The sequence below is a fragment of the Dermacentor albipictus genome, chromosome 1 (assembly GCF_038994185.2).
Source record: "Dermacentor albipictus isolate Rhodes 1998 colony chromosome 1, USDA_Dalb.pri_finalv2, whole genome shotgun sequence".
Taxonomy (NCBI): Eukaryota; Metazoa; Arthropoda; class Arachnida; order Ixodida; family Ixodidae; genus Dermacentor; species Dermacentor albipictus.
Genome location: NC_091821.1, coordinates 485419479 through 485556750, shown reverse-complemented (window position 1 = coordinate 485556750; position 137272 = coordinate 485419479). Strand labels below are relative to the sequence as shown.

Here is a 137272-nt window from a genome sequence, read left to right as displayed (position 1 = left end):
CGTGCGCGATGTCGCGCTGAACTACAGAGACCGCCGTCGCGCACTCCAAGAGAAATCTTAACTAACGTTTTTAAATTATTAAACGTACATATTATTTGCTTCTAATCAAGAGAAGTCAATGCCATTATAGTGTAAACGTTTTATATACTACAATAAAATAATTATGCAGCGTGTGCCACGAAACCTGGCAGTAAGCAACACTGGGCGTCGCACCAGTCGCATTGTTGAAATCGCAATCATGTGAAATGAGCCCTCTAAAAATCGCACTGCGACGCGAGCGACAGCACCAATTTTCGTCGTTGCAGTCGCAGCATGTGAAACAGCCTTCAGTGGCGGCATTATTGGAGCGTGCGGCATAGGGACGAGAAGGGCCACCTGAGGGGCGAGAGTAGGCAGTATAAGTAGACCGGGTCGGGGAAGTCCAGCGACTGCGCCAGTGCCGAGAAATGTGCCCGATTCGATGGCAGTGAAAACAAATGGGCTTTTCGTCAGCAGTGAGCCATGCAGATGGGTTGCGGAAATGCGGTGGGCAAGAAGATGCGGGACAGGGCGGAATAAAAAAAGCCGGGTGGTTATCAGGGCGATGGGCCGAGCAGATGGTATGAAGGCCCATGTTTTCGAACTCCTGGCGAACAACTGCCTGGATCAGGGAAACCGCGACTGCAGGTGCGTTGGTGGAGCTGTAGTCGAAAGCAGCCGGATAGGTAACCTCCATCTCACGCCGGACGATCCTGGTAATATCGTCAGTGTTGTTGGGACGAGGAGCGTTGGCACAGGAAGATGTCGCTGGGGTGTTGGGCAGACGGGCAAATTGCTGGTAGATACGTCGGCTTTTACCGAGTTCGAGGCGGCGGCACTCTTTTATAACTGCATCCAGCGTCGTCACGTTGTTGAATACGAGCCAGTTGAAGGCGTCATCGGCAATGCCTTTGAGGATGTGGGAAACCTTGTCTGATTCAGTCATGTGTACGTCAACTTTGCGGCACAGAGCCAAGACGTCCAGAGTGTACGTGACATCGGGCTCTGTTGACGTCGCCCGCGGCCGGAAAGTGCCTTTTGTGCGGCAAGTTGGTGACCGTAGGTGTTCCCGAACAAGTCTCGGAGCTTTTGCTTGAGCGAATGCTAACTGGTGAGCTCATCTTCGGGCGATGTAATGCGAGGTAAAAGACTACGTTAGCGAGCATGATAGTAGGGTCCCACCGGTTATTGCGGCTGACGTGTTCGTACAGGCTGACCCAGTCCTCGACGTCTTTTCCATCTTTGCCCGAGAATACGACAGAATCACGAGGAGAAGGGAGAATGATGTAGGTCGTCGAAGTGGCAGCAGTTGTTGGAGGTGGCTGTGTCGAGTTGTCATCGCCGGGAGCCATGAAGGAAGGCTCGACGTACCGTCCACTGCGAAGCTCCGTGACGACGTACAGGGAACGTCCACCGCCACCAGGTATGTTACTTGGAAGACGCAGATGAAAAGCTATATACAAGTATATTTACAAGGGAATACGCCGCACTGCACCAATACGCCGGGTAGTGCTACGGAACAATATTTTCACGGTACCGTTGGCAAGCTCCTGCAATTCCCCCACTGCTTGCACAATTACAGGCGGACTGCAATATCGAGCTGTTGGTCAGGAGGAAACGCAAAACGCTGCGAAATATGGGATACAGCCGATGCTTGCATTGTGTGACCGATTATGATCAGCAATGGCGACCTCCAAGCAGCATCTCCATGCGCTTTTAGGGCCTGTTTACATATAAATAAGCTGTTTCGTGTATTACTTTCTTGACCATGCAATCTCCACCAGGTAGGTACAGCGTGCAGCGTCTCTAAATGATTCCTCGCTTGTTGTCTATTCTTGCAAAGAGCTCATTGCAAAAGCTGGTCCATTATCTGCTTCGACTGTTCTAGTGCACTGACGTGTTGTCTTTTTTGGGGTAGCATTTTTTTTAACTCTGCGAGATCCTCGTGGACGTCTTGATATGGGGTATAGGAATGTTGATGCAGGATCAGCTCGTCAACTTGGCATTGATGGCAGGACTAGGAGCTGCGCTAGGCGTCACCTTTCATACGTTTCCACTGGAAACGCTGCAAAATTTTGTGATAGGTTCGCCGACATCTTCTGTGCCCATCAGGTACCGGGGAGTCATGGTAAAGTTGCCATATTCGAGGCTCCATTTTTTTTACTGGATGACGATGTTTCCATCGTGGAACTCCAGGTGATCAGCTGTGGTGTTGAACTGATATTGCCCCGTAGCCTGCATTCAACTGAGTACTACGCAGATCGCTTTGGACACCGCAAAAGTTGCAATAAAAAGGAACACCGACAGCGTCCATTGCGACACGCGAAATGTACTACCTGCCAGCCTTCGTACGCACAAGCTCTCACCGAGGAGCGACGCTACCTATTAGAAACTACCACGTGCGGCGTGATCAAGGGAGGCCGCAAAGGCGCATTTGAAGGCAGTGGCAAGAGACAGAGGAGTTCTTCCGCGGCGTTCGCTACGTAGGGGACCGATTGATCTCAATTTTCGGCACAAGCTCTCCCCTGAGAAACAATATCATTTTATAAACCTTGGCATGGAATTAAGTATTACAGGGGGAATTGGGTTACAGGACATATCACGTGTATTACATGAGAAAGAAACAAAACATAGGATGTACAGTTTGACATATATAGTTGGGTAGGCATACAATGAGTAGAGAAGAAAAAGCAAGCTATTAGAACCATATACAAGACATACAAGAACATGAACGTTGTCTGTACAGTCGGTTAAGGGCATCGCGAAGCAAGTAATTATCCCTGAAGGATACAACGTTGGCAGAAGGCGATTCAACACTAATGATGTGCAAGGTATATGAATGACTAGGCAAATGTATTTTCCTGCAAGAAAGAACGTGAACCTTACAAGAATAATCAATTCGACGGTATTCGTTGTGTGGTGTACAATTAAATACAATAGGCAGTGTTGTATTGTGAAAAATTTTCTGAAATGATATGTAAGGGGAAAGTTTACGTCGAGCTGCAAGAGATGAAAGAGAATGTCAAGTTTTCGTGGCTGCCATGCTGGCATTCTTTTATGATTATAAACAATAAAACGACAGCGTGATTGTGAACTAGTTCTAATGTGTGCATGAAGTTTCTCTTATTAGGGTACCAGATTGATGCAGCATATCCTAAGGGCGTATTAGTGTTTTGCGAAGCAACAACTTTAGAAACTCTTGTGGAATAAAATGTTTCGCCTCAAGTAACCAAGAGTGAGGTTATCATTTTTCATTATATCATTAATGGGGGTTACCCAAGTAAGGTTGAATGCGATATGAATTTACATTGTAAGGGGAGTATATTCGTGTCGTAGAACTGCAACGACAAACGTAGCACCAGCAGGTAGGGCGCAGCCAGTGTGCAAATTAGGGGCGAGCCACGCGATTGCAACGGGTCTATTCAGCGTGCCGACCTTTTTCTACACGATCACCCTGGGAATGGAGGAGTAGCTATCCTGGCGAACTAGGAACAGGTGAGCGAATCGTAATACGGCTTGAGCCGGTGAATGTGCAGTCTCCCGCCAGCGACGACGGAAATCGGAAGATGGCGATGCGGGTTGGACTCCGTGAATAACTGGTGATGGTTCCGCAACCACGCCGTAGGCCCCGTGGTACTTCGGGAGGAGCTCGAACGAAAAGCCAGGAGCCACAACCGGCGGGACCTAAAGCCACACGAGTGAGTTGGTGAGGAAGGGGTGAGGAGGAGGACTGTGGTCATGATGCTCTTTTTGTCGACGCTTTTGAGCAGGCCTCAAAGAACGAGCATCTTGGCGGTATTTCTTGGAGTTCTGAGCAACCGTAGCCTTCTTCAGCCTTGTATCGGCTTTGTTGAACCGTACAAACAGTTAAGCAGTCAGCAGGGTCCGGCCGGTACAGGAGCACAGCACCGATGGTGCTGAAGGGCTGGCTGACGTAAAGCAGAAACAATGGTGAAAATCCGGTAGTTGCTTCAGAGGCAGTGTTATTGCGTATGTGGCGAATGGAAGTACAAAAACCCAGTTTGAGTATTCAGACGCAATCTACATTGACAGCATGTCACCACGAGTTCTGTTAAATAATTCTGCTAAGCGATAGGTGTGTGGATGATAAGTGGAAGTGGTGCTGTGAAGAATTTGGCATTCAGATAGGAGCTACTGTAGGTCTTCGGAAAGGAATATGCCACCCCGATAGCTCAGCAGTACACGAGGTGCGCCCTGTCGAAGAACAAATTTGTTTAGAATGAACGAGGCGACGACTCTTGCTGATGCGGCAGGCAAAGCGGCGGTTTCAGCATATCGTGTGAAATTATCTACGCCGACGACAATCCATCGGTTGCCAGCACCAATAGAGGATTGAAGCTCGTATAAATGGATCCCGACACGGTCAAATGGATTAACTGCGCAGGGAAGTGACATGAGATGTGCGGTGGAGAGATGCGGGACACATTTGCGTCGTTGGCGGGCCATGCAAGAGCGTACAAATTTGTGGGCGAAGCTGTACATCCCACGCCAATAATATGTTATTGTTACGCTCGCAGGAGACTCTTTATCACCTTTACGGATTAAGGGGGCCGTTTAGTTAAGGTCGCGAAGGTGAGCGCAAGAGCGGCCACGTGGTTTATGAACTCAGCATCGTTCGAATCTCCTCTTCTTTCGCCACTCGGGACCGGAAGCACGTTCACCGGCTTTTGTTTTCCTCATGCGTAATATTCCTCTCGTCGCAGACGAAGCCCGCCTCGGAAGTCAATCCATTTCTCTTATGTGAACAATTTCAAACAGGCGACATAGACCACTTGGGTCTTGGCAGCTGTTCTATCACTCGTCGTGAGGCGAGCTATCTTGTAGGTGACTTCCGTGAGTCTGTTAATAATAGTAAAAGGCCCATCTTAGGCGGACAAAAGCTTTTGGTATAACCCGCGTTTCCATACTGGACTCCACAGCCAGACTAAATCACCAGGGCTATAGGTTACCGGGTGGTGGAGAATATCGTGGCGTGCATTTGATCTGTCCTGCGGTGCCAAAGTGCGCAAACGACCAAAACGACGAACTTCTTCTGCAAGGCAAGAGGGTCTCGGCGACAGTGGAATTTTCGTGACTACAGAAAGAGAAAACAGTGTCAGTTGTGTACCGGGGTGGCAGTGGTGTACAGCAGGAGGAAAGAGCTGTTGCCGTAAGTCTCGTGCTTGGCAGTGTTGAAAGCGCGCGTGATAAAAGGCGGTACGTTACCCAGTTCTTGTGGTCGGATGAAACATACATGGATAGCATGTTTACAATTGTTCGGTTGGTGCGCTCCGTAAGCCAATTCGTTTGTGGATGGTATGGTGCCGAGTGACGCGAGTGCGATTCACACAAACGAAGCCGCTCCTCTACGACATCCGCTGCGAATTGTCGTCCAGGGTTGTTGATGATCACGCAAAGCGGACCATGTCGCAGGATGACATATTGCAGCAGGAATGTTGAAACGTCAGTGACAGTTGCGCAGGGTACGGCCGCCGTCTTGCAGTGGCGCGTGAGGTAGTCGACGCAAACTATCTGATGATTTCCCTTGGCTAATTTCGGTAAAGGGCCCACGAAGCCAAGGCCCATGCACTATTCACAGCGCGTTTAGAGAAGGTATTCAGAGACCTGGATTGCGGAGAATTGGGAATAAAAGTTAATGGAAAATACCTCAGTAACTTGCGATGCGCTGATGATATTGCCTTGCTTAGTAACTCAGGGGACGAATTGCAATGCATGCTCACTGACCTGTAGAGGCAAAGCAGAAGGGTGGGTCTAGAAATAATTCTGCAGAAAACTAAAGTAATGTTTAACAGTCTCGGAAGTGAACAGCAGTTTACGATAGGAGCTTCAAAAGTGCAGAATCGTTTAAGCCGCGGAAGCGTGTGTCCGTCGCTCGCCACTGCAACTGCCAAACTGCCGAGAGCGGGGGCCTGGCCGCCTATCGTAGATGACAAAAGCAGCGCATGGTTGTTGGATCAACTTGGCGACGGCCGATGTGTCATGGGTGTCGAAGAAAGATAGCTGCTTTAACCAAGTTGTTCAGCCCGCGTAGACGTCAATAAATTACAGGAGCAAAGCTGGATCTCAGCCAGACGACCAAAGCAGGAGCGGACCTGAAAAAAGTGCAGAATCGTGTAAGCCGTGGAAGCGTGTGTCCGTCGCTCGCCACTGCAACTGCCAAACTGCCGAGAGCGGGGGCGTGGCCGGCTATCGTAGAAGATAAAAGCAGCGCATGGTTGTTGGATCAACTTGGCGACGACCGATGTGTCCTGGGTGTCGAAGAAAGATAACTGCTTTGACCAAGTTGTTCAGCCTGCGTAGACGACAATAAATTCCAGCAGGAAAGCTGGATGAGAGCAAGATGAGCAAAACAGAAGCGGACCTGAAAAAAGTGCAGAATCGTGTAAGCCGTGGAAGCGTGTGTCCGTCGCTCGCCACTGCAACTGCCAAACTGCCGAGAGCGGGGGCGTGGCCGGCTATCGTAGAAGATAAAAGCAGCGCATGGTTGTTGGATCAACTTGGCGACGACCGATGTGTCCTGGGTGTCGAAGAAAGATAACTGCTTTGACCAAGTTGTTCAGCCTGCGTAGACGACAATAAATTCCAGCAGGAAAGCTGGATGAGAGCAAGATGAGCAAAACAGAAGCGGACCTGAAAAATGTGCAGAATCGTGTAAGCCGTGAAAGCGTGTGTCCGTCGCTCGCCACTGCCACTGCCAAACTGCCGAGAGAGGGGGCGTGGACGGCTATCGTAGATGGTAAAAGCAGCGCATGGTTGTTAGATCAACTTGACGATGGCCGTGTGTCCTGAAAAAAGTGCCGAATCGTGAAAGCCGTGGAAGCGTGTGTCCATCGCTCGCCACTGCCACTGCCAAACTGCCGAGAGAGGGGGCGTGGACGGCTATCGTAGATGATAAAAGCAGCGCATGGTTGTTGGATCAACTTTACGATGGCCGTGTGTCCTGAAAAAAGTGCCGAATCGTGAAAGCCGTGGAAGCGTGTGTCCGTCACTCGCCACTGCCACTGCCAAACTGCCGAGAGAGGGGGCGTGGACGGCTATCGTAGATGATAAAAGCAGCGCATGGTTCTTGGATCAACTTGACGATGGCCGTGTGTCCTGAAAAAAGTGCCGAATCGTGAAAGCCGTGGAAGCGTGTGTCCATCGCTCGCCACTGCCACTGCCAAACTGCCGAGAGAGGGGGCGTGGACGGCTATCGTAGATGATAAAAGCAGCGCATGGTTGTTGGACCAACTTGACAACGGCCGTGTGTCCTGAAAAAAAGTGCCGAATCGTGAAAGCCGTGGAAGCGTGTGTCCATCGCTCGCCACTGCCACTGCCAAACTGCCGAGAGAGGGGGCGTGGACGGCTATCGTAGATGATAAAAGCAGCGCATGGTTGTTGGATCAACTTGACGATGGCCGTGTGTCCTGAAAAAAGTGCCGAATCGTGAAAGCCGTGGAAGCGTGTGTCCATCGCTCGCCACTGCCACTGCCAAACTGCCGAGAGAGGGGGCGTGGAAGGCTATCGTAGATGATAAAAGCAACGCATGGTTGTTGGATCAACCAGACGATGGCCGTGTGTCCTGAAAAAAGTGCCGAATCGTGAAAGCCGTGGAAGCGTGTGTCCATCGCTCGCCACTGACACTGCCAAACTGCCGAGAGAGGGGGCGTGGACGGCTATCGTAGATGATAAAAGCAACGCATGGTTGTTGGATCAACTAGACGATGGCCGTGTGTCCTGAAAAAAGTGCCGAATCGTGAAAGCCGTGGAAGCGTGTGTCCATCGCTCGGCACTGCCACTGCCAAACTGCCGAGAGAGGGGGCGTGGACGGCTATCGTAGATGATAAAAGCAACGCATGGTTGTTGGATCAACTAGACGATGGCCGTGTGTCCTGAAAAAAGTGCCGAATAGTGAAAGCCGTGGAAGCGTGTGTCCATCGCTCGCCACTGCCACTGCCAAACTGCCGAGAGAGGGGGCGTGGACGGCTATCGTAGATGATAAAAGCAGCGCATGGTTGTTGGATCAACTTGACGATGGCCGTGTGTCCTGAAAAAAAGTGCCGAATCGTGAAAGCCGTGGAAGCGTGCGTCCATCGCTCGCCACTGCCACTGCCAAACTGCCGAGAGAGGGGGCGTGGACGGCTATCGTAGATGATAAAAGCAGCGCATGGTTGTTGGATCAACTTGACGATGGCCGTGTGTCCTGAAAAAAGTGCCGAATAGTGAAAGCCGTGGAAGCGTGTGTCCATCCCTCGCCACTGCCACTGCCAAACTGCCGAGAGAGGGGGCGTGGACGGCTATCGTAGATGATAAAAGCAGCGCATGGTTGTTGGACCAACTTGACAACGGCCGTGTGTCCTGAAAAAAAGTGCCGAATCGTGAAAGCCGTGGAAGCGTGTGTCCATCGCTCGCCACTGCCACTGCCAAACTGCCGAGAGAGGGGGCGTGGACGGCTATCGTAGATGATAAAAGCAACGCATGGTTGTTGGATCAACTAGACGATGGCCGTGTGTCCTGAAAAAAGTGCCGAATAGTGAAAGCCGTGGAAGCGTGTGTCCATCGCTCGCCACTGCCACTGCCAAACTGCCGAGAGAGGGGGCGTGGACGGCTATCGTAGATGATAAAAGCAGCGCATGGTTGTTGGACCAACTTGACAACGGCCGTGTGTCCTGAAAAAAAGTGCCGAATCGTGAAAGCCGTGGAAGCGTGTGTCCATCGCTCGCCACTGCCACTGCCAAACTGCCGAGAGAGGGGGCGTGGACGGCTATCGTAGATGATAAAAGCAGCGCATGGTTGTTGGACCAACTTGACAACGGCCGTGTGTCCTGAAAAAAAGTGCCGAATCGTGAAAGCCGTGGAAGCGTGTGTCCATCGCTCGCCACTGCCACTGCCAAACTGCCGAGAGAGGGGGCGTGGACGGCTATCGTAGATGATAAAAGCAGCGCATGGTTGTTGGATCAACTTGACGATGGCCGTGTGTCCTGAAAAAAGTGCCGAATCGTGAAAGCCGTGGAAGCGTGTGTCCATCGCTCGCCACTGCCACTGCCAAACTGCCGAGAGAGGGGGCGTGGACGGCTATCGTAGATGATAAAAGCAACGCATGGTTGTTGGATCAACTAGACGATGGCCGTGTGTCCTGAAAAAAGTGCCGAATCGTGAAAGCCGTGGAAGCGTGTGACCGTCGCTCGCAACTGCCACTGCCAAACTGCCGAGAGAGGGGGCGTGGACGGCTATCGTAGATGATAAAAGCAGCGCATGGTTGTTGGATCAACTTGACGATGGCCGTGTGTCCTGAAAAACGTGCCGAATCGTGCAAGCCGTGGAAGCGTGTGTCCGTCGCTCGCCACTGCCACTGCCAAACTGCCAAATATAGGCTGCACATCCACTGTGGCGATAAACATGCCGCGGATGTAAGGTAGCCTCCGCAGCTGCACAAGGTCGGTCGCGCGAGAGGTGTTCAAATTCATAAGTTGTACGCCAAAGGGGATGGTAGATCTGCCTGCTCACAGTACGACTGCCGTGTGAACTGGTGGACTCAATCATGGAGGCGTCAGCGCGAGCTTCTCGCAGAGCCAATGACGTCGAGTGCGTCGCTGCCAGTGGCCATAAAGAAAATGGGACACAGAATTGATACACAACTGAATAATGTTCCTTAGAATGAGGCGGTGCGTCAATTGCCCATTTGTGAACACTGGTGCCCACTGTCAAACGTTTAGCGGTCACAAAAGCTGTGTTACAAGTACAGTTGCAATACGCGGCTGCTTATGGCGAACAACCTAGCGTTTGGCAGTTGATGGAACCGCTTTCTTCCTTGCGTGAAATTATAGTGAGGAGAGGCTAAAGCGGAAACAGCCGCGACAAAGTATGGCTGCTTGTCAGCGTGGTCAATTCATTTTGAAGCACCGTCAGCTACGGCTTCGAAGCAAAACGGTAAAGACCGAGTGAGCGACCAGTGGAGCTCAATCTGGCGGTGATGGCAGCGTGCAGCCATGTCAGACGAACGTGGTAACTCGCACAATTAATGGCACACATGTAATGAACACAAACATGAGGAGTGTGTTATTGTATTAAAAGCCGGTAACACGGCATCTTAAAATGAGCCGGGATTACCACACTATAATTAAAAACGACAAATATTTTCTTTTGTGTTTTCCTTGGCTTCATTACCTGTTGGCTTCATACGGTTTCTACTACTACTTCCACTACTACTACTTCTACTGCTCCTGCTACTACTAGTAGTAATGATAATAATATTATTAACAATAATAATGGTGGCTATTAGGATCATAGCCCTCAAAAGCACCAAGAACTTTCGCCGAGGAATAATCGGCGAGCAGGATTCGGCCGCGTAACGGGCGCTACCTTGCGCTTTTCAGAAGTGAAAACCGTCAGAATTGCTTGTATGGCAAATTCTATAGCTCACTTGAGTCTCGCCATTAATTATACCAATTGTCATGCCATAATACGGTGATAACAAGATTTAAAGTTTTTTTTAGAATGATATCCTGGTATGTAATAGAACGCACACTTGAAATCTATTAATTCCTTACTAAAGTTCGTAAAAAGATGCGCATCCTGAATTAAGGAACGATATCTTCAAGAAGACAAGTGCGTTTGTTGCTTCTTCTGTACGTAATTATTTAGTAATCACTAATCGGACTCAAGTGCAGATGTGTACAAAATGAGCGAATGAAGGCTCTTCAATAAAAAAGTCCGACAATTGAAGCTGCTACCTGATCAAGTCCGCATTCAAGAAAGACACCAAATCAAGGATTCCGTATAGAAGCATAGTTAGTTCTCACTAAGCCAGAAAGCTCCCCTTTCTTTTGCCAAATGCGATGTCATGTGTAGTCATGTGATGTTCCAAACCTTTCTAAAGCTTCTTCCATAAAAGATTTGCTTGAACATAATTTACAAGAAAAAATATTTGCCAAACACTTTTCGAACGAAGATTCCCGGTTTTCGCGGAAGCGATGCGAGGATTACTACATTGCCGGCTTCCGGCCGCCCCGCACGTTGGAGAGCAGCCGCACCTCGAAAAATGTAGTTCGTCCGTCGGCGGAGAGGTACCGCTAGTGCGTTGATTCCTGTTCACGGAAGTGTGACAGGAGGCGCTTGTTGTTGTCCTGAGTAACCGTGGCACATACCCACAGTAGGGGATTGGCCATGAATCAGGTGGTTAAATTAGGTGCATAAAAATAATAATAACAACAAGGGAGTTAACAATTCGAGCGGTGGAGTTTAAAAGTAAACGTTTTGTGTTTGGAGAAAAAAGAAATATTCAGAAGGAAACAGGAGGAATACACGTAGCGATCGTTGAGTAAAGGAAGAAGTAGGCGAGCGCACGTGCAGTTTGCCTTTAAGAATAGTTCGCTTCGCTTTGCGACGTACTCACCTCTCCCGCCTCCATTCTTGAGCTCGACTTGGGGCCTACATCAGTAATAACTTTCCACAACACAGCGAGCGCATGGATGGGAACGATACGCTGTCTATGCAGCCTTGTCCGTTATCAAAAATAACCCACCGTTTTCTTACTGCGTCACTAAATACCTGATGTTTATTCGAGTGCCATCCCTATTCATAGGACGTAGCCATCTCTGCACACCCTAATAAGGCTTCAGATGCCAATCTGCTACTTTTTCTTTGCACCCTTGTGCACGTTGCGCACAAAAATTGCCAAATAGAGCTACTCCATCCAATAATATAAGCTATTACAATGGTCAGTTGCTCCCCACCACAGTAAATGAACAATTAATAAGAAATAGGCTTATTCAAATATTAAGATTTCACAAAGTAGTCCACTACGAATATTCGAGAAAATTACCTGCGGCTAAAAAACTGATTAAGTGGTGTCTTCCCACTTCTTAATGAAGTTCTATATAGTTCGTATGACGAAACGATTGTTTATTTACACGAAAAGGAATATTCTTTTACCTCATCGGAACGCGGGAGAGAGTTAATGGCGATAACAGGAAGATAATGTACGAGGGAAAATCAGAGTCCTTGCTCCCTTTCTTTATTTATTTTTATTTTTTGCCAAATGACGGCTGTATACGCGAAGTACACATATCCATTCCTAGCGGTGAACCTTTCTTGGACCGACCCGGCCTCATCCGCCGGTAGCTCGGCGGCACGGGGCTGCTGTCAGTTGTTGAAAGTGGTGGTTGTGCTTCACACGCCTACAGCGTACCAGCAACGAAGTGGGATCCGTTTTTCATGGAACAAGGGATGAACGCCTATCGAAATGCACAGGAAAATGCAGCCCCCATATGGGGACAGGTGTCTCACTTTGGGAAGCGTGAGGTGGTGGTGGTGTGATTTTGCAAACGGCCGTGAAGACTTGCATGACATTGAACGTTCGGGGAGGCCGCGTGCGACACGACACGGGGGCATCTCAAATTTAGTGCTGCGACGGGGGAAATCTATCAACTGGTGTCAGGTGTATGCGGAAAAATAGTGTAAGGTACGCAGAATAGTGCGTATATGTGTAATTACCTGTGTGTACCATATTTTGGCTAATAAAAGATAGGGGCATACCCTCTCCGATTCTCCGTTGTGCGTAATCTTGAGAGCTGGACGGCCGGTACACTGAGGAGCTCGGTAATAATACATGGCACACCGTTAAAATACCAGTAATGAACACAAGAACTGCACTTCACCAGGTGCTGAAGGAATACTTTTCAATACTACATCAACGCACATAGCTTTAAAGTGATGTAGATATGGTGAAAATTTCGAGGTAACAAATTGCGTTCTCTAAATAAACACCTAATAAGCTACTTATACGCAAGGCGTCCTTATTTAATTAGTAGAAGTTATTCAGCAAAACTTGGTTCGTTGAGCAAACCCCATTCCTTTGCTGAGTAAATGGCACCAACCACGCCATTTCTATGGAATAATTATTCTGATATTTCACAACTTGCATCTGTTTTTCTCTGTGTAGAATTGAATAGCGGCTCTCATTCCTTATACTTGAAAAATGATGACAATTCCGCATCATTGAATGATGAATTTGCGAACACAGGGTGTTGTACCTAACCGGAACCGACAACTTTACCCGAGCCAGAATTCTAGCCGGAACATATCCTGAAGCAATATTCTTAAAACGTGCCTGAACCCGCGCCGCACCTGAGCCGACAAAAAATATAATAATGGCCACCGGTTCGGAACGAAACCGTCGAAGCATAATGGGTGCCAACTAGTTCTCATACATAAGCGATTCTTTAGAATAATTGCTTTTCTGCCGGCACATCCCACGAGAACGTGGTTAAGACTCACAAGTTGACTTGCGTGCGAGTGTAGACACATACAATATCTACGTGCTGGCGTGGCCACTATGGCAGAGACCCTCGCACTTATGAACTCGGCCGTGCCACATGTGTTCCGTCGCTTTGTTCCACTGCGGTGTCCCTGGAACTTTATTCCAAGGGCAGCGCAGAGTCTCCGCTTCTGTCGACATTCTCACTTCGGCCGTCTGGCCAGCTCGCTACTACTAACCAATAAGTCGCAAAACGCACCCGTTCGTTTACATGAAGCGCAACAAAAATATTGTGTTCTCGAGGAGAGAAAACGCGAAAACCAACTATTTCTTCAGCATAGCAGTACGGCTAGCACTGCGGTCGCCACTGAATGCCGTCACCTTCCGAGTGCGCGGTAACAATATCTCTTCACGGCAGGGGGAAGTACTTTTTTGTTGCGTGTAACCGTTCAACACAAGTTTGGCGCCTCCAAGCCGAGTGCAACGCTCGCTGATTTCTATGAAACATTCCCAGGTTCATTATGCGTGATTTGGTGTTTGTTCTCAGCGCTTAGTCAGCGGAAGGCCCTCCCCCACGTGTGGTTGTGTAAGTCTGATCAGCCCGGTGTTTAGTGCAAACTGTTCTTGTACGTGGTTCATAAGCAGAAATGCATCGATCTTGTTTTTATTTTTTCATAGAAGAGCACTAATCTGAGCAGAATGTCCCTTTCTCGCTTGGCCCTTCGCCACATCCTAAAAGTTTGGAGTTGTAATTTACGTAAGGCAATGTGATTGTGGTGGTGTATCATACGCCACAGTTCACCCACCACCAGTCCATGCGTAAATATTTGAAGCTGAAGAAAAATTAACTGAATATGCTGCTTTCAAGGTGTAGAGACTGAGTCCAGCCCCGCCTCTCCCCACCCCTCTCATGCAGACCCAGGAGTTCTAATTTATTTCGTCTTTGATACGTACAGAAGCACTTCTGTGTATCTACGCAGTCCATTCCTAAACTGCAATTCGCTGAGTAAAACGGCGTAACATAGTGCCAACAAAGTTACTCTACTGGCCAGTATAGCCTTGACCACTATTTAACAGAGATGTTAATGCGCGAGCATTCTAGGGGCACCCACCCTCGGGAATCTCCGTACGTCCATCTGTAATGCGTGACACGATGCACTCCATAGGTGTACATAGGGTCATATTGGATTACATATGATGATGCATTGTTACTCCATATTTCTACCGAGATTTATGGTTATGACTGTATATAGTGGGTACTAAAGAGGTATTAAATTTTATATAAGGTATAATAAATGCTACATAGAAGAAACAGCCCCTTTTTTTACTTATGCTAATTACGGGGTCAGTCTAATGCATGTTATGGAGTTTAAGTACCTCCGTGTAACTCTAACATCCAATTTAAAACGGCGCAAGCACGCTGAAATAATCTGCAGTAAGGCTCATCGAAAACTTTGGTATCTCCAACGCACGTTAAGCAGCTCGACAAGAGAATGCAGATGGACTGCGTACAAAACATTGGTCAGGCCCATAACAGAATATGCATCGGTTGCTTGGTCACCTGAAGCACGACATAGCTAAGGTAGAATTTGTGCAAAAAAAGCAATCGGGTTCATCTTTCGTCGCCATGACCGGCTATTCTCGCCTACTTCGTATGCGCACGTTTTAGCGTTGCAATCTCTCGAACATCAGCACACTTGTGGTCGTGTTATCCTTCTGCATAATATTGTTCATACCGGGATGAGTGTTCTTGCGCCCATTTCTTATGTTGCACCTTCTGCACGCTGCACTCAGCGGTCTGATCCCCTGAACATTGTTCCGTGCCCTTCAGGTACAATCATGATTGTTTTAAGTTTTCCTTGTTTCTTAGTTATGGAACAAACTTGATAGGTATCTGTGCAGACTCGGTACTGAGCATATTGAAAAAGAAATATGCAATTATGTATTCTGGTAATGCTTTCATGTATTCTGGTGGATCTTGTTGAAGGTTTTTTTAAGTGTATTTCTTAAATTATTCTGTACTCACTCCTGCTCTGTCTCTGAAACTGAGACAGCAGTATTTGTATATTGCAAATAAAAATAAATTACGACGAAATTTAACGTACTGGCGATTAATTGAGGGTAACTAAGAATAGATCGGTTAAATTTAGCTTAAATTAGTCAGCATGTTCAAGACTATATTGTCACGTGGTAGTGAAGTTAAGGAACACAGTAGCGATACTGTGGAAGACAAAACTAACTTGTATTGGGCGAACCTGTGCCCACGAAAACAGGCTACACTAATGACAGGACAATAGCGGCGAACAGAGACAGCGATCGTCGGCAATCTGATCAACAGGCTAAGCGCGTCGGCTTTTATACATCGGTCGTCGAATGTTCCAGAGTAATCGCTGGGACCCGCGTGCCTTCCACAAAGTTCTACACTATTCGCGTTGTGCATACATGCAATCAGGTTACACAAGGTTCGGTGACAGACAGCGATAACGTCCCAGAAACTTCTGCTACATGCAGGCGCGTCATGCGCTGTGGGATAACATTTGTTAGGCGGTGACAAGCGGTCACCCGCGAAAGATAAACAAGTACGCGTGTCAATATTAAATAAATTAAGCGTAATCAAGATTAATACTGGTACTTACGAACTATGAGGCCTAATTTCGTTTAAATAACATCACATTGATTCGAGATAATCAGGATTTATAAGGGGTAATTAGGATCGCTCGTGTATAATGGGGATTATTTACGATTGCATTCCTTAAGCACAATGAATTTTAATAATGGCAATGAAGAATAATTCATATTACAGTAATTAATGCTAATTGATTTTAATTACGATTACATTCATTTCGCCTAATAACAATAACTGCAAGGTGACACTGAAGCAGTTTAAGCACACTACTTGATCCTTTCAACACTGAGCGACAGTGCGTTTGACTCAGCCACTCAATCATTTGTTGCATGAGCGCCAGATCAGCGGCGGGAAAAATTGCTTATTGCGCCACCTGACAAATCGCACTGCAGTAATATCTGCAGTGACTGTTGCGCTCCATTATACGCCACTCATTCATCGTTCACAGCCTGGTGAGCCCACTGATCATGCGGACGGAGTGCCACTGGCATTCACACTGAATGATAATGAATACCGCACATTGTCACACCGCATGAAAAGAGTGTGAGTACAATTATCTTTCCCGCCAGAATACGGTCTTGCACGATACCAAATGTGGCGAAGATTTTATTTTTCATGGGTGTGCCTGCTGAAAAGACGTATCCACTGAATAAAATGCGATAAAAGTATTGTAATATAGCCATACGAAATAAAAGGCAAGCTTTTCTTAGTTCAGGATAGTGGTAGTGGTGCTTCCAATATGCCAAACTGGCTATCAGGGAAGCTATGCAGAATGCGCCGAGTTTCACGTTCGCATGAGGTTTACCCGAGTTTGGTCAAAGGCAGTCAGTGAACGAAGATAGTATGGAATACGCAAAAACAGGAGGCAAAAATTATATATAAATAAAAAGCCGCGTACGACAACATGAGCTCACTCTGCGCGTACACTTCTGCCTCGTTTAAAGCACTGAAGGCTGCGCAACGAAACACGCCAGCGCCGCGTTTTATCGTCAACCTGTACGGCTGTCTATCTGCACATTTGCCGTGAGCCGCTTGCCACGCCTTTCTCGGGCAAGTCAACGGCGTGCCTTTTCTTTCGGGCATTATCTTTCTGTCATCCGTCGAATGCGAACAAGACTCATGCGGCGGGTTCTTGCACGTACGCTTTCTCTTGATCGAATGCGCGAAAATACAACAAATAATATAACAAACATTTTATTTCTTATTTCTTTTATTTCTTTGTTTCGGTGCTATCGGTTTCTGATGAAAAACGGAGATCGAGCGAATTATTACATTTTGAGCTTTCTTCGGCAAGTGGTGACAGTGAGGCGAAAGCTTACAAGATTGTGGCACGCAAGAGGGAGTTCATATAGGGTGCGATCGGAGAACGTTGTTCGGCGCCTTCGTTCGGTTACTCGCGCGCTCGATTGGCCTGCTCTGCGCCGACGTCGCCAGCCGCGGGGCGCGGCCACGCATTTGGTGACGTCAAAATGACGACACGCTCTTGTAAACCATCGTGCAACCTGGAGCTGGGAAGTTTGGAGAGATCATACTGTAGCAAAGTGACGCCGCTGCTAGTGTTCAGACGCATCAGCTCACCATGGAGACACATTGTTACGACTTTGCACCTCTGCCACCACTATTACGACTTTGAGGTGGTCCCGTAGCGCTCGTCACCTGTTTCGTGACAGAGCGTTGGTAGCGAAGACTCCGAGTTAGGCGTCGGTGAGGATAACGAAAGGGATTATATACACTATATACAGGTCATTATACAGGACAAGATCGGATCGGCACTGGGGCCGAGAGCTCACAGCAAACGCGACTGTTCCCGCATGGCGACGTCCGGCGAAACGCGTGACACATCTCACTCCACTCGAGCGCGGCAGTGGGCTCCCGGTGAGTCGGTGGATTCGGTTTTCCAAGCGGCGGCGTCGCAGCTTATAATGCCCCGTGAAACCATTGTCACTCAAACGGCCCAATACAAAGCCAGCACTCGACGGCCGTCCGATAGGTCCAACCAGCGACCGCGCTGGCCACCCAGTTCAAAGTTGGCGCGCGCGGTGATCTCCAGTCAAAAGGAGGTACGACGCCGGGCTGTCTGGCACTTGGTTGCACTTTGGACAGGTCACTCGCCGATGCTTATCCGCAGGACACCGCTGCCTGACGGCTCAGCATCTTGAATTGTCAAGGAAGAATTAGGGCGCTGTCCCTTTCGGCGCAGTCCAGGGTTTGTCCAAAGGGCGCTCGCAGGATAAATTCTGCATATAGTAGATTCGGAATCCGGGCTGGTGGTAATGGAACAACAGCATCCCCGCCATCAGATAAGGCGCCGGGAAGACGAGCTGCCTCCACCTGGCTCGGATAACAGGCGCGCACGTTCGTCAGGCTCGTCCAAGTTCACGTCCAGTGTCTGGACGCCAGATAAATTCACGTGCCCAGGTCCCACTCGCCAGGACAGGAGCTCTGCTCACCACGTTGTCGCCAAGGCACCTCGACCAGCTCCGCCCGGGTCATTCCTAAGCCCTTGCTTCTCGCCACTGGTCCCGGTTGGTCGTTCTGCAGCTTGCAAAACCGACCGGCAAAAGGCAACATACAACACGAACAAGTGCCCTCTGTCTCCCGTCAAACACCACACAAGGCCATAATCCAAATCAACCTAACTAAATTGCTATTCCTCTTTTTGCTCCTGCTGCAACAAGAGGCAGGTGTACGATCTGGTACACAAGGCTCAAACAACGAGTTTTTACATTAACAACACACCAAAATATCAGAAACAATTAATAATCAGCAATAATAATGACAAATAGAATGGTCGCCCTGAAATCACTTGGACCGAAAACATATTACTGAGGAAGCAAGTGAGGTCATTCATTTTTCCCGGTGATATTTTCGAGGAATCAGAAGCTGCTTATATTTGCGCCCCTGCTTATCCGTGTAGCGGCGGTACAATTAGCCAGATTCCTCGTAAAATGAAACCCTCTTTTTTTCACTCCCCGTTTGACGCTCATCCTCAGATCGGCTAGTGAACAGTCTTCCTGTTCCTCGCGAATCAGAGTTTCCCTTTCAACTGCAGCCTGCTCCTGCCAGCTGGCGGAAACCGGAGCGAGTGTGGAGCCCGCGTCGCCTAACTGCGGCGTCGCGTCCATATCGCGGCTAGCACTGCACGTGTCAATCCCACTCACTTCCAGGACCCGCTCGCCCAGGCCAGCCTCCGAGCTCTGCCTCTCCCGTGCCTCCTCGCCACTCAAGTCACCTTGACCGGTCCGTGTGCCGCACCGCTGTTCGCTCACCGACGCAAAGTCAAGTTCCCGCGACAGCGGGCGCGCTTTGGATCGCGTGAGGGCCATGTACGCCACGTCGGCAAAGAATGATTTGCCCTGATCCTTCAGCAGCTGCTCCGAGCTATTTGAGAAGAGGTAGGGAAAATGCTCCGGGAGGGCGGCAGACACAGCGGCTTCTGCGTTAAGTTTCCCAAACTCTTCTTCAATGATAACTTTTGCGATCGGTGAACAGACACTCTCCTCCTCGGCCACTCGCCGTATCCTAGCGCACTCTCCCGTAAAATCACTCGAGGAGACGAAATACGGGTGAACAACGTCCGTAGTTGCTGGAGAGTCCCGAAGTGCTCGGCACTTCTTACCGTTTACCTCAATTTCCTGCATATGCGGCTTCAATAGTCGTATGGTTTTGTGAGTTTCCTGTACTGTTGCAAAAGCAATTTTCTCTTCGCCGTCCGCAGCGATGTGCCCTTGCTTTTTGCAATTGTAGCAGGTTAACGGTTTCCGTTTTTCAAAAAAAAACGCGTCGTATCGTTTCGCTGTTTTATTACAAAAGCAATTTTCTCTGGGCAGTTCGCAGCGATGCGCCCTTGCTTTTTGCAATTGTAACAAGTTAATGGCTTCCGTTTTTCGGGCTTCGCGGAAAACCCATCTCTCCTACCTGCTTTTTCTATGCGCACTGCCTTGCTGTGCAAGCTGCGGCGGGTGTAATACTCTTCCGCTAACTCTGCTGCCTTGTTTAGCTTAACCTCCTTTAGCCATCTTGCAGACAGAGCCTCACCTCCTCATCAATGCAACGGTAGAACTGCTGCAACGCGATGCATTCGGCGATTTTGTCGCGGTCGTCGTAAACCTCTTCGCCCTTCAGCCATTCCCCCAGGTCGCCTTTTAGACGAAACGCGAAGTCAACATTCGACTCCCTGCCCTTTTTTGCATACCGGAACCTCTGCCGGAAAGCTTCGGGCGACAATTTGTACTTCCGCAGTAGCGCTTCCTTCACATCACTGTAGCTCTCAAACGCCTCTTTCGATAAGCAAGTTCTTACGTCTGATGCCTCCCCAGGAAGCAAGGCTAACAGATTCTGTGCCCAGAGGGATCGCTCAATGCTATTCCGTTCGCACACGTGGTCAAATTTCACGAGGTATTTGGCCATATCCTCTCCGACGACAAAGGGTGGAAGTTGATCGCGTATTCTTGCAACGTTAGAAGTGAGACTAGGCGCCGGCGCACTATTCCGGGTCTCCAACTCTTTCATTTTAAGCTTGTGCTCACGACTCTCTCTCCTTTCCTCCTTTTCCTCCTCGCGACGTTCCTTTTCTGCCTGCCACTCCCGACGTCCCTTTTCTTTCCTTTCCTCCATTTCCCGACGTTCATTGATATCCGCCCAGGCCTCTTCGGCTTCCTCAGCCGTTACGTCCCCAGTCCTCATGACCTCAAGGATCACATTCTTTCTTTTGGTTGAGCCCAACTCAATGCCCAACTCACCACAAATTTGCAGAAGTTCCTTGACCTTGTACTTCTCCATCGTTCAGACTGTCCTCCTGCTGTTTATCCTCTTTGAATATACCTGCCGTACGCTACTATAACTTAAAAATGTTAAAAATTATTTTAGCTGTAACAACAAGGTTTTCATAAACTTGTGCAACTTAGTCAAATCAAGGAAAGCGTTATATCAATTCAGAAAACAGGGTCAGTGGGTGTTACCTTTCATTAGGACTAATTATGGTTTCAAGCGATTGTAGTACTAGGGGCGCGATTTTGTAGAAATGACTTTTTTCATGCCAATGCCTTTTCGCGTGACGTCATCGATTTTTGAAATTGTGGTTGCGTAGGCACGACGTTGCTTGGATCGTCCAATCAGAAACTCCCTTCATTGGCCGGATGTTTCTTTCGTGTTCTCTTCTCTTTTTCCGGGGCTGTATAGCAAATTTGTTTTGTAAAACGGCACTTAATAAAAGCGGACTTCCATGCTGCGTAAACTAATTTCATTTTCTTACCTTACAACGCAAAAGCTGCCGCAGCCCGAAGAAATGCAAACGCAAGTACTTTATTTTCGAAGCCGTAGCCATATAGTAGTCGGATGTGCATCGAAGTCATGCCGTTGAGCGCACGCAAATGGCAGCCTCTGTTTACCTGAACAGCTGACAGCCCCTAGCGTGTCCGTCTGAACAACTGACAGCCCCTAGCGTGTTCATAATTGCGACCCCCCCCCCCGTGAGATACAGGATTGAGGTGAGTAACTATTGCTCGTGTAGTACATGCATTGTCGTGTGGTTTTCGCTGCATGTCTGACGTGTGATAATTTCTTCTTTAGGAAGGGACAAGCAGATTTATCCGTAGCCCCGAGGTCAAACTTTGCAACATCGTGGATCGAGAGCTGTCAAGGCACTTTCCATAGGGCACCGCCATGACAGAACGATAGCTTCGTCAAAGTTATCGCTGCATCGGTAATACTTCCTGCACTGATACGCTCCGAGAAAGAAGCTGCTACATCGTTAAAAGTGAGTAGTGACTTCACCTTTTCTTTACATTAGTGGTATAAAAAGGCAGAAATAATTAAGTCGTAGTGAGCACTTTATGCAGGCGCTTAGCTAAGACAGAACGTTTGCCTCTAAATTTCTTACTGTGCTGCGGGCCGGCTGAAATTCCCAAGTTGACAAAGAGAAAATGGCAACGAAAGGGCCGCGGTTGTCAAAAGAGCCGGCGGCTATTCTCGTGCAGTCCATCGAGCAGCACCCAAACCTGGCGTGAGCTTCTACAGAGTTCTCGCCACGTATGACTGCTGCTCGAAAAAACGAACTGTGGGAGGAGGTGGCGGCGGTCCTTAACGCACAGGGGCCAGCCGTAAAGACCACCAGCCGTTGGCGCAACCATTGGGCCAAGATGGCCCATAAAGAGAAAAAAAAAGCGGCCAGGGCCGCGAGCGAGAAGAGGTGAGCTTCTAATAATGTTGACAGTAACGTCGTTTCACGTTGTCGTTGTTGCTATCTTGATATGAAGTAAAGTACGTCACTGTGCTGTTATTACCTTTGTGTCCAGCATCCAGCTCTTATTCATGGAGGAGAAATGCAAGACTACAAATGACATGATGTTGTAATGGAGATTCCTTGTGCTTCCTATAGGTTACTGCTACCAGCAACTATCTGTGGCATCTTTTGCTCTAACTACCTGTTTTGTGTATCATTATTGTAGCTATACAGCTATAACGACATTTCAAAGTGACTGGTCAGGACAATCAATCTGTGTAGGTCGGATAACAATGAATGAGCAGTCTTTGCTTTTGCCTTGCATGAAGAGCCGCCGGCTACCCCCCAGGTGCTGCGGCCTACCCACCAGGTACCTCAGCCTACCCCCTAGGTGCCGCAGCCTACCACCCAGGTGTCACAGCCAACTTCCCAGCTGCCGCAGCCAACCCCGCAGGTGCCGCAGCCAACCCCCAGGTGCCGCAGCCTACCCCTCGAGAGCCCAGGCAGCAGGAACTCGATGGCAGGAACTCGTAGACAGCCCAGGCAGCAGGAACTCGATGGTAGCGTGGCGATGGCTGCTGCCGAATACGTTCCCCAGGGCCAGTTGGCGGAAGCCAGAGCTCAAGAGGACGCCCGCTTCCGCCAACAAATACTGGAGCAAAACCGCCAGGTATGTGTAAGGCCACAGATGTATATTTTTCTGCGTATGAAATGGATGAGCATATGACCTCTCTAAAATTATATTAATCAGTGAACAAGCATAACGTATACTTGTAGTCCTGTGGTGATATCTTGTACACATTCACGTGATACGACATGTGTAAATATCTACGCAATTATGTGGCAAAAAAAAGTGGCGTAAAGTTCAAGGAAGCAGGTATAGCAATGTAACACATCTTAATGGTATGCGACGGCACAAGTTTGACGGCCAGAAAGATATTTCCAGTGTTTCAATATACAATGACAAGACAATAGCCTGCAAATGCGGATGAATTCATCACGCGAAGGCCTTGTTACTGAGCTTCAGCAATTAAACCAATTACGCATCTTTGCTAACAGCACCACGAGGCCCACATGCAGAGCCTGCGGCAGCACCACAAGGCCCACATGGAGAGCCTTCGGCTCCTTAGGGAGGAGGTGGCGAGAATGCGAGAAGTGAAGCGGCAACGCCTCGAAGTGGCGCGTCGGTCGCGCGAAAATTGCCGTTCATGACCAGGCTTACCATGCCACCTTCGTTATCTTCCAACAGTGTTCACGAGACGTCACTCTCGGCATGGACTTACTGAACCAAGACGGCGCAATCGAGACCTGAAGTCAAAATCGATAACACTGTCCAAAGATCAAGCGATACCGCCGGAAAGCTCTCGTAGTCACCACGCGTTGAGTGTGCTCGAAGATCAAGTGAGCATTCCGCCGCGATCCAGCATTATTATTTCCGTCGGCACCGAAACACCCGCCGACGTAGAACGCGTCATCGACGACCAACATTTATAGCTCGAGCGTGAAATTTGCGTCGCAAGAGGGATCGCTCTACTCCACGGAGAGAAAGCGGAAGTTATGCTAACCAACTTCAGCCAAGAGTTCAAGCACATCATTAAGGGCACGACAATCGCGTACATCGAGGAAATTGTGGAAACCAGCAATGCCTTTGTCCTCTCGGATTTTGCCGCATGTACCCCGATGAGCATAGTCCCCGAACCAGACTTCGACGTAAATCCAAGTCTTCCTATAAGTAAGCAGCAACAGATCAGAAGTCTTCTCCTACGATACAAAGACTGCTTTTCGACGTCATCGAGGATTCCACAAACACCAGTTGCAAAGCATCGCATAATAACCGAAGACTGCGCTCGACCACTCCGCCACAGCCCTTACCGAGTTTCGACGCGAAAACGTGAAGCGATTAGGCAACGAGTCGACGAAATGCAGCGCGACGACATCATTCAGCCGTCGAGAAGCCCGTGGGCATCTCCTGTAGTCCTGGTGAAGAAAAAGGACAGAACCTTAGCTTCTCCCCGACTGAACAAAATCACAAAGAAGGATGTAAACCCTCTACCACGGATAGACGACGCATTAGATGGGCTCTGCAGCGCAAAATACTTCTCCTCGATGGATCCCAAGTCTGGCTACTGGCAAATAGAAGTCGACGACAGAGGTCGCGAAAAGACCGCCTTCATCACGCCAGACGGCCTCTACAGTTCAAGGTCATGCAATTCGGACTGTGCTCGGCGCCTGCAACGTTCCAGCGCGTCATGGATACGGTGTTAGCAGGATTGAAGTGGCAGACTTGTCTTGTTTACATGGATGATGTGGCCGTCTTCGCCGGAAATTTCGACGATCACCTTAGGTGGCTTGCGACAGTACTAGAGGACGTCAAGTCATCAGGGCTCACTCTGAAGCCAGAAAAGTGCCGCTTCGTTTACGATGAGCTTCGGTTCCTAGGCCACGTCATCAGCAAGTCTGGAGTCCACCCCGACCCACAGAAGACAGCTGCCATGGCAAAGTTCCCGCAGCCCATCGACAAGAAGGCAGTGCGTAGATTTTTTGGCGGGTGTGCCTACTACAGGCGATTTGTGAAAGATTTTTCATGCATCGCTTAGCCGCTGACACAGCTAACTAAATGTGACGTCGAGTTCAAGTGGGAAACGCCGCAGGCGGACGCATTTCAAGAACTCAAACGAGGCATGCAGTCGCCTCCCGTACTTGCGCACTTCGACGAGCACACAAACACCAAAATCCACACTGACGCAAGTAGCCTTGTCCTCGGTGCCGTCCTAGTCCAGAGAAAAGATGGACATGAACACGTGATAGCTTACGCTAGCCGGTCGTTGTCAAAATTTGAAGGCAATTATTCTACAACCGAAAAGTAATGCCTCGCCATCGTTTAGGCTACAGTGAAATTTCGGCCTTACCTATATGGCAGGCCATTCAATGTCGTCAGCGACCATCACGCCTTGTGTTGGCTAGCGAATTTAAAGGATCCTTCATGAGGGCTGGGGCGGTGGAGCCTCAGACTGCAACAATATGGCGTCACTGTAATATACAAGTACGGAAGAAAACACTCTGACGCCGACTGCTTATCATGCGCCCCCATCCACCGGCCGCCGCAAGTCGACGAGGATAACGACGCCTTCTTTGGAACAATAAGCGCGGAAGACCACTAAACAGCAACGAGTATACCCGGAGCTAAAAGGCCTCGTCGAGTATTTGGAAGGGAACACCGACGTTGTCCCTAGGGCATTTAGGCGCGGGTTCTCTTCGTTCACGCTACAAAACAACCTGGTCGTGAAGAAGAACTTTTCACCAGTACGCGCCAGCTACCTTCTTCTTGTACAGTCAGCGCTGAGTCCAGAAGTACTGCACGCCCTACACGATGATCCAACCTCTGGGCACCTCGGATTTTCCCGAACGCTGCCGAGGGTACAGGGAAGGTATTACTGGCAGCTTCTGACCGCCGACGTCGCCCGTTGCGTCAAGACATGCCCAGACTGTCAGCAACGCAAGACAGCACCGACAAGGCCAGCAGGATTAATACAGCCGGTCGAACCTCCTCGCCGACCATTCCAGCAGATTGGCATGGATTTGTTGGTACCGTTCCCGACGTCAACATCCGGGAATAAGTGGATCGTTGTGGCGACAGACTATCTCACCCGCTGCGCTGAAACTAAAGCTCTACCAAAAGGCAGCACAGCAGAAGTGGCGAAATTTTTCGTTGACAACATCCTGCTGCGACATGGTTCCCCAGAAGTCCTCATCACCGACAGAGAAACGGCCTTTACAGCGGAGCTCGCTCAAGCCATTCTGAACTACAGTCAGACAAGGCACAGGAGGACAACGGCCTACCACCCGCAGACGAATGGTCTTACGGAGCGGCTGAATAAGACCCTCGCCGACATGCTAGCGATGCACGTCGACGTCGAACACAAGACGTTGGATGCCGTCCTGCCGTACGTAACATTCGCTTACAACACGGCGGTGCAAGAAACAACACAGATCACGCCGTTCAAGTTGGTTTACGGCAGGAATCCGACGACGACGACGCTCCACGCCATGCTGCCGCACGTTGCTGACGAGGAGAATCTTGACGTCGCTACCTATCTCCAGCGCGCCGAAGAAGCCCGACAGGTCGCCCGTCTACGGATCAAGAACCAGCAGCGTACCGACAGCCGACACTACAACCTCAGACGGCGCTTCGTCGAATACCAGCCCAGCGACCGTGTTTGCGTATGTACCCCGGTACGCTGACGAGGACTGAGTGAGAAACTGTTGCGACGCTATTTCGGACCCTACAAGGTCATCCGACGTATTGGCGCACTGGACTATGAGGTCGTGCCAGGCGGCATTTCGCATTCACAGCGGCGCCGTGTACGATCTCAAGAGGTCCACGTAGTGCGTCTTAAACCTTATCACGGACGCTGACGAACATCCTTATTTGTCGTTTTCTTTGTTACGAGTGCTTTTCTTTATTAGTTTCGTTTGTTTGCAGCATCGTGTCGATGCTTTTTAAGACGGGGGTATTCACACGTGTACTTGTCTGTATAGGGCGACACGTTTCACCGCCTAACAAATGTTATCGCACAGCGCAGGACGCGCCTGCATGTAAGGGAAGTTTCTGGAATGTTATCGATGGTTTCATGCGCTGTGACCGAACCTTGTGTAATCCGATTGCATGTCTACGCGACACGAATAATGTAGAACTTTGTGGAAGGCACGCGGGTCCCAGCGATTACTCTGGAACATACGACGATTGGTGTATAAAAGCCGACGCGCTAGACCCGCTCATCAAATTTTCCACGATCGCCGACCATGTTCACCGCTATGTTGTGCTAGAAGTGTAGCCTGATTTTTGGGGCACAGGTTCGCCTAATAAAAGTTCGTTTTGTCTTTCACAGTATTGCTACTGTGTTCTTCAACGTCACCACCACGTGACAATATACAGCCACTTATGCTGTATACCGCTTTAAACGTGCGGTTTTAGTCAGTAATTCGTCAATTGCAGGTCCATGCATAATTTTTAGCTAACGTTGCATTAAGAGCTACTTTCCTTATACCATGATTTGTTACTCCGTTCTTTTTATTTTTCTTTCTTGTAAAATACCCACACCTCTCTCTACTGCCTCTTGCCCTGAGGGTATGCTACATAAATAAATAAAAAATAAATAAATGAAGTGTGATGTCATAGTGTTGATGAGGCACCAAACTTGCGTGGCACGTAACTTAAGAGACGGTAACTTCCGTTGCTGGAAGCGAGTTTCTCTTCTTTAAGGGCAAATACATAGGCATTACTCGCTGCAGTAAAGCTAATACATCGAGCACTGGGTGACGAGTTTTTTTCTTATTTCTTCTTGATAACATTTTGGGGTGGATTCTATACCACTAAGCACCAGAACGACTTGTTGCTCAGGGGTGTATACTTACCTGTTAGTTCGTGAACTTTGATCACAAAAAGGTTCCAGTTATTCTCAACGGTTCTGGCATCAGTGCCATTCAAAAAACATTCAAAATAGTCTGTGAGGTTTCTGAAAAGCCTGAGTATATGAAAAACAGAATGCACATCCTGGGACGATTTAAACGACGGAAATCACACTGAGAACATTGTATTTCAAAGCACAGCTCCGGAAAGAAAATCGTCTGTTTTTCAAGCACGGGTAGTGCCGTCAATTTTAGTTGCTCTTTTAGAGCCAGGAAACGCATCACATATACTGTCATGCAGAGTTAGAAAGTTATTGAGAGAGGGCTCTGCCAGAACAGGATGTGGCTCAGACAGCGAGCAACTGGGGAGAGAGAGAGAAAGAAGGGAAGAAGGAAAGGCAGGGAGGTCAACGAGACTGAGTGAGCAACTGGAAGCGCGCATTGATGTCATGGGTTCAACCGTGCATTAAAAAAACTATATTTGGACAGATGGTGCAATTCTACGGGACAGGTCAATCTAATGTGCACTGCACGCAGCACGATTTGTCAGGCTTCAAGCTCCTGCGTCCTCAGACTGTATCCCAGGAGTCTATATCCCATTTGTAGCCTTCAAAGTGAATGCGCTTGTTAGTATCGCTTCGTGTATCTAGCAGTTGAATGCTGAATTTGTCCCATATTTGTCACTGCGCTCCCACTAAGGGAATTTTATTTCAAAAAAACCTCACAACTAAGCTCCAGTTGAAGCCCAACAGACCGACGTTCCGAAACTTCAAGGTAAGGCTATCTTTTTTACCAGTACCTCTTGCCTGGATCTTGTAATAATGTTTTCTCGAGTAAGAGTTCAAATTTCTGAGTACATCAGTGTTAGCTAACAAGGTCGCTATACAGCTCGGTCTTAACATCAGGCCTTACAAACTATTCGAGGGAGACAACCGTTGACGCAATTTGCGTGGAAATGCGTGTGTGTAGGTGCGTGCTACCGGCCCGGCGCACGTACGTTTATTTTTTGGCTGGCTACATAAAAAAAAGGTATTTTACCAAATATCAATGTATCTCGTTTGTGATATCCATGTACAACCGTACGGGGGATATTACGCAGCTTATAACCTCTGCAGCGCAGAACAAAATTCGCAAAAATATGCGGTGTCTTCTCACAAAACGCAGAAAGAAACGTAAGTGATAGTAGGCTACTGCTCTTAAAAGATAGATTACATATCACTTCTGTACGCACTGGGTTTTTTCTAAGGCCCGTTGCCGCGATGACACTTGAGTTGCCCACGATAGCACGATAAGTACTGCTTGCGCTTCAGGTTGAGGGCAGTGAGCGATTTTTAAGCAGCAAGAAGGTGAAAAGGTTAACGGAACGGTTGTCGTCAACAGTTGCCTCGACGGGAACATATTGAACAGGTAAATGCTTTCTTTATTAGTTATAGTTAGTTAGTTAGTTAAATTCTTAGTTATAGCGGGAAATTTGCTGGAGATTTTACGTGCGGTGCGACGATCTTATTACTACTATGTTTCCGATGGAAAGTTACGGCCACTTTTTCGTATCGGTTATGTCTGTTTCCTACCTCGGTTACTATCATCTTTCGCGGGCCCATTTTGAAGATCGTGCATTATAAAAATGTTACAAAACTGGTGACGACGACGAACTACATTCTTTATTCTGAAAGCCGTGCTTTTGGTGACTACGATGATAATGGTAACGATAATAATAGTTGTTTTGATAATCGCGATAATGGTAATTATGATTATGCTAACTGAAGAACAAGAAGGCAGTACACCTGCTTGTTAATGTCTATCACAATAAGCGATATGGTTCATACACCCCATGCTCAATCCGAATTCGCTGAGGAAGACATTCTAGTTCATCGACATCAATTAGAGTTGGCCTTTCCATGCAAATTCTTGTCACAGAAAACAATTTATGGATTTTTGCCACCGTCGCCTTGCGTAGCATGTAGGTATGCCGTATGCCCAACAACTTTTCATAGCTGTAAGAAGGACGGTAGTTCGCACTGTGGCTTGAAACATATTCTGAAGTAATGGTGAGTGCCTGCGTTCATATAGATACCTAAGGTACTGTCTGAAAAAAACAAATAAATTGATATTGCCTTAATGAACTTGTCAAAAATAACTTGGTGAAATAACATCTAATGTAAACAGAGGATTCACGGTAAGCTTCATTCTGTCGACCTACGTTTGCTTAAAAGTGAAAAATGGGGGAGTCGGTTGGAAGCAAGGATAAATTCAGAGCACGAACTGCTGGGAAGGCACAGGAAAAGAGACGACACGGCGCTTGCTTGCGGCTACTCCTGCGGACACGTAAAACTAACATTTTATACAGACCTGCACCAGGTCATAATCATGGTTAGCTTTGTGAATAAATTTCGAACAAGCGCGAATGAGTAATAGCACAGGGTTTGAAGAGGCGCCTCGGGCCGAAGAGGTGCTGCCTTACTGCACTTATCATAGCGCCAATACGCGCATCCGTTATTCCTATGACAATGGTAATGGAGCTAATACAATGATAAACCTAGTTAACACGGAGGTTTGTCCAAACCCTTACTGGTCAAGAGGAGCTTTGCACTCGCAAACCATTTCCTGTACATTAGACATGTTTTTCGCGGATGCCATTATACTTCCTTTTATTTCATGATTAACATTTGACAAGTACTGTTGGTGGACAACGTATGTCCGTTGCACGGGTACGTGCCAGCGAGTACTTCAGCAACCGCATTCGATAATGAGGATGAAGACCTAATGAATTGTAGCACATACTCACTGCTGGAGATCGGATGTGGATTGGGCAGCGTAGAGTCGAGCATCTAAGCGACTCTGAAGAGCCGTTACTGAGAATAACCTCACTTGACAAGGATACCCGCCGCAGCTCGGGTATCAATGCTGCAGCTGCTGCACGATACCCATCGAGGTATGTCGGCGGTGAAAAATCTAGCACGGGCACTTTTCTGGTATACCGGGCTTGACAAGGATATCCAGAATATCGTACACGCATGTGCAGTGTGCCAGCGAAACTGCAGCATACCACGCGCGCAAGAGCCGGTTCAGTGGCCGGACACATTTGAGCGATGGTCTAGAATCCACGTTGATTTCACAGGACCAGTCGAAGGGCGAATGTTGATGATCGTAGTGGATGCGCATACCAAATGGATTGAGGTTGTTCCACGTAAAACAACCGGCGCACATAACACTGTTAATGCGCTGCGGGGCATCATCAGCAGATTTGGGTTGCCACGAACGTCTCCGACAACGGGGCCCAGTTTACAAGTAAACAGCTCCGCCAATTCATGGAAAATAATGGCATAGTATACCTACAATCTCCTCCATATCACCCTCGATCCAACGGGCTCGCATAAAGGGCCGTGCGCACTCTTAAAGAAAGTCTGCGCAAATAATTGTGACTTCTGTACGTTACATGTTCATAATTACCGATATACACCGCAGTATAACTTTCCACGGCTGGTTTCGAAGGCAACACCGCATTCACTAGAGGCGCGTTTGCACCGCTTGGAAGCATCGAACTCGTGGCTGAGTGGTAGCGTCTCTGTCTCACACTCCGGAGACCTGGGTTCGATTCCCACCGGGCCAATCTTGGAAGTTGCTTTTTATTTATGAAGAGCCTGCCGTGATTTATCGCTCACGGTCAACGCCGCCGACGCCGACACCCGACGCCGACGACACCGGCTTTTCTGCGACACGAGCTCCTTAACGCTATCGCGTTAAAACGTGCACGGTACCCTTGAAAGGCGGCTGGCCCGATGGCTACTGTGTTATCGGCGCACCCTACTCCAAAACGGAAATACACCTGGCATCTTGCTTCTTCCTTTCGAATCACTCACTCTGTTGGATAATGTGGTGTCACGACCTTTTTCTGCTGCACGAGCACTTCCGCGAAGACATTCGCCCTGACAACCGGTCTGGTGCAAGGATTATAGGGTAGGTGCCAGCTCGAGACGTGGAGTGATACAGAATACCAGGGGCGCCGGCCTGAGCACAGTCAAGACAAAGGATGGGGAACTATGTGAGTGTGATGAGCAGCTACGACACCCCGCGGAGGCTAAGCAACCAACATCGTTGGACGAGGAAGGCGCTGAAAGAAACGGAGTTAGCGCCACCAAACGAAGATGCAGACCCTCCGGCGGGCTTTTCGGTTGGCCCCAATTCGTCGGCTAGCGAAGAGCACGAAACGGGAGCTGCCAACACTGGAGTCCCGGAAGAGCACGACACGGCTACTGCCAATGCTGGACCTCTGGCAGTTCCAATTCGCAAATCATACCGGCGTCGCAAGGCAGACTCTTTCTAGAGCTCCTCCTAAGCGGAAGGAATTGATGTGATGTCAGCAATTCATGCAGGCCACGAGCGCATGCGTCAATGCCTGAGTGACATGACGTCACGCTGGAGTTGAATACTTAAACGACTAACTCAATAAACGTGCGTTCATTCCTGTTCTTGCGTCCATTACTTCTGAAATCAAGAATAATGATGAGCTAGGAAGCCATATAAATGGCGATGCATACGAGGTGGATTACGCTATCGTGATTCAATATGCGACCCTTATCTCAGCCGAGCTTTAGAGTAAACGCCGCCAGCATTACGAAGCCAATTCATTGTCATCGCCTATCGAGGTTCGCCACATGCCGACTGCCATGGGGCATTCTCATGGGCCGGGAGCCAAGTTGCCGAAGCTCGTAATTAATGCTTTCGCCGGTGATCGGTGCCAGTGGAACTAGTTCTGGAAGCCATTTGACGAGATTATCAACCTGAACGGTAATATTACAGCTACAGACAAAGTTAACCACTTTAGGCTAGTTTTTGAAAGGAGCCGCGGCGGCAGCTCTAGCGGGGCTGCTTACCACTGAAGCTTGTTACCTGGACGCGTTGGACATGCTGAAAAGACGGCGGCTCGGCGGCAAGAAGCAATTGGAGCAGGAGTATTTCTCAAGGCTTAGAAGTCCGACTCCTGTGGGGTCTTCTAATGATGTGACAATACTGTCAAGGTTATTCGATCAGGTGCTCATTAGCACGTCAGGGCTGGAGTCGCTTGAGGTTAGCAAGTCCTCTTTCTCCTCGATGTTTTGCGAAGTTGTGCTCAGTGCATTGCCATATGACATCGTCGTAGCGTATCACAGATCTTGCGCTACCCAAGTTGCAAGTTCCGACAATGACAATGGTCATCATGCCACGGAGCTAGAGCGTCTGCTCCAGTTCGTCTCTTCTGCACTAGAAAGCCTAGAAAGGAGTGACTTTGGAGATCAAAAAGGATACGAAGAGAGGACTCATCCTCGAGAGGATAAGAGTCGTCTCTTTCTATGTGAGGTTCCAACGTCATCTGTGCTTCATAACAAAGCTTCAAGGATCCCTCCGTAGACTGTCTGCACTTTCTGCAAGTCAACTCAGCATTTGATGGAGTCCTGCCGCACAGATGTAGCGCTGTCAGAGAAGCTAATATCCTCCAACATCCGGTGCCTTCGATGTACCAGTGCAGGTCAACACGCGAGAGATTGCCGACCGACAATTGCGTGCTGCGGCTATAGAGGTCGTCATGTGTCCAGTATTTTTGACCAAGATAAGATAAGCCTAAAGGCCCGTGAAGAAGTCAAACGCAGCAGCGCGACTGTGTGTGGCGCTATAACTAAAAGCAACCAAGCCCTTTGGCACTAACTGAATGCAGTTTTGTCAACTGGCTCACGCAGTCTTGCCATTCTGTTCTTAATTCGGCGGGAAGACACTCGTCCTTCTCAATTCCACGTGTCCAGATCTTTTGAAACAATATTCGTACGGACACCATATCATCATCAGCAGCAGCAGCAGCCTATTAGATGTCCACTGCAGGACGAAGGCCTCTCCCTGCGATCTTCAATTATCACTGGCCTGCGCCAACCGATTCCTACTAGCACCCACAAATTTCCTTATTTCATCGCACCGCCTAGACTTCTGCCGTCCTCTACTTCGCCTCCCCTCTCTTGGTACCCATTCTGTCACTTTATTAGTCTAACGGCTATCTGATCAATGCATTATATGACCTGCCCAGCGCCATTTTTTTCTCTTAATGACTATTATAATATCGTGTATACCCGTTTGCTGTATGATCCAAACCGCTCTCTTTCTGTCTATTAAAGTTATGCGTAGCATTCTTCGTTCCATCGCTCTTTGCGCGGTCCTTACCTTGTTCTCAAGCTTCTTAGTCTCGAAATTTATGCCCCATATGCCAGCACCGGCAGAATGTACTGTTCGTACACTTTTCTTTTCAATGATAATGATAAACTCTCACTCAGGAGCTCACGATGTCTGCCGTATGCGATCGAACCCATTTTTATGCTTCTGTGTATTTCCTTCTCATGGTCAGGGATCCCTGGGATTACTTGCCCTGGGTAAACATACGCCTTCACAGACTCTAGAGGCTGACTGGCAATCCTGAACTCTTGTTTCCTTGCACGGTTATTCATCATGATCTTTGTCTTCAGCTTATTAATCTTCAAGCCTACTATTACACTCTCTGTGTTATGGCCCTCAATCATTTGTTGTAACTTGCCTGCAGTGTCGCTGAATAGAACAACGTCATCGGCAAACGGAAGGTTGCTGAGGTATTCGCGATGTTCGCGCTAAAGTGCCTTTTCGCGCATGAAAAAGACATTCTAGAGAAAATCGAGCATGATTTCCGGCGCCGGGGGTTGTTTTGGTCGGCGGCGCATGACAGCACAAAAGCATTTGGGGGTGAGGGGGGGGGGGTGCTGAAGCCCCATAGGCCCCCCCCTCCCCCCCTCTCCCCCCGCTGGCTACGCTAATGATACATATTGTTACGCTAAAGCTACAGGAAGAAGGAAGGAAGAGGAGAACGAAGTGCACTTGTCTTTGCAGCGGCTCGGTGTCGGTGCGGCCCCTATTCATCAGTTCATCTTTAAAGAAACGCACCCCATCGTAACGGTTTTGGTGGACGGTGCGGGGTAAAACAATGGCGCTTGCCTCTTCTTAGTGGCCCCTAAGAATTTGAGAACCCACGTGCTCCGTGCTATGCACGACGATTCGACCGCTGTGCACCTAGGCTTCACCAGAACATTGATCCTAATTGCGAGCCGATTCTACTTGACTAGTATGCGACCGGATATAGAAAATTGTGTGGTCACTTTTAACAAGTGCCAGTAATTTAAACACCCTAACACTGTTGCGGTCGGACACCTTCACCCCGTGGTGCCACCATCATCTTCTTTCGAAATCGTTGGAGTGGAAGTTCTCGGCCAATTCCCCGCGTTCACCAAACGACCACCGTTGGATTATAGTCTGCGTCGACCATCTGACACGTTATGCTGAAACAGCAGCGGTGACAACGGCCCAGGCTCCTGATGTTTAGACCTTCCTCCTGTCCTCCGTTACACTACGTCAGGTCGTGGCCGACGTAGTCGCAGAGCTGTTATGCCTCTGTGCCTGCCAGTTTCGCCACGCGACCGATAACCACCCGCAGACGAATGGTCTCGTCGAGCGCGCTAACAGAAGTTTGACCAAGATGATTTCGATGTACGTCGATTCCAGGCACACAAATTAGGATGACATCTTGTCTTTTATCACAGACGCCTACAACACTCCAAAGCATTAAACTACCGGCTACAGTCTCGACATGTTTGCGCAGCGCAAAAGACGAAGGCTGAAGGAAGAACACAACAGAGGCGCTCCAACGGGCAGCCCAGCCTCTCGCAATTTTCTTCCTTCCTCTTCTTTTATCCTTCCGGGGGCTGAAGCACTGTCGCAGCGCCTTGTAGTTGAAGAATTGCGAGCGAAGTATGGCTTCAGCCGCGAAACGTGCACGATGTAAACACGCATTGGACTTGACGATGGATCAAACTGTAGCGGCGAAATCTCGTAATTGACATCGTTAATTTGAAGTAGGACTTCATAAGGAGCAGTAGCTTGATGTGGGCGAGTTGGTTTTGCATACTTGAAGAAAAGAGTGCTACAAGACGCAGACTAAAAGAGGAACATGTACGACGGACGACGTCGTAGATGTTCCTCTTTTAGTCCGCGTCTTCGTAGCCCTCAGTTCTTCAAGACTTCATAAGGCCGTCTGTAGCGAGAAATAAGCTTCTGGGAGAAGCTGACCTGACGCGACATGGGGACCAAAGGAGCACCCAAGCATCTGGGACGAACTTCGCGATTGCAGCGGTCATAACGCTATTTTTGGACATGCAGCGAGGCTAATAAAAGTGAATGGGCAACTTGACGCGCCATGTCAGTGGGATCGATGACTTCACGAGCGCACTCAGTTGCAACACCTGGCACCGTAGGGAGGATGGTGTCAAGTGACAATGTGGGGTCCCGACCATACAAAAGATAAAAGGGTGAATATCCTGCAGTGTCATGTCGGGACGCGTTATACACGAATATCACGTAGGCCTGCATGGTGTTCCCGTCGCGGTGATCGCTGTAGACGTACATCGACAGCATCTCTGTGAGTGTTCGGTTAAGACGTTCCTTAAGATCGTTCGTTTTAGCGTGGTAGGCAGTGGACAGCTGGTGCTCAGTGACACAAGGGCGAAGGAGGTCGACGACAACTTGAGACAGGAATGAGTGACCCCGGTCTATAAATAACTGTCGAGGTGCACCGCGGTGGAGAATGACGTCATGGAAGAGAAAATCGGCGACGTCTGTTGCGCAACTAGTCAGCAACGCCTTTGTCATCGCATAGCGTGTCGCGTAATCAATAGCGTCGGCGATCCAATTATTCCCGCTAGTCGTCAACGGAAAAGGGCCAAGCATGTCAAGGCCTACGCGAAAGAAAGGTTCGGATGGAACTTCACTTGGATGGAGTCGTCCGACAGGTGGTAAGGGAGATTTCTTCCAGCGCTGACACAATTCGCAGTACGGCGTAATGACGCACAGAGCGGTAAAGATCTTGCCAGAAGAACCGGCGCGGTATGCCGTCGTATTGACGCAGAACTCCAAGCGATGGATCGCAGATGATGAGGAAGGACAATGAGCAACTCAGGCCTGTCAGACTTGATATTGCGGCGTAAGAGGATGCCGTCGTGCAGCACGAACATGCGGCACGTGCCGTCGGTGCGGCCAGATTGCACTCCGGCCATGGTGGACTGTAAGGATGCGTCGCGTTGTTGTTCAGCGCGCATGTCGGTCATGTCAGTCAAAGCCATCACGCAGGTCACAAGATCATGCACAGCACGATGAGGAGGATCCACGGGGTGGCGAGAGAGGCAGTCAGCGTCCTTGTGGAGGCGTCCAGACTTGTAATTGACATTAAATTAAAATCGCAGGAGCCGCAAAGCCCAGCGACAAAGCCGTCCTGTCGGGTCCCGGAGGGAATACAGCCAGCAGAGTGCATGATGGTCTATTACGAGCGAAAACGTACCGCCGTACAAATATGGCCGCAATTTGGCGACAGTCCAAAGTAAAGCCAAGCATTCCAGCTCGGTGATGGAGTAATTTCTCTCGGCAGGGGACAGCAGGTGGCTAGCGTCAGGTTTCACACACACGGTACCATTCTGCCCATTGGGCGAGAACAGCGTCGATGCCATGGCCGCTTGCGTCAATGTGGACTTCAGTCTGTGCAGATGCATCAAAGCGGACGAGTATGGGTGAGATCGTCAGAAATCCGATGAGAGCGGCGAACGCGTGAGCCTGCTCCGTGCCCCATGAGAATGGCGTGTTTTTTTAGAAGATCTGTCAAAGGCCGAGCAACGTGGGCAAAGTTTTTGACGAAAGGGTGAAAGTACGAACACAGGCCGAGGAAGCAGCGTACGCCAGAAGAAGAGCGCGGCACAGGGAAAGCGCGAACGGCGCGAAATGTTTTCGGGTCTGGTTGTACACTGAATGCGACAACGAGGTGTCCCAACAGGGTAATCTTTACGGCGCCCGAATTGACATTTCGTGGAGTTCAGTTGGAGGCAGGCTTATCGGAAGACCGCAAGAATGGCAGCGAGTCGGATAAGGTGGCTGCCAAACGTGTGAGAAAAAACAATAACGTCGTCAAGGTATGAAAGACAGGTGGTCCATTTGTAGCCTCGCAGAAGAGAGTCTATCATACGTTCAAATGCCGCAGAAGCATTCCCTAGGTCAAAAGGCATTACTTTGAACTGATATAAGCCATACGGCATGATGAAGGCCGTCTTCTCGCAGTCCATTTCATCAATTGAAATTTGCCAGTAGCCGGATCAAAGATCAATGGAGAAGTATTTAGCTCTGTGAAAGGCAGCCCAAGGCGTCATTGATGCGTGGTAGAGGGTGGACGTTTTTTAGCGTGATCTTAATTAAGTGACGATAATTGACGCGAAACTTGTTCTCAAGTCTCTAAATGTATTAAGAAAGTTTTTCGCGTGTGCCCCATGGCCACGCACGTTTATCTCTCCTTCCGTTTGTCTACCGCGGCGGCGCTTTAAAATCACGGCGCTGCAATTATGTTGCAGAAATATCCCTTTCCTTTTTTTTCTCCTCCCTTAAACTCGTTCTCTTAACTACTACACGCAGCAACAAAGAAACAGCACTCGCATTCGATCCTGTAGACGAGATGGAAATATATATATATATATATATATATATATATATATATATATATATATATATATATATATATATATATATATATATATATATATATATATATATATATATATACAGCGAAGTAGACGCGCGTGTGAAGCGCATACTTCACTGTGAATATTTACCCCGACCCAGAACTGCTTTTTTTCTGGTATATATATATATATATATATATATATATATATATATATATATATATATATATATATATATATATATATATATATATATATATATATATATATATTGTGACGGATACGAAGGGCGCGGACAACAGGAGAGAAGGGAATAAGAAGAGGACGAGATGTTTGGGAGTCCGGGCTGCACTACACTCACGCTACGATCATCGTCCATCTGCTGTAAATAAACCATTTCTTCGCAACTCTTCGTAACGGTATATATACAGAAATTATCAGTCATAGCACTCGTAGTACAGCCCCCTGCGCCGTTCTCTTTCGAAGGTAGTCATATTAGAGTTATTATAATTAGGTAAAGGTATTTCGCTCTCGTGAGCAGCAATACTTGAGATGGTTACTCGACCTAGCTTCCCACGCTAAACGTGCCGCACTCGCCACGCACCTGCTTGAACTTTTTCTAGTCTCCAGAGCCGCTCTAGTCCGCTCGATTATAACTACACAATGTTCGCGCATCCTAGAGCGATCGGAACGCACGTGATCTGCGCCTGGCTGGCTGAAAAAGGGGCGTTGTTCCGACCACAAAGCTCCATACCTCAGTAAGGTGCCTGGTGTAGTCTCGTGCGGACGCCATACTCTCGATGAGCGCGGAGAATATATTATATTCCCTCATCTTTTAAAATGTCCCATACTTATAAGCATTTCTCTCGCAAATCAGAGCTAGTTCAAGGAAATTTTCCATGTCTCAATAATTCCTCTTGTCGTATTCGAGTGCTGATTGCCATGTTATCGGTTGTTAAAAAAACTTTTCCTCAAGTCTCTAAATTTATTAAGGAAGTTTTCCGCGTGCACATGCCTCGCGGCCATTGACCATCGCGGACTACATCAGCCTCTTTCACGTAAGTACGAGGCTCTGCACAGGAGCCATGGCGTTTCAATGTAACCTGAGGCCTGACGGACCAACCGACTGAGCTATTTCTCGAGTCAACATCCAAGGGTCACGAGTTCAAATCCCCTGTTCTCTTCATTTTTTTTGTTTACCTTCTTTTTTCCCCTCCCCTTTTTAATATTTCCTGTAGTTTATGACTGTACGGGACCCCTAAAAAAAGAATCTTTTATTATATATAGCGACACATGTGCCGGTCATAAATATCCGGTTTCTGAGTGCCGTCTGTGCGGTTTAACCGAGCTCAGATTGGTCCACGTTGACTGATCAAAGAAGGCACCACTGTAGGTTAAATGAGGCGTACAACTCCTGCGGTGGCGGTAGAGTATCCGCCTCGCGTGGAAGAGGACCGTCGTTCGAATCCCGTTGCCGCGCAATTTTCTACAGGAAAAAGAACCGTGTGTTGAGAAAATTGTATAAACAGGCCTGAAGTGCGGCCTGACCTCGGTGACCAGAACCGGTAACGCACTCTCTCACCAGAGCAGGATTGGCTACCCTGGTGCAGTACTTGGCTACAACCTCCTATATGAACCCAACAATCAAACCCCGGCCCTCAGTCCCCAGCAGCTGCGAAGCAAAGGACCACGGCGGCGGTCAGACCTGCGACGCAGCAGAGGGTGTTAAGTATCCCTGGCTCCGGACAGGCCGCCATTGGAATTTGAACCTCGGAACATTTAGCGTTAGAACGATATCCAGTGAGGCGAGTCTAGCCGTGTTATTCGAGGAATTAGAGGGCAGTAAATGGGGTATAATAGGGCTCAGTAAGGTTAGCAGGACAAAAGAAGCATATACAGTGCTAAAAAGCGGACACGTCCTGTGCTACCGGGGCTTAGCGGAGAGACGAGAACTAGGAGTCGGATTCGTGATTAATAAGGATATAGCTGCTAACATACAGGAATTCTATAGCATCAATGAGAGGGCGGCAGGTCTTGTTGCGAAACTTAATAAGAGGTAGTAGTAGGTGTGGTAGTAGTAGGTAGTAGTAATGTAGTACAGGTCTACGCCCCTACATCCAGTCATGATGACCAGGAAGTCGAAAGCTTTTATGAAGGCGTGGAATCGGCGATGGGTAAAGTCAAAACAAAATAAACTATACTGATGGGCGAATTCAATGCCACGGTAGGCAAGAAGCAGCCTAGAGACACGTCAGTGGGGCAATATGGCATAGGCTCTAGGAATAGCAGGGGAGAGTTATTAGTAGAATTTGCAGAACACAATAATACGCGGATAATGAATACCTTCTCCCGCAAGCGGGTTAGCCGAAAGTGGACGTGGAGGAGCGCAAATGGCGAGACTAGAAGTGAAATACCCTTCATACTCTGCGCTAACCCTGGCATCATACAAGATGTGGATGTGCTCGGCAACGTGCGCTGCAGTGACCACAGCATGGTAAGAACTCGAATTAGCCTAGACATGAGGAGGGAACGGAAGAAACGGGTACATCAGAAGCCAATCAATGAGTTAGCGGTAAGAAGGAAACTAGAGAAATTCCGCATCACGCTACAGAAGAGGTATTCGGCTTGAACTCAGGAAGAGGACCTTAGTGTTGAAGCAATGAACGACAATCTTATGGGCACCATTAAGGATTGTGCAATAGAAGTTGGTGGTAACTCCGTTAAACGGACAGGGTACCAGCAAGCTATCGCAGGAGACGAAAGATCTGATTAAGAAACGCCAATGTATGAGAGCCTCTCATCCTACATCTAGAATAGAACTGGCAGAACTTTCCAAGTTAATCAACATGCGTAAGACAGCTGACATAAGGAACTATAACATGGATATAATTGAATATGCTCTCAGGAATGGAGGAAGTCTAAAAGCAGTGAAGAAGAAACTACGAATAGGCAAGAATAAGATGTATGCGTTAAGAGACAAAGCCGGCAATATCGTTACTAATATGGATGACATAGTTAAAGTGGCTGAGGAGTTTCATGGAGCTTTATACAGTACCAGTAGCACCCACGACGATAATGGGACAGAGAATTGTCTAGAGTAATTTGAAATCCCACAAGTAACGCCAGAAGTAAAAAGCCCCTTGGGAGCTATGCAAAGGGGGAAGGCAGTTGGGGAGGTTCAGGTAACTGCAGATTTGTTGAAGGATGATGGGAACATTATTCTAGAAAGACTGGCCACCCTATATACAAGATGCCTCATAACCTCGAGCGTGCTGGAATCTTGGAAGAACGCAAACATAATTCTAATCCATAAGAAAGGGGACGCCAAAGACGTGAAAAATTATAGACCGATCAGTTTACTGTCCGTTGCCTACAAAGTATTTGCTAACGTAAACGCAAATAGAATCAGGAACACCTTAGACTTCTGTCGACCAAAGGACCAGGCAGGATTCCGTAAAGGCTACTCAACAATAGGCTATATTCACACTATAAATCAGGTGATAGAGAAATGTGCTGAATATAACCAACCCTTATATATAGCTTTCATTGATTACGAAAAAGCGTTTGATTCAGTCGAAACCTGAGCAGGCATGGATGCATTACGGAATCAGGGTGTAGAAGAGCAATATGTAAAAATGCTGAAACATATCTATAGCGGCTCCACAGCCACCGTAGTATTCCATACAGAAAGCAACAAAATCCCAATGAAGAAAGGCGTCAGACAGGGAGATACGACCTCTCCAATGCTATTCACAGCGTGTTTACAGGAGGTATTCAGAGATTTGGAGTGGGAAGAATTGGGGATAAAGGTTGATGGAGAATACCTCAGCAACTTTAGATTCACTTATGAAATTGCCTTGCATAATAACTCAGGAGACGAACGGCAATGCATGCTCGCTGACCTGGAGAGGCAAAGCAGAAGGGTGTGTCTGAAAATTAATCTGCATAAAACTAAAGTAATGTTTAACAGTCTCGGAAGAGAACTGCAGTTTACGATAGGTAGCGAGGCGCTGGAAGTGGTAAGGGATTACATCTACTTAGGGCAGGTAGTGACCACGGATCCGGATCATGAGACTGAAATAACCGGAAGAATAAGAATGGGCTGGGGCGCATTTGGCAGTCATTCTCAGATCATGAACAGCAGGTTGCTACTATCCCTCAAGAGAAAAGTGTATAAAAGCTGTGTCCTACCAGTAAGTGAGTACTGATAGAAACCTGGAGGCTGACGAAAAGAGTTCTGCTTAAATTGAGGACGACGCAAACCAGCTATGGAAAGAAGAATGATGGGTGTAACGTTGAGGGATAAGAAAACAGCAGATTGGGTGAGTGAACAAACGCGGGATAATGACATCTTAGTTTTAATCAAGAAAAAGAAATGGGCACGGGCAGGACATGTAATGAGGAGGGAAGATAACCGATGGTCATTAAGGGTTACGGACTGGATTCCGTAGCAGGGGGCGGCAGAAAGTTAGGTGGGCAGATGAGATTAAAAAGTTTGCAGGGACGACATGGCCACAATTAGTACATGACCGGGGTAATTGGAGAAGTATGGGAGAGGCCTTTGCCTTGCAGTGGGCGTAACCAGGATGATGATGATGATGATGATGACGATGATGATGATGATGATGAAGTGAAGCGAGAGCGTCAGGTACCATATTTTTTTTTTTCGCAAGGACGACAGGTGGAGTACAAGGGCTGGCTGATGGTTCAATGAACCCTTTGCAGAGCATGTTGTCCACTTGTGATTGGTGGCTCGACGTTAAGCATGCGATACACGACAGCAACGCCGACGAATAGGATTCGTGTCTCCAGTGTTTATACGATGGCGAAAAACAGATGTTCGGCCTAAGTGCCTGTCGCCGAAATCAAAAATGTCACTGCACGATTCCAGCAGGAGACGTAAGTCCGTGGCCTGTGCAGAGGTGAGATCAGGTACAGGTATTTTCGCGAAGTCATCCATTAAGGAACCAGAACTGTGAGCTGCAATTGGCGCTAATAAACCACGCTCGGCATTCAGACTCTCAATGTGAAATTCTGAACTACTAGAAACGCTGGCCGAGAACATGCCGACCGGAAGCACTTGAGGGCACAGGTTGATGTTGCCGAACAGCGAACGTGCCGAACAGCGATCGGTTCGGTGACGTCAAAATGACGACACGCTCCTGTCAGTCATTTTTCCACCGAGCACGTCGTCTGCTAGGCGCCTACCGCGACGCGAGTTGGGAAGTTTGGAGCGATTATCGCTCGTTACCAGACCGGCTTCACATGGCGCGTCTGGTGGATCGATAGCACGTTCGGGTCCAATGCGTAGTTTAATTCGAGAAAAATGGCACTTGCGTTCGGAACTTAGGTTGTTGCGCTGGCGTTGCTCAAGGAGGAAGGAGAGTGGGTGGCGGTGCAAAAGGCGTTTGAAGAAATGGCAGAAAGCGAATTCCGGCGTGGCTTTCTTTCCTCGAAACAAATAGTGCGTTGGTTCTACGGAGAAATCGGCCCCATCTTCGGTGCCAGCGAGCCACTGGAATCTTGTTGCTGCCTCTTGAAAAGTGCGCCACTGTTCCCGTCGTTGCGTTTTTTCCTTTTACTTCTCGCTGTGCGCCACACCCTCTGGGAACGACGCAGAGAAACTAATAGTTGTAAATTGCAGTAGTTACACGTACTACTATTCGAAAACGTGCATGAGCTTGAGATGAAAAAAATGCATTTCTTATTATACGTGTAGAGGAGTAATAAGAGGAGTCGACGTGAAAGTCAGCGAGGCTCAACTCAGAGCGAGAATCGTAAATAATCGGAATCCGGGCGCTTTGGAGGGCAGGCGGATCAAGAACACTACAGCGGTGGTGGTACTTTTCGAGGGAGTGAGGGTGCCCAACTACGTGGCATGCGGCGCGAGCATGTTTCGCTGCACGCTCTACCGACGCCACACGGAAGTCTGCTACGGTTGCGGAGGACTGGGACCCCGGGTTGGCGTGTGTCCCAACCCGGGAAGCAAGTGGTGTCGCACCTGCGGCAAACGATCGCCGGCGGAAGATCACCAGTGCGATCCGCAATGCACGTTGTGTGGTGGCCCGCACGCCACAGCGGCCGAAGAGTGTGGGGACAAATTTCAAGTTCTATATATCTTCAGAAGAAAAGGGCGGCAGCGTCGTCGACGCGCCGAGCAGCTGAAGCTGGGAACCGACGTCAACACAGCTGGCGGCAGGAGCTGCTCGCGTACACCAGCTGTGCAGGAGCGCAGCACCGAAAGAAGCCGCTCTCGCACGCCTGCTGCGCAGAAGCGTGGTGCAATCAGGCAGCGCTCCAGATCAAGAGGGCGCTCGATGTCCTGCGTACGGATCCAGGAGGAGCTTACCTGGGCGAATCGTGTCGAAGGGAAGAAGAAGAAGGAGCTACAAAGACCCACGGAGGTAACGCGGTCGGCTTCGCCAGAGCATGATAGTAGGTCGCACGTGGACGCATTACTTAAGAAAGTTAAGGAGCTTAGAGAGGAGGTACGCCGACTCCAAGCCGCCAAGGCAAACCCAAAGTCCATTGAAATAGAGGCGAGCGACCAGACGCCACAGGTAGTCGAACATAAACCCCGCGTAGGACTCACTAAAGCAAAGCGTAAGGCCCCCCTTCCTAACGACGAGAGCGACTCGGAAACGTCTGAGGGAGAGGTCCAGCAAAGAAAGATGTTGGAAGAACTACTTAGGATAAGTAGAGAAAATCAGGAAAGCGCAAAGCTTTTGATCCAAAGAGTGACTGTACTAGAAAAAAAGGCGGCGATTAAGGCCAAAGCCAAAGTCCGAGCGCAAAGCAAGGCAGTGAATCACTCCGAGGTTGCTCCGGCTGTGCAGCAAGCTATGTTGTTGTAGCATCATGGCGGGACATCACAAAGAGCTGGTAATATGGCAGTGGAACTGCGCTAGTTTTCAAAGGCGCAAGGCTCCGCTACGGCAACTTTTGGCAAATGAGGGGGAAAAACCGCAGATTTTGTTATTACAGGAAACACTATATGACGAGCCTACCCTCTCTGGCTTCAACACTGTGTCGGTCAGGAACGAAGGAGGCAGAGGACTAGCTACGATGATAAAAAAAAAATCTAGCCTTTATTGAACATGCAATCCAATCTGGACGAGGTAAGATGGATGCCCTTTTCGTGGAGGTTATACCGCACGGCGTCTCAAGCAGAGCGTCTTTTTACTCAATGTCTATAGCCCGCCGTCGGACCAGACAGATGTTTAACTCCCTGCTTAGGAAGGCTACATCGATAGCCAAACAATCTCCTCTGATAGTTGCTAGGGACTTTAACGCCCCTCATAATGCATGGGGCTACGTCAGACGGACTGTAAAAGGAGAGAACCTGGCGAGGATCCTGGATGATCTTGCGTTTTTTGTTATCACGGACCCAGGGTTCCCCACTAGGCTGGGCACGTCAGTCGCGCGAGACACAACGCCTGATTTGGCCTGTGTAAGGAACGTAGGTAACGTAACGTGAGCCAATAAACAGGAGAACCTGGGCAGTGACCACTTCATAGTAGCGGTAACATTAACGGTGGACGCCCGACCGGCCAGGGTATTTCGAGTCACAGACTGGGAGGAGTTCAGGAAACTTAAGAAGGAGCGAATTTTCCTCGTTTGACGAGGCTATCGAATCGTTAACGGAGGACGTCGAGAGGGCTACTAAAGTAGTACAAACAGAAGTGGAGGTCCTAAGAATGGATCCGCACCTAGCGCATCTGTTGGAGGCGAAATCGTCAATTCTGATGAGGTGGAAAACACAAAGGTTAAATCGTAGGCTGAGGAAAAAGGTTGCGGAGCTTAATAGAGATCGAGATATATTGCGCCGAACACATTAGGCTACAATGGGACGAGGTCTGTGCGGCAGTAGACGGCTCCATGTGCTCAGGAGGGAAGTGGAACCTCCTCAAGCACCTCCTGGGCGATGCACAGACAAAGCATAATCAAAGGCAAACACTTAGTAAAGTCATACACCGGCACAAACAGGAGGGAGGTACTGAAGAGTCACTTTTGAATGCGATCGCGGATAGATACCTTCCTATAGGGCCGACGCAGGAAGAGGAATATCCGCAGATCGAGTGCGCGACGGTAGAGGAACTGGACGCGCCTTTAACAGAATCGGTGATCAGGGCGGTGATCTACAATTTAAACAGCAGATCGGCTCCGGGTCCAGATAAAGTTTCTAATAGGCTATTACGAAACCTGAACGATAAAGCAGTGGATCTACTAACTAAGGAGGTAAACAGGGTATGGGAGACAGGACAAGTGCCTGACCGATGGCGGTCGGCTATAGCGACACTCATCCCTAAACAAGGAAAGCCCCTTCATTTGGACAACATGAGGCCAATATCACTAACCTCGTGCATAGGCAAGGTAGCGGAGCACGCGATCTTGCACAGGGTTTCCGGGTGCATAGAGCGCAGAAACCTCTTCCCACATAATATGGTTGGTTTTCGGCCCGGCCTATCGACGCAGGAGGTTATGCTAATGCTAAGGAAGCAAATCTTTGATAGCGGCACCCGGGACGTGAGAGGGATTCTCGCCCTGGATCTCATTAAGGCGTTCGACACAGTGTTTCATAGATACATTCTGCAAGCCACGGCCGCGATAGGCCTGGGAGTCAAATTCCAGGCCTTTGTCAGGTCCTTTCTCATGAATAGAACTGCTACTATTCTGGTGGGGCAGATTCGGTCGAGCGTGTGAGGATTGCGAGCTCGGGGTACCCCTCAGGGATCAGTCATCTCGCCACTGCTCTTCAACGTAGTCATGAAGGGTCTATCAGATAGGCTGGGCGGCCTCCAGGGCATAGGTCATGCACTTTACGCAGATGACATCACGATCTTGTGCCCAGGGGGCTCCCTAGCTGAAATGGAGCAAGCTCTAAAAGCGGCCTTGGACGAGACGGAGGCTTACCTCGCGGACACGGGTCTCAAGCTGTCTACGAGTAAATCGGAGCTGTTGCTTTACAGACCCGCAAGGCAAGGGGTTCGGGGTCTGACACCCCTCAACCAGCTACCCGTGGCATTATATGCGAATAATGGCCAGAAAATTCCTAGAGTCGACTCAGTTAAGATACTAGGTCTGCTCCTAGGCGCGAGGGGCTGTAATCCCAGAACAATTACCCACGTTACAGCCAAATCGGAGAATATGTTGCGGCTAATTGCTAGGGTGTCCAACCGAAAGGAGGGGTTAGGTGAAGACAACCTCCTTCGGAGGTACAAAGCGTTCCTCATGAGCCATATTAACTATGTGGCGTCAGCTCTAGTGTGGACAAAAACGGAAAAGACCAAATTAAATACACTCATGCGCAAGAGCATTAAGAAAGTGCTAGGTTTGCCGATTGCCACGAGCTCCGACAGGCTTGATCAACTCGGTATGCCCAATAGCATAGACGAGATTATAGAGGCACAGGTCACTGCCGAGGTGGTTAGGCTGGTTAAGCTATCGTCGACCCAAGCAGGCAGGCGAATTCTCGACAAGGTTGGCATGGCTCCTAGGATAATGGAGGACCTGCGTACAACATTGACACAAGAAAGGAGGCCTAGTGAGGCCCTTCCCGCGGAACGTATAGACATAACGCGGAGCATAAAGGGGGTGTACGTAAACCCCGCGCACGAGCCATATTGAAGAAAGTTAGAGATGACAGAGACTCCGCGGTCTTTGTCGATGCGGCGCAGTACGGGAACAGGAGAGTGTTCGCGTTGTCGGTTATAGACGGGCAGGGAGGGGGGGGGGGGCTTCGCTTCTCCGCCTCGGTGAGAGCGGCGACCACGAGTATAGCAGAGCGAATTGCGGTGGCGCTGGCCTTGTGTAACCCAGAGCCTTCCTACATTTACACTGACTCGAGAGACGCAATCAGAGCTTTTGAGTCGGGTAACCTCGCACGAGACGCGGCCTTTATTTTAGAGACAAGGACTTGCCCCGGTTTTCATTATATCACGTGGTTCCCCGCACACATGGGGACGAACGTTCTCGAGGGCTTCCCAAACTTTACCGAGCTTGCCCACGACCGTGCGCGAGAACTCACGCGCCGCGACGGTCTGGAGGCTCCGGAGGCGCAGGAAGGGACTCAGCAAAACGATCCACTCCTCACATTTAATGAAATTACTAAACATTACCAATTTGGTCGGAGAATTTATCCTCTGCCTCACCTGAAGCTCAGTAGAGGTCAGTCGGCTACACATAGAATGCTGCAGACGGGATCTTTCCCGTCGCGGGGATTCCTCAGTAGGATGTACTCGGATGTGGACCCTAGTTGTCCCGACTGCACTGAAACCATTTGCTCAATGGCTGACATGCTCTGGCGATATCCCGCGTTGCCTAAAGACTTTCTCTCCAGCGAAGCCGAATGGGAGGAGGCCATCAGAAGCGCGGTACTCCGTAAGCAAACCCAGGCTATTCAGAGGGCCCAGGAAAGAGCGGAGCATCATGGCGTTCTGTCCTTTACGTGGGCGCGGCCAGCGGCTACAATGGCCTCCCGTTAGGAGGTCCTGACAGTAGCTCCTCAGGATTCGATAAAGTTCCTTGGCTGCCTGTCTGTCTGTATGTCTGTCTTAGATAAAAATTTCATTCATTAGAATACGAGAAAAATTTCGCTTTGTAGTATACTGTCTGCAAGCAGACGGCACACGAGGGAAGTAAACTTCCGGGGAGTCAGCGCTTGTCGATTGGCTTCTCTCTGCTGCCCGTTCTAAGAAATTTTGCATACTTCTACTTTGTGGCGTTGCAGCAACAGAAGAGAACGCGTATAGAACAAAGAACTCTGATTGCGCCCCAGAAGTGGTAGAACAACGCCATTATTAGTACCCGTGACGAGCGTATTCGCAACATCAATGGTCCGGTTCAAAAACACCTTGACGATGGGGCGAAGCGCATATTAACTTTCACTAATGTGTGGCTGGGCGGTCAAAGTGACATATGTAACTGCCTAGGGCGGCAGACGCGCATCGTGAAGCGAGCACACGTGCGGTGGGGCGATGCTCGGGGATCGGCAAGTTGAGGCAGTTCCAAATGAAGAACGCAGTTTGCGCAGTCGAGGAGCGCAGAATGATTGAATAAAAAGTTTAATCCAATGATATCGTCGTTAGGGCAGTTATCGCTCACAGCAGAGATAACATAAGTAGGGTGGCCGGCTATACTTAAACGCGCAGCACACATTCCAAGAACAACCAGCACTCGCCATCGGCCACACGAAGCACTCGGGCAGCAGCTGGAGTGAGTACATTTTTTAAACGTCTACGTAGGCTAGCATTCATCACAGAAAAGTGGGCTCCAGTGTCGAGGAGTGCTTGAACAGGTACGGTGTCTATTTTAACGTCAGTTACAATTCTATTTGTAGGCACAGACAGAGGATTTGCTACAGTAGCAGGCTATGCAGCACTACCCCAAAGTGCTGCATTTCTTCGCTTTCCGAAAGGGTGCGGCCAAAAGCCGCAGGTGACGAAAGGCAACGTGGCTGCGGCGAAAGGGAAGATGAGCGACGTCTTTGTGGTGAACGCTAATTGCTGGAGCCGCAATGCCTAGCAACAAAGCTGTCCTGTCGGGTCCCGGAGGGAATACAGCTAGTCGCTCATCATCGCCGCGCCATGGTTAGCGACTGTACTACGTGTTCCAGGCAGAGTTGTCGGCGCTGTTAGACTCGGCGGTGGGGTAAACATTGCGGGCTTATTCATCAATACGGCTCAGGTTGGTTGGCGTGGGATGTGTTGCGACAGTACGGGGCGAAATGACCAATGCGGCGACAGGTGAGACATATTGGCTGGTCGTCCCCAGTTCTCCACTCAGTCAGGTTGCGATAACACGGAGAGAAGCGTCGGAGTCGGAGTGGAACGAAAATAGAAGGGCGTTCCTTGCCTCTGGGGCGGTGTCTGCAAAGACAGAACATAGGCTAATGCTTTTAAGTTCCTGGAGAACGATGGCTCGTACGAGGGGAACTGAAAAAAGGGGCAGCATCAGGGCTACTCAAGCAGAAAGCTGTGGGCGCCATCGTATCCAGTTCACGTCGAACGATTCGCAGACACGTCCTCTGATGGCGACGCATGCTGGTGTGCCGGTTTATCTTCACACGTCGATGTCGCAGCAGTATTGGGAAGTATGGCGAATGGTTGCAAGACCCGTCGGCTTTCTGCCTGCTCGAAATGTAGGCGCTCTTTGATAACAGCATCAGCCGTCGATCAGCTTTTTCACATGCGCAGATTAAAGGCGTTGCCAGCGGTGACCTTCAAAGCGTGCCCGGCCTTCTCAGATTCTGTCATGTCGTGATCGGCTTTACGACAAAGCGCCAGCACGTCCAGTATATACGAGCTATAAGACTCCGTGGGGGATTGGGCACGGGATGCCAGTTCCTGATTTGCGGAAATTTTACGGCCGGCTGGTTTTCCAAACAGCTATGTCAACTTCTCTGCATTTTCCTTGCTGGTTAGGTCCTCTTCGTGGTTTTTGGACCACAGCTTTGCCGTGCCTCGTAGGTAGAACCGGTAGGAGAGTGCAGCGGTGGCGTAGAGGTAGAACACCCACCTCGAGCGCAACAGGTCCGTGGTTCAAATCCCGGTGCCGGCAAACAGGCCTGGAGTGTGGCCTGATCCCGGTGACCAGAACCGGTAACGCACTCCCTCCCCAGAGCAGGATTGGCCACCCTGGTGCAGTACTTGGCCACAACCTCCTATATGAACACAAGAACAACAGACTAGGCTAGAGTAGGCGTAGGGTCCCATCTGCTGATTCTGCTCACACGTTCGTACATCCCCACCCACTGCTCAACTTGGGCGCAATCGGTCCCGCACGTCAATTACGCTTCTATTTGCGCATCCTCGGGTTGCACAACCACAACGTAAGGGGACAACGACGTAGCTGGCGACGGTGACGTTGGAGGCGTCACCGTCGCCAGTATATATATATGCACACACCAACTCACCCTGTTATCTACACACCTGAAAAATGTTTTAGAGAGAAAGAGAGAGATCACACATCATTATTGGAAGTCCCTGCCGGGTGCGAAAGGTTGGGGCTGGGAGGCTACTTCCGTAAAGCTCGCCTATCCCTCAGACGCAGGCTAGGACATGAACCATAGCGGCGTCTTCCGCTTGTCGGGCAGCCCAGAACTGGTATTCGGGGTATTCGCTGAGCAGTATAGCCTCCCGCTGCTCAGGGGTTTTTACTTTAGGATTGCAGTTTATGCTGTGTCTGATGTTGTTTAGAGCTGATGGGCTTGTCCATATGTGATCAAGGTCTGCAGGCGGTGCGTGTATGTCTTACAGTGGGATGCGTATGCGTCTTGGTGTATTAGGTGCGTGAGTAGTGGTGTAGGGAAGGTGCCTATTTGTAGAAGTCTCCATGCAGTTGCTTGATGTTTGTTTAAGGATTTGTCAGAAGGAGGGTATCTGTATCGATCATTTCGATAGCATCCGAGGAGTTCTACGAAGTAGTAATTCGATCTCCCATTTGTTCCTATTGGAAAGCTCCTCTTTCTTGATCAGGCGTTGGTTCTGGAGTGCGTAGTACTGTTTGCTTTCCTTCGGGGGTATTTTGTCAGGAGAGAGATGGGCGACGAAAGTGATTGTCCCGGTTGATACTTACGCAACGTCGTGCGCAGCATTGGTCCCAATTACTCCTGCATGGCTTGGCGTTAAATCAGTGAAACTTCTTCTGCGGGTAGTAGGCGTTCCAATAAAAATTCGGTATGTTTCAGGTGATCTAAGTGCTTTGGCACAACTGGCTGCAGCTGAATGTAGTTGTGGATGCGTGTGTTAAAGCTGTTGCAGCTTCTTCTCCGTCTGGCTATTTGAGTGCCAGTCTGGATATTTTGTGCCCGTAAGAACTGCAAAGGGCATGGCTGGTTGTGACGGATACTTTGCGGCATCAATATCGGCCACACCTTCAGCATCTTTGAGCACCTTGATGAGACTTTGAGCTCTTGCTTTGCGTTGGTCTGCGTTATGGGGTGGGTGCAAGTCTTTTGGGATGGGTGGGGGGATTATTAAGGTGTTCCTGATATCCGGTGGAATAGTTCTCCTAATTAGCGTATGGTATTGCATTGCCAGGTTTTTTTTATTTTACTGTTATCCAGCCTCTCTTTGTATGGGTTACGCGTTGATAATGTGATGTTCTGCGTGCTTCTATAATTTCGTCCAGTGTATGTGTAATATTAGGCCTGATAGCTGTTCGTCTGCTATGCTTGGAGGAAGGTATAATGCTTGTTTTAATGCTTTCCTTATATTTCTGTCAATCACGTGTTTCTCGGTATGTCTAAAATTGAAGAATGACGCCCTAGAAGCTATACGGGAGATGATAAAGGCTTGTACCAGTCGAAAGAACTTGCTATTTTTCATGCCCGTGTGTCTTGTAGAAATTCTCCAAATAAGCCGGCGCACCTGTGCCGTGTATGTCTTTAAGCGTTGGGTTTTGGTCTTTTTTTGTGGTTACTTTGTATGGATAATCCCAGTAGCCTTAGGCATGATACCTGGGGTTCGGATATACCTTTCATTTCCAAAGCAATACCTTGTTGGTTGGAGGCTTGAGAGCATCTTTTATATTTTCGTTTGATGAATAGCTCAGATTTCTCTACGGAACAAGAGTCCTCTCGGCTCTACATATGTCGTGACCGTAGTTATTGCTTTCTGCAGGGTCTCCTCGATTTCGCCATTGTGCCACCCGTCACCCACAGCCTTATACCATCCGCATGTAACACCGCATATCAGTGGTTGTTTAGGCGTGGGATGTTCTCGAGTCTTCTCGGGAGCCTAATGAGTGCACTGTTGAACAACATGGGCGAGGGCACCGATTCTTGAGGCCTGCTTTTGCCACCCATGCTCACAGTGCTCACCTTGAGTCCTACGATTTTGAGGGTAGAAGAGGGTAGAATCCGCAATATATCTGTATGTCGTATGCCCTGCGTTTAAGTTGGGAAGTTCTATAATTGCAATATGGGTTATGGTATCAAACGCTTTCTTTAAACCCAGTCCCAGTATTGTTCTGGTATCCAGTATAGGGGCTTCAGGCGGATCTATGATTCTATGGTAGTGCTGTGGTATGAAGTCTTGTGTTGAGAGGTCCGATATAAATCCTATCATAGTATGTGGCACTTGCCCATTCTTTTTAATTTGTTTAGTAAGTCTCCTTATTATGATGTGTTCCATTGTTTTTCGGAGATATGATGACAAGCGAATTCGGCGAAGATTATCCAAGTTTAGCGTTTTCCCCGGCTTTGGAATCAACATAACTTTTGCATGCTTCCAGTTCTGTGTTACCTGTCGAGATTTCCATATTTCTTTCATGTATTGCAGCAGAGTTTTATATGTTTCCTCGTCTGCATTCCTAAGAATTCGATTTCTGATGCGGTTTTCTCCAGGGGAAGAATTGGTGAATATGAATCCAACCATGAACTGATACCACGTAGATTACTTCACACCACTTAGTATAGATTAATGGTTGTTTCGAAGCGCAAACACACACACTAAAGACGAACGAGACACAACCAGCGCAGACTGTAACTCAATGTTTACTCACAAAGGCAAGAAATACGTGAGGAACAGCATGGAGAGGAGTAAACAAAAGGGAAAGGAAAAGGAAAGCAGGTGCTTCTTCAAGTAGCGCCAAGCCTGCCCGTTCTATACCTCGCTGGAAGCCGAAGGAATGAAGTAGAAAAGATTGCGTCGACAATTAACATAGAAATTAGCATGCTTAACATCGCCACCTTTTCTTTCAATAACCTCCATTTTGTTTTTATGACGCACTAACCAAAGTGGCTTGAATTTACGGCTATAGGAAAAAAACAGCACATTAAATATTTTGCACACTTCTATCCTCTTATGCGAGAGAGCGTGTAAAGAAAGCGCTACGGCAAATTTTTGTCGTCTTTTTGTAAAGTCGTAGGGAGCCTATCTTGCTTTTATTATACTTAGAACTGTTGGGCAGCGAACCCGAAAGCGTACTTAAATAGCCAGCTGCCTGTGATGTAGCAATCTGTTATGGAAAAAAGAAACATGACACGACTTCGTGATTACAAAACGGAGTAGGCTGACAGTGAACCTGGTTTCAGCACCGTAGAACGAAAAACAGAATAATTTATTAACATTTTCCGTTCTCGGAGAAAAGGACCACTATAAATTACTTGTATGAAAATACACTGCCCGTCAGAAGCTGTAGCAAATTGTATTGCGGAACTATTATGCGTGCAACTGAGCTGACAGCCTATTTGCTCGAGCAGAAAAATTATTTTAGTCGTTTTCTGCTCCGAGAATTACAGTCAGCTAGCAAAAGATAAGTACCTACGTATTTAAAGAACTTAGCTACTGGAACATTGTTTTTTTCATTACCCTATCGAAGCAAGTAAAAAAAACATTGCAAAGAACTGATGCGAATCGAGAACCAATGCTAGTACCAGATTTTTTATGTAAATCTCCTCCCCTCTGCTCAGGCTACTAAGGTGGAACTGACATGGAGCTAAGAAGTTCATAAAGCTTTTGACAGACATGGTACATTCGTTAATGAACGTGACTTAATAATTTTCGTGGGTATTTTTCTTTTACGCAAATCAATTGATGATTGGGTACGGAGTATAACAAGTCGACAATATCCAATGCTAAAGTCAGCAAAATTGAATAGGCATTTTGCGCTAAAAGATAAGCGACCTAAATAGAACCTTTTACATGAAAAGGGTGTTGAAACTTCAAGACATACAGGCGAACTTGGAGAAATGCCGAAAGAAGTGACGATGGACGGACGATGACGTCATCACGGCCACTAGCATTTACCTAGTGGCCGAAGCCAGCAGGCAAATTCAGTCACTGGCTAGACTGACTGACAGACTGACGGACGTTCTTAAAGTGGACAAAAATAATAATCGCAAGCAAAGCGCTTCATAAAAATTCATTCCCACAATGTGTGGGAAACATTTACAGAATATTTACTCGTCTCTTGCCGCACGACATTTCTTATGCGTTATAACGTACGTTTATTCCATCGATCAAATGCGCGTAAGCTATTTCAAGTGCTTGTTCAGCCGCGTGCTTGCAATGAAAATTATAGAAGAATTGTTGAATATTACTCTAACTTTGTTTACAAACAGGAAAATAAATATCTTAGTGCTGTAGTTCCTTACAAAGTTGTACAAAAAGCGTTGCTCCTACTTTCCACGAAATGCCGACGCTAAAATAATGATAGTGTTCTATTTTCAGTCACGCAGTTACAATGCCCGCACAAGCAACTGGAGGGACAGTTACTTCCTCCCCGGTAACTGAAGCCGCCGCTGCTGGCCCGTTCATGACAAACGACGCAGCAGGTGCATATGCAAGCAAGATCGCACTCAACAAGAAACCATTCCTCGAATTCCTACGCACGTTCGAGTGGAAGGAACCTGCTAGCGACCCCGATCAGCAGTTTCTGGACATCGGATGCGGAACGGGGGATGTCACCAGGGAGCACATTTTGCCGAGGTAGTACATTCAGTCTCATACTTCGCTCGTGCCTACCGTTGCCGGCGTTCCAGCCCACTGAAAAGGTGCAATAGCGCAAAGACAATTCACCTGGCATTGTTCTTGAGCATTTCTGTCATATTTGATTACACATGAATCAGATCCCCAACCTAGGAAATGGCTATTCAAATGCAACCAAAGGCACGTGAGATAGTGGGAAACCGTGACAATTCCGTAAGGTCTATCAACTCTTGCACAGCTACTGCAGTAAAGAGAGAAATGTGAACAAGTTGAAAACTACCTGGAATATACATATATATATATATATATATATATATATATATATATATATATATATATATATATATATATATATATATATGTATATATATATATATATGTATATATATGTATATATATGTATATATATGTATATATATGTATATATATATATATATGTGTGTGTGTGTGTGTGTGTGAGAAGGAAAACATCGCACGCATATCGCGATGTTTATATTATTTATCAAAAGTGTGTATCATTCCTTGAATTCCTATATTAGATACAAGCAATTCCCACTGTGTTTTCGCTTTTGTCTTTGTTTGTTGGAATCTTATCCTATGTTTAATAGATATGAGGTCCCCCAATTTACCCCCTTTCTTCAGGTTCATTAACTAACGAGGGTCTCAACTCCGGCCACATTGATGCGCTCAGGCAGCACGTGTGAGTATATGGACTAGTTGCCTTCACCCAAAAAGATCACGTACTCATGACGCCTGCGTCAGAAAGTTCCACATCCGCCGCCAATGTTGCCAGTGGTGACGCTGGATAAGGCTCCCAGGGTTAGTTCTAGGAGCAACGCATAAATACCCAAGGAAGCGCATGGGAGTATGGTGCCGGCGGTAGCTCAATTGGCATAGCATCGCACGCGTAATGCAAAGACATGTGATTGTTATCCGCCTGCTGCAAGTTGTTTTTTGATCCAGTAATTATTTTCTATTAATTTATCATTTCTTTCATTCAAGTAGTAAGTACAAGTAATTTCCCCTGTGTCGGTCCTTCGCGTGGTTGCTGGCTGCTGGCTTCTTATGCTTATATATATATATATATATATATATATATTGTAACGATGTTAATAAAACAAGGGTATTTATTAAAGGCGAACTTGTGCCCACAAGTAAAAGTCACTGCGGTCCGGCAGGAATCCGCGGCAGTCGCGTTCCCAAACTGGGCTCGAAAAACGTCTTCCTCTTCTCGCGTGACACCTCGTGCGCGTGGCGCATGCGAGCCGGGTCCAACTGGCTGCCCGTGCCACGAAGATCGCTGCCTGTTGTTGATTAACATCATCATCACTGTACGGCGTGCACTGTGCCCAATGCAAAGGGCGCACAACTTGAATGTCACCAAGTTTGTCGTGGCATTATCCCCCTCCTTGGCGCATCGGCCCGATGCGTGAGACGAAGTAGGGGTTCCTGTGGGCTCTCACTTTTTTGTTGTTGTTGTTGTTCATGACCTCTCCTCGTAGGGTTTCATGCGGACAACATGCACAACTTCCGTGGAGTTGCGCCGTCTTGGGCTCTCGTGTCCAGCGGATTTCACTTCGTAAGTGATGTCGCTTATACGACGAAGTATTTCGTAAGGGCCGAAGTATCGGCACAGAAGCTTTTCAGACAGTCCACGGCGGCGCACTGGGGTCCATACCCACACCTTGTCACCGGGCTGGTAGTGAGCTTCACTACGGCGCTGGTTGTACCGGCTGGAGTCGATGCGTTGTTGGCGGCGTATTCGGTACCTTGCCATCTGTCGTGCCTCCTCGGCTCGTTGCAAGAAATCATCTAGGTCAGATGAGTTATGGGTTTCTGCCTCTAACGGCAACATAGCATCCAAAGTTGTGGTTACTGCTCGGCCGAATACAAGTTCAAACGGGGTGACTCGTGTTGTTTCCTGAACGGCCGTATTATATGCGAAGGTGATGTATGGCAAAATTTCGTCCCACAGCCTATGTTCAACGTCGACATACATCGAAAGCATGTCGGTCAGTGTTCTGTTAAGGCGTTCAGTTAAACCGTTTGTCTGAGGGTGGTACGCAGTAGTTTTCCTGTGATCAGTATGTGTCATTTGCAACAAGCACTTCATTAGGTCCGCAGTAAAGGCCGTTCCACGATCGGTAATGACAACTGTGGGAGCACCATGCCTGAGCACGATATTGTGGACAAAGAATTTTGCAACTTCGACAGCCGTTGCATTGTACAGGGAATCAGTTTCTGCGTAACGGGTCAGATAGTCCGTGGCCACAACTATCCACTTTTTGCCTAAAGATGATGTTGGGAAGGGTCCAAGGAGGTCTATACCGACTTGTTGGAATGGGGCGTTTGGTGGATCTATTGGCTGGAGGAGGCCGGCCGGTTTTACGGATGGAGTCTTGCGCCTTTGACACTCGCGACAAGTCTTGACGTAGTGCTGCACTGATGCTAATAACTTGGGCCAGTAATATTTCAGACGAATCCTGGCGACTGTACGGCTCACGCCCATGTGTCCAGACGTCGGCTCATCGTGACATGCATGCAAAACTTCTTCTCGCATAGATGTGGGTACGACAAGTAAAAACTTTGTCTCGCTGTTCTCGAAGTTTCTCTTGTAGAGGACACTTCCTCGCAGACAGAACGAGGATAGCCCCCTAGAGAAAATACGCGGCAGTTGAACGTCCAGTCCCTCCAGGCGCTGTATAAGCGGAAGCAATTCCGGGTCATCTCGTTGTTGTTGAGCAATTTGTGAAGTGTCAACAATGCTAAGGAACGGGAAATCCTCTTCTTCTGACACAGTTGTCTCGACGGGTGCGCGTGACAAGCAGTCGGCATCGCTGTGTTTCCTCCCCGATCGGTATACGACAGTAATGTCATACTCTTGAAGCCTAAGGCTCCATCTTGCTAGTCGTCCGGATGGATCCTTGAGATTCGCCAGCCAGCAAAGCGAATGGTGATCGCTGACTGCTCTGAATGGTCTACCATATAGGTAGGGCCGAAATTTACATATTGCCCAAATGACTGCAAGGCACTCTTTCTCGGTTGCGGAGTAGTTTGTCTCTGCTTTCGAGAGCTTACGGCTGGCATAAGCAATTACTTTCTCCTGGCCGTTATTCCACTGCACTAGTATGGCACCGAGGCCGACGTTACTCGCATCGGTATGGACCTCAGTGTCGGCTGTCTCATCAAAATGGGCAAGGATTGGAGAAGCTTGCAGGCGTTTCCGTAACTCGTCAAAGGCGTCTTGTTGTTCGCTTTTCCACATGAAAGGTTGATCTTCTCTTGTCAGTATTGTAAGGGGCTCAGCGATGTTTGAAAAGTTTTCCACAAATCTTCTGTAGTATGCGCATAAACCCAAGAAACGTCGCACTGACTTTTTGTCCGTGGGTGTCGGGAACCTCGCAACAGCTGCTGTCTTTTCGGGATCTGGTCGAACGCCTTCAGCACTGATGACGTGTCCGAGAAACCGAAGTTCATCGAAGCCGAATTGACATTTTTCCGGCTTAATTGTCAAGTCTGCTGCTCGAATAGCTTCTAATACTAGTCGCAGGCGCTCTAGATGTTGGTCAAATGTGGTGGAAAATACGACCACATCATCCAAATACACTAAGCATGACTGCCATTTCAATCCTGCAAGCACAGAGTCCATCATTCGCTGGAACGTTGCGGGTGCGGAACAAAGGCCGAATGGAAGTGCTTTAAATTCGTAGAGGCCATCAGGGGTCACGAATGCTGTCTTTTCACGGTCCCGTTCATCCACCTCTATTTGCCAATATCCACTCTTGAGGTCCAGGGAGGAGAAAAACTTTGCACATCGGAGCCGATCTAACGTATCGTCGATACGCGGAAGGGGGTACACATCCCGCTTGGTTACGCTGTTCAGCTTACGGTAGTCGACGCAGAATCGAAGTGTGTTATCTTTTTTCTTAACCAGCACTACCGGAGACGCCCATGGACTGCTGGAAGGCTGAATAACGTCATCTGAAAGCATCTCCTCTACTTGCTTCTTGATGATCTCCCTTTCTTTTGGTGACACTCGATACGGGTGCTGGCATACCGGTCTTGTGGCGTCCTCTGTTATGATTCTGTGCTTCGCAACAGACGTGCGCCGTACCTTCGAGGACGTGGAGAAGCAGTCAGAAAAATCCTTTATCAGGGCATATATCTGTTTCTTTTGGGCTTCAGGGAGTCTCGGGTTGACGGTAATGGATCTGTCGACACTGCAGGTTCCTGTCAGGGCAGTTGACGTAGTTAGGCTGCATAATTCGGTCGCTTCACAGAACTCGTGGAAATAGGCAATAGCTGTTCCTTGTGCGATGTGTTGGAATTCATTACCGAAATTTGTAAGTGCGACATTTGCACGGCCATCGCTTAACTGAACAAGGCCCCGAGCCACGCAAATACCTTTGTTGAAAAGGAGCTCGATGTTTCCATTGGCTATGCCTTCGCGGTCGGAAAATCTTTCATTCTCCACAAGAACCATTATACTGCAGCGTGGCGGCACAGTTACGTCATCGTCAACGACGCGCAGTGCAGCGAGACGTCGCTCCTCCGATTCTTCCACAGGTATAGCTTGTTTTGTCGAGAAAGATACACTGGACCTACGTAGGTTAATTATGGCACCGTTAGCTTGTAGAAAATCCATTCCCAATATAAGTTCCCGCGAACATTCTGGCAGTACAATAAAGTCAGAAACGTAAGTGAAGCCTTTTATCGTAAGTCTTGCGGTGCATCGGCCAAGGGGCGTAATAAGATGGCCGCCTGCCGTCCGTATCTGCGGACCAGTCCACTTCGTCACAACTTTTTTAAGGCGCTTCGCCATCTTGAAGCTTACTACCGAATAATCAGCGCCGGTGTCGACTAAGGCATTCAGCTCGCATCCATCTATTATCAACCGCAAATCTGACGTAATCGTTTCGTTCCTGCACCTGTAGACTGGAATTATCTCGTCACCGCACTGGAATCGCGTTGGAGGATCTTCGTAACTTTGGTTATCAGCGGCCTCACCTCCACAGGTCGCTTGCTTCAGTTTTCCTGGTGTGGGCTTGGTGAACGACGCCTAGGCAATCTTGGAGACGCGCGTGGGCTAGGCGATCGGTAGCGCATGGGTGACGGTGATCGTGGTTGACGTTGGCGAAGAGTAACGGGGCTTTGGCGCGTCGACAGGTATTCTTCGATCTCCGCTGGCCTTTCACCGTTTCGGGGGCATGGTGCGCTTAAGGGAAAACCCCTTAACCCAACTTGACGGTACGGGCAGAACCTATACAGGTGACCCGCTTCTCGGCAGTGGAAGCACAGAGGCCTACGCTCGTGGTCACGCCAGACGTCACTTTTCCGGGGCCTTTGTTCCACAAAACGAGGTGCACTACGTGCTAAAGGCTGATAGGCAGCCGGTGGTTCCAGTAGACGAGGTGCACTTTGTACTGTCGACGGGTAGGGAACGGTCGTCGCAACTGCTCCACTACTGTGTACCGCAGGTTGCCTGAGTACGTCGGCGTACGTTGGGATGCGCCGCGTCGGCTGTGGCTCACGCTCTGGATCCCGTATGACGTTCCTGAGTTCGTCCCGGACAACGTCGACGATAGATAGTGCAGCTGGAGCCTGAGGTGTCTGAAACTTGTTGAGCTCTTCCCTGATCACTGACCTGACAAGCTCCCGCAGGGCTTCCAGGTCATTTGGCAGGCCTCCAGGGAAGACATGGACAGGTGCGCAGCTTGCCTCACGGTTGTATTGCCGAGCCCGCTGTTCCAGCGTCTTTTCGATGGTCGTTGCTTCACACCTGAACTCGGCAACCGTGCGCGGTGGGTTGCGGACGAGAACTGCGAAGAGTTCCTGCTTTACCCCACGCATGAGATGGCGCAGCTTCTTATCTTCACTCATGGTGGGATCAGCACGCTTGAACAGGCGGGACATGTCCTCGATGTACATCGCCACGTTCTCGTTTGTGAGCTGATTCCTGGCTTGAAGTGCGATTTCAGCCTTTTCTTTACGATCCGTGCTGGCGTACGTTGCTAGCAGTTGTCGTCGAAATTCCTCCCAAGAGCTCAAAGAGGGTTCGTGGTTTTCAAACCACGTTTTTGCGAAGTCTTCCAACGCGAAATAGACGTTACGGAGCTTCTGTCTCTCATTCCATTCATTAAAGCTCGCCACTCTCTCGAACAGTTCCAACCAATCTTCCACGTCTTCGAACGAGTCACCATGGAATGTTGGCGGCTTGCGAGGTTGGCTTACGACTAGCTGTGCCGGTGTTACCTGGGTAGTCATTGTGGCGGCGTCCGTTGTGGGAGTTTCTCTTGGCAAGAAGAGAAGAGGGCCGAATTCGGGCGAGTCACCTCGAAGACGGCGGCTGGTCCGCTGGTGTACAGGTGTCAGTTCAACGGGATGGACTCGTGGGTTGTCGGAGCTACGCTGACTTTCGTTCGTGGGGCTTCGACTCATACCCCGCACCTCCACCAGAAATGTAACGATGTTAATAAAACAAGGGTATTTATTAAAGGCGAACTTGTGCCCACAAGTAAAAGTCACTGCGGTCCGGCAGGAATCCGCGGCAGTCGCGTTCCCAAACTGGGCTCGAAAAACGTCTTCCTCTTCTCGCGTGACACCTCGTGCGCGTGGCGCATGCGAGCCGGGTCCAACTGGCTGCCCGTGCCACGAAGATCGCTGCCTGTTGTTGATTAACATCATCATCACTGTACGGCGTGCACTGTGCCCAATGCAAAGGGCGCACAACTTGAATGTCACCAAGTTTGTCGTGGCAATATATATATATATATATATATATATATATATTGTACTGTAAAATAGGGAACAGTGGGGCTGTGGCTAAGAGAGAGGGACAACGACGACGAGAAAGAACAACCTTGTTTCGGTGCTCGGTCGGCTACACTACCTCTCGCTGCTCCAACGTTCTAGTCGCGAACGCTTACTGCTCAAAGTGCTTCGCGACATTTGGTGGAAGGTGCTGGACTTATTGCCAACCTGGAACTCCGAAGCCGAACGATCCCTGTCACCTCTCCCATGCCTGAGGAGACTAGCCCTACCGCGCCACCCATGGCACCGCCTCCAGTCATCTGTCCTGGTGCGCCACGCCAACGGGATCCTCCCATATTCAATGGAACTGACGATCATGACGTCGAGGACTGGCTCTCATCATACAACCGAGTGAGTGCCCACAACAAATGGTCTGATGCTGACAAGCTTGGCTACGTTCCTTTCTACCTTTCCGGGGTCGCCCATCTTTGGTTCCGCAACCATGAGGCTGACTTTTCCACCTGGTCAGCATTCCGAACAGCACTTCAAGAAGTATTCGGTCGCCCTGCTGTGCGCAAACTTCGGGCTGAACAACAGCTTCGCTGTCGTGCCCAACAAAAGGGCGAAACTTTTACGAGCTACATTGAAGATGTAGTTGACATCTGCCGGCGTATAGACCCTGCTATGACCGAAGATGGCAAGGTCAAGAACATCTTGAAAGGCATCGAAGACGACGCCTTCCAAATGCTCTTGGCAAGGAATCCTCAGACGGTCAACGACATCATAGCGCTTTGCCATAGCTATGAGGAGCTGCGCAAACAGCGGCTTTCTACGCGCCGAGCTCTCGCCCCGGACGTCGCGCTTTCAGCTCTGAGTGACGGCGTCACTTCGGCTCCTTGCAGTTCAGAACTTTTCGACAGCATCAAGCAGTTTGTACGAGAAGAAGTGGCGCGCCAACTCTCTCTTCTGCCAGTCGCTCCGGCCTCAGAGCCGCGTTTGTCTCCAGATCTCCGTCACCTGATACAAGAACAAGTCGCTAACGCAGTACCACTTGCTCATCAACCGCCTCCTACGCCTGTGCCACTTACGTACGCTGCCGTTGTCGCCAATCCAAGGCCTCCTTCTGCAGGTAATCAATCCGGACTTACCAGTGCCTTTCCATCACCTCCGCAAGCAGCTGCAACATATTCTCCTGCCCCCCCAAGCAGCTACTGGCCGCCACAGCAGCCCGTGCGCCCACCTCGCCAATATTTCAGACAGTCTACGCCCGCTGTTCTTAATCCATGGCGCACCCATGACAATCGGCCTATCTGTTATTCGTGTGGCCTACCTGGGCATGTAGCACGGCTTTGCCGCCGGCGTGGATGGTATCCTTCGGGTTCTCCGAGGGCACAAAGTAACGGTTTCGACTCTCCGTCCCGTTCTGCTACCGCCGCTCAGCCCTTCGAAGCCTCGTCTCCTCTTTCCCGACCCTTCAATACCCGTCGGTCTCCGTCTCCCCGTCGGCGTTCTCTGTCGCCGCTTATCCGTCGTCCTGAAGCTATCCGAGAGGAAAACTAAAGACCGCAGTTCCAGAGGCAAGAACTGCGATCTCAGCGAACTCCTCAAGACCTCATTTATTTCCTGCGAACATCCTTGAAGTTTATGCAGAAGACATTGCCGTTCATGCGCTTGTAGACACGGGAGCAGCAATATCAGTGATTTCGGACCAGCTTCGTCTTACCCTTAGAAAAGTCGCGACGACTTATTCAGCCATTTCCTTACGTGCAGCAAGCGCTGCGCCGATTGAACCCTTAGGGAAGTGTACCGTGCGTGTTGTTATAAGCGGCGCTTTATACCATGTTGAGTTCGTTGTTCTGCCTCGCTGCTCCCATGCCATGATTTTAGGATGGGACTTTCTGTCCTCTCATCATGCCGTTATAGATTGTGCCCGTGCTGAACTCGCGCTGTCGCCATTCGGCACCAACGTTTTTGAAGATACTGATGACACTTCCAGTCGTGTGTTCGTCACCGCCGACACCGAGATTCCTCCATACTCTGCCGCACTTGTACCCGTTTCCTGCGTTGGGTTTTCCAACTCCACAGTTCTTTTCACGCCGTCTGAGCTTGTTGCTCGCCGCCATCCTTTCTTGCTTCCTTTTGCCCTTCTTGCCATTCGACAAGGTTCGAGCGCACTTTATGTATCGAACCTGTTTCCTTGCCCTGCCAGGCTAGTCCACAATGAGTGTCTTGGTTATGCCGACGAAATCGAACCAAGCTTCCTTTACGATGTGCCTGACGACCCGTATTCTCCTCCGGTTGACGCTCTGGCCCTTCAAGTTTCTCCTCCCACGCCGCCGTGTGACCCAGCATTTTACCAGAGTATTGATCCCAACCTCACTCCAGCGCAGCACGCCCAGATCGTCCATCTTCTAGACCGCTTTCGCACGTCATTCGACCTACAACAATCTCGCTTAGGCCGTACTTCCACTGTTGTCCATCACATCGACACCGGCAACCATGCGCCTTTACGCCACAGACCGTATCGTGTATCCGCCACGGAGCGTAGCGTGATCGCTGAGCAAGTTGCAGACATGCTCCAACGCGGTGTCATACAACCTTCGCACAGTCCCTGGGCTTCTCCTGTAGTGCTGGTAAAAAAGAAAGATGGCACAATTCGCTTTTGTGTGGACTACCGGCGACTTAATAAGATCACACGCAAGGACGTTTATCCGCTACCCCGTATTGACGACGCGCTAGACTGCCTCCAAGGCGCTGAATTCTACTCATCCTTAGACTTACGATCCGGGTACTGGCAAGTGCCAGTGGCTGAGTCAGACCGTCCGAAAACGGCCTTCATCACACCTGACGGTTTATTTGAATTCACCGTGATGCCATTTGGACTGTGTAATGCGCCTGCCACATTTGAAAGAATGATGGACAACATCTTGCGCGGCCTCAAATGGCAGATATGCCTGTGTTATCTGGACGACATCGTTATCTTTTCACCGGACTTTTCTTCCCACTTACTTCGACTTGAACGCTTCCTAAAGTGCATCGCCGATGCTGGCCTCCAGCTTAACTTGAAGAAGTGTCACTTCGCTGCCCGGCAGCTGGTCATCCTCGGCCATGTCGTCTCGAAAGAAGGTGTACTTCCTGATCCGGCGAAACTACAAGCTGTTGCCCAGTTTCCCCGACCAACGACTTTGAAAGAACTGCGCAGCTTCATTGGATTAGCGTCATAATTTCGCCGTTTCATCCGCAATTTTGCCACTATAATTGCACGTTTAACGCAGCTTCATGGTGGCCACAACCTTTCAACCTGGTCACGGGATTGCGATAACGCCTTCACAAAGCTGCGTCGTCTCTTGACGTCACCACCAATCCTGCGCCATTTCGACCCCAGCGCTCCAACTGAAATACACACGGATGCCAGTGGCGTTGGCCTTGGGGCCGTTCTCGCTCAGAGAAAGGCTGGCTTCGATGAGTACGTCGTTGCCTTCGCCAGTCGTGCACTCACTAAACCTGAGTCGAACTATTCTGTCACAGAAAAGGAATGCCTCGCTATAATTTGTGCCATAACCAAATTCCGTCCGTACCTTTATGGCCGCCCGTTTGACGTCATAACTGATCACCATTCGCTGTGCTGGCTGTCATCCTTAAAAGAACCGTCCGGTCGTCTTCCTCGATGGGCCCTTCGACTGCAGGAGTATGACATTCGCGTACTGTATCGTTCTGGCCGAAAACATTCGGATGCGGATGCCTTGTCTCGTTCGCCACTAACAGACGAGGCTAGCTTCCCGAAAGCCTCATTGTCCGAGTCTTCCCTTGCTGCCACGGACATTCTTCTGGAGCAGAAGAAAGACCCATGGATTGTGTCCATGCTGCGTTTTTTGTCCAGCCCATCGACACCCACTAACAATCGCGCATTACGTCGCCAAGCACATCACTTCTCCATTCGCGACGGGCTCCTGTACCGTCGCAACTACCTCCCGGACGGCCGCAAATGGTTGCTTGTCATCCCGCGACACCTGCGTTCGGATATTTGCGCAGCGTTTCACGACGATCCCCAGTGCGCGCATGCAGGGGTACTGAAGACATACGCGCGTCTACGCCTTCGTTACTACTGGCGGGGGATGTATCGATTCATCCATCATTATGTCCGCTCCTGTTTGGTTTGCCAACGCCGTAAAGATCCCCCTCGTCGTTCAACCGCCCCATTGCAGCCTCTGCCTTGCCCAGCACGTGCTTTTGATCGAGTAGGCATCGACATTTATGGACCTCTGCCAACCACATCAGATGGCAATCGCTGGGTAATCGTGGCCATCGAGCATCTTACGCGCTATGCGGAAACTTCCCCTTTGTCCAGCGCTTCTGCACGTGACGTCGCCTGGTTTCTCCTGCGCCACATCATCCTTCGCCACGGAGCTCCCAGGGAATTACTCAGTGACAGAGGCCGCGTCTTCCTCTCCGACGTCATCGAGGCTCTCCTCAAAGAATGCCGCATCATTCATCGCACCACTACTGCGTATCATCCGCAGACTAATGGCATGACCGAGCGCTTTAATCGCACTCTTGGTGACATGCTGGCCATGTACGGTGCATCCGACCAAACCAAATGGGACCATGTCCTACCTTTTCTGACCTACGCTTACAACACCGCCACGCAGACTACCACGGGATTTTCGCCCTTCTTTCTCCTGTACGGACGCGAACCTTTTTCCACCATGGACACTATCCTTCCGTACCGCCCTGACCCCACGGAAACGACTACCCTATCCGAAGCTGCTGCACACGCAGAAGAGTGTCGCAAGCTTTCCCGTATATTTACGTCAGAAGACCAGCAACGCCAGAAGCACCATCGAGAAAGTTCCAATGCTCCTGTATCATATGCTCCTGGCTCGCTAGTGTGGCTTTGGGTTCCAGCCTCTACCACTGGACTGTCACCGAAACTCGCGTCGAAGTACCAGGGCCCATACCGCGTGATCAAACAAACGTCTCCAGTCAACTATATTGTGGAACCCCTGGAGCTACCTTTGGATCATCGCCGCCGTGGACGCGAAATTGTGCATGCCCAGCGTCTCAAGCCCTACTATGATCCGCCTGTGCTGGCCTACCCGTAGGTCACCGGGACGGCTTCCTTTTCCGCGGGGGAGATAACTGTACTGTAAAATAGGGAACAGTGGGGCTGTGGCTAAGAGAGAGACAACGACGACGAGAAAGAACAACCTTGTTTCGGTGCTCGGTCGGCTACACTACCTCTCGCTGCTCCAACGTTCTAGTCGCGAACGCTTACTGCTCAAAGTGCTTCGCGACTATATATATATATATATATATATATATATATATATATATGAGTGTGTAGGTGTATGTACGTGAGGCCATACTTGGAAAGTTTATCCATCGCTATAAAAAAAGTTGTTTATGGCATTTGATTTTCCTGCCCGCAACCGACCTTTCTCAAGCCTAAAATGGACAGATTATATAAGAATAAAACCAGATACAGTCTACAGAGAGGCAGTCTCCACTTTTGCTCCGCCGTCACCTGACTTATTCACACATTTAATCGCCGATGACCTTACTTCCGCGCACCGCTCTTAGCTCCTTAACCTGCTTGCCCAGTTCTGTTCTTTTGATATCGCTCAGCCTACTCTGGTTCGCACGTCAACCGTCAGCCAACACATCGACACTGGCTACAACGCGCCATTGCGGCAGCACGCGTACTGCACTCCGCCAAGGAGCGTCAGGTGATCAGTGAGCACGTGGACGACATGCTTCAGCACGGCGTCATTTGGCCTTCCTATAGCCCTGGGCATCACCGGTGGTTCTCGTCACAAAAACGATGGTTCCATTCGGCTCTGCGTCGGTTATCGCCGTCGTAATAAGATAACGCGAAAAGATGTCTCGCTCTACCGCGCATTCAAGACGCTGTGGACAGCTTGCAAGGCACTGCATTCTTCTCTTCGTTGGATTTATGCTCGGGCAGCTGGCAGGTCCTACTGTCAGCAGTTTTTCGCCCTAAAACTGCATTCATTACTCCAGATGGATTATACGAATTTAATGTGATGCCATTTGGCCTATGGAATGCACCGACTACGTTTGAACGAATTATGGACAATATCTGGCGCGGCCTAAAATGGAGCACGTGTTTATGCTAACTCGACGACACCGTTGTGTTCGCCCCTGATTTCAGCACGCATCTTTTTCCCCTTAGGCAAGCGTTGACGTCGTTGACCAACGCAGCCCTGCAACTGAATCAGAAGTGCCTGTTCGCCGCTCGCAATCACACAATTGTAGGTCACGTCGTATCACAAGACGGCATTTGCCCCGACCCATCAAAACATCGCGCTGTGGCAGAGTTTCCTGAACCTAAGACCCTAAATGAACTCCGTGCCAGTATCGGCCTATGTTCTTACTTCAGACGCTTTGCTCGCAATTTGGCCTCGATTATACCACCTATCACACAACTCTTAAGTGGCACCAACGACCTATCCTTCTGGTCTTCTGCATGCGACACCACGTTGGTGGCCTTACGCCGTCTCCTGACGTCGCCGCCTTACTGCGACACTACGAACCCACCGCCCCAACTGAAGTGCATACCGATGCCAGTGGTATTGGCCTTGGCACTGTCCTTGCACAGCGCAAGCTTGGCTACTCCGAGTACGTTGTTGCTTACGCCAGTTGTGCGCTGGCCAAAGCAGAACGCAATTACAGCGTCACAAAAAGAAAGAATGCCTGGCCATCGTTTGGGCACTCGGGAATTTGCGGCCTTATTTATACGGCAGGCTTTCAATGTGCTTACTGACTATCACGCCCTTTGTTGGATATCGTCTTTAAAAGACCCGTCTGGACGCCTTGCCCGCTGGGCTCTGCGCATTCAAGAATACGACATACACGTCATATACCGCTCAGGTCGCAAGCACACAGACGCTGACGCCCTGTGCCAGCCGACGCTGCCTCCCTCTCCACCATTGAGGCAGTATTCTAGGTCGGCATCAACACCTTCGCAACAGAACAACGCAAAGATCGTTGGGTGGCCTTTCTTTTGGATCTCCTTTCTCGCTCGCCTGCATCTCCCATCTCCCGCTCCATGCATGGCCAGGCTGCCCATTTTGCTGTCCAGGATAACCTCTTGTATCGACGCAACTACCAGCCCGATGGTCGCAAGTGGCTACTGGTTATCCTTAGGAGTTTGCGTTCCGACATGTGCGCGTCTTTCCACACTGACCCATAATGTGCACGCACAGGCGTTTTTAAGAGGTATGAGCGCCCGCGGCAACGTTACTGCTGGCGAGTAATGTCTACTTTTATCCAAACGCTTGTCCGCTCGTGCCCGCAATTCCAACGCCGCAAATCTCCGCCTCATCGGGCCCATGGTTTATTACAGTCGCTTCCGCGCCCTGCTTGTGCCTTTGGCCGTGCGGGAATTGACCTGTACAGGCTGCTACCGCTAACACCCGCTGGCAAGCGATCGATTATTGTCGCAGTTGATCACCGTACGCACTATGCTGATACCGCTGCTCAACCTGCATCGACCGCCAGTGATGTTGCATCCTTTCTGCTCCATCGTTCTATTCGTCCTGGCCCACCTCGGGAGCTGCTGAGTGATAGAGGCCGCGTGTTTTTGTCGCAGGTGGTTAAAGCTCTGCTTGCTCAATGCCGCATAGTTCACCGGACCACCACGGCGTACCATCCTGAAACAAAAGGGCTTAACGAAGCGTTTCAATCGCACCCTTAGTAATATGGTGGCCATGTACGTTTCAACGGAGCATACAAACTGGCACATCAACCTTCCATTTGTCACGTATACATATAATACGGCTACACAGAATACTACAGTGTTTTCTCCATACTTTCTTCTCCACGGTCGCGATCCTTCCCATACCATCGATACGGTTTTGCCTTATACACCAGACACGTCAGAGTGTGCTCCTGTTTCAGCCGTCGCCCAATACGCCAAGGAATGCCGCCAATCAGCCCGAAAGTTCACCTACGCCGACCAACAACGAAACAGACGCTACGAACCCGACCTTCACTCCCGGCATACTTGTCTTGTCACCCGTGCCTTCTACCAGGCCTGGACTTTCGACAAAAATTCTCTCGCAGTATGATGGACCATACCGCATCGTGGAACGCACCTCTCCGGTCAACTATGTCATAGAGCCGCTTACACCGACGTACGACAAGCGCCGCCGTTGTCGGGATGTTCACGTTCACCGCCTGAAAGAATTCTATGACCCGCTGGTCTCCACGTCGTAAGTCGCCAGGATGGCTCCGCTTATGCACCGGGGGTAATTTTAATGAAGCAGAGCACAAGAACAAGGCCAGCCAGATCGTCTGTTCCATGCCTGTAGTGCAACCAGTGGGCCAGCCGGATCGCCAGTGCTTAGCACGAGTGTGAGCCGTATGGGCAACCAGCTGTTCCTGTTCTGCGTCACCTGCCTTCTCGGTTACGAACAGACGCTACCATATGAACTGTTCAATACACCCCATTACACACCGCTCATAATATTAGGCGATTTCAACGCCCAGTACTTGGCCTGGGGTTATCGAAAATGCGCGAAGAAAGAAACTAAGCTCTAGCAGAGCGGCCAAAATCATGGTTTGACGTTTCTAAATGACCCGCAACGGCCTACAAGCATGAGGAACAGCTTTAGTCGTAATACTTCACCCGATCTTACTTTTGTCAGAAATATTGAAAATGCCATATGGAAAAACACAGACGCAAATGTAGGGACTAATCACTACATTATCACTTCCAGAATCTCCTCTAAGGGATAAAAAAGATACAAGCCCGAGATCAAGCGCACCAGATGAGACGCTTTCCGCCACATGCTCGACAAGCGCGAGCCTATGCAAATCACTAACCCCAAAAAATGGGTATGCACTCTGGTTCAGGATGAAACCAATGCAACCACAGAATTAAAAGAGAAAGACGTTCCAACACCGCACGCCAAATTAATTCATTTGTAGATGCACAAAAAAGCCTTCAAAAAGCTGGCTTGCACAAAAGCACAACAGAAATCTGCGCAAATGGATAGCACAAGTAGAAAGGCAAATTGAGCAATACCCACACTTGCTTAGCCAAGAACAGCGAAATTAATTGTGCGATGGCTTAAATGTACAACCAGGCTTTAAAACACTTGGTTTCTACTCAAACGACAATTTGACTCAACCCAGACCAAAACGGCTTCAGGAAAGAATTTCAAAATGAATATTAATTCGTTCCCGGGGACAATGACGCCGTCATCAAACAACTGAAAGATTATTATTTTAATGTCAATACGAACCCCCCAGCCTCTACTGCTTACACAGGACACAGCAAGGAATTTATGGATGCGGACATTGAGTGAGCGGAGCCTCGGGCAGTCCTACAGAAAATGAATACCACGGCAGCCGCTTGTGAAGGTAGTGTCGTCAACAAAATGCTGCGCAATTTAGTCAGTCATTCAATCGCCGAAATTACTAAGCCGTTCAACATTCACCGGAAAGCGGGCACATCTTCATCCTATTGGAAGCACGCCAAGGTGATATTCATACCTATAAACATTGCAAACAGCTAAAGGTGGTAAATATTCGTGCCATCTGATTAAAATCATGCTTAGGCAAGGTTAAGGAACACAATCTCAAACATGCTAAACGAATATGCAGAGAGGGTAGGTCTTTCTCCCCATACCACGGTACGTTTTAGACCCAACCTACCTACAGAAGACATGATGTGACAGATAAAAAATGACAAAATGCAGCCCACTCGGGTGAGTAGCCACGTAACATAACGGCATGAAGCAGGAAGATCTATTACGGCTGACGGAAGCTTTTTGCGATGAGCCGCACAGTATATTCTTTCCCGTACTACAGTCTCCGACTCTGCAACAAAGATAAAATAAATGTATAATCCGCCAAGAATATGAAATCGCACTAGGACTTCCGAGATACACCAACGTAAAGAAACTACTAAATCTAGCTGTTAAAACTAGGTGTGTAGCAATTACTACGATTGGGTGCCTGTCTAATTTTCCCTTTATAAATTACTTCCCTCCACCTTGCGGGCTTCCGCAGAACTATTACGCTAAAACTAGGTGTATATAACACTCTCTACGAGTTAGTAGAAGCTCGCAAGATCACACAGTTAGCTCGACTATCAAATATCGAAACGGTTAGAACTATTCTGCAGAGACTAAACCTAAGTCCCACTGTGAACTCTGAGGGATGAATTTCGCTGCCACAAATGCTTGAACGACAACTGGTAGTCAAACCATTCGCCAAAAACATGCTTTCGGGCAGATATTATGGAAAGTGGTCTGGCAGGGCTGAGGCCCTTCATAAGAAATGTAAACAGGACATTTTCTAGGCGTATGCTAATGCCGCCAAGGAGAACAAGAGGCACTATGTCCTGAGCGTAGCAGCTGGGGAATGGCGAATCACAAACGCCGCCAGCATTAAAGCACCATCTGCACTAAAAGCCGAGGAGGCGGCGATAGCTTTGGTCACCACGAACAACATTCACATGATCCTTAGTGATTCTAAAAGAGCCATGACTAATTTCGCTAAGGGAAGTATACATGCAAAACCATCAAGAATCCCAAGAAATCAATATCAAAACGACAGGCTTATCAACCTACTATGGCTCCCCGCCCACTCGGGGAATTTTGGGCATAAGGAGGCGCACAAAAAAGCCCAAGTTTTATCAAAACATGAGTCAGTTTCGCCGCTGAGGCGGTGACCTCATACAGTGACTTGACACATATCTATAGAGACACCAGGCGTATCTATCCACAGCCGGATCGCAATGTTATCAGGGCGCAGGTCGCAACCTTGTATAAACAGACTTCTTCTCCAGTACAGATAGACTGGCTATTTTACCAATCGAGAATTCCATGAAAATTACCAAAGTTGTAGTTCAGCGGTAGTTCAGGTGAACTGACTGCCCAACTTCACATTCTGTAGGGATGTGAGGGTCCCGCCCCCAATCGCTCCTGCTAGCTCCCTCAAAAGTGACTTCAGAGCCTCCGAACTGGAGAAGCCGCTAGCCGTCGGTGGCTGAGGCGAAGAGGTCGCTTCCAGAGTCGAGCCACTCTGAGGCCCAGCCGCAGAAAGTAATTTTCTGTAAATAAAGTTATCCCCACCGTCACCTTATCTACGTTGTAACTGCGCCTCAGCAAGGACAAATTTAAACGCGCCGAGCTTCTCAACGCGCTCGCTTGGCTGCGAGGAGTTCATAACTCGAAGGGCTGCTCAGCTTCGTTCAAATGCAAATTTATGCTCCTTATTTCACACACTAAATTTATACACTCAAAACGTTGCGGCACCTCCTCCCCAATGGCTGCGCTGTCACGTCTGCAATGGCGCGCAATCTAGACACACCTTTACTTAACCAGAATTGCGGAACCGCAGTTACGTCGGAGAAGCGTGCTCATCTCGCACTCCGAAGGCCTGGGTTCGATTACCACCCTAACAAAAGTTCACCCGATTTTCATTTCGAAAGTCATTGATTTACTTTGTTTACAGGAACATGTCTGAGGAATTTGACATCGATGCAAGCAAAGTGATACGTATTTACTCTTTGCGCCGTCGGCTATATTTGGCACTATCTTTGCGTCACGCCGACTACGCGGACGGATTTTCGCGTAAAGGGACATATAATGCATTCGCAGTACGCAGGGAGAACGCGCAGGGAGAACAAGATAGTGGTGTTCTAGCGCCGATCTCGTGCCCTCCGCTCTTGATAATGATCAGCATGCCATTCTCTTCCTTTCTGCATTACAATTGCCCCCGCCGAGAAAGGTGGAGCCATCCTGGTGATCTAACAGGTGGGGGCAAGAGGGTCGAAGTACGGCTTGAGGCGGTGCACGTGAACAACATCACGTCGACGACGGTCGCCTTGCAGCGTAAGAGGTTCAATCACGTAGTTTACGGGGGAAGTACGGTCGACGACGCGGTAGGGACCATGGTAATTTGGGAGTAGTTTGGACGACAAGCCAGCCACACAAGTGCTCCAGGAGCGAATGCTGCGGCAGGAGAGTGGTCATCATCGCGAGTGTTTTGCTGACGTTGTTGGTCGGCTGTAGTAAAGCGCTTGGCTAGTTGTGGGCAATCTTCAGCGTAACGGGCGGCTTGCGACACGGGCGTGCACTCCGAGGCATCTGGTGCGTATGGCAGCAACGTGTCGATAGTGTGCGTCGGCTGGCGACCGTACAGGAGGAAGAAGGGGCAAAACCCGGTTGTGACTTGCGTAGCTGTGTTATACGCGTATGTCGCAAATGGAAGAACCAGGTCCCAGTTCGATTGATCTGATGCAACATATGCCGCAAGCATGTCGCCCAGTGTCCGATTAAACCGTTCAGTGAGACCGTTCGTTTGAGGGTGGTAGGCAGTACACGTCCGATGTACAATGTTGCACTGCTGGAGAAGTGCTTGAATTACATCGGATAAAAATACGCGGCCACGGTCACTGAGGAGTTCGCGAGGAGGACCGCGTCGAAGCACAAAATGCTTGAGTATGAAAGAGGTGACGTCCTGTGCTGTCGCAGTAGGAAGAGCAGCAGTTTCGAAGTATTGTGTAAGGTGGTCGACAGTAATGATAGCCCATCGGTTTCCCGCCGTGGTCAAAGGTAAAGGTCCATAAAGGTCAATTCCAACGCGCTCGAATGGGTGGTGTGGACATGGAAGGTGCTATAATGAACCTGCAGCAGGATGCGGTTGTTTTTTTCGTCGCTGACACTCGTGGCAGCCGCGAATGAGCTTGCGGACAAAACGAAACATTCCGCGCCAGTAGTACCTTTTCCGTAAGCGTTCATAGGTCTTGAAGACACCGCCGTGAGCACACTGCGGGTCGGAGTGAAGGGAAGCGCAGATTGTAGAGCGCAGCGTTCGGGCGAGAACTAGGAGCCACTTCCTACGATCTGGCGAGTAGTTGCGCCGGGACAAGAGGCCATCACGGATGCTGAAGTGCGAAGCTTGGCGTCTCCGTGTCCGAGTGGTCGAAAGGGTGGGCGCCTCGGATAGCACGTCAAGAAGCAAAGTGACCCAGGGATCGTGGCGCTGTGCAGAGGAGATCGTGGCGACGTCAAGAGCTGACAATGGGTGGTCTATAGTGGATATGGACGCAGTTTCAGTGGATAGTGGTGACCTCAACAGTGCATCAGCATCGGCATGCTTGCGTCCGGAACGATATATAACGCGGATGTCAAACTCTTGAAGTCGAAGAGCCCAGCGGGCAAGTCGACCTGACGGATCCTTCAACGAAGACAACAAACATAATGCATGATGGTCCGTAACTACATCAAACGTGCGGCCGTATAAGGAAGGCCAGAACTTGACAAGCGCCCAGACTATTGCGAAGCATTCTTTCTCGGTGCCACAATAGTTTGACTCAGTCTTGGTGAGCGTTCTGCTGGCGTATGCGACGACATACCCTGCGAACCTAGGCTTTAGTTGTGCGAGAACAGCCCTGAGGCCGACACCGCTGGCCTCTGTGTGCACCTCAGTTGCGGCCGTAGGACCGTAGTGGCGCCGTATAGGTGGTGACGACAGGAGACGGCGAAAGGTGGAGAAGGCTTCGTCGCACTCAGAAGACCATGACGAGAGATTGGAGGCGCTGCTTAAAAGTTGGGTCAAAGGCGCAATTATAGAGGCAAAGTTGCGCACAAATCGACGAAAGTAGGAGCATAACCCTATGAAGCTTCGTAACTGCTTTAGAGTCGCCGGTTTGGGGAAGTCGGTCACGGCACGTAGTTTAGCTGGGTCCGGAAGCACACCGTCCTTTGATACGACGTGATCGAGAATTGTAAGTTTTCGAGCAGCATAGCGGCACTTCTTGAGATTTAGTTGCAGCTGAGCGGTCTTCAGACACGTAAGGACGTGGTTGAGGCGTTCGAGATGGTTTGCGAAATCTGGCGGAAAGACAACAATGTCGTCAAGATAGCAGACATATGTGCCACTTCAAACCCCGCAGCACCGAATCCATCATGCGCTCGAAGGTGGCAGGCGCATTGCAGCGGCCGAAAGGCAAGACATTGAATTCATATAGACCGGCAGGCATGACGAAGCCTGTCTTTGAACGGTCGGCCTCTGCTAAAGGCACCTGCCAATACCCGGAACACAAATCTAACGACGAAAAAAATCAGCACCTTGTAGGCAATCAAGGGCATCGTCAAATCTAGGTAAAAGGCACACGTCTTTTCGAGTGACCTTGTTTAGGTGCCGGTAATCCACGCAGAAGCAAATCGATCCATCCTTTTTTTTTAACGAGAACCACAGGGGATTCCCACGAACTTCGGGATGGGCGAATAAAGTCGCGTTTGAGCATATCGTCAACCTGGTCGGTAATAACTTGACGATCCGCGGTGTAGACATGGTAAGGGCGTTGTCGCACTGGAGAGTTGGAGCCGGTGTCGATATAGTGAACAATGGTAGAAGTTCGGCCAAGGGCGCTTAGGGCAACATAGAAAGAGTAGCGAAACTGGTAGAGCAGCTGGAGAAGAGCAGAGCGTTCAAATTGTGACAGTCCGTCTGCGATCGACGAATCGAATAGGTCGGCAGCTAGTACATCAGAAGTATCAAGAGCACTGACGACGTTGAGGCCGCGTCGAGCTGAATCTTGCTGTACAGAAAAAATTCGGCCTATATCAATGGGTTGCACTCATATAAGGGATTTACCTTTCAGCAGTTTGATAGGATATGGAAGAGGATTTGTGAGGCAGAGAGCTCTTGTTCTATTCGAAATAGAGAGGGTCGAATAAGGCAAAAGAAGTGGCTTCCGACTTAGAAGGATGCGTGATGGTTCAAAAAATACAGCTTCATCACATATGCTGTTGCAGAAGACGGGGAGCAAAACAGCTGCTGTTGGCGGAATTTGTCTTCTGTTACGACTATTTTCTGTGCGGCTTGATGATCGGGGTTGTAGGACTGGTCACACAACGGGAAGAGCTCCAGTTCAAATCTGGCACAATCAATAACGGCGTGATTATACGAGAGAAAGTCCCAGCCAAGTATGATGTTGTGCGAGCAGGATGAAAGGACAATACACTCAACAATGTAGTGCTCTTTAGCGATAATCAGTCGAGCAGTGCAGGCAGCTACAGGCGGAACAGGGTCTCCATTCGCTGTACGCAAAGACATCATCTCAAGAGGCATGGTCATGACCCGAAGCTTGCGGCAAAGTGTGGCATCTATAACACAAACGGCTGCACCGGTATCGACAAGAGCATATGCACGGGTGCCTTCTACAAAAACTTCAACAATATTCGACGGCAAAGTTTGAGGACTTGAGCATTTCGACAGTGCAGTTCTTGCCTCACGAACTGCGGGGGCTAGTTACCCTCATTGTCAGGGGCTGGTCGGCGACGCATGGGCGACAAGAAGCGACGACGGGGTCAAGGTAAGCGACGGGACGTAGGTTGCGAATAGTCGCATGAGGACGTGCTTGTTTGGGGACCCGAACTTTTATAACGAGAGCGGGGACGATCCATGTAGTTCGCTGAATGGGCGTCTCAGTATCCTGGCGCGCGACGGCGGCAGAATCGGGCGATATGTCCAGGGCCACCGCATGCAAAACAGATCGGCCGGTTGTCGCGCGTTCGCTAGGGATTTTCAGGGATGGGAGGAGCCCATGCCACAGACGGCTGAATCGGGGCTGCAGCAAACGACACACCATGGGGCGGTGAGGGCTGTTGAAGGTGCTGCCGGTTGCTGCTGAATGGGCACCTGCATGGCCTCAGAAATCTGCTCTTGAATGACGTGTCGAAGCACGGGGGCCAACGGGATTGGTTGCTGTAGTTGCTGCTGCTGTGGGAGCTCCTGACGCTGAGCAAACGGCAGGAGAGACAACTGACGGGCCAACTCCTCACGCACAAATTCTTTCATTTGTGCGCGAAGGTATGACTGGTCAGGCGTGATGTCCAGTGCAGCAAGTGGTTGATTGTACGTCTGAGACGAACGTCGTGTGAGAGCCCGCTGCCTTCTCAATTCGTCTTTCTGTGGCACAGAGTTACCACTTCAGACACAGTGCCAGTAGACTTCGCGAGAAGCATTTGAAAGACATCGTCATCGACGCCCTTCATAATATGCTGTATTTTGGCACTTTCGCTCATTGAGGCATCGGCGCGCCTGCAGAGATCGATTATGTCCTCAATATAAGCGGTAAAGGTTTCATTCGGTTCCTGGGACGTGTGCGCAGCCGTTGCTCGGCGCGTAACCTCCGCACGGCAGGGCGACCGAAAACGGCAGATATTGCCTCCTTAAATGCGGACCAGTTCTCAAATTCGCATTCGTGGTTCGTGTACCACAGCTTCGCCACGCCAGCCAGGTACGCTCGCGGTACTGAACTTAGCAGCATCATCCCACCAGTTGGGTCCACTAACCTTTTCGTAGGAGGACAGCCAGTCCTCGAGGTTCTGGTCTTCCGTACCTAAAAATAACGAGGGGTCTCGCTAGCGAACCGGGCCGGAGCAAACGGCGGCCGGGAGAGGTGGCGGCGGTTGGGCTGCGTCCGCTTGCATTGTCAAGTGCAGCGTGCAGGATCAGAGTTCCAGGGTGCCGGCGATGTGCTTACCCAGCACGATCCACCAAATGCAAGGAGGTTTATCGGACGAGTCGAACAAACGGGCGGTAGCTCGGAACAGTACGCAGAGAGAACAAGATGGTGGTGTTCGAGCGCCGATCTCGTGCCCTCCGCTCTTGATGATAATCGGGATGTCATTCTCTTCCTTTCTTCATTACAGCAGTAATAAATAAATACAGCAGACGCCAAAGACATTTCAGTCAATTACTTGCATACCTTGCCCGTCTTCCACAAATACAGTTTCTAAGGCAAAACACGCCTATCTCACGCACACAATATTTAAAAAAATAACAGTTTGAACAAAGCCAGGCACAACTCTCCTAGAATATAATGTTTGTATCTCAGAAAACAGAGTTTCACGTGGGTAAAATGTACCAATTTCGTGCCAAATATTTTTTTGTTCCATCTGCTTTTACTGTTATGATTTGGTCGTTCAGGAAGGATGGATGATGAAAAAGGAATAACAGAGCCAAAGCAATCGTTAGGTAATGAAGGTCTAAAATGCACTACCCTTCATGACCGTTCATGTTGCACAGAAATCTTAAAGGACAGGATCGAGTGGGAAAGATAGATACAATGTCAATCAAAGGTTTATCGCTGACCGTATGATGGGGTTAAATTAGATTCCTCATTCTTTACCTCTGAGACTTGAGAAATCCGCTACCACCTAATTACCTTCAAAATGGTGCAGCAGCCGTGGTCTACGGTGACAAATTCCGTATGCTACTGCTTGCAATAATATCCAGGCTCTGTTTCGCACATACTAAAGTATTTAGAGCTTTTAATCTGATTAATGTGATACTACACGCAGTTTCTGGTAGTATGTCCATGCCATTTAACCACTTTTACGTCACTTGGGTCGCGCGGTCGTTGATGGTCTATAGGTACAGCATCGGGCTCCTTTGCTGACGGAACCGCGTCCGAAACCAACCGTCGGACAAACATGTGCCCGTGGATATGTGCCAGTGTGTAGGTGCTGCTCTTCAATGAGCCTCTATTAAACCAACATGGGCCAGTGGGTATGTGCAGCTGGGTATGCGTCGTTGTTTCATGAGTCTTTTGCGCCAACCGTGGCCACTGCACATGTGTGACTGCATAGGTGCCGCTCTTGATAATGTCATCGTAACATATAAAACATTATATTACCATTTACGCACTAATCAGAAGATGAGTGCATGGCAGTAATGATAAGAGCATTACGATCTATCTATCTGTCTATCTGTCTATCTGTCTGTCTGTCTGTCTGTCTGTCTGTCTGTCTGTCTGGCGATCTTTCTCTGTCTGTCTCTCTCCACATATATATATATATATATATATATATATATATATATATAGAGAGAGAGAGAGAGAGAGAGAGAGAGAGAGGGCCTCGCCAGTTCTTCATTGCCACGCTAACGTTTTAATATCATCACTTCAGTAACGTCATCCCATTCTCGTTGCACCGGCTTTGTCCATCCATCGCCGTCATTCCTGGTTTATCTTTCCATCGTAATCACGCTCTCGTCATTCAATCGTGATTAAGCCACTGATGTAATGCCACAGTCGTCATTCAAGCTTCGTCGTCCGGCTGTCGTCAGGCCTTCCTCGTCATACCGTCGTTGTCGCGCCATCGTCCTCTTACACTGCCCGTGATACCATTCCTCATACCGCGCTGTCGTCGTTGTAGCATCTCCATTGCTTAGGAATCTATCTAATTGTCATCATGCCGTCGTTGTCACGCCATCTTTGTCGTTCCACCACGCCATTCCATCTTTGTCACCATCGTCGCCACTGTGTCGACGACGTCTAATTGTTTTCTGCCGCCAAATCTTTACCGACTTCTGCAAGCAAGCGCCATGGAAAAGTGGTACGATACCGGGATAGGTCGCATATAGTCGAAGCAAAGGATGTCCTGGAATGACCTCCACAGTTGTCAAATTTAGACGTGACTTTTGAAAACCGTGTGTCGACAAATTGATCGAATACTAATGCCATTGTTGTGGACAGTCATCGTAAGATGAGTTCAGCAGAACTAAGTGGCCGTGGCAGCTGAGGCTCGTTAATGCTGCCTAAAGAGAAATTAATCACAATCAGGTCTGCACTTACTGCGTGGTTGGCTATTATCCTAGTCTGCGCGACTACCACGGTCATATTTTTCCTAGCTGACCTCGTAGGGTCTCAGTCTGCTGCTTCCTGGGGTTTTACCTCAATACATCCCTTCAGTTCATCGCAGAGGTTTCTGGAATCATAACCATGGTGAGTTGGCGTGAGGCACCGCCAAATTGCGTGCCACCCTGCCGCTTACAAATCAGAAGTACTTTGACAGACTGACGTTTTGCCGGCCTTGACGTTATTAGGTCCGATCGCCAAGGGTGCCTGCAGGAGTCAATAAATATTTAGGGAAGTGTTCTGACGCGTTCGTGAGTTTTCGAACGCAACAGTTGTTTCAAGCGCCTAAAAAGCAAGCTCCCGTGCGGAAAGTGGCGCGAACATAACGTCAGAATTGCTCATTCGTTGCATGCTTGCGCTTTTCTGCATTTCTTTAAATAGTACTATTGCTTCAGGTGGCTGGTACGCATTTATAACACACGAAATGGCGCGCAATAAACAAGAACTGCAATGCATTGTACTGCACCAGCACCTGTGTTGCTAGTAATGTACTCTCAATCCATGTTCAAGAAGGCTCGAATAACTAGACACTCAGGTAGTTTTGTCATCGTTTATTTGGCATTATTGCAATTACTCGAAATAAGTATTTTATAATTGTTGACGCCTTTGTGCGCATATAGAAGTGTTAACGTTTCAAGGTGCGAGGTACTGCTAATGAAGGCTAGCTTATACTCTCACATGCAGCTTGAAGACAAGACAATCCAAGCAAGCACCATGACAAGCTACTTGTGTGTTGTCATAGTGTAGGCCTTGATCACACAAAATTGAGCATGAATACATTCAAGACCACAGAGGTGACGCTGGACATTTGTCTGACATGAGATCATGGGTAGCGAAAGTGTACCATCCATTCACTCCTCATGAAGGCGGAGGTCTGCCTGTTAAGCCAATAGGCTACGCTCCTAGTGTCGGGCAATGATTTAGTTTCTGTTTCGTCCTGATACCAGAAGTCGGCGGGAGACTTACGCACAAGGGATTTTTCCGATAAACAGAAAAGTAGTTTCGCTTAAAAAGCGAAGCAGTGATCTTACAACGACACAAAATGTGGCAGCTGCTGCTCAGTGTCGAAATGATTGGCTGTCGCCATGCTCTGCAGAAAATCTTTGAATGACTACACTGGGACACAGAGACGAAACTCGAGAGAGACGAAGTTTGCCACACCTGGGCTTGAAGCGGAACTGTCGATAAAAAAACAGCATTGAGCACGATACAAGTAAAAATATGATGGGCTCAGGAGCCCTCAGGTAATAACTATGCTAATCAGCTACACTACATTTATTGTAGCCCCTCACATGTGCTAGCGACCCTAGTCATACAAGCCAATAGTATAGAAGCAGTGCTTGAGGTGAGTATTCACTTGAAAGTCTTTATCTAGGTATTACGTGTGAGTCTTAATGACAATAGTAAAAAATAAAGCTCGAACTTTGCTGCTGGGTTTAAATGAAGCCGTTCGGCCTCAAGCGGGCTCACCAGGAGCCTCCATGTTTGGCCATGAAGTAGTTCAACATTCATTCTAATGCCGGATGTCTGCCAGAGACCTAGACGTGAATACAGGTTTAGTTAATGAGCGGCTGACTTGATCCAGAATGTTGAAAACATTGGCCTACGCATTTCATGATCTTTGCTAGAATAAAGGCGACTTTTAGACGCAAACTACTCAGCATGCTTGTACACGTTGCAGAAACAAATAATCAAGTATACAGTTATCTCCTTTCAACATGTCATTGATTGCAGCTACGAAGTACTACTCCATGAAAGTAACTGACCATTTTCTATGATGTAAACCATTACTTATACGTTAGTAATCATGGAACGTTTATTCTCGCACGACCATAGTAAATAGAATGGGCTGGCCTTTTTTTTAAGTACATCAGCTGCGCTCTTTCGCACGCGTATTTTCAACAAGAATTGCGTTTCAAAATTATCGACGGTCATGTCTACCTGGTTTTATTGTGACGACATCAAGCATCTGCGCTCAAGACTCTTTTTATGTGCGCGCTGGATGGACATACGGGCGCCTTGTAAAAAGATTGAGGTGGAGTGAAGCAACAAAGGTCGGGAAGTATTAAATGACAATGGAAAAGGCAAAGTCGAACCATAATATCAGTGTTCTGATTATTATGTTCTGATATTAATTCGAAGCCGTTGTATATGTAAAATCCGGGGCCGACAATGCACACCGCGATGCCTTGACGAGGAAACAAGTGATGAGTGGAGGGTTGTTTGCCTGAACGTACGAAACTGAGAGGGTCGTGCGTTGCACGACCCTGAAGGTTCTACGGGAATTCGCGACAAGTTTAGGTGCTCAAACTGCATCGCCGACTTGTCTTTTCTATAACGTAACATAGGCGCCATGATGACCAGGAGATATAGATTTATAAATGGTAACCATAGTATAACGACCACCGCGCGGTGATGACGACATGAGGACACTTAGATGAAGAGTGTGACAAAGCTGGCGTGACAACGGGTTGATAATAACGAGATGACAAAGCTGGAATGACGACGATGGCAGGGAGCGATGAGATATGGATGATGGCATAAAAGCAGATGCATGATAGCGACTGTTTGCTGTCGATATAATAACTATGATGACGGTGGCCTAATTACAATTTACTAACAGCAGTGTGATTACGATAATGATAAACAAGAAATTCTGTCGATGGATCGAGGAAAACGGTACAAAGACGATGAAAAGACAATGGAATGCCGTTACTGTAGTAATGACGATGGTAAAAAACAACGTTACAATGGTACGACGACAGTGGTACGGCGACGACTGTGTGACAGCGGTGGCTGATGACCGCGGCACGACGAGAGTGAGATTTCGTAGTTAGGATAACGACGATACATTACTGCGACAGCATAATGGCGAATTTATGCCGACGGATGCATAACAGCTGCATGACGACAATGGCGTGACGGCATTAAGACAATACGACAGCGGCTTGTATATATGATTGCAATCACGTGACGATGATGGCATGAGGGGAGTCGGCTGAAAAAACTGGAGTGATGACAGTGCTGTGATCACGACAGCATCACGACCAGGAAGACACACCTACTTGCCCAAGCTATTAGACAAGTTAAGCTACTGGGCTGAAGTTGATGTGACAACGACGTCAAGATGGAAGTCAGATTACGAGGCTGGAATGAATTGAACGACCATGGCGCCATTACGAAGGTGGCATGAAGAAGAAGAAACTTTATTAAAGTATAGTCCGGCAGTTCTTGCTGTGGTGGCCTCAGGTGACGGCTCGAAGTCCTTGGACTCGAGCGGCATCTTCGGCTTGCCGGACGGCTCAGAGCTGGTCTGCCGGCTTTGAACTTCTGATAGCCGCCTCCCAGCGGCGGCTTCGCCTACGGAGAAGGTCCCCGGCGGTATCCGCATCTGGGGCGGCGTAGGGAAGAAGCGAGCTCGAGCCTTCTCCTGCTCTGGCAACGGCCGCGATTATGGACGCGTCGCGAACGGAGCTGGTTTGATTACCGTTGTTGCCGGCATACTCCCAGAGCATGTGTCGCAGCGTTGCTCTTTGTCCGCATGTTTTACACGCCTCTGTTAGATATAAACGCGGATAGCAGTGGTGTAAGATAGCGGGACTAGGGTAGGTGTGTGTCTGGAGCAAGCGAAAATTTACGGCATCGTTCCTGTTCAATTTATCATGCGGTGGCGGGAATGTGCGTCTTTCGAGTCTGTAGTGTTGAGTGAGGTCTCCGAACGTGGTTAGGCGATCGCCCCACGCCCAGTGTTTCTTGTTGCTGTGTTTCTGTTGTAGTGTCCCGATCCGGCAGATCCGATGCCCCGCTCTCGGGGACGGAGGCGGCCCCAGAATCAGCGGCGGCTCGGCGTGTGAGACCTCGATCCGTGGCGTGGGCCGCCTCGTTGCCCGCGAGCGGAACATCGGTGTGTGCCGGGGTCCAGAGGAGGAAGACCCTAGAATTTTATCGTTGCGAGGGCGATGACGAGTCGCCGTCGTCAGAAATTTGGAGTATGCGGGCCGCTTCCTGCGAGACACGACCGCGCGCAAAGCCGCGGATTGCCGCCTGCGAGTCGCTGATCACGATCGCACCGTTCGGCACCGCGACGAGTGCTAGGGCTATCGCGGCTTCTTCGGCCGCCTCCGCGTGTCCCGTAGTCACCCGTGGCGCTCGCGAGGCACTTACCCGAGCGGTCCACAACCGCTATCGCGTGTGCGCTTCTCCCTCCTCCATATCGCGCCGCGTCTACGTACACCGCCTCGTTGCTGTTCCCAAACTTCTTCTGAAGGTCGCTTGCTCGTTTGTTGCGTCTCCCGGCGTGGTGCGTCGGGTGCATGTTCTTGGGAAGCGGCGGGATGATCAGGCGGTCGCGAACAGAGGCAGGAACCGCCGTCGTTTCTCCATGCTGAGTGTGGTATGCGATGCTGAGCGACTCGAGGATGCATCGACCTGCCTTTAACCTCGATAATCGTTCGTATTGGGCAACGTCGTGCGCCTCGATTAACTCGTTAATGGAGTTGTAAACTCCAAGCTCTAGAAACTTGTCGGTGCTCGCGTTGAGTGGAACGCCGACCGCCCTCTTGATAGCCTTTGGGATCATGCATTCGACTTTGTCCTTTTCGGACCCGATCTACCTCAGGTAGGGGGCAATATACGTTATGCGGCTTATCGCGTACGCCTGCACGAGACGGATCGCGCACTCTTCACGCATACCATTGCGTCTATTCGTGATGCGACGCAAGGGTCGGATCGTGTCATCTACCAAACGACGAAGTATTCGCACCGTCTCTCCGTTATGGCCGTTTGCCTGCAGGTATAACCCTAGGATTCAATTTTTTTCTACGTGCGGTACGGGAGTACCATCTGCCAATGTAATGCGTATTTTGGAATATTCCCGTTCCTCTTCGCGCAGGGTTTTACGACCTATCCTTGTGGGTTTGTAGAGTAAGAGTTCGGACTTGGTAGCCGAGCACTCGAGGCCCGTTCCACGCAAGTAATTCTGAACCGCATCTACTCCTGCGTGTAGCGTTCGCTCGACGTGACCGTCACATCCTCCCCCGGGAACCCAGAGGGTGATGTCATCCGCCTAGAGACTGTGATGTAATCCTTCTATTTCTGTTAATTTCTCGGGTAGACCAAGTAGAACTAAATTGAAGAGTAATGGTGATATGACGGATCTTTGCGGCGTGCCGCACGGACCCGTCTCAAATTCCGGGGATTCCTCGGTGGCATGAAAACGAATGTATGACCATTGTTTAACGATGATGTCGTGGCGAAGACGGTATTACGAAAGTCAGCCGACAAATATGCAGTAATGATGATGCAATGACACCGACGGCATCACGACCAGCAGTACCTACCTAGTGGCTTGATCTATCACACAACTTGACCCACTGCAACAGGTTAGAGGGCGTGACGACGACGGCACGACGAGATTCAAATCATGGAAATATAATGAAGATGATAGAACGACGACGACGGCATCATGAGAAGGACAAATACCTAGCAACCCAAGTAGACAGAGAAATTGGGGCACTGGGTCGGCGTAAGAGGCTAGATAGATAAGCTCAGAACGGCTACAGTAGGCAAAGGATGCTAATCCCATGAAAGTATGAACGTCCTGCAGTATGTATTCTTTGCGAAGCGAATGGCATTCTAGAGCGCTACAACTACGATTTCCTGTGCCACGTTAGTCTGAGCACATGACCCAAGGAGCGGCGTAGGATTCAGTCACTTGTCGTGACGCTACCAATAGTATACGGGATATAGACATCCCAAAATAGTCTTCATTCTTGTTCGGTGTAGTTATTTTGTATCCAGTGGGACCAGTGAAGAGGTGTCATGGAGAGCATACAACTTAGTGTCAATACGAAACACGACGGTATTTACCTAGCATCCTAAGCACTTTTGCTATCTCCAGTTCTTGCTTTCCAATTCAGCCGATTTTGCAGCGTTGCAAAGGCTAGAGTTCGTGAAGGCACTGTGGTTAACAAAAACGAGAATCGCCATGTAGCTTGGTAAGACGCGCTACTTGGCAACTGGCTCGTAGTCGTTTTTCGAAAGGTTTAGTATAACGACACGCATAAGAAACCCTGAGCCATTCCGCTCTGAGAAGGCGGATGACCAGTGGAGCTGTTTAGCATACGACACGGAGGAGGCATAATGTTGAACTCATTTCGCCTGATTTCTATTTACATTCACGTGCAAGACCGGACCGCAAACCTTAGGAGCCGAAGGAAACTAGTCACGCCTGAGGTTTCAACGGGGACGCCACCGCAGGAGAGCGGAAGGAGATACGCAAGGGCTTGGAACGCCGACAAAGAGGACGGCGCGAGCGTGAACATGGCCGACGCGGGTCAAAGTGTAGTGTCTATTCTTATCAACTCAATATCTGTTACGGGTTGTAATTGTACCCAATGAGATTAAATATTAAACTTTTGCAAGTTGGCGGAGTGCTCGAAGCCTGCTTCACCTCCGTCACGGGTCGCGCGATATTGCACTATCTTCGCGATCGGCGCACGGGAGAACATGAGGAGAGGATACACAAGCGCTTGGAACACCGACAAAGAGAGGGTGGTGCGAACGTAGGCATGGCTGACGCGAGTAAAAGTGTAGTATTTCCTCATCTGCTTAATATATGATACAGGTTGTATTTGGACCCAAGGTAGTAAACTTATTTTTGCAAGTTGGCGGAGTCCTTGAAGCCTCCTTCCCCTGCACCGCGGGTGGACCCAGGTTTGCACTATCTTCGGGACTGGACCACTGTTTTTGGACTATAGACATCAATACGCTAGAAACTAGCCGTTCACAGCTTCGCTGTAAAATAATCCAACATGCGTACACGGATGATTACTTTTCTATGACAGCTTTTTAAACTACTTTGGAAAATGTACTTAGTTTTTGCTTCACCTTGCAGCAAGGAATAATTCAACATATAAAACGTGTTCATGTCAATAGTAAAATATAACGGGCGCACACAAGGCCTTGTGATACAAACCCAGCTACATGTCACTCAGCAAGGACTGTTTCCACACAGGTGTCCGCCATGCCGACGGATCGTGGCCGTGGACTTCTCACCCAAAATGCTTGAGTACGCCAAGGAACACTTTCCACACCCACGCATTGAATACAAACTGCTGGACATAGGCCATGACGTCGAGCAGTTCCTAGCCGAACACGGAGAATTTCAGCGGCTGTACAGCCTGAGGACATTGCACTGGGCGAAGGACCAGGCCCGAGCTTTCTACAACATTGCCCGCCTGACGGCACCAGGCGGAGAATGCATCCTGCTATTCTTGGGCCGCTGCGATACCTTCGATTTTATGCGTCGCATGGCTCAGCTGGAGCCCTGGACGAAATATAGTCACGTGAGTACCGGCTTTGTAAAACCCGCAGACTGGGAAGTGTTGCTGTTATAAATAGGCAACGTTTATCGCCAAATATTTCGCGAGTATTTTGCATCCCCCTTCACTGGCGGAGCAGGTTGTTCCTTGCTAAAATTTTTACCTTTGTACTTTACAAGTCAGTGCTAAAACAGGCGAGGAGCAAGTCAAGATCGGTACACACACAAGCGCTCGCTGTTACCTAGAACTTGCTTGTGAAAAGCAAATATATATGTGCACTAAACAACTTCAGAAAGAATTTCAGCCCTTAAACCTCTTTGCGTGTGTGGGGTAGCTAACTGGATGTCGGTGTGTTTGACCGTCCTATGTTTCCTTTCTTTGTTTCCTCCTCCTCCTCGTCTTTCACAAAGCTTGGTTTCTTGTTAAGTTAAGGAAAACGGTACATGCGTGGCAGAGTAATAGGTAAAACTACAAAGAAATAAGAAACCTACTTCTTCTTGGGTAGAAAAACGTATTAAGAAAGTTAGATGAAAATATGGCTTGCTCATTCATTTGTCTCCTTCATATTCAGCAAATTTTGCTTGACATGAATAGGCAATGAGACACGGAAAAAATTCCGGAAATTATTAACCGGCACCTCTGTTACCCGCGAGCGCAATGACGGCGCCAGCATTCCTTGTACAACTCAAGATAGCACGTCGGAAACGCAAGGCCAATATAGAAAGAACACTATTTCTTCTATCTCAGCGTAGCAAGAAGACACCAGTTAAAGTATTACGGGGTTGATAGCGACGGCCTCGAAAAAAGTAAATTTACAGTTTCGTCTGTAGCCGAAACACTGAAAACAGGAAGGTATAGCCCTACCTGCAGGCAGCTGCTGCTGCGCACCAAGCAACAGCGCCCAACAGGAACATCTTGCAGGAAGTGGCTAGTAGCAACAATTTTTTCTTACAACGCAGACTCTATGAGGACTGCTGGCAGCCATGTTACATATGTACCTTGATGGCGCACGAGGGGATAGCGACGGAGAACCGTTGGCGTTTGTCAGTGCCAAGTAAATGAATGAAATAGATTTAGCTTGATGAGCACTGCACGTCCTGCTCAAGCTAGCGTATGTAGCACGAAGTGCTATGTACGGCGGCAGTTCAGAAGCATTGATGTGCATGTACGCTGCGATCATGCCAGCAGCGAAAGCCAGAACGTTACCCTCACTCCGTCAGAGCCGATTCACTTGGCTTGTCATTTTACTGCGAAGGTATTTATGGCTAGGGTTCCGCGCATTTTGTTTCTGCGTCAAAAGAAATGTGGGCTAATTCTGGTGATAGTATAGAAATGGTCCACGCACGATGGCACGTATCCCTGTGTTCACACAGTTTTCTCTGTATGGGTCTTCATAACACGGTCGAAGAACTAATAGAGGGTCACCTCCCCAGTCAGAATATGCGCGTGGCTGTGACCCAAACGAGACAGAAAGTTCATTACGGGGTGCTAAAGAAAGCTTTTGCAGCCAAGATTTTTAGCCCAGACGACACCTTGGGTGCTTAAATTGGTTGACACAGCCCTGTTTTTAGGCAGAAACTACCGGAAAATGAGTTTCATACATTTTTCGCAGAACACCGCGTCTAGCGGACGCGCTGTGAACTAGAGGAAGTGAGGTTCCTGTGACCTTGTCTGTACGGGATACTGGCGAGCCAGCCATCGTCTGCGTCTCTCCACCCGCATGGACGGTGCTGGACGGCACCATCACAGCGTGACTTTCTGTGCTCCGAACACTTCGAGGAGAGTGACTGTCAGACGAGCCCTTCTTTGCTGCACATCTGTGGCATGTCAGCGAAAAGGCAGCGCCCAAGTCTTGGCACTATCCCTCCATTTTTTGCAGAAAGCGGAAAGGAGAAAGAAACGAAACAAGTGCAGATGCATTCAAGAAGATCAAACTAAAAGAAGTATGTTTTTTATTTCTTTTCTCCACAGCGGAAAAAACGAACACGAGAATTGGCGGGTGATGAGCAAAGTCATCGAGCCAACTTGGCACTGCTGCTCTCTCGGTCGGCGTTTGCTGTGGCATAGCACTAGCAGTGTACTTCAATATTTTTCATCTGGTCGTGCAACATCCACGTAACGCTATGGGATAGTTTCATATTCTTACGGCACAACCTCGAGTGCCACCAGCCAGAAGAACGCGATTTGACAAGTGTAGGTGGAATCGGTTTCGCAGCCATTTTCTTTGTGCATCGTTTTCTCCCTTGTAAATATTGCAAGTGCATCGGTATCTGACTTCTCGAACGTAACAAATTGGTGTAGTTGTGCAGTACGCACGAGAAATAGCTATGGAGCGCCGCAGGGGTCGTCATCTCGAATTGGACAGTATGACGGACGAAGCAGGACCCGACATGGCGCGGCCCACATCAACGCTTACAACCCGGACGGTTGTCCTGGCTGAGCCGCGCGATTCAGGACCGTTCTGCTGCACCGACCACCTCGACGTTGAAGACTGGACCACCACAGAGAGAGAGAGAGAACAACTTTAGTGAAACTGCCTGCAGAGTCGGTTAGGCTCCCTCCACGCAGGGAGGACAAGCTTTCACCGCGACGCGGCCACTACGTCAGTCTCGTGCATTGTGCTCCTCGAGGTCTGCGTGCCTCGCTACTTCCGGGGATCCGAGAGGGTCGCCGCCCCCTTCCTGGGGGTGCTGCTCCCTTCTCCTCGGTTTCGCGCGGTCGCTGCCTCTCTAGAGCTGCCGAGACCTGCTGGACGGCCTTGAGTTGTGTCTCTTGGTCATAGCTCCTCGTTGCAGCCTCTAGCTGCGGCGGGATCGTTGTCTTCTCGCTGGCTTCTCGCGGATTTATACTACAGTCCCAAAGGATGTGGGCCGCGGTGGCTCTCTCCTTAGCGCACAGTCTACACACGTCACTTGCGTACACGCTCGGACACACGTGCTTAGCTAGCACCGGGGTGAGCAGGGACCCCGTCTGTAATTGCCTGTATAGCACTGCCTCCTTCCGGGTAAGCCCCGGGTGAGGTGGCGGCATAGTCTGTCTGTTAAGTCTGTACCACTTCACTATTTCGTTGAAGGTGGTCATCTTGTCCTTGGCACTGCACCACGACCAACACTCCGAGTCGGCCGTGCTTGCAGCTGCGCGGTTGGTTAGTCCTCGCGCGGCTGAGTTGGCCGTCTCGTTGTGGTTCACGTTCCCGCGTTCCGACACGTCACTGCCCATATGGGCCGGAAACCACTTGATCACCACAGCTCTTTTGTGTTCGATGTGTTCGGCATTGCGCAGTATGCGCGCGGCCTCACTACATACCCTACCCTTGGCGTAGTTCTTCACTGCCGTTCTAGAGTCACACAACACTGTAGTGCATCCGGGGTCGGAGATGGCCAAGGCGATGGCCACCTCCTCCGCTCGGTGGGCCTCTCGAGTCCGGACGCTCGCCGCGGTCTTCGTTGCACCCGTCGATGCCCCGACAGCCACCACCGCGTATGCGTCGCTGCTCCCTCGATACTCCGCCGCGTCCACGTAGACGGCGCCTTCTTCTCTGGCGTGGAGGTCCACGAGAGCCCACGACCACCACATATGAGCATGTAAGTGCCCACAACAAAGTGGATCCGAAGACTATGTTGGCGAACTTCGTCTTCTACCTACAAGGAACGGCGAAGGTGTGGTATGACAACCGCGAAGAGTTTAACGACTAGGACACGTGTAAACAGAAGCTAAGGGAGATGTCCTGCCGTACTGCGGGCCGGACGAGCACGGCTAAGAAGGAACTAGTGACCCGCACCCAGATGTCCACATATTCATATGTCCTTGACATGTAGAACGTGCTGGCTCTGTGCCGTAAGGCCGAGAGCGATATGGCTGAGTCAGACAACGTTGTGTATGTACTGAAGTGGATTGCTGACGGTGCCTTCAGTCTGCTCAAGTGAAAACATTGTGGAACTGTCCAATACTATAAAAAGAGAGTTAACGCTTTGAGCAGGCCAAGAGCAGCCTCATTGCACGCCGTGCGCAAGTCTGCCGAACGCAGCTGTGACACCCTCTTGAGATGACAGGCTAGGAGAACAGCGGCCGCCATCATAAGATGACCTCATGCGGATAGTGCGAGAGAACTTCAAGACATGGCTCCTGGAGCACTTTTTCTCCCGGCCCAGTGAGCCGAATCTGCCTGTAGCACCATTAGTGCAGGCATATAGTCCGCGAAGAAATCACTAATCTTGGAGTTTGTTTTGTATGTGCCCTTGCCACGTCGCAGGTCTCTCATGCTCCAGTTTATCGACTGGTCCTCGGTATCCTGCACGCTACCGAAGTTCAGCCAAGTGGGGAACCGCATGCGATCGGCCAATCTGTTTTGCCTGCCGGCGCATTGGTCACGTTGCTCGGGATTGTAACAAGCGTACTGTCTCCTCCCCTCTGCGACCGCCATTCAGCAGTTATTATCGCCCTGAACGGAGCGAGCGCAGCTGCCAGCCTTCACTGGCACCGCAACAGCCAAACAATGACGCTCGTGCTCCTTGTTTAGAACAGTCCCTCGTCGTCCTTGCAATGTCACCATCCCGCTCGCAATTATCTCCTCGACCATCGTCCCTGTCGCCGCAGACTTGTCGCCCTCTGTCCCCTGAGCAGCCCCAACTCCCGTTTACGGAAAACGAAGCGATGCAGCCTTCGAAGGCGATGTTGAATTGACGACTCCACCGCAAAACCCTATAATCTCTTTGCCGACTAAACAGAGCGTGATGCACGTTTAAGTCGATGGCGTCCGTGTCGAAGCACTCATTGACACTGGCGCGCACGTATGCGTGTTGAGTGCCCAATAACGTAAGCAGGCGTTTGGTGTGTTGCGACACCACGTACCCGAGCACACGAGGGTTGGACCCTCCCGCGTGTAGCCGTGCGCGGCTTAGCCGTGTCCGGGGAAAAGGGGATCCTGGGGGTTGAGCCAATGCCGGGTGTTTGGACCTTTATGGCCCCTCGGCGGCGGCAACCCACCCCTTTGGCCTCGGCTTCACGCAGACGGCACCCCCGGACTGACCCACCCGGGGGAAATCGGTACTTGCCTTTTCCTGTCTCTCTCTCCCTCCAGCCTTCGTCTTTCTCTCACTTTCCGCCTTTCCTGTCTTCTCCTAGCTTCCGTTTACTTCCAATTTTTCCAGGCAGCAAGGGTTAACCTTGTGTGAATAACCAACCTAGGGTATCTCATATTTGGTTATAGTGATAACGTACAACTGGCGTTTGCAGGACCTGTTCTTACAGTCCCTGTAACGTCCCCTTGTAGGGCTCCACGGTGGGTGGTTGGCGTTATTGCCGAAAATTACATTATTCTATGGCTATTTCCTTCCCTCCCCTCCTTGATCGCCCTCACAAAAGAGGGCGCACCGAAGATGTATTCAAGTTCTTTGGTCGTGAAAGAGCCAACTTCCCACGATTTCATGTGATTCACTTTGAAAAGTCAGACACACAAGTGCGTGCAATCTCCCCATTTCTAGTACCAAAGTCTTTAACTGACGCCCTTGGTCCAGGTTACAAGGCGACAAGGATGGCAAGTGGAGATCTCCTCTTGGAGCTCCAGGATCTGAAACAATTTGAAAAGTTATCCAGTCTCGTGTCATTTGGGGACGTTCAAGTGACAGTGACTCCGCACCGCACTATGAACACTTCACGCGGCGTTGTCTCAGATGATGACCTGCTTCAGCTGACAGAGGCAGAGCTCCTAGAGGGCATCAATGAGCAAAATGTTGTTAATGTGAAAAGAATAAAGATGAGGCGCGATGGTAAAGAAATTGCAACTAAACACCTAATTCTCACCTTCAATTCAAGTGTCCTGCCCGAATCAATTGAGGCCGGGTACATAAAGCTCCGTGTCAGGCCTTACGTGCCTAATCCACTCCGATGTTTCAAATGCCAGCGCTTCGGCCACAGCTCGCAGAGCTGCCGAGGCCGCCAAACTTGTGCTAAATGCAGTGCCAAAGAACACACCACTGAAACCTGTGGGAACGCTCTCCGCTGTGTAAACTGCGATGTGTAAACGCTGTGTAAACTGCGCTTTGTAAACTGCTGTGTAAACTGGAAGAAAGAAAAGGAAATTGTTACAATTAAAGTCAAGGAAAATATCACTTTCAAAGAGGCACGCAGGCGGGTTTCATACCTGCCCAAGAAAAGCTTTGCCGAAGTGGCGCGTCAGGGGGCAGCGTCACAACGGCCTCCGGCGGCTGTCCGACCCACAAGCAGTGAGTCGGCAGTTACGCCGTCTGCCCCTGCGGCTGTTGCAGCTAGCGTTGCTCCGTCAACTGTGGAGAAGGGACCATCGATCCCGAAGGTGGGCGCAGCCGAGGCTGCCCCAACCTCCCAGGTCCCTTCCAGCGCTGGCAACGGCCGGCGCAGCCAAATCCCCCAGGGAGCCCCATCGCCCTCCGGGCTGGTGGGCGCAGCGGTCTTGCCCTCCAAGGAGGGACTCTCCCTGATAACTTCTCGCTCGCAAGAGCACGTGTCCGGCGCCTCACAAGAGGCAATGGACACAACACCTATCCCCACGGCGCGCCAAGCGCCTAAGGAGCGGCGAGGTTCCCTCGAACGCTCCAGAAAGAGCAAAACTCCCGTTACAGGGCCTCGAAAGGGCTCTGTAATCTAATCACTGTAATTTCCATAAACACTACTTCTGTTTCTGTACACACAGCACATATTATCTCCCAATATGGATACACAAATAATTCAATGGAACGTCAGAGGTCTTCTCAGAAACCTTGATGATGTGCAGGAACTTATACAAAAACACAATCCAAAAGTGCTGTGTTTACAGGAAACACATTTAAAAAACACACACACAAACTTTCTTCGACAGTATCTAACTTTTCGCAAAGATCGCGATGATGCCGTCGCATCATCGGGCGGTGTTGCCATAGTCACTCATAGAAATATAGCGTGCCAACCTTTACACCTACAAACGCCGTGGCGATTCGAGTTGTCCTACTAAACATTCGAGCTGTCCTACTAAACAAACTCATCAACATTTGCTCGATTTACATACCCCCGCATTACCAACTAAACAAACATGAATTTCAGTCCTTGATAGATCAATTGCCAGAACCGTATGTTGTTCTTCGCGATCTCAATGCGCACAGCAGCCTGTGGGGAGACTCTCGTATCGATGCGCGAGGTCGCCTCGTTGAACAATTTCTTTTTTCGTCCGGTGCGTGTCTGCTGAATAAGAAGACACCCACATATTATTCTCTCGCAAACAGAACATTTTCTTCAATTGACCTCAGCCTAGTTTCCCCTTGTGTACTGTCTGAACTCGAATGGGAAGTCACCAAGAATCCTTACGGAAGCGACCACTTCCCCATACTGCTAAAAACACATAAAGAAAAAGAATGTCTACCACAGGCTCCTAGGTGGAAGATCGATACAGCCGACTGGGAGGAGTTCCGAAACTTAACTAATATCTCATGGAATGACATGTCTTGTTTAGGAATTGATGCTGCTGTGCAGTATCTCACAGCCTTCATTATAGATATTGCATCTAAATGCATATCAGAAGTAAATGGCTTAACATGTAAACGGCGGGTCCCGTGGTGGAACGAAGACTGCAGGATCGCTCGTAAGAAACAAAACAAAGCGTGGGGGTTGCTACGTGCTTCTCCCACTGCCGAGAATCTAGTCAACTTTAAGCAAGTAAAATCCCAAGGCAGGCGAACCCGCCGACAGGCCAGAAGAGAAAGCTGGCACAAGTTCTTATCGAGTATTAACTCGTTTAGGGACGAGGCCAAAGCCTGGAACACAGTTAATAGGATTAGAGGGCGGGAAACACATTCGCTCCCCCTGGTAAACACACAGGGCGATACACTGCAGGACCAGGCAGATTCACTTGGGGAATATTTTGAGAGCGTGTCAAGTCAAACCAATTATACACAATCCTTTCTCAAATACAAACAAACAGAAGAACGTAAGCCATTAACAAGAAAAAGTCGAGAGAATGAGCCTTACAACCGTCCTTTTTGTATTGCCGAATTGAGAGCTGCCTTGAGCGCATGCAACAGCTCCGCACCAGGATCTGATAGAATCATGTATGAAATGCTCAAAAACTTACACAATGACACGCAGGATACACTACTCACACTTTTCAACATCATTTGGGATGCAGGGTACCTTCCAATTGCGTGGAAGGAAGCCATTGTCGTCCCTGTTTTGAAACAAGGAAAAGACCCTTCCTAAGTGGCGAGTTACCACCCGATAGCCCTCACAAGTTGCATTTGTAAAGTGTTCAAAAAACTGATAAATTGGCGACTCATCTTTTTCCTTGAACAGAGCAAAATGCTTGATCCTTATCAGTGCGGCTTTCGAGAAGGACGCTCCACAACTGACCACCATGTACGTGTAGAAGCAAATATCCGGGACGCATTTGTACACAAACAATTCTTCTTATCCATATTCCTCGATATGGAGAAGGCGTACGATACGACGTGGCGTTACGGAATCTTAAGAGACTTGTCAGAAATGGGCATTCACGGTAATATGCATAATATAATAGAAATCTATCTGTCAAATCGTACCTTCCGGGTAAAAGTCGGCAATGCACGCCCTTTTACGCAAGAAACGGGTGTGCCCCAAGGAGGCGTGCTGAGCTGCACGCTCTTTATCGTGAAGATGAACACGCTTGGTGCTTCATTACCACCCGCCATCTTTTACTCTGTCTACGTGGACGACATTCAAATAGCTTTCAAATCTTGTAACCTTGCAGTCTGCGAGAGACAGGTACAGCATGGCCTGAACAAAGTCTCAGTGTGGGCAGACAAGAATGGATTTAAGATCAATCCTGACAAAAGCTCTTGCGTTCTTTTTACAAGAAAGAGAGGCCTGGTTCCGGATCCTTCCTTAGAACTGTGTGGACAACGAATACCTATCAGCAAAGAGCACAAATTCCTAGGTGTCATACTTGACTACAGACTCACTTTCGTCCCCCACATTAAATATCTTAAAGAAAAATGTCTGAAAACAATGAACATAATCAAACTCCTATCCCAGACTACATGGGGTAGTGGCAGAAAGTGTTTAATGAACATCTATAAGAGCCTCATTCGATCACGACTAGACTATGGTGCCGTGATCTATCATTCTGCAGCCCCCAGCGCGCTAAAGATACTAGATCCGGTCCACCATCTAGGAATCCGACTGGCCACTGGCGCTTTCAGAACGAGTCCCATACAAAGTTTATATGTAGAATAAAATGAGTGGTCACTTCATCTGCAGAGAACATGCATCAGCCAAACATATTTTCTGAATGTCCACTCAAATTCACAACATCTCTGTTTTAATATCATTAATGACATGACATATGCTACACTCTTTCGCAATCGTCCTTCCGTAAGACAGCCTTTCTCGCTGCGTGTGAGGGAACGTAGTGAAGAAATGCACGTTCCACTCCTCGAGCTTCCCCTAATGCATCCAGCCAAGCTGCTGCCTCCGTGGGAGTGGCAGCTCATACAATGTGATATATCTTTCGTGGAAGTCACAAAGCATGCTCCAGAGATTGAAATCCAAATGCACTTTCGGGAACTCCAGTACAAATACTCCTGCACTGAGTTCTACACAGATGCATCGAAGTCACGCGACAGGGTGTCCTATGCAGCCGTCGGTCCATCCTTCTCGGAATCCGATTTACTGCATCCGGAAACTAGTATCTTCACGGCTGAGGCCTACGCAATACTGTCGACCGTGAAGCATATAAGGAAATCAAAACTCAAAAAATCAATTATATACACGGACTCCCTAAGTGTTGTGAAGTCTTTGATATCGTTCTGTAAGCACCAAAAATCCTATAATCATTGAACTCTATTCCGCCCTAAGTAAAGCATATGTATCTAACCAGCATGTGATAATATGCTGGGTGCCTGGACATAGGGGCATCCAGGGTAACGTGTTAGTGGACCAAATGGCCACATCAATTGCATCACACACTGTTAATTCTACCGCTACAGTCCCTGTCGCAGACCTGAAGCCTTTCTTAAGAAGGAAACTGCGAAACTACTGGCAGCGCTTGTGGGACCTGGAAACAAATAATAAGCTACATGTAATAAAGCCACAATCAGGTTTCTGGCCTCCTGTAACAAAATCACGCCGGACAGATGTCCATTTCTGTCGTCTAAGAATAGGACACACTTTTGGCACGCATAACTTTTTACTTACTGGAAATGAGCCCCCAACCTGTGGGAGATGCGGGGAGAGGCTGACCGTCCTCCATGTCCTCCTGGAGTGTCGGAAAGCCGAATCTGACAGAAAGAAACATTTTCCATTAGCATACCGTCAGCACATTCCCCTTCATCCTGTAATGTTACTCGGCCCAGAACCACTCTTTGACACTAACGCAGTCCTAGACTTCCTGAAAGATGTTGTGTTACATGTAATTAGCCCTATACGTTCATAGCGTCTCCTCTCTTCAGAGGATGCCGCTGTGATAGCTATTTTGTATAGCACATGCCTCTCGGCCTTTGCGTTTCAAGGGCTCTGGCGAGGCAGTAGTGCTCTTAGACAATTTTAGTCTCTCGCATATTTTATATAATGCATCATTCTTTTTAATGTATTTTAGTGATCATAGTACATGTCTTTAATCATTGCCATAATTTTATTACGGGTAATTTTTATGCAATTTACACAAACTCTTTTAGGCCCCTCTACAGCCAAGTCACATTAAATTCACAGAACCCATCGGACCGCGACATATTCATTACCACTAACATGGCGCTCTTTGGCCATAACTGGCCCTTGCGCCACTAAACCTCAAACATCATCATCATCATCCTGAACAAAGTTCTCACACGCTATGGGTGACGCACCCTCCGCGTTGCCGGCGGAGGAAAGCCTACCGTGCTTAGTATGTGTACCGCTCGCATTGCCATCGCGAAGCACCTATTGACTATATTGTAAGCTCTTATGGAATAATGCCTTTGTGACGTTATGCTCGGCTTATACTTTTTACGTGCCATTCTCCCCTCTTTGATTGCGCGTCTAGCGTCATTCAGCTTGAATGGCCCCACGGCTGTTATATTCGAACCGTCACACAACCCCGTTTGTGCTCACCCGAATACATCCGCCTGCCGCCTCATGCCAGCACGTACGTCACTCTACAGTCAGTCTCATCTGTTCCTGAGGGCGCGTTTGTGCTATCTCCCACCGCTGACATACTGCATGAATTCATACCATTAGAAGCCAACAAAGAAAGACGCAAAGGACACCATAGGTATAATTACTTGTGCTTACTGACTGAGTTAAAGAAATAAAATAATGGCAATGAAAGTGGTAGAAAAAAAAAAACAAATTGCCGCACAATGGGAACGAACTCACGTCTTCGCATAGTTTTTTTTTTCATCCTCTCTTATTGCTATTTATTTATCTTTTTTTAATTCGCTTAATAAGTAAAAGTAATTTCCGCTATGTTGTCCTCGGCGTCTTCGCTTGTTAGCTTGTCATGTGATTAATAAATGTCGGGCCCCTCAGTTAACCCCTTCTCGTTCATACTGTATGAATGAAATTTGGCCGTTCCCCATAGCGTGTTCTCTGTTACAGGCAATCAGACTTTGCTCCTTCTCCTCAAATATAACTGCTGGGCTCACATTCTTCTGGAAGGCATGAACAATTCAGTTCGTCTGTAAAATATTGGGCTCTTGACGCCGAAATACCGGCGCCATCTATACGTACCACCGATGCAAAGACCCTCACAGACAAACTTTGCAAGAATATTGCACCACAACTTCTTCCGACACATGTTGCTTACCTCCGCCGTCTCTTGGAAATTTACGGCGGCATTTTTCACCTGGGCGGCCACCCTTTCGCCCAGCCATCCGTGATCACCAATCGTATTTAGACCGTAGACACCAATCCTATACACCGCCAGCCGTACCGCGTTTCACATGCTGAATGGCAAGTGATACAGCGAGAAGTCGATAAGATGTTGACTAAAAGTGCTATCGAACCACCTTACAGTCCGTGGGCGTCCCATGCTGTCCTTGTCAAGAATAACGACGGCACTTGGCACCTTCGTGCGGCTTACAGACACCTCAACAAAATCATACGCAAGCATGCCTACCCCTTGAAGCATATTGATGACTTCTTAAACTAATTGCAGGGAGCCAAGTAGTTTTCATCGATAGAACCGATCAGGCTGATGGAAAATCTCGATAGACGGCATGGAGCATGAGAAAACTGCCTTCGTGAAACCTGACAGCCTCCACCAATTCAAGGTTAGGCCATTCGGCCTTTGTAACGCCCCGACATTCTTCGGAAGAATGATGGACTCCTTACTTCGCGGATATATGTGGTCCACATGATTGTGTTACCTAGACGATTTCATAGTCTTTTCACCAACTTTCACGAGTTATCTAGCGCGTGTGCTGGCTATTGTTGCTGTTTTCCGACGCGCCGGCCTGGAAATTGAACTCGTACAAATGCTACTTTGGACGACGTCAAATTACCGTTCTTGGCCATCAAGTTAGTGCCGCTTGCGTTCATCCAAACACTGACAAGACTCGGGCTGTCCAGACCTTTCCTGTTTCGTCTTTCGTCGCAAACGCAAACGTAAGAAGTTTCGTGCGGCAATGCTTGTGTTTCCGTCGTTTTATGAAGAATTTCCTCGAAACCACTCGCCCACTCACCGACTTACATAAGAAGGACGTTGCTTTCACATGGGGCCTTGCTCAAACCAAAGCCTTCTCTGCCCTCGCACACTTGCTCACGGTCCCCCATTGCTGGCTCATTATGATCCATCTGCTGCCACTGAAATTCACACGGATGCCAGTGGCCATCAAGTTGGGGCTCTACTTGCTCAATGGCAGGGCAACTTAGAGCGCGTCATTGCATATACCAGCAGCCCCTTGTCACTAGCCGAAAGTAATTTGTCATTTAGAAATTGCGAGTGTCTGCGTTAGTTTCGGCAGTCGCCAAATTCCGCCCCTACTTGTACGGCCGCATTTTCCGAGGTTATCGATCACCAAGCCTTGTGCAGGCTCTGCTCATTTAACGACCCCACTGGAAGATTGGGTAGATGGGCGCTACGACTGAAGGCATAATCGTTTGCTGTTTTACACAAGTCAGGACGATTGCACAAGGACGCCAACGGCCTTTCCCATCATGCTGTCGACCACCCTGAATATGATGCGCATCACATACACTCCAGCATTATGACCATTTCTGATCTGCACGACCTCCGCACTCAACAACAGAGTGATGACTGCTTACGGGCTCTCATCGATCGTTTCCTTTCCGGACATCGAAACCCACGCAGCGCATGTTCGCGCTTTGCGAGGGCGTCCTCTACCGTCGCAGTTTACTCCCTGAAGGACCAGAATTTTCACTCGTGCCACACCATCTCTTGACATCAGTTGCTCAGCAGTTCCGTGATGCCTCTACTGAGGCCACCTCAGTGTTTCGTGTACTTACGAACGCGTATGGCACCCCTTCTATTCACCAGACATGTACCACTCTGTGCACCACTACGCTGCAACCTGTGCGCTCTGTCAGCGCCGCAAAAAAAAACCTGCTGTGTGTCCCGCAGGATGCCGTTACCCCATCGATGTGCCCTTTGAAACATTCTTTAGCGTCGCTGTGGAAGTTCTCTGTCCGTTTCCAATGTTGAAATATGACAAAAATGGGTCGTTGTCAGGCTGATTACACGAACCGCTATGTGATCACGGGAGCTTTGCGTACAAGCTGTGCAGCTGAGGTGGCAGTTTTCATTTTGCATTACGTCATCCTCCCTTACGGCGCACCCCGGCAACTCCTTACTGATTGCGGCCGCACCTTCTTTGTTCCCAGTAGTTGAAGGCCTGCTCCGCTCCTGTTTTGTCGAGCACAAGCTTTCCACCGCCTACAACCTGCAGACAAACAGACTGGCATAACGGCTCAATCACACGTTGACCGAAATGCTGTCTATGCGCGTTTCTAACGACCATAGTGATTGGGACAGCGCGTTACCCTTCGTGACCTTCGCCTATAAGTCGTCCCGCCACGAGACCACTGGATTTTCGCCCTGTTACCTTCTGTTCAGCCGCTACCCCTCCTTGCCCTTTGACACACTGCTGCCTTCCTCGACGAACACTCCCACTAAATATGCTCAATAAATCTTCGCCCGGGCCCGACAGATTGCCAGCTCCATGCTCACTGAGTCACAGGCCACGCAGATCCGGTCTAGGATAGTTGATATCGGGACGTTCGATTTTCTCTTGGCTCCGTTGTCCTACTATGGACACCATGTCCCCTCGTCGGCCTGTCTGCAAAGCTGCCGCCGCAATACGCATGGCCCTACACTATATTGCGTCAGCTTGGCGATGTGAACGACAACATCCCTCCGCTCAGATCGCTAGTCCACGCGGACGTTGTGCATGTGTCCCCGGCTGAAGCCTCACTTTCCCGCAAGTTCACCTCATTTATAGCTAGTGCCGTAGCGACACCTTTACAGGCGGGGGTTATGTTACTGCGCAACCATGAGTGGCGCCAGTGAGAAGAAGACGATTTGAGGTGTAGAGGTGGAACCACTCTCGGCAGCGTTCTTTTTATGCATCTTTGTCTTTGTCTCTTTATGCATATTTGTCTTTATGCATCTTTGTCTTTTTATGCTTTGTCTTACAATGAACATTTTAAATACATCTTTATATGCGACTTCTCCAACGTTAAAATATTTCGGTTCATTCTCAGTTTAAGCAACGCATGTGGAACTCTCCTAAAGATGCTAAACCAACCAGACTGCTCCCAGAAAAGTCACGACGTCACGTCATGACCCATGCCTCACCGAGAAATACGCACCATGCCCACGACAAAAGGTGGCTCGAAGCGAGAGCCAAGGCCCAGGGGAGGACTTGCCGGTTCCTTGAAGAGGCGGTCTACACAGATGCAGCTGCATACCATGGCAGAAGAGCCAAAGCCGTCGTTGTGACTATACCGTAGCCCCAAGAATGGTGGAGACGGTGCTGTCCAGTTCGCGCCTTTCGGACGAGATGATGTAGGTCGAGAGGGTAGTCGCAGCGAAGACGACGTATAGATTGCACTAAAGAAGTAACCACTCCTGCAAATCAAGTCATGCAGTATGCTCATTAAAGAGTTTTTTTTTCCATCTCTTCGTGGACTCCAGGTCATGGGCTCCGGACCTGTAACACGCCCTATAATTACCCTTGTCGCACCTGTGACCCACAGTGCCATCCTCAAGAGCACGAACATATTTCATTCGAATGTTGAGGACACAAATAACAAGGAGAAATTATTTAAATGTTGACACGAAGGGGAATTAAGAAGAAAGATACACAGAAGTCCAGGAACCATGGGTAAAGCGCCAACACTGGTGCACTATCGCTGAGCGACGTGGTGCTTATTGATCTCCTGTGATTCAGCAATTACGTTGCTCATGCCAACCTTTTGAGCCGCCGTAGGTAGGACCGTGAGCAGAGCCGCGCCATTACGAGGTTTTTGGTGGGGTCCCAAGAACCCATGGTGCCGACGACAACTGCGTGATACTGCAGGGCAAGGTGGAGAAGGGCTAACTCATAATTGCTGGTCTTGGCGTGACGTAGTTCGGTGTACGCCTGCAGGTGCTTTTCAAAAGGAGAGCAGACATCCAAGATGACTGCCTTCTCGCCACGCACCAGCATGATGTCAGGGCGAACGTTGGTGTCTCTGACTGCCCAGTTCTCGTATGAATTGGTGAACCGATCCCGCCACGACTTACTGTGATGCGACACGATGTAGCGTCTAGCTGTACAAAACGCACTCTTTGCCATGTCGTGACACAGGACGTGCGGTAGCGTCTCCCTCGCATAACCGCACACCTTGTATCGCTGATCTTGTTCGGCCGTCATCCATATGCAGGCTCCGTTGAGGCGGAGGAGGTTCAGCCAGGCTTTATTGGTGCAGAGTGGCGGGGTCGTCGGACACGCACTGCACGACCTTGCCCTGATTGGGTTTCTCACGGATTGCGAAATCCCGGGAGGCCGACTGCCAGCTCGGAGTGCGCGGGCGACCCACCTGCGATGTTTCGGATTGATGGTGCCGTAACCGCAGGTGATACGAACTTTCTCCTGGTTGATCTCCCACAGCATGTCCAGGCGGAGTGAGGTTTTCCATGCCTCAGTCAATATTGAGCGAAGCTGTGGCGCAGGCGCGCTGAAGTAAGTCCCCCTTGGTAGGCCCGATGAGGTAGCTCTCCGCGTTCTGAAACTCCGCCAGCCGGCAAAGATTATTGGAGACCATCTCGCCAAGGCGCTCGGTCGCCATGTCACACAGCTCAACATCTCCGGTAGTGGGTAGTTTGAAAGCGTTATGCGGCAAATATCCCTTAGCTCGGCAGCACGAGGCATTGCTGCCGCTCCCGAGTGAGGCGATGGATGTTCGCTCAAGAGGCCGACCCACGTCTGCCATGTCTACGTTTGCACCGCCCTCACTTTGACGGCGTTCCAAGCGCTTGCGTATCTAGCTTCCATTCCTTTCGATCTCCCGTATTCGCGGTGCCGTCGAAAGGCAAAGGCAACGCGTGTTTAGTTTCCTTCGGCTCCCAGGGGCGGCGTTTCGTCGTCCCCTCGAATGTGCATCAAAAACCAGAACGGCAAGTTGCTGTTCTCCCTTTTGAATTTTACTTCTCCTCGGTCGTCGTAATTAGTAGGCCTCGTATAGTGCGGGCTCCTGAGGAGCAACGTGCCTACGATGAGCGGTGTCCTGAATGGGCTCGGCGTTTTGTGCACAATCTTCACCGGTGGTGTTTGCCGCCCGATGGCGACGATTGTATACGCGGTTCTTTTCCTGCCGTCGCTCTTCGACGCCGCATACACGAATACGTTGCAATTAATGAATTGACAGCAACGGTAATACAAGATTGTGTGTCTGTACCTATCGTCACGGTGACCACCGATCGAGACAGCATATGTTTTCGTATTTTTGTTTACAATGCTTTCAACTGAGTATCGTGTGCTAAACGGCTTCGCTTGTAATCCAGCTTCACAGTGTGGAATGGCTCAATATTTTTTCCATGCAGGTGCACTGCACATTTTCGGAGGCTTTATAGCCGCCCCAAACAACCTTGCATGCACCGTCAATACCAGGATAGCACGACGGCGCAAAATCTCCTTGAGAGTCCCTACAATTGCTGTCGCAATAAATCTCGTCTAGGTCAAACGCTAATAATCGGGACCTACACATTTCCGGGGTAGCTGAGGGGTGCTGTACAAGAATCACGCTAGAAAAGTAGCAACGCACTGTCGAATGTAGAAATAAATATACAAGTCAGTGGTTCATCGAATAGGCCAATCAGTTCTGCGAACATCTGCAGGGTGGACGAAGCATTAAGAGAAGGACGTCGCCAACTCGGACGCAGCACTAAGAGAAAAAACACTAATACAACTCAGGGGTTTCTCATATATAAAATCTGCAATGTTCAAGAAAACATTTCGTGCGCTTCGAATCAGTCTTCGTTCTCACGCCTCCTCAATGCTAGTCTCCTGCTCACGTGAGATACTACAGCTACCGCCTAGAAAAACGTTGGTATCTGGTTCGTTCCGAGACCCGCGACCAATGTTTAACTGTGAATCGTTATTTCCGATACAATGAAAGGGACCAATGAACAAATATTGATATAGATCATCATGCATTTTATAGGCTAGAATTACAGAATGCACCGACCTCACCGACAATTTCAACTTACTAGATGGTTAGTTGACAAATGTGCGCCAGCAATGCTTCGTTTTTTTTTTTTGTAAGTGAAAGAACCTTGTTTTTGTTACAAGCTGTTTAAACTTATGGTGCTTGGCTGGCAGCTCGCGTTATGTGCCTGTTTGCTAAGGTGCCTGGCTGCTGCACACTTCCATATATGAAGTTTTAGGGCTGCAGATATACTCATATTCTTCAAAGAAGGGATAAACAAACATAGATGGAAAACAATTTTCTTGTAGTCCAATATTACATTTCGCAGCTAATTCAAGGAAATAGTTCGTTATACAGACATTGAGGTGAAATGTAAACTGCAGCTGCACATGTAAATTTTTTTCTGCAATTGAGACAGGAACCGCTCGAAGAATGCAGAATAAGGCGGCAAAAAAGAAATAAGGAGAGACATTAAAGACTGCTTGCGTGTGGGAATGCGAAAGCTATATGATCGCTTAGGTGAAATGCTTTCCATTGGTGTTTTCGACTTGCATCACAGTTCTTTTTCATGAATCGGCATGTGTTTGCGTATTATCGACCTATTATCGATTCCTCCATTTCTTTGTGTTAAATTGCAAATGTGAGCTGTATGTACTCTTTCGAGTTACTTTGTACTTTAATTACCCCCTTTACTCCATGCCCTGTCAAGGGGCCTGTAAAGTATTTGCAATAAATAAATACGTTCGCAACAGGCTGGAAACATTCGAAACATTTTGCTACAGAACGACGAATTTTATTTTATGCCTAATTGCAGGTCTGTAGTAACTATGTCTTTTTTTGTGTTGCCTTGCTTTGCATTCTCAGGCGGGCTTTCGTGGCCGCCCGCGTGTCATAGCTGCAGGTGAGGTAGTCGCTTCAGAGTGCGTCGAAGCAGACACATCACTTATGAAATCCAAAGAGCAAGTTACGCGCAGGAGGCAGCGATGTGACGTGTGTATTCACGCACGCAATAGGCACACCTCATTTTATACTCATAATTTGGAGTGGAGAGTGCATCGAAGTAGACACAGCACTGATGAAATCTGAAGAGCAGGAGACACGTGGGAGGCTGCCACGCAGGCATTGACATGACATGCGCAGTAACGCATGCAGTAGGAACAACTTTAGTCAACTGTAACCATGGAGCCACTGTGGCGTCGGGGAAGCGTGCTGTGGAACCCGGAAGGCATGGTTTCGATTGCCACCGAGACGGAAATTTACCTGATTTTCTTTTCGAAGAGATTAATTTATTTGTTTAAAGAAACCTGCCTGACAAAGATGACGACAATCCGAGCATTGCTAACTTGTTTTCAGTCTTCACGCTATCGGCTATTTTTGGTACCATCTTTCGGTCACGTCGCCGACGACAACGCTGAATTTTTTAGCAATGGCCATATAATGCTTTCGCATTATTAAAATACGTTTGACTGTGCTGCCTTGGACATCCTGCACCAGGTTAACCTGGTGCACCGTTTGGCCGCGACTAATTGAAATCGAAACGGTAAAGACGTATGGCATTGCTTTAGATGTAATGCCCCAAGTTATGAGAACTTTTCAATTGCTGATGTGGGCCAAGCGGTAGAGAAGCTTTGGTGGATCATGCGCATATAGGGGAATCAACGATACGCGCACCTTACATAATGCTTACATAATACTTTATGGCAGTGTTAAAATGCATTGCACGTAAACATAACGTTCATGACGCAAATTCAGGGCAGGTTTATGAAAGTATAACGCTACTGACGCGAATGTGTTGTAATGTAATGCGATATAATGTAATACATGGAATAAGACCTCCCCAATGTAGCACACTGCAAAAAAAATTTTTGATATAGGGACTGCGTCTCTGTTAGAGGAAGTCGAACGCACACGCCCTGGTCTCATTTGACCGCTTACCTCTTCACAGAAGGCTTCTTCTGCTGCCGGCTTTTTGTTTACTGGTTAGTAGCGCATGTCCAGTTGTCTCATTTATGAACCACTCGGCGAACGAGGCAGCAATACCAAATAGACAAGACAAGTAAAACATTTTAATACCTTAGAATGTGCTACATCTCGCCTACGTGCTGGCGCTGAGATGATCGTGTGGAATTCGAAGCAGGTAGATTTGCCTTCTTCTTCAACCACTCTAATAAATGCCGTGCATTTTAAGGAGTAAAATAATAATCTGTTTTAAAAGAGCGATTCGCTGGTGTAAATTGTTCTTGTTTCGCAGCAAAAAAATATTATTTCATGGATGAAAGTATAACAATGTCGATATGTCCGATAAAACTGGCGTGCTATTTTCTTTGTACCTCAGGGTGCTAAGATTGCTTTTAGCCCACAACTCTTTCACGCAGTATAACCTGCTACTGAATCGTATAGAGGAATTATCTTTGCGATCAAACTACACATGACATAATATCGCTATATAACCAAAATCTGTAACATTGCACAGCTAAGAATGTTCGGGAGATTAATACTTAGGATACTCCTGACAGCTGAAGCCCATTACTTTTTAAAATGTCTGTAGCCATACGTCAGCAGCGGGTTCCCCTGACGACATTTGTGGCGTTTTACGCAGGTGTTTGAAAATGCTGTGCCGAAGACACACGATATTGCCGACGTGGGTATGCTGAAATCGTATGTGCAGAACCTGGTATCCTCAGCTGGTATGGCCCTTATCACGCTGGACGTCTGGCAACGCAAATCTTCATTTTTGGACACGGAAAATGCTGTGGGTAAGTTGGTCACACATCCGCACTTTTATCTTGGATACTTGCCTTACACTGCGTTGTGACTCCGGATCTCGGTATTTAGACACCTAACTGTAAATCAAGTTCAAATAGAGTATTCCTACTTCCACATATACATAATGTTTCTTTATGACTTGCTGTGTATATAAGTTGTGAAAGGAGTCCCTTCCTGCTTCTATATTGTGATGTAAATAATTAACTGCCTGCCGATTGTTGTCATCCTAATTGCACAGTAGTAGTAGTGCTTCATGTTGAGTAACGTCGCTGCTTTTCCTAACTTTATACATATCGCAGCAGCACTGCGCGACTGAGGCAGAAAAAGAGGAAGCAGCGTGTGCGCGCGTTGGCTCGCCGGTTACTCTGCGCCGGCTGGGCCTTGCCTGTGGCTTCCTCCTAGGCCTCGTTTCACCCTGTCCATAAACATCTTTCGTAGCATCTTTGGTCGAGGTGCGGGATAAATATAGGACGATCCTGGGATGACCCAGCTCAACCAACTGCCCGACGAAGTAGACTCTTGGCCGGTTTACGGCCACAAGCAGCGGACATGGCCGATTCCGGAGAAGGCAATGACGACCCCACGTGCGGCGAAATAGACAGCAATAACGCAGGGCAGGCTGGCTAGTGGACACCGCTGCGAGCGCCACCTACCTTTCCGGGGAAGGCGGATGAAGACGTCGACAACTGCCTGAAACACTGCAAAACAGTATGTCACCACAACCACTGGAGCACTACGGAGCAGTTGGATAACGTGTTTTTTTTTTTTCTTGAAGGAACCGCGCTCACCTGGTTTGAAAACCATGAGTGTTCTGACAATCTGGGATAATTTTGTAGAAGAATTCACCGCGTGCTTCGGGTACCCGATCTCTAAGAAAAAGAAGGGTGAGCGGACGCATTCTCGACGGGCTCAGTTACCCGGCGAAACTTGTACAACGTACATAGACGCTGTTTTGAAATTAGCGCCACCATAGCAGACGAAGACAAAGTAAAATATCTGCTTAAGGAAATCACTGAAGATGTTTATAATTGTCTTATAGTGACGAAAAATCTTAGTACTCGGTCTGATTTGAATGAACCCTGCCGGGCATTTGAAGCGCTGAACATGAGAAGGATTTGAACAAAGTTCGGACGCTTGGACAATGTCACCACTATTGCAAGTGTGTCGTGTCAAAGGAGGGCATCTGCCCAGATCCCGAGAAGCTACGTGCTGTTACTGCGTTCCGAAAACCTACCACCATGAAAGAGCTACGCAGTTTCACCGGCCTCTGATCTTACATCCGGCGATTCGTTCGAAACATTGCGTGAATTATATCGCCTCTCAAGCAGCTCCTTGGTGGCGCTAGAGATCTCTCATCATGGTCTCCAGAGTGTGACGACGCCTTCACTACCTTGCGCCATCTTCTCACGACGCCACCCATTCTTTGCCATATCGACCCTCAAGCGCCAACCGTAATGCATACCGATGCAAGCGGTGTAGGCCTTGGCGCTGTGTTGGCACAGAGTCAACCTGGCCACACAGAATACTTCGTCACATACGCATGCCGCACGTTAACCAAGGCGCAAACCAATTACAACGTTATAGAAAATGAGTGTTTGGCCATTGTGTGCGCGCTTGGCAAGTTTCGCCCACATTTATACTACCGACCTTTTGACGTAGTGACCGACCACCACGCATTATGTTGGCTGTCGACGCTCAAAGACCCATCGGGCCGCCTTACCCGCTGGGCATTGCGAATCCAAGAATATGACATCCGCGTGGTTTACCGTTCCAGGCGAAACCAGTCCGACGGGGACACAGTGTCCCAATCACCGCGTCCCCCGAAGGATAGTCAAGACTCCTACTGCGAGTGCACGTTGTCCTTTCTGGATATTGAAACTATCGCTGCTGCACAGCGTAATGATCCTTGGACTGCATTTCTGCTCGACCTTCTCTCGGATACGTCGAAAGTTCCAGCCTCACATACGCTTCGACGCCTTTTTGCGATTCGAGACCAGCTACTCTATCGACGCCAATCTGCCCCAGAGGGACGCACCTGGTTACTCGTCATTCCGAGAATCTTGCGATCGGAGCTCTGCTTCTCGTTCCAGGTCAACCCTCAGTGTGGCCACGCGGGAGTCTTCAAGACCTACGAAAGACTTCGACACCGCTATTACTGGCGGCTTATGTAGAATTTCATTGGAAACTGAGTGCCACCGCCGCAAAGTCCCACCGCAAAAGTCCGCCTGTGAATTCCACCCTTTACAATGCCCATTCCGACTCTTCTATCGCGTGGGCGTAGCTCTCTACGGGCAACTTCCGTTGGCTCCTACCAGCAGCAGGTCGATAATCGTTGCGGTAGACCACTTAACACATTATGCGGAGACTGCTGCTCTACCAAATTCTGCAGAGCAAGAGGCCGCCAATGTCATACTTCGTCGTTTTCTCCTTCGTCATGGAGGTCCACGTGAACGTTTGAGCGACAAAGGCCGGGCCTCATTATCAGAAGTCATCGAACAACTGCTTGCTGAATGCGCAATTGTTCATCGTAAATGAGTTGCTCTGTGGCTATGGTGCTGAACTGCTGAGCACGAGGTCGCGGGATCGAATCCCGGCCACGGCGGCCGCATTTCGATGGGGCGAAATGCAAAAACACCCGTGGTATTTAGCTTAGGCTGCACGTTAAACAACCCCAGGCGGTCGAAATTTCCGGAGTCCTCCACTACGGCGTGCCTCATAATCAGAATGTGGTTTTGGCACGTAGAATCCCACAATTTAATTTTTAATCGTAAATGAACTGCTTATCACCCACAGACTAACGGTACCACGGAGCGCTTTAATTGAACTCTTGGCGGCATGTTCGCCATGTATGTATCGCGTGATCACTTTAATTGGGACCTAGTTCTTCCGTTTGTCCCCTACGCCTACAACACCGCGACTCAGGCCACTACCGGATTCTCACCCTTTTACATTCTTTAAGCGCGTCATCCTTCGCACATAATCGACACCATTCTGCCCTACCGGCCGGGCCCATGCGAATGCCTGCCGATCTTGGAAGCCGCTAGACACGCCGAAGAATGTCGCCACTTGGCCCGCCGATTCACCTCGGATGACCAGAACCGTTCAAAAGCCGTTCACGACGCCAAGAACTCGACTCCCACCTTTCTCCGGGGCGCTGTAGTCTGGTCGTTTGTGCCACACCGCACGCCTGCGCTCGCTTCAAAACTCCTTCCGAAGTACGACGGGCCATACCGCGTTCTCGAGAGATCACCCGTTAATTACCTGGCAGAGCAGCTAACGCCGCAATCCGACATGCGACGTCGTAACCGCGAAGTAGATTACGTTCAGCGTCTCAAGCCGTATCACCATTCTATCGTCCTTTCAGAAAACTAAGTCACCAGGATGGCTCCTTTATTTCCCCGGGGACAATGTAAGGAAGATAACGAACGTGAGCGCAGAGTCAGCAGCATCGGCAGCATCAAGCGCGCAGTAGAGGCTCGAGCTAGGGGACTGTGCTCGATGCATCCTAGAACCGGCAGTCGCTACGAACCTCAATAAATCTCCTTTATATTAGTCTGTTTTCTTCGGATTGGAACGCTAGCTTTCGTGGTGTTGGAGGAGAAATGTTATGCGAATTTGGGGTCTGTTCTCTTTAAGTTGTGATAGGGGACGAGGCATTTTGAAGTGAATTTACTGCACTTGAACGCACAACGCATGACGTTATTTTAGGAATTGATTTCTTGCGTGAGTGGGGTGCAAGCAACATTGGATTGTCGCACTGGCGCGATTTCTCTGCGTCGCGACGCGCGAACTTATATGACAGATAACACCAGTGATGCCAGGGACGTTCTCTCCTGGTCCCAAAATGTGTTTTTGCCCACTCACACTGCAATACTTGTACCTGTCACCGATTCTATCCCTCAAACGGGTTCTCGTTGCCGTTTAGCCGAGCCCGATTATAACAACTCGCTCAAGAAACATGTAATAGTCCCTGGTCACCACTAATGGTTGGACTCTTTATTGGACAGTGAACACTTCAGCCCAATCGATAACGTTGCCTCTAGGACTTAAACTGGCAAATTTTGACGAACAAGCTATTGTCAGGGTAGGAACGGTCGAAATGTCAACTGCCGGAAAGAAATCCGACCCCGATAGCAGCCATGATAGTTGTGCTGACTTTAAGCACATGATTTAGCAGTGTCTATTGAAAGAGTGCTTGCTCGCTATGCCAAAGTGTTTGAGGTTGCTGGAGGTAAACGAGAGTCCTATACACCACCAGCGTCTCGTATGCAACGCCGCATCCATACAGGGCAAGCGACGCCAGTTAGTCAGAAGCTTTATCGCGTTTCACCTTCAGAGAGAAAAGTCATCACCGATCAAGTCGAAGAAATTTTACAGAAAGGAGCCATCCAGGAATCGTGTAGCCCCTGGGCAGCTCCTGTGATACTAGTCAGCAAAAAAGACAACACATGGAGGTTCTGTGTGGACAATGGCCGCCCAAACACCGTCACAAAGAAAGAGGTGCACCCCCTACCACGAATAGGTGACTCCGTCGACTGCCTGCACTCCGCGACGTAATTATCTTCTGTTGATGTACGGTAACGATATTGGCAGATTACGATGTCTTCACCATGATCATCAGCCTGGCTACGCCCACTGCATGGCAAAGACCTCTCCCATACTTCTCCAACTATCACGGTCATGTGATAATTGTGACCATGTTTTCCCTGCCAATTTCTTAATATCATTCGTCCTCATAACTTTTTGCCAGCTCCTGCTACGCATCCCTTCTATTGGAATCCAGTCCGTAACCATCAATGACCATCGGTTATCTTCCGTCCTCATTCCATGCCCTGCCCATGCCCATTTCTTGTTGTTGATTTCAACTAAGATGTCATTAACTCGCGTTTATTCCCCCACCCAATCTCCTCTCTTCTTATCCCCCCCCCCCTTAACGTTACACCCAACATTATTCTTTCCATTGCTCGTTGCGTCGTCCTAAATTAAGTAAAAGCCTTTTCGCAAGCCACCAGGTTTCTGCCCCGCAGGTGAGTAAAGGTGAGGCACAGCTGTTATGCACTTTTCTCTTGAGGGATAATGGTAACCCGCTGTTCATGATCTGTGAATGCTTGCCAAACGCACCCCAGCCCATTTTTATTCTTCTGTTTATTTCAGTCTCAGTATTTGTCACTACCTGCCCTAAGTAGGTGTATTCCGTCACCACTTCCATGCCACGCTACCTGTCGTAAACTGATTCTCCCTTCCGAGAATATTAAACATTACTTTACTTTTCTGCAGATCAATCTTTAGACCCACCCTTCTTTGCCTTTCCAGGTTAGTGAGCATGCATGGCAACTGGTCCCATGAGTTACTAATCAAGGTAATATAATCAGCGAATCGCAAGTTACTAAGGTATTCTCCATTAACTCTTATCCCCCATTCTTCTCAATTCAGGTCTCTGAATACCTCCTGTAAACACGCTCGGATTCATTCAGACGACGTATGGGGAGAGCTTAACGCTTGCTCTATTTCCACCGCTGGTAGGCCCGCCATTGCACTATCTTTGGTATTGGCAAACGTATGGGAAGTGCTTAACGCTTCCTTCATCTTTGCCGCGTGTCGGGTCCGTATTGCACTAGCATCGGGATGCGCCCTCGTATGGAGAGTCCTTAACGCGTGCTTCACCTCCGCCGGTGGTCGGCCTGGCAATGCATTATCGTAGGAATGCGCCCGCGCATGGGGAGTGCTTAAGGCCTGCTTCGACTGTGCCAGCTCGGCCCGGCATTCCACTATCTTTGGGATGTCGCCATTCATGGGGAGTGCTTAACGCCTGCTTCACCTCCATCTCGGGTCGGCCTGGCATTGCACCATCTTCGGGATCGGCCCACGCATGGGAGGTTTCTTACCACAACGACCCGGAAATTTCCTTGGACGGTAGGCGTATACAGCTTCGCTGTAAAAAATTACTCGGCGGATGGTCCTCCGTTGCTTCTAGTTGTGCCCGAAAACCTGCGCCCTGCTATCCTTAGTTCTATGCATGATATCACGTCCGGGTACCTTTGCTTCGCACGCGTACTACGCTGACTTTGCCAGCGATTTTTCTGGCCCAAGCTGTCGAAAACATTGAAGCAGTATGTCGCCAGCTACACTGTTTGCCAGCGCCACGAGCAAACGACGACGGCTCCAGGCGGCTATTTGCAACCAGTTAGGCCACCGATATTACCCTTTCAAAAAGTTGGCATCGACTAGCTCTGCCAGTTTCCAATGACGTCAGCTGGCTACCGCCGTATTCGTTGATTATCTCACACGCTACATGGAAACGGCTGCACTTCCATATGCCGCTGCAGCAGATGTTTCTTCCTTTTTGTTGCATCACGTCATACTACGTCACGGCGCTTCACGGGTTGTCATCAGTCACCAAGGACAGCAATTCGCCGCCGACGTCGTTGAACAACTTTTACAGTTTTGTCGTTCTATCTATCGTCATTCCACTCCTTACCACCCGCAAACGAATGGCTTCACAAAACGGACGAATCGAACCCTTACCAACATGCTATCAATCTATGTCGCTGCTGACCATAAAAATTGGGACGCCGTCTTACCTTTTGTAACGTACGCGCACAATACCTCAAGCATGAAGTTACTGGATATGTACTGCTCTTTTTGCTGTATGCACGCGCTGCCCAGACGTTTTTGGACACTATTTTACCTTTATCGTGTCAAGGCGATCCTTCAATCGCCCAAACCATGTGTCTTGCTGAAGAAGCACGTCGACTGGCGCATGTTAGGACGTTGTCCTCACAATGCACCAGCAAGATTCGCTACGATGCGCGGCATATCCCCGTGAGCTTTACTCCCGGTGACTATGTTTGGTTGTGGACACCTGCTCGCAAAAAGAGATTGTGCTGCAAATTTCTGGCAACTTACGCTGGATCGTTCGTTATACTCACTTGCTTAAGTGATACCCGCCGTGGTTGCTCAGTGGCTATGGTGTTGGGCTGCTGAGCACGAGGTCGCCGGATCGAATCCCGGCCACGGCGGCCGCATTTCGATGGGGGCGAAATGCGAAAACACCCGTGTGCTTAGATTTAGGTGCACGTTCAAGAACCCCAGGTGGTCAAAATTTCCGGAGTCCTCCACTACGGCGTGCCTCATAATCAGAAAGTGGTTTTGGCACGTTAAACCCCAAATATTATTATTATTACTTGCTTAAGTGATGTGAACTATGTCGTCGCCAAAGTGACTGCAAGTAATCGGCATTCATCTGCGACTCAAGCTTTTCACGTGGCCAGATCTCTTAAACAGTACCATCATAGGTACCTTTAACTAGCTCAGCGAGCTTCATCAGCCCGCAAAGAAAATATAGCAGCACTTCCTGACTCAGGCAGATAAAAGATAAAGTAGCATGTACGCGCGTTGCCTCGGCAGTTACTCTGCGCCGGCTGGGCCTCGCCTGTGGCTTCCTCCTGGGCCTCGTTTCACGTTTCACCCTGTCATAAACATCTTTCATAACAATATGTTAATTGAGCAATCAGGCAATAAAAAATCTGCGGAGTAGGATCAACCTCTCTATATGGCCCTCATAGGTTATGAAAAGGTATTTTATTGAGTAGAAATAACAGCAATAACAGATGAAATGCATTATCAAGGAGTCCAGGAGAAATACATGAATACCTTGGGAAATCTCAACAAAGATAACACAGCTACATTGATGGCCTGCAAAAAAAAGTTCAAAGTTTCCTATTACGAAAGCGGTCAGGCGAAAAGACAGTCTATCTCCAGTAGCATTGACTGCATGCTTAGAATAAGTTTTCAGGATATTATACTGGGAAGGCCTAGGAGTGAGGATGAGCGGCGAATATCTGCTGAACATTCGGTTTGCAGATGAGTCTCCTATTCAACAACACTGCAGACGATTTACAACAAATTCTTCAGGACCTTAACCAATGATGTGTAAGAGTGGGGTTAAAGATTACCGTACTGAAGACAAAGATAATGTTCAATAACCGGGCAATGGCACTAGACTTGAGGATCGCCGGTCGGCCTCTAGAGTCTGTACAGCAGTAGGTTTATCTAGGTAATTACTCACAACGGACCCTGATCACAGGAAGGAAATTTACACAATGAACATTTCTTAGAGTAAATACTGGACGCATTACAAAATTCAGACTTGGAGCTCAGCACTGTCTTTAAAAAGAAAAGTGTACAATCATTGCATTCTTCTGGTACCTAGATATGGGGCAGAAATTCGGAAGTTAACAAAAAAAACCTCGAGATTAAAACAAGCACCGCGGAACGACCGATGGAGCAAAAAATGTGTGGCGTAACGTTACGAAACAGGAAGAGAGCGATGTGGATCAGAGAGAAAAGGAGTATAGCCGATATTCTATTTGACATTAAAAGAGTACTGACACAAAAACTTTGGATCTTTTTTTCTGCTGCAATAAGTAGCTAATGGCCCAATATTCACGGCACGAAACATCATTTGCTCCAGAGCGCGAGAGGTAATTATTTGGAGTCTTGTTTGTTGTGACCAACATAAGTTTCGGTTTCAGACAGCAACGAGATGGGCCAAAAAAAAAGGAATGTAAAAGCAACTGGGCACCTGATCGCACAAAAATGTGACGTGAACACGCCAGTGCGCTCGCCGCCGCCCGATCTTGGTGTTGCTTCGTCTGCTACGTCTGCACGTTCTTTGCAATGCCCTCGCCATCATCGTCAATCTCGCTTTCGCACTCCAGTTGCGACTGTTTCCTGCAGGCGGGAGTGGCCGCCGTATTTAGACGTGGCGAACCACTCCTGAGTGGATCCACTACAAAGCAGCGACTCGGAAATTTCGGCCAGTGACAGCTATCAATATGCGTACCACGACCTACTCTATAAACTCATGATGCGTGCGTACCGCTACAAGTAATACGAACCGTTCGTCGAGGGCGCATTGGGAATGGAACATATTCCGGAGCAGGACACAAGGCGGGTAAGCTTCGGCACAGCAACAGGCTTGGTGGTACGTAGTCTTGGTGGAAGGTGATCGGACTGCTCTAAGCTCGGCGGGTTTTGTTTATACCAGGCACGCTCGAAATGAAACCAGCAAATCTGGCTGCGCTTCAGCGGAGTCCATTCTAAGCAGCCAGCTGCGGGCACGAACTTGGACCACTCCTGCCGCTTATCGACGCCGACGGTAGTGAACGTACAAGCCAGGTGAGCTGGCGATCGCGGGCAACGTGTATAGGCCTAGCTGGCAGGCCGTCGGATCCGAGGCCGACGGCCATTGCGATCGCTCCGCCGCTCGTAATAAAGCACCTATATTTCTCACCACAATCAACGTATGCACACTTATGTGACGCATAAGTGAGAATACAATTAGTTTTGCCGGCGCCGTTCGTGGCGATGAGAAAACACGTTAGCCAGCGGACCCGCTTCGCAGAGACGATTTCAATGGCGGCTGCGCTCAGCGTTTGCGAGTCAAAATGACGCCAACTACTTAGTATTTAGCGCAACGCTTTATAACATGCATAATTTCGAGGTCACTTTAATGTATGTGTGATTTCCTGCCAGAAATTTTAGCTGACTGTTGGACTGCCCTCAGCAGCGAAAAAAGAAAACCCCGGGTCTATTGGAGCAGCGAAAAACTTGCTTGCCGGGCCCGCTGGGATGACAGCGCAAACTCGTGACGTAGCGTTTTAGCGGTTGTTTACAATCCTTCCTGGATGTTTATGTCACGAAGTGCTGCGTTTTGTGGTTGGCTGCGCGCAGGTACTTGTGAAGACGATGTGCGTGTGCCAACATAAATTGATCACACACGTTAACTAGAGATCGAAATTTTGTCAGTGCTCCTTTAAGAGAAAAAAAAGATATCCCCTTTCCTTGGTACACGGTAACCCACCGGAGATATTACCTGATTAACCTACCCGTCTTTCATTTGCCAATTTGTCTCTCGTTCTTTCTGTCTGTTACATTTCATATTACGTTCGTCATGGCACTTAACTGGAGGAATCAGCATGACTTCCAGATAATGTGAGAAGTAATCTGCAAGAACCAGTTAGCGACCAATGTAATTAAACAAAGAAAAAGCGCTTAGCTCTTTTTCGCATAAAGCGTTTATTTATTCGTTTATTTAATTATTTCTCATAATGTAAAGGCCCGCAGATCTAGCTGAAAAAACAATTGGCTAGAAATAAAACCGCACGAACATAATAATTCTGTACAGCAATTTGAAGTAACTTTTCTCAGTGATGAGTACGACTGATGCGGAAAGGCGATTCCAATTACCCCTCGCTAGGGATGAAGGAGTAGCGGTAAAATCTTGTGCAGTACATTCATATCCAACTTTTAGAGAGAAGACATACAATGATGGAGTTCTTTTAAAAGGGGTTGGAACTGGAGAATAAGAAATCCACAAAGGGAAATCGCAAAGGGAAATTTAACGTAGCTTAAGTATTTGTTTTCGAGACGTCATACTAGCACGGCGAGAATATTATCACAAACTGGAAGCGCGTTGCATGATTACTGCAAAAGTAGAATGAGCGAACTGAGACTTATCCCATATGGCTGAAGCGCACTCCAATTTTGAGAGAGCCAGTGTATTTTGAAATGTTATTTCAGAGGTGAATGGGCAGGGCTAAGCTTTCGGATATTCAACGCTCAAAATTTTGCGGCGCATCCCGCACATATGACGCATTCTTTCACATGGCCTGCAGGCTACCGATCGCGGCCGCACTATAATTAATGTTAAAGCCTAACACGCTGGTACATAGTGGTACGTATAACGAACATTAATAGGTGAGAAGTAGTTTGGAGCCCCGCTACAAGTCATATTGAGTTTGTTGCTTCTGGTTCGTTATAACAGATAGCATAAGTCGACGACGTGCTGATGACGATAGAATGACATCTACAGCAGGACGACGATACCCGCCGTGGTTGCTTAGTGGCTATGATGTTCGGCTATTAAGCACGAGATCACGGCATCGAATCCCGGCCATACTTCGATGGGGCGAAGTGCGAAAACAACCGTGTACTTAGATTTAGGTGCATCAGGTAGTCCAAATATCCGGTCCAAACTACGGCGTGCCTCATAACCAGAAAGTGGATTTGCCCCGTGAAACCCCATAATTTAACAGTGGGACGACGACGGCTTGAAGATGGTGGCGTGGTGACAAGAGAACCCAGTGACTACAAAAGAGGAAATGCGGCGCGACGGCGCCAACATCCGTACTAAGGCACGATGACTTAAGATGACGACACTATTTCGACGACGGCGTGCCAATTACGGCATCACGACTGTACGGTGATTAAACTGGGGTGACTAAATGATAATGATTATGATGCTGAAGGTTATGACGAACTGATGATGATGATTACAGAATGCAGTGACGACAACTGGAATGGCACGATGACTAGGATATGAAAATGTAATTACCATGACAAAATGACCACGAAGGAATGGCCACAACGGCACCAATGCGAAGAAACGATCACAAGTATGAGTAGTAAAGACATTAGGGCGGTCCTTTATGCGAGCTATTCTACTAGGCAGTAGCAGCAGCAACAACAGCGGTAAAGCCGAAGAAGAGTCACAGAAAGCATAGAATAAATATTTAAATATGGGGTTCCACGTGTCCAAACTACTCTGATTACGAAGGAAGCTGCAGTGGAGGGGCTCCATGTTAATTTTCCCCAACTAGGTTTCTATGATGCGCACCTTAGGCACGGTAACCGAGCGTTCATGCATCTTCTCGCTATCGGAAATCACTGGTGTTAAACAACTTGAGAAGAAACTGCTACAATATTGTCTTCCAGAAGATATATGGGCACGTTGGTATTCCTGCGAATTAAAGAGCGGAACTATTGCAAAAGAAGCACTCTCAAAGCAACTGACAGTCAGTGCAATGATTAGCCTTCGGTTCTCAAAAGACCTAATTTGCTGTGAAATTCGGACACTTTACATCTCGCCAAGTGAGTTTTCTGTAATGAAAGGCACTGTACAAGTGCTGCCTACTGGCCCAGTTGGTTTATGCTGGCGGTTAAGAGAACCAGCGAAAAAAATTGAGACGCAAACACTACAGAAAGAAGAGACATCACAACGCCAATTTTCTGGTGTCTCATTTTTCTATCGTGCTTGTCTAAATTTTTTTCGCTGTTTTTCTCAAGTGTCAGTAATGAAAGGGCTTAATTGATTGTAAGGCGCCCTAATTTTCAGAATAGGAGCACGATCGGTTTGCACTCTAGCGTGGGTTTTCATATCTTGGTGACGTACTTCTCCGTTATGCACGCAATTTCAAGAAATTGTCGACTTGCAACACGCTATTTCGTCCTTACGGCATGTCACTGTAGAAAGCAAGGCATATAAAGCCCATCTGTTCCGGAAAATTCAAATTACGCTTGGTATTTTCGTAACCTTAATCATATTCATAGTAGATCCCTCCTGCTTCCACAAATCGAGTCCCCTATTCTTTCTAGAAATAATCCTGGCACCCCTTTTCGGGAAGTCGCGGCGTTCCAGAAGATGTTCTGTCGCTTTTGAAATTGCGTCTCCTTCATTTGCCTTTCTAATATTGTCGGCAACAGTGAAAACTCGCATGGCGCATACACGTACGGAGAGTAACGAGTTTTCACAGAGTAGCAAAATAGTGTGTGTTGTAAAAAAGACTGAATCATATGATCCCAATGCATGAGGGCGTTATCTATCCTCGCGCAGTTTTCGGGTATTCGAAGTCTTTCGGGCAGAAATTTTGCAGGCAGCCTCTGCGTTACTACATCGTGACAAAATCGCATTCAGAGAATTTTTCCTGCTATTGACTACGGAAGCAATTTATATCATAGTTAACTAACGGCGTACAAATGCGAAGGTTCGGAATTCAAAAAAAAAATCTATTTATGGCTTGTTCATATCCCCATAAATCGTTGTTCGCTCTCCACAGGTTGTTGTTCTTCAGACTCTTGTATCACATTTTTGTCTGCTTGTTCACCGTAGCGTCATCTCTAAACGCTGTTGCAACCTTCGGCATTGCTTTTAATCGGATATGACCATGATTACACACAAAAAGACGAGTCTCCTGGCCGAGCCGCATCGCCAACGCTCGGCTCGACTCGGTTCGGGCTGTTGATTGCTGGCGCCTTTTTGAACAATGCTTCGGGCTGTCTCGCCGTTCCCTGTCGCGGTACTTTTGCATAAGAAGCCGCAAATAAACCTCTTCTCAATTGGTCGAGGTGCCGGGATTCAGACCCCCTCGATTGAAAATCTGGAGCTGCGATCAAGAATGCTACCACCCGCCATGATCGACATCTCGTCTCAAACGGCGTCAGCGCCACAGTCCATTACCTGCACCGGCATTCCACAACTGGACCGCAAGATCTGCAGCGGTGCAGACGGCGAAGATGTGGAAGACTGGTTCGCGTCATGCGAATGGGTGAGCGCACACAAGTGGAATGACCAAGGGAAGTTAACCCACGTCATCTTTTATCTGGCTGATGTTGCCCAACTCTGGTTTCACAACCACGAAAGTGACGTACCCAAATTGTCAGTCTTTGAGACAACTTTTACGGAAGTGGTCGGCCGATCCGCTGTTCGCAAGCTGTGCGCTGAACAACGCTTGCGCGCCCGAGCACAGCAGACTGCAGAAACTTTCACGAGCTACATTGAAGAAGTCGTGGACCTTTGTAAACGGGTCAACGCCGCCATGCCCTAAGGTGAGCGAATTCACCATATTCTGAAAGGCATCGATAACTGCGCATTCCAGATGCTCCTAGCCAGGAATTCGCATACCGCTTGCGAAGTCGTCTGCCTATGCCAAGTTATGATGAGCTAAGGAAGCAATGCGCTCCGACTCGGCGTGTTGCGGGAAGCGATGACTCGTCGGCGAGCCTTCACAGCATGTACGACCCATCCTGATTCAGCGTGCCAAAGACACGGTGCATGAGGAAGTTGCCCGCCAAGTTTTCATAGTCCCCTTGACTCAGGAGCCCACCTCCCGTCTTCCAAACACACTCCGCACCCTTATTCCCGAAGTAGTCGCTCAAGTTGTCCCTTCCGCACACCATCAGCCGCCTGCAGCCGCGAATCTCAATTCTGCGCTGTCAGTACAGCCCTTCGCCACGCCTCTCACCTACGCGCAGCCAGTCCTGCCTGTGGCTGCGCCTATTACGTATGCGCAGGCAGTGCGCAGGCCTCCGTTGGTGTCATTCTCGACGCAGTCCCAACCGGTGCCACCGGAAGCCCATGCTGCATCTCAGACCGCACCAAGAGCTAATCCTTGGAGGACGCCTGACCATCGTCCCAGCTGTTATTCTTGCAGCACTCCGAGACGCCTTGCCCGATATTGCCGACGTCGTGCTCAAGCGTTCGGCGACGCCTCTCGGCCCTTCCAGTACGGCAGCCAGCTCTTTCGCCAATACGACGCTGCTTCCCCCCAACTGTATGCTCGTGCTGATCTCCCAGAATGTCCGTCGCGTCGCTCGGCATCCCCTCGCCGACGCTCGCTTTCCCGAATAAGTCGGCGACTCGCCCCATCTGACCAGGAAAACTGAACGTCGCAGTTCAAGAGGCAAGAACTGCGCTCCATTCAAACCGTCTAAGTCCTCGCGCCTGTTCTGCTAACGTAGCCGAAATTTCTGTCGACGGTGTTCCTGCATTCGCTCTGGTGGGGTACCGGCGCAGCTGTTTCTGTGATAGCCGCCAAATTCTGCCGTTCAATGCACAAGGTGATTTCGCCGCTTTGTGAACTGTCGCTTCGTACGGCGAGCGTGCAGCACGTCACTCCGTACGCAGCCTGTACTGTACGCGTGCTTATTCACGGCATTGTTTATTGTCGAGTGCATTGTTCTTCCCGCCTGCTCGCATGACGTCATCCTCGGATGGGACTTTTTATCGCGTCATAAAGCCGTGAGCCACTGCGCGCGTTCCGAAGTTGAATTTTCCTCTCTGTGTGACGCACCATTGCTCGAAGATCGTTGTCACCCTTCTAAACTTACAGCGGGCGAGGACACAGATATTCCGCCTGGCTGCTTCGCCCTCGTACCCGTCTCTTGCGATGTCATCACTGATGCAACGGTCCTCTTCACACCGTCCGACGTCTTCATGAGCCGTAAATCTCTCCCTCTACCCTTCGCAACGCTTGACATCGTCGGCAGCAGTAGCAGTATAATCTTCTGCAATTCCCTCTGTGCGCCTATGGCGGTGCTCGTTGGTGAATACCTTGGATTCGTGGAACTGCTCGACTCTTCGTCTTTGGTTGACGTCCCCGAATACTCTTTTGATGTCGACTCTGGCCAGCCATCTTCGATTTCTGCGCTTGAAGAGACGTCCAGGGATGCATTCTCGAGTACCATCGCTGATACCCTCACACCTGCCGAACGCGCCGACATTCTTCCTCTCTTGCACCACTTTAGAAGTTCGTTCGACGTTTCACAACCTCAACTGGGCTGCACGTCGGAAGTGCAGCACCAGCTTGCATAAGCCGTTACGTCAACGACCGTAGCGCGTCTCTGCCGAAGAGCGTCATGCCATTACCCAACAAGTCCAATATATGCTGCGCCGTGACGTTATTCAACTTTGGCACAGTCCCTGGGCATCTCCTGTCGTCCTCGTTCGCAAGAAGCACGGGTCTATTCGCTTTTGCGTCGACTACCGTCGGTTGAAAAGGGTAACGCGCAAAGACGTCTATCCTTTGCCGCACATCGACGACGCCGTGCACAGTCTTGCGGGAGCAGAATTCCTCTTATCCCTCGACTTGCGTTCAGAGTACTAGCAGATCCCGATGGCTGCGGCCGATCGCCAGAAAACCGGATTCATTACGCCTAACGGCTTATATGAATTTAACAAGATGTCTTTAGGACTTTGTAACGCCCCTGCGATGTTTGAACGACTCATGGACAACACGCTGCGTGGCCTCAAATGGTCTATATGTCGGGGTTACATCGATGATGGCGTGGTTTTCTCGCCTGATTTACCGCTCACCTGCTCCGCCTCAGATATGTTTTGACCTGTCTAACGAACGCTGGCCTCAACCTCAAAAAGTGCCGCTTCGCCGCACGAGAGCTCACCATCTTCGGCCACGTTGCGCCAAGCACGGTGTTCTACCCGATCCTGCAAAACTTCTTGCAGTCGCTGAGTTTCCGAAGCCTAAGTCCATCAAAGAACTTCGAAGCTTTGTGGACCTATGCTCATAATTACGGCGCTTTTTTTCGGAATTTCGCATCAATCATGGCGCAATTGAGAGAGAAGTGGTTCTTTTGGGGAAGGAGGAAAGGCTAGCACTATCTTCTGCGACCCGTGTGGGAGCATGGCTCAGCGCCAGCAGGTTGGGCGCGAGGGGATTGAAAGAGATAGAGGGTAGGAGGGAGAAAGGCAGAGGGTCGTCCTAGCAGCATCGGAGCAGCCCGGTCGGGAGGGCCCAGTGGGTTCAACCAGAGGAGTAGGCTGGAGGTAGACCGTAGAGGAGGTGGCCCAGCAAAAGGGAAGCAGTGGCGGATCAGGAAGCCTGAGGTGGTGGTATGTCCAATTGACTTAGCTTCAACACGGTGACACCATCCTCTCCTCCTGGTCCCCTGCATGTGACTCCGCCTTTGCTACTTTGCGTCGTCTTCTCGCTTTACCACCTATTCTTCGCCATTTCGACCCGTCATCTGCAACTGAGGTACGTACAGACGCCAGCGGGGTCGGTCTCGGCGCCTTCCTCGCTCAACGAAAGCCCGGCTAACCCGAATATGTAGTCGTCAATATGAGTCGCACGTAGACAAAGCCTTAGGCCAATTACATCGTCACCGAAAAAGAGTGCTTGGCATTAGTATGGGCACTCAGCAAGTTCCCACCATAAATGTAAGGGCGCCCATTCGACTTGGGCACAGATCACCACGCGCTTTGTTGGCTCGCCAATTTGAAAGATGGCACTGGCCACCTGGCCCGTTGGGCACTACGCACCCAGGAGTACGATATTCGCGTCGTATAGCGCAGTTGGCGCGCACACTCAGACGCAGATGCCCTGTCTTGTTCACTTTTACCTCCAGAGCCAGCCTCCAGAACAACTTCCGAAACACTCCGTGTCGTCTCTTGACTGGACTCTATTGCCACCGCACAACGTCGTGACTCGCGAATCGCTTCCTTTCGACTATCTTTTTGTATCATTGACCATTACTGTATCCCGAACCCTCCGACGCCAAGCAGTTCAATGCGTAATTCGTGACCAGCCGCTACACCGACGCAATTACGCTCCTGAAGGCCGTCGGTGGCTTCTGGTGATTCCTCGCAGCTTAAAGTCGTAAATCTCTGCCTCTTTCCACAACGATCCGCAGCGTGGCCACGACAGAGTTTTTCAAGACGTACGAACGAATTCGCCACCGCTACAACCGGCGTGGCATGTACAATTTTGTACAAAAGTTTGTTCGGTGCTGTCTTGAATGTCAACGCCGCAAATTGCCGCCTTTACGCCCATCTGATGCCTTGCAGCCACTCCCGTGCCCTACTACATCGTTCGATCGCGTCGGCATTGACCTATACGGCCCACTTCCTATGACACCAGACGGTGATAGGTGGATCGTAGTTGTTGTGGACCATTTCACTCGCTACGCTGAAACTGCTCCTTTACCAAGTGCTGCCGCGCGGGATGTAGCCTCTCTCGTCCTACATCGCTTCGTCCTTCGACACGGCGCACCTCGAGAACTCCTCAGCGATCGAGGTCGCGCCTTCCTCTCCGAAGTCGTCGAAGGATTGCTTTCGAAATGCCGCATTATTCACCGGACGAGCACGGCATACCCCTCAGACTAACGGGCTTACAGAGCGATTTCACCGCACACTTGCAGATATGCTTTCGATGTACGCAGCATCTGATCCCGCTAACTGGGACCGCGTCCTTCCATTCATCACGTTCGCGTACAGCACCGCGATCCAGGCCACTACGGGAGTTTCACCCTTCTTCCTCCTGTATGGCCGCGACCCTACGCATGCCATTGACACCCTCCTTCCATACCGTCCTGACGACTCCGAGTCTATACCTGCATCCGACGCCGCCCGACAAGCCGAGGAATGCCGCCAGCTAGCGCGCTCCTTTACGGCAGTTCAACAGCAGCGCCAGAAAGAAAACCGCACCGACTCGCGTCCAGACACCACTTACGATCCCGGGCTTTCCTTGAAACTAGTCCCAAAATTCGAAGGACCCTACCGAGTGTTCGAGCGAACATCCCTGGTGAATTTTCTCATTGCGCCACTGTCACCACCTGACGACTTGCGCCGGCGTGGACGTGACATTGGCCACGTTTCGCGTCTAAAGCCCTACCACAACCCTCTGCCTCCCGATGCTTAAGGCGGCAGGATGGCTCTTTTTGTCCGGGGGAAGACAGTGAAGAAGTTGCATCTCGCGGCACAGCCTCATCGCCAACATACAGCTCGGCCCAGCTCGCGCTGTTGATTGCTGGCGTCTTCTTGGAGATTGCTTCGGGCTGTTTCGCCGTTCCCTGTCGCGGTGCTCTTGCATAAAGAGCCGCAAATATGCCTCTTCTCAGCATTATCTTTGTTAAATTCGCTCAGTCATTTTCGCTTAATTCATGTCGCGCCAAGGCAGGGCCATAGTATTCAGCACAACTCATCCTTTACAACAGAACACCCAAGCGAGGGTCGCGCCATCTGCAAAATAAACATATCGCGGATCCTCTTCCCACGTCGCACGATGCGCTCGGCTTTTTCATGAATGGATAAAGTCGGATAATTTTCAGACAAGTCTTGTGCTTGAAAACCTGCAAACATGATTTTCAAAAAAAATGTGTGCAACCGGAAATGTTCTCCGAAATGCCGAGGATAGTCCGTGATAAGATCTCACACCTTCTCGTGTATTCATGCGACATGACAATCATAGACATGTTAAAACAATATTTCTTCACAAGAGGAAATATTCATGTGCCAGAGAAGCATACACGGATAGCGCAGACTCTGAACTGAATGTTTATGGCACAAAGCAATATGAACGAATAAAGGGAGACCAACCGATTAACCCAACGACCAACCCAACGGCAAACGTTGTTTGGCTATCAATACGTATGGCTGCTCTCAACGGCGGCTCCCATGTCAGACAGATAGTGTTTGGAGCAATTTGAACACTTGGAACTTCATGCTGGGATTTTTTGCGTGGCGACAGTGAAGAAAGCAATACCCCCGTCGCTTGATCGAACACTTCTTTTTATTATTATTGCGTGTTCCCGCTGGCCGCCCGCTTCCGCCTCGTTTTCCCTGGTTCTCTTGTGGGACGATTGACGTTTTCCGCCACTGTCTTTCCCTGGTAAACTCGACAGTTATGCAGAACTGAGGAACTAGATGTAACTAGATGCAACTAGATGCCAAAATATTCAAGATTATGCGTATTGTCCGAAACACTAATATTACTCCTGTTTATCTTTTTCACAGTGCTCCATTAGAATCCGTCACCTCTGATAAGGACTCAGCTGTTCTTATATCATGCAATTCAAACTTGACAGTGGACACAAAAAACATTGTTGGCAATGCTATCCATATGCCAGGATGCTTACGCCGCAAATTTCCACTGTTTCTTCTTTAGTTAAACAAATAATTTATAAAAGCTTAATACTACTACACCTTGAATACACTGCTTCTGTATGGGATCATACGCATGTAAAATCATTCACTGTAAATTTCTGTGAAAGGGGAATCTGTGCTACACATCGAGAAAGATCGCTTCTGTGGTAAACTTTGTCCATGAAATTTAGGGGCACCTTGTCTTGCGCTCGCGGAAACAACATATTCAATGCGAAAGCTTGCCCTCCTCACTCAGGAAAATTCGCTGTTGCCCGCCGCCCACATGTTTACCGTTTTTTTTTTCATTCACTCAACTTTTTTTCCCAGCGTCCACTAAGCCAGTGATAACAACTCGTTGAAGTATGGGTTCCTTTGCCTTTTAGAACATTTATTACGTATATATTTAGGCAAGTGGTCTGAAATGCTGTTCACCTCGTAGTTACCCTCTTTCTTTTCTCACAGAAATGTTCCTGATGGCGAATCCGGTGTTACCCATTCTACCCGAAGAGGAGAAAGCGTCCTTTATAGCAGACGCAAGGAAGCATGTGCCTGCTTGGCGTGACGCATACCAAGAGAACAATCCACTGCCATTCGCTAGCTTCGTCGTGCATGCCTCAAAGCCTTAGAGTCAATTGTTCGGCCAGTTATGAATAATGTTTGACTTGCACAAAATATTAAGATAATAAAGAGTGGGAACTTGCGATAAGATGCTGTTTAAGAATATTAGGTAATAAAAAGTTATCCTCTGAAGAGCTGAGACAGGATTACATTTCAGTGTACCAAGCCGTTTTGACACTATTCTAAGAGCTGTTATCGATAACTTAGTTGCAGTATCAGAATAAAGGACTTAATTTAAACTGCTTGCTCTCGTAGTGATTGCTAAAAGCACATAAGTCACATTTTACGAGAAAATTTGAAATGTTCACTTTATCTGTTAGGAGGGCATGGTGTTTTAAAGCATCCAGTAACTTTTATTTTCTGATACCTACCCTACACTGTAACATTATATGATAGTAATACACAGTATATACTTCATACCACAAGAAGCCAACAAACACTGACACCAAGGACAACATAGGTGGAATTACTTGTGCTTAGATAATTCGGCCAGTTCGCTAGACACGTGGATAGTCTATTCGGCTCACCATCTGGGGCCCGATAACGTCAGGACGCATGCACAAAAGGGATCAGCTGCATGCTATAAAAGCATGCCCATCGCCTACCAGCTTCAGAGGACACGGCAGCACCTCCGTGACAATGTCGGGTGACGTGCCGCTGGTCATGAAAGTTGGTAATCGAAAAAATGGCTTCCATAGTGATGTTCTTGGTCTTATAGTGCTGCTGTGTCCACAGGTTGTCGTTGACTGTACATGCGAGTGTTTTTCTACTGCGGGCCTGTTGAGTCTCTCTGGGGACGTGGAGAAAACTTCAGGAGCAATAACAGAAGAAATATGCAGAGTTGCTCCATAACCAGAAGGAAACTGTCTAAACTCACTGCAGTTCAAGAGCAGCAAGACTCGTTTGATACAAGAATCCTAGATATGCAGAACCGGCTTCTTGATATCAAGACTAAGGTACAAAGCTTAGACGAAACCCAGAACAGGCTCACAACCCTTGAGGAAATTCAAGCTGGCCACAGCGTTGAAACATCTAGTCTGGTCAAACATCTGGATGATCTGGATGATCTGGATAACCATTCACGTAGAAATAATCTTATCATTAGGGGAATAAAAGATCGAACACGAGACCGAAGCAAACACGGCAATTAAGCAAAGTGAAAGCCAGAATCTTCAGCGCTACTCTGAAAGAAAATGTATCTTCTATTGGAAAGAATTCGTAAGTTAGGCGAGGAAATTTCTCGTAGAACTCGACAAGTCATCCTGAGGGTGGAAGGCTATGGGGAACCAGCGCTGGAGTTTCCACGGCGCCTGCAGCGCCGCCCTGGCGGTGAGAACGTGCACAATGCAGCCTCCCCCACGGACGAAAATTGCGTTGCGTGCCCTTAGAGTCGAAGGAAAACAAAAGGGCGCCGACGATACTGTTGCGTATACAAGTGCCACAACTAAGTCGGGATGAGGGAGGATGTATCCTTCTGCGTCTTTCCATCTAAACCCTACGAACAAGAACGGAGGCGGCGTTGGATCCAAGCAGTCAGGCGAGCGGAGTAAGCTCCCGTCTTGTCGCCTTGTCAAGCGGTGTCGGGCTGGTTTCTAAATCAAATTTCGCGTGTATCCTTGGTTTATTCGAGAGTGAAGACGGTCAGCCATGGCAGACAGTACCAAACAGCAGAATCTGCAGTCGGTATTTCGTCGGAAACGAAATGAGCAATAGCATGCACCATCCGGCATATGCACCATTTTTCCTTCGCAATGCCACCGCCAAGCCCCTTCCAACGCCACCGCACCAAGTGAACAATACGAAAGGTAAAAATTATCCATTCATTGCCAAGAATTATGTGGGAGGGAAGCTGCCTTGTAATACGAGTTGTATGCGCATAGTGCCGGCGCACGCGCGACTAAGCCACCTATGTGTTTATAAAAATGCACATGCGGATGAGGACTCGGCGCTGAGTAGCATCCGGCAAATTTATGTAATTAGTGCTAAATGTAGCCAGGATTGTTACGGGTCAAGCAGCGGAGCACTCAAACCTTTGCTTGCGCGAGTCAGCTGATGCGATAAAGCTTTCTACTCCATTGACTGCTGTGGCAAAGTAACATCAGATTTTTTTATGTCTAGCCAGAGAAATATGGAATATCTTCAGGTCAACTAATACTTACGAAACCAGAGCGCAGCACGACCGGAGCCATAACTGCTACATTTGCGAGGCAGGCAGCCACGCAAGCATGGCATCGATACACGACGCAACCGTTAAAGAAACACACGTGCTCACCGCGACGCACTGTGAAAAATATATAAAGCTTAAAAAGCTTCTTTCGTCATTTCTTCACTTGATGGCGCTAGCTTCTTTACAAAAACTCCACTTGAAGCGGCGCGAAAACGGAACATACAAACTATAATACGGCTACGTATGTGTGTGTGTCGTCTGGTTGTGTGGCTGGAATATGCCGCGTTTCGTCGCCAGGGCGGCGTGCAACGCACTCTTTTCGACACGCCGCCTATCCAGCGCTGGTTCCCCATAGGGATAAAATGAAAGTTTTGCAAAACTGCACAAAACTGAGACACGGATTACAGCGTAAGTGAACAGTTCTTTAAAAGAGTGCAGGGAATAATAACAAAGCTATCGGACTCGGCAAGTGAGGAAAAGTAGGCAGGAAAGAAGGTAACGCTTCTTTTTGTTAAATTAAAGGTAAACAATACGCTGTACAGCTGGAATGAAGAACGTGAGGAAAGGTGCGAACTGCGAAGTGATTCCGAAGCAAGTGATCATTGACGCATGCATGGACAACATGCTGACTTCAATATACTCAATGTAAATGCAAGAAGCCTGATAAACAAAGCCCATGCTCTTGGAGCTCTAGTTATTGATCACGCACCTGACATTGCTGTAATTACTGAAACCTGGTTGCATAAAAATATACCCGATAGCGAGATTGCTCCACCCAGATATCCGCTGGTTAGGAGGGATCCAGATGGAAGAGGCGGAGGCGTAGCCCTTCTGGTGAAACGAAATATCATATCTGCCACTTCAGAAGTACCAGGCAATATTGAGGCTGTATGGATTACTACTAAATTGAATAAAGGCACGGTATTCGTCGGAGCGCTATACAGGCCTCCGAACTCTCCTGTCGAACACATTTTGCTGCTATGAGAATTCATGGAAACGTATGTGGAAGAGTAAGATGGCGTACTGTTACTAGGTGATTTTAACCTCCCAGCTATTGATTGGCATTCATAGGTAGACGGAAACACAAATGTTCAATCTTCTGAGATGTTTTCTGATTTATTATATTCTTACAATTTAACCCAGCTTGTTAACCAGTATACTAGGTTGTGTGCAACAAGGCCATCTGTACTTGCTGTTATATTAATCTCAAATGCTTTGACACCACATGTGATTGACTGTCTTGTTGATGAAGGGTTCTGGCCACAAAATGGTTATTCCATCTTTGAACATGTCATCGTACCGCTTGCATCAGGATTCAAGCATCCCATATCTAAGCTTTCAAGCTTCTAGTTAGTGATAGTGTCTTCGATTACTTTGAAAGGTCGTTTGATAACTTTATGTCTGTTTATGAATCCAATGGTGAAATTCACGATCTCTGGGACATTTTTTCCAAGGTTACGACGCGTTGGATTACGCGATTTATCCATATTGGTGTCGAAAAATGCAAACAAAACAATCCATGCATTACGAGGGAAACATTTCATATCAAACGGAGGATAAAAAGGAAACGAAAAGCTTGTTCTCGAGATCCTACCGCCCAGAATACGGCTTTGCTTCATACCATGAGGCTCGACTTAAACCACCTTATCAATGAATCCAAAGAGAGATTCTTTGATTTAGCAATGAAACATTTCCTTCATAAAGCACCACGTAAATTTTGGAACTATGTACACCCTTCTTAAAACAATGTAAAGATAAGGATGGATGTTTACCCAACAATGTACGGACAATTTCAATTCCTTTCTTTCTTCTGTGTTCACCAATGATGATGACACACTTCCGTACTTTCATGATTCATGACACCTCTGACCGCCCTTCAGCATCTGACCTTCTCATCAACGAGGAAGGGGTCCCGAACCTTCTTCTGCGCATTACCATTTAGAAATCCCCCAGCCCGGGTAGCATCTCGAATGAGTTCCTATATAGGCATGCTCCGTGGGTTGCTAAATATCTTACCGCAGTCTTTCAATCTTCGCTCACCCAGGGAACATTTCCTGTAGCCTGCAAGCAAGCTCAAATAATACCATTTGACAATAGTTGGAGCGCATCTGAGGTAGGAAACTACAGGCCTATTTCTCTTACGAGTGCCTCTTCCAAACTATTTCAGCATATAGTTTGTAAACATCTGTCAAATTACCTGGAAGCTTACACTTTATTATCACCAGCACAACCTGGTTTTCGCAAGAGGTTGTCTACAATAACCCAGCTTGTTCAAACCATTCACAATCTTTCACAAACATTAAATTGCCGAGGACAGGTCGACCTAATTATTATAGACTTCGCCAAAGCGTTTGATAATGTATCGAATCCTAAAGTACTGCTAAAAATGAATGAAATATTTACAAACACAAATGTTACTAGGTGGTTTGCATCCTACCTTCAGTCTCGCGAGCAGTACGTCGCAATAAATAAAATTAGATCCATGTCCAAACCAGTTTTGTCTGGAGTACACCAAGGCAGTGTCTTGGGTCCTCTTTTATTTCTTATATTAATTAATGATTTGCATTCGGATATAACTGTTCCACTAAGGTGGTTTGCAGAGGACTGCGTTATTTACCATAAGATCGAATCTTTCATTGACCAGTTAGATTTCAACAGCCATTTACACAGAATATTAATATAGCGTAATGAATGGCAAATGTCATTGAACCCAGTAAAATCAGTTTGTATGACCATACAGAATCAAAATCGGCCCACTTGAACTAAAAAGAGTAACAGAATATAAATATCTAGGACTAATATTTACTCAAGACCAGCTGAAATACGCATATCAATCAGGTGTGTATCACGGCAAATAAAGTCTTACGGGGTATTAGGCGAATACTGTACAGCGCAACACCGGTAGTAAAAATCTTGGCATATAAGATATTAGTAAGCCCAATCACTGAATTCGCTAAGATTGTATGTGACCCACACACTTTAACCAAACGTCATAAATTGGACAGAGTTCAACTACTCCGCCTCCAGATAAATATTTAATAAGTATCACTCTCCTACTCAACTATGCAGACGTGCGAACCTCTCGATTTTAGAACTAAGGACAAAGTTTGACCGACTGAAATGTTTATACCTAGTTATTCATAACCAGGTTAAAATTAATTTAGCTGATTTCTGTGTAATTTCAGCAGTTCAACGCTCCAGACACAAGCACAGTTTCTACATACAGCCGCCAGTTACACGGAATGATATATTCAACTATAGCTTTTTTCAGAGGGCGATCAAAGAATGGAATGAATTACCTAATACACTTGTCACATGTTCCTCTGTCAGAGCTTTTACTGCTGGTTTGAAGAATCTTATTTTACCGCAGATATTTTCCCGGATATTTTCCCGTCATAGCAACTGTTTCTGTTTCTGATACGCATACTGCGAGTGTTTTGTATTTGATCACCGCCTGTCACTTATTACAGATACTGCTATTGTATTGCTTTTGTTCTACATGCACCGATATTTTGCATCTTTGTTGTTGTATTTCTATGCACTCCTGTAATGGTCCATTCTTGGACTGACAGTATACACGAACAAACAAGCAAATGAAATGAAGGAACGATAAATTAGTGGATGAACAAACAACCTGCTGCAGGTGTGGAACGATCCCACAACTTTCGCATTTCGTGTGCGATGCTCTACGTTTGCGAAATGCAATGGTTGTTGGATCGTTCCCCACCTGCGGCAAGTTGTTTTTTCATACGCTGTCATTTGTAATAATTTATCGTTTCTTTATTTTATTTATTAAGCACAAGTACTTTCCCCTATGTTGTCCTTGATGTAAGTGTTTGTTGGCTTCTTGTCATATGACTAATAAAAATCGTGCCCCTCGTTTAACCCCCTTTCTACTCGTTTATTACATAACGAGGGCCTCGAACCTGGCGACGTTGACGTCTTCAGGTAGCATGTGGGGGTTTTGTGACCGGTTGCCTTCACCCAAAAAATATCACGTTCTCGTGACGCCTACGGCAGAAATGATGTTCCACATTCGCAGCCAAGGTCTGTGAGTGGTTGCGCTGGTTAACACTCCCAGGGTTCTACTAGGAAACATGAATACCCAAGAAAGTGGATGGAGAAACGGTGCCGCGGTAACTCAATTGTTAGAGCATCGCACGGGAAAAGCGGAGGCTGTAGAATCGTTTCTCTCCTGCGGCAAGTTGTTTTTTCAACCACTTTAATTTCCATTAAGTTATCGTTTCCTTATTTAATTTATTAAGCACAAGTGATTTCCCCTGTGTTCTACCTGGTGTCACTGTTTGTTGGCTTGTTGGGATATGACTAATAAAAACCGAGCCCCTTGGCGCTTAACCCCCTTTCTCCTCGTTTACGCTATATAGTTAGCATTTCTGTGCAGCGGTACTTGCTTCTGAGTAGCCCCTCAATTTCTGATGCTGCAGAGCGTGAGCGATGTCATGTTGCTTCAAAACAACTGTCTTTAATTGAGGTATAAAAGCCACCGCAGCAATCTAATAATTGTATAGTATGTCTTCGGGGTTTTACGCGCCAAAACAACGATTTCATTTTCAAGCAAGCCGTAGTGAGAGTCACTGAAATAATTTTCACCACCTGAGGTTCTTTTATTAACATGCACTAAATGCAGGGTAAACGTGCTTTTCCAATTTCTCCCACACTAAGACGCGGTCGCCAGCGCCGGATTTCGATTCCGCGCCCTTACTCTTAGTAAAGCAACGTCATAGGCACTACGCCTTCAAGGCCGGTATTGATTTATTCGATAACACATTAAATCATTCATTCGAAGTCTTGTATAATATTCGAACGTCACCCAAAATTAGGCTGAAGGCTAAGAACTTGACGGTCCCCCGTGTGAGCACCGGATCTCAGTATTAGTTGTCCTGGCCCATCCCCATCGATAGGCCTGCTGTGCAAGTAAGCGCAAATCATCAGCAATTTTCAGGAGGATGTGCACTATAACCGCCCACCGAAGACCGAGTTGCGATCGCCTAATCCATGTGAAAGCCACCGTCGCTCAAGGTTTCTGCGGATTTCGGAGATGACCAGGTTTAGGAGAGGAGTGGCAAAGCCAACTGTGGTGGTTAAATCAGCGGCGGCAGAATCTCAGCTTGACGTGTGAGAGCCCCGCGCACCCATTTGTTGGTAATTTATATCATGGGGAGGTCGAGTGGCACATTCAAGCATTGCAAGCACGTGCGCAAAGGAAACCGTAAGACGAAGCACCTCTAGTAACAGATATATTCCGTTCATCGGCGTACACTGCCCTTCGTGGTTATAAACCATCACGACTTCTCAACAATACGGGATGTAAATCTTTCGAAGAGGAAGTGTTTCACCGTCTTCGCAGTGTATTGCGCCGTGTGCGCACTTTCTAGACCTTCAAATTGCGATTTTGACAATGATGTTTTGTCTAATCACGAGCCTAACTACAATTGCCAGCGTAGTTCACCAATGAACACTTCCACCCGAGTCAACATTCACGGGGATACGGCATGAGGAATGTGCCGAATGAATAAATAATATGGTCAACATTATGCGGTGCAGTCATAATTTTCAGCAGTATTTCTCTCCGAGGCCATCTCGTGTCGCCATGTCTACCGTAGCCTCTGTAATCGTCTGTATCGCGTCTGCCTGCAGTCAGGAACCGGGAACGAAGTTATCACCATACCGTCAGGTATTAGTGTGAAAGCAATAATGCCCTACGGCGCAGAAATTACAGCGTCATCAAGGAATGCACCACAACTCATTATCATAAGTGACGCCATCAGCGACTTTATGACGTCAGTAGCAATAAAGAAAGTACTAAATGGTATGTATCTTCTATGACGGCAGTACTAAGTAATACAGGAGACAGCAGATAGTATAACATCCGTAATTAATAATAGTTATGGGCAATTACTGTGAATTAAAGTGAATTAGAGTGAAGCGAAGTGAAATAAACTTAGAACAAGTTATAGTGTGGGGACAGAAAATTAGTAAAGTGAATTAAGGTGGATTAAGGGAGATTCAGCTGGATTAAGTATGGTACAAATAGAGAAAGGTGGACAAAGGTATACTTGAGAAGGACAAATGACAATGTATAACGTCATCCATCATGGATGTAACCACTTAGAGACGTCATAAGCAGTCTCGGCAACTCCGCCTCTTCGGTGGCAGTAAACCCTTGAACGAAACCAAAGGTAGCAGCCTACTTATATCTGGCCGCCACAACTGCAGCGAGGAGTATGAGATGAGGCAGGCGAGAAGGTCTGCGTCTCGCAATTGGTCGAGCGCCATCACGCGGTGTTTTTCGCACTTTTTTCTATTTTTTGTTTTTACAAGGTAAGTCCTTATG

At 48.7% G+C, this 137272-nt stretch overlaps 1 protein-coding gene and 1 non-coding gene across 5 annotated transcripts; both read left to right on the top strand.

Annotated features, from left to right (window-relative positions):
• The first annotated feature begins 28821 nt into the window (after positions 1-28821).
• Positions 28822-128989, top strand: LOC135912575 (juvenile hormone acid O-methyltransferase-like). Of its 4 annotated transcripts, none has more exons than XM_065445079.1 (5): positions 28822-28941; positions 55247-55504; positions 87958-88288; positions 108468-108624; positions 128595-128989. In XM_065445079.1, the coding sequence occupies exons 2-5, from the start codon at positions 55260-55262 to the stop codon at positions 128756-128758; spliced, it is 897 nt and encodes a 298-aa protein (XP_065301151.1). In that variant the 5' UTR covers positions 28822-28941; positions 55247-55259; the 3' UTR covers positions 128759-128989. The 4 variants fall into 4 exon arrangements, with proteins under 4 accessions (XP_065301151.1, XP_065301145.1, XP_065301167.1 ...); XM_065445073.1 differs by lacking the exon at positions 28822-28941 and adding an exon at positions 49201-49286; XM_065445086.1 differs by lacking the exon at positions 28822-28941 and adding an exon at positions 49274-49368.
• On the top strand, positions 87264-87446 carry LOC135913304 (U2 spliceosomal RNA). Its single transcript, XR_010567958.1, has one exon. It is a non-coding gene; the product is annotated as a U2 spliceosomal RNA (small nuclear RNA).
• Positions 128990-137272: the final 8283 nt, after the last annotated feature.

Bases quoted from the DNA above. Each gene is read 5' to 3' on its own strand.
- LOC135912575 (XM_065445079.1), top strand. From the start codon at position 55,260: ATGCCCGCACAAGCAACTGGAGGGACAGTTACTTCCTCCCCGGTAACT. The intron at 55,505-87,957 runs GTAGTACATTCA...GTTTCCACACAG, and splicing joins AGGGAGCACATTTTGCCGAG to GTGTCCGCCATGCCGACGGA. The intron at 88,289-108,467 runs GTGAGTACCGGC...CGTTTTACGCAG, and splicing joins CCTGGACGAAATATAGTCAC to GTGTTTGAAAATGCTGTGCC.